At 37.7% G+C, this 144,179-nt stretch overlaps 2 protein-coding genes across 3 annotated transcripts; both read right to left on the reverse strand.

Annotated features, from left to right (window-relative positions):
* Positions 1-1,660: 1,660 nt before the first annotated feature.
* On the reverse strand, positions 1,661-66,508 carry LOC131044895 (isocitrate dehydrogenase [NAD] catalytic subunit 5, mitochondrial). 2 transcript variants are annotated; one of them, XM_057978374.2, is made up of 8 exons: positions 66,344-66,508; positions 65,965-66,201; positions 61,152-61,472; positions 14,694-14,855; positions 14,362-14,436; positions 2,431-2,540; positions 2,267-2,339; positions 1,661-2,148 (listed from the first exon to the last, which is right to left on the reverse strand). In XM_057978374.2, exons 2-8 carry the CDS (start codon positions 66,178-66,180, stop codon positions 1,957-1,959), a joined length of 1,149 nt encoding a protein of 382 aa, XP_057834357.1. In that variant the 5' UTR covers positions 66,181-66,201; positions 66,344-66,508; the 3' UTR covers positions 1,661-1,956. The 2 variants fall into 2 exon arrangements, with proteins under 2 accessions (XP_057834357.1, XP_057834358.1); XM_057978375.2 differs by having other exon boundaries at positions 65,965-66,218; positions 66,344-66,481.
* A 22,432-nt stretch (positions 66,509-88,940) lies between these two features.
* LOC131044899 (uncharacterized) lies at positions 88,941-89,357 on the reverse strand. Its single transcript, XM_057978382.2, has one exon. The coding sequence runs from the start codon at positions 89,355-89,357 to the stop codon at positions 88,941-88,943; it is 417 nt and encodes a 138-aa protein (XP_057834365.2).
* Positions 89,358-144,179: the final 54,822 nt, after the last annotated feature.

Here is a 144,179-nt window from a genome sequence, read left to right on the forward strand (position 1 = left end):
ACATGTGGTAGATGGCAACATTGAGAAATACAACACACAATTTATAGCCAGAGGTTTCTCTTAGAAGGAAGGGATTGACTATGAAGAGACTTTTGCCCCAATTGCCAGATATACTTCTGTTAGAGTTGTCATTGCCCTTGCTGCATCTAAAAGATGGAAGATTCGTCAGATGGATGTGAAGACAACTTTTCTGAACGGGATAATAGAAGAAGAAGTATACTTAAAGCAGCTTGAAGGGTTTGTCATACATGGAAATGACGCATATGTATGCAAGTTGAAGAAAGCCTTATATGGGCTCAAGCAGGCCCCTCGAGCCTGGTATGAAAGAATAGATAAATATCTTCTGGGCTTAAACTTCTTCAAGAATGATGCAAATCCGAATTTGTACTTCAAGGTAATAAATGGTGAAATGTTGATACTCATTTTATATGTTGATGACTTATTAATTACAAGAGAAGGTCACCTAATTGCCAAATGTAAGCAAGACCTTGCTTCAGAGTTTGACATGGACTTGGGTCTTTTACATTATTTCCTTGGTTTAGAAGTTTGGCAACAAGTAGATAGCATCATCCTAAATCAAGGAAAATACACTATTGACATTCTAAAAAGATTTGGAATGATGGAATGCAAACCTATGTCTACTCCTATGGACACAAACTTGCACAAATTAAAGGAAGCGGCAGTAGAAACAGAATTTGCAAATCCTACCTTATACAGACAAATTATTGGGTCCCCAATGTATTTGGTTAACATTAGGCCTGACATTTGTTATTCAGTTAATGCTCTTAGTCAATTTATGTGTGAACCAAAGGAGATGCATGTTGAATTAATTGATATACAAAGGAATCCTTATATTGATATAAGAAGTGAAAATTGCATTAATAAGATTTGAAAGATCCTATATTCAAATCTGATATAAACATTAACATAAGCCACCGTCCATATTAGCTCTAAAAAAACAATTCTAACTATCAAAATGTGATAATCGTCCTTCAATATATAACTCTTGACTTCAACTTCATAATACAGCAATGGGATTATATTAAACTAACAAGAATATTCTTTGATCAGCCCTTGCATAATGCTATTTTGTAGAAGTTCAACGTTTATCAGCATCAAATATCTTTAGAGTGTTTTGTTTAATGAGATAGTTCTCTATGTCCTCTAGAATAGTTGATTCTCAAAATCACAGTATTTTTAGATGAATCAACTATATTGTACTCAAATGTTTGATTTAAATATGTTTTTTCGTTGTTACAACAAGAATAATTTGAGAATAATGGTAAGCATCCAAAATCACACCGAAGACATAAAATGAGGCAAAACTGTAAATAAGAAACCAAATGAAGTAAATAGCTTATTCCTTGCATTATTTATCTTCGACAATAAATTATAATCAACTAAAAGAGTGCCAATAAGAAGTTCACTATGAAATTCCGCTTATCATTAAAAATGTAATAAAAGAATAAAGGATCCACATGGACCAGCCTAAGGCAAATAAGACTGGATATCCTCTCTCCATGTTTTCATGATCAAAAGCCAGTTTGATTCAAAAAAATATGATCAACTGCAATGCCTATGGTGCAGCAGATTTATACTATTGTGAGCCTGAGTATTCAAATCTGCTTTGAACATAATTTAGTAATTAACAACAGCGAAGTAACAACAGAATAGAAGACTTTATTGTGGAAAACAGCTACTGCATGAAAGGGCTATAAATCTGAAATCCTATAGCATATTTCAAAACTGTGCATGTTGTACATGCACATGTACATTGCCATTGCCATTGCCACATGTGAATCCAAAGTAATCAATTCATTGTGTCATATTTTTTAGGTGAAAAATCCACAAATATAAAGCATGCCATTATTTTATGGCAATATTACAAGCAAAATTGAAGATCTAAATGAAATCCATTGATGAATTTCAATATGATATCTGTTAAATGCTGAGTTCTCAAAGGTGATCACATACAGCATTTGTGTACTCTGTGGTGGAGGATTTGCCCCCAAGGTCGCCAGTACGATATTTTCCTTCTTCAATCGTCTTCAGAATTGCATTATGAATTTGATCTGCCTTTTCTTGCAGTCCCAAGTGGCGAAGCATGGTTACAGCACTAAGAAGTAAAGCTGTTGGATTGGCAAGGTTCTGCAAACAGAAAAGCCTTATAATTAGATTCTTGCAATGAATATCAAGAACATTCACATCCTTCTCATAACTTAAGTGCACTCAAATCAGTTAATTATATTTTGATGCTGAACCTCACCTTGCCAGCTATATCAGGTGCTGAACCATGTACAGCTTCAGCTAGCGCAAGCCCACTCTCTCCTATGTTGCAACTATAACACCATGCATGTCAAACAACATAATATTTCAGACCATTAATTCCAGAATAAGGGGCATGCAAGGTAAGAAATTATTGAAAATTACCTTGGTGTCAACCCCAAGCCTCCGATAAGACCAGCACAGAGATCACTAATAATGTCACCATACAAGTTAGGCATCACCAAGACATCAAAGAGTGTAGGATTTTTTACAAGCTGCAGTACAAATATGCATTTCACATTGTCAGAGCAACAACTAAAGCCAAAATATTTTTCTGACCATCTTGCAGGAGAGGAAAAGTGACAAAATTGAAGCCCATGTTTTTCAAAAGAAACTCAAAGAAATGCTATGCTGAATATGGATACAAACATATTACTTATTCTTCATATACTAACCACAAAGATAGAGCATTTAAATATGAGGAATTAGTATTACAGAAATTATTAATTAACAATTGTCAATAGTCATTATGTAGATTAATGTAGACGAATTAAGCATACGTACACATAAAACAAAGTGTTTTTCAATCATTCAAATCTGTTTAAATGACCTAATTTTTGAGACTTCCACAGAAACCATATAAACAAAGAATAATGTTGAGTTTTATAGGACGATTGATATCTTAATACACAAATTTAATCGGTAACATATTTTCTTAAATTGAGAATGATGTGAGCATAACAGTTGCAAAAATTTTATGGTGTAAAACCTCTCATAAATCATGTAACTCGAACTCAGCATGGCATCATACTCTAAGACATCAGCAAGTCTCTCAACACTGTTCCTTAAATATCAATAGAAAACATTTAAGAATTTAATCTTGCCCGTATCAAAACTGATCTAGAGGGATTTGAGACAGAGATGAGGGAAATGTACCCTTGAGGAGATGTGTCTCTGGTAAAGTTAGAAAATAAATTCTACTTTCAGGGCTCATCAGAGAATGAGATGATAACTCGTTAAGAAAAGAATAGAAAATTTAAGTATAGAAAAATGATTGAATGTTAGAATAAATTAAATAACATCCCAATAATATATAATCACATTAATGCTAAAATGGAGGGATCTTCTGGTGTTCTTTACTGATGACCAAGACAATAACAGTAAAACGAATTCAAATAGAAAATGTAGATGCACACAAAAATAAGAACATTACAGTGACTTCTTAACTGAGTATTAACAAATACAAATACAAAATGTGTTGGATATATTATAGATTAATAGGACACGAGTTACCAATGTTGGTTTTACATTAGAAAATTGGTGGTTTAACATAACACACAAATTAGGAGTGTTATTTACTTAGTTGAGATTTTACTTTTGCTTCCTTGTGTAGGTAATTTTATGGATAGCCAACTGAGCTTCCGTTTGTGGGCCTATTTAATAGGAACAATTGCAACAAGTATTGCTTGTTTGTAGCTTTGTTTCTGCTGAAGATCTATTGCTCTAATATGGTATCAGAGCCAAGCCAAGCAAAGCCTGTGGGAGTGCTTGAATGTGATTACTTGATGGTATTCAATTAAGAGGATTTTCAGAGATTCAGAATCTATAGATAGTGTATTCAGGACACAAATCAGGGGCAAAGCCAGGCAAACCACTGGAAGTGCATCAAATGACCAATCGGAAGGCAGTAGCACATCTTGAAATCAAGAGGGAAATGATTTTACCGTGATTAACCTAACACTTCAGAAGGAATTGCCCTAAGAGGAGATTAAAGCATGCAAAATGTTGATGACGGTGAGGAGCATGAAATGAATTAGCCAGAGGTGAAAGACAGATTTGCATTTGTCATGTCACATGAACAATCCATGGAGACATTTAAATCTCTCACTTTAATAGATGAGTGGAATCATTTTGTTGAAGAGTGTGGTGACATTCGTTTCACATTGGAAAATGGTGCCTATGCATTAAAAAATGTTAGATATGTTTCAGCATGAATAAGAATATTCTTTCTATCAATTAACTAAGAATCCTCTTTTTCCTGTCAACTTTCAAGCCATCAAATGTATGGTCAAAACTGTCCCCAATGACCAGGTGATTGCAGTTGGTATTGGTGAGAGGGAATTGTACAAGTTTGTTGTTCCCAAAATGACAGTCATGCATTGGCAGTGGTGGAAAATAACAAGTATTTTGGTATTGAAGGTATCGGCACTTTAATTATCTGTATTTGTCTCTAAGCTAGACTAATATGGTGAATAGACTTTCATCCATTCAAGAATGTAAGAATGTGTTTGATGGATGCCAAATGAGAAAATAGAGTCAACACTTAATTAATATCAACAAAGAATGAAGGGTCAAACGAGTCTTGGACCCGGTTTATGCTAACTTGTGTGGCCCAATATAGACACCCATTGTGTCTGAAGCCAAGTTTTTTCTTGCTGATTGTTGATGACTTTTCTAGGAAGATGGAGGTATACTTCTAGAAAAATAAGCTTAAATGTTTCTCTCATTGTTACAATCAAAACCCTAGTTGAAAAACAAGCTATAGACCTATTGAGTCAATGAGGTTGGACAATGGAGAGGAATTTCCCACCGATCAATTCAAGGATGTCTGCAAAGCGATTGATATACACGACTTATATACTCCACACACTTCACAACAGAATAGAGTTGTGGAGCAGAGGAATAAGATAGCTATAGGAATAGCAAAGTGCATGGTGCACAACATGTGCCATGCCAGTACTAGGCGGAAGCTATAAAAAAAATTCTGTCCTTAACCAAAGTCCTTGTAAGGCACTGCAGAATATTTCTTCACAGAAAGAATAGTTGTGAAGAAGACTGTCAATAAGTGCCTTGCATGTTTTCAATTGTATTGCTTTTCACCCTAATTCTTGCACAAAATGCAAGTAATTTGGATGCAAAGACTAAAAGGTATATATTTGATGGCTATAGTGAATAGTTGAAGGCATACAAGATACTCAATTTCTCTACAAATAGGATTGTGATTAGTAGTCATGTGATTGTTGAAAAATTGATTGTTCAAAATAATCGGATAATCTATTCAATGATATACAACCGTATATAAAGAGTTTACAAGACGGTGTTCTATAAAAAGAACAAATCGTTTAAGTGAACTAAAAAGCTAAAAAGCCTAAAATGCTAAATAAAACTTAAAAAGCTAACTATGCGTCTTTAATAAAGAAGAATAGTTTCACTTAATGAACTAAAAAAGATAAAGAGCTAAATGACCATTAATAAATAACTAAATAAAGCTACCTAAAATATAATTAAATATTCTAATACCCTCCCTTAATGGTCATTCTATCTACTAACTACCCTACAAAAGACATTGCAGGTCTTTTGATAAAAAATGGAAAGAACACTTTGTTGTGAAAGAGACCCTCCCCGGATCTGCAAAGTGTGAATGATCAAGAATACCAAAATCGAATTGAAACTTGAAAGTTGAAACCATGATTTTGAGGAAAATTTGACAAACCCTGCAAAACTGAAGAAACAAATCATCATTTTTTGTGGAAAAAAATGGTAAAAACCCTAAACAAGACCAAAAAACTTTAAAGGATTTTTGAGGAAAAAATCAAACAAAACCCTTCAACGTTGTGTAGCAAAAACCTCAAACATCACACGGTAAAACACCAGACATCACGTGGTAAAACATCAGATATCACGTGGCAAAATACCAGACATCACGTGGTAAAACAGCAGACATCACGCAACAAAACACTAGACATCGAGTTGTAAAACAACACCCTGATTTTTGAGGAAAAATCAAGCAAAACCCTCCCATGATTTTTTGTGGAGAAAAATCAGAAACCCATCAAAAAAAACTTAGCCATTGCTCAGAGAAAAAAAACTTGAGTGTGTTTTTTTGTAGACCCGAAAAATAACCGCGCGCCTGAAAAACAAAAATTTGTAGTTGGAGGCACACAACGCACAAAGAAAACACGGAAAAGGTGCCATTAAAAATCCCCAAAAAAACCGTAGAGCCATCGTAGGTAAACTTTGTGCCGCTGGAAAAATACGAAAAAATTGCTGGCAAAAAAAATTGCCGAAGGCATGAAAAAAGCGCCAAAATTGCCGCCACCGCGAGCACAAGAAAATCGCCTTTAGGCGTGGAAGAAAATCCCGCCTAAAATTGTCAGGCCCCAAAAAAAACGTGGAAGAATTTTTGCAGGTTGTGGGGGGAAAAAAAAATTCCCATAGAAAATCGTGAGCACAAAAAAGCGCAATTTCAGGAAAAAAACGCCGCTGCCACAAGTCAAAACACGGGTTCTGAACGCATCGGAAAAAAAAGAGAAGTGTGCCCTTCTTGAAAAATAGACTTCGAGTGCCCTACCGCGCGATTTTCCAAAATTTGCGACTTGCAGAAAAATACCTATGTTTTTCAAAGGAAAAAGCCTTCGAAAATTTCTAGAAAAGGATGCCCTGAAGATTTCAAACCAGAAACCCTAGCTCACCGAAAACAAATCTCGAAAACTTCTTAACAATTTTTTCATTTAAAAATTGATAAAAAAAATTCTGGAAATAATATCCAAGTAAAGAAGCTAGGAATTTTTTATTTAAAAAATTCGCCAAATCCTGACAAACCCCATCAACCCGCTCTGATACCATGAAAATTTATTGCTCAAAATAATCAAATAATCTATTCAACGATATACAACCGTATATAAAGAATTTACAAGATGATGTTCTATAAAAAGAACAAATCGTTTAAGTGAACTAAAAAGCTAAAAAGCCTAAAACGCTAAATAAAGCTTAAAAAGCTAAATAATAAAGAGCTAACTATGCCTCTTTAATAAAGAAGCAATAGTTTCACTTAATGAACTAAAAAAGATAAAAAGCTAAATGACCATTAATAAATAACTAAATAAAGCTAATTAAAATATAATTAAATATTCTAATAATTGTGGATGAGAAGATGTATTTCTTCCACGATGATGCTAAATATACAAACAATCTTGTATCGAAGATTAGTATTGATAAATATGGGGTGAAATTGAAAAAGGCTTGGAACAAATCATGGACTTGAGAGCATCAAAGATTTGTAGATCTGATGGTAGCACTCAGAACCCAAAGGAAAGCCAACAAAATAAACCAAAATGACATTACAATAGTTTGTATGATGTATGAGAGGATCAAGAACTAGATGACAAACAAGATGATACCCAGCCCTCAAGAAAGCTCAAAAAAATGAGCATTGATGACCAAAGTGGTATTACACCATGCTGAAGGATGTTCAAGAAGATGAAATGCCAACATAAATGGAAGGTCAGTCTACATGATCAGGAAAACCTTTGGTACAAGGTGGTGAGAAAGCAAAATTTTGCCCTGGTGCCTAGTGTTTTCCAAATATTCAAATTGTGCATGTATGATGAGTTTATTGTTGGTACAAGGTGAAGCAATGTAGTCACAAAGGATCTTGATCAATCCTCAACTTGGTTCCAATGACTTCACTCCTAATTAGGGAATTCTCAAGATGGGGAAGAAGATAGTCTATCATGCATGCAATAAACATATCGAGGCTCACCAACATTACATTTACCGATCGGTCGATAATGACGATGTTTATCTTTATTATTGTCCTACAACAAAACAGATTGCAGAAATAACAACTAAACCACTTAGTAGAGATAAATTTGTCAAATTTAGAAATAAGCTTGGACTTGAATTCTAGTTTAGTTATTAGGGGAGGTGTTAGATATATTAAAGATTAACAGGACTTATAACCTATCAGTTTCACATTAGCATATCGATGGTCTAACATAGCACACAAAGGGAGTTGTCTACTTTGTTAAGATTTTACCTTTGTTTGTTTGTGTAGGTTGTTTCTTGGAAAGACAACTTGCCTTCCCTTTGTAAGCCTTTTAAAGGCACAATTACAAGGTATAAGTATTGCTTGTTTGTGGCCTTAATTCTACTGAAAGTCTATTGCTCTAACAAAACACACACACAATATATATATATGATAAATAATACAAGACTACAGTGAACAGAACAAAACTCTAAATACTCTTTGCAAAGGTCATCCAAAAATGCCCATCAACTAAATGCACCCTTTGTAATTGCATACTAATTAAACCCAACTTTGAGTTTTCTTGAGTCTCCTCCCCAAGGTTTAAAAAGTGGGTCTAATTCATTCAAGTCAAAGATTGGTGTATATATAGACTAGGTTGTCCATTATCTTTGATGAAAACTAGTACTTCATAACAAAGTGAATGAAGCTATCTGTAGACCAATTCATCTCGATAATTATTGCATAGCAAGGCATTCAAACTCTAGTGCTCCACCACCATGCAAGCTCCATCATCCACTAGAAGTCAAACTAACAAAAAAAGAGTCATTTTCCTCCCTTTTGCATGGATTATTTAGATTGAATTAATAAGCATGCACAGCTCCTATGTACAATTAATGTTGGAGATAGCATCATGAAATTCATTTTTGATCCCTAGAACACCAAGGGTACTGCTCTACTAGGATTGGACACTTACAATTTAGGATTAAGGGCATACACATTCATATAAAGAAGGGTGTTCATACGGAATTCGTTAAAAAGCTCCCATCTAGAATCTCTCCACCAAATGACCAATATTTTTTACTAACATTCAATACACCCCCATAAATATCACAAGGAAAGAAAATTTTATCTACTTAATGGATCATCTCAACCACTGACTGCATAAATGAAACTATTTAACGGACTCTACTAATCAATCAAACATAATTTGTTTAATCTTCTTTTCTATTTCTTCTTGAAGCTTTTCCCACCCACTCCAATAACCATTAACTAAAACTACACCATATGCCTACGTTTGTGTTGAACACAACATATTATACATTATTTTGGAATCTAGCCAAAGCTCTATTAGAAAACTGATCAAGACTCGAGGTGACTCCTGACTCAACTAGCAAAATGCATTAAGTTGATACAACTCATAGGCAGGCTGTAATTTTCATTCTGTTTTGTCTATGATTTTGATCAATAGATTTGGAAGTTTGCAGCCAAGTGGAAGACCAGCCTAAGAGAAGAGCTTAGAATGATTTTTGAAGGTTTGTTTGAAGATTCAAACTATTTTGGATTGTTTTTTAACAAAATTTATTTTAAATTTTATTTTATGAATGTTTGCCATAACATTTTTTTGAAACCCTATTAATTTGATTTTCTATGTTAAAAACAGCGAAGGCAAGTTCAACGCAAGGTATCAGCACAAAAGTCCTTGCATGAAAGCATGGAAGACTACGTAATGTTAAGGGAAAGGTCCATTATAATTTTTGTAGGCTTATTATGAGGGGAGGAATCAAAAGATTAAAATATCACCTTGCAAGAATACCTAAACATGATGTGAAGGCATGTCCTTAAGTGTGTAAAGAGGATATGAGAGAAATAGATACCCTACTTACCATTGTTGATATAAATAAAAAAGGAAAAGATAAGGACAATGGAAACAAGACAGCAGTGATGAATGCTAATCCTGATCCATCTACAAATACCTTTGTTGCCCCCCACACATGATTTTCTTTCGTCTACTAGTTACATTTTTGAGTGTTCTAGCTGTCTTCCTTCACTCAATGTTGAAAGTTCTAGCCATCTTCCTTCTTTGCTCAGTTTTTTATTCCACACAAACTTTTGGCACTACAATAATTTACCCTTCAATGTAGAGAACAGCCCAGATTGGAAAGTATTGGTAAATGCATTGACAATTGCTAGTAAAGGGTTTAAGACTCTAATAACTAAGGATTTGAGTAGGACCATTGCTAGAGGAAGCCATAAAAAATAAACAACTAGAGGTTATTGATCAGAAGGATAGATGGCCAGAATAAGACTTTGCTTAACTTTCTAGTGGCTTTGAATAGCATATTCATGTTATTGAAGTTTGTAGATGCCATGCATGAAGTCAAAAATGTTGAGGCTTTGTGCAATTTGGTGGACAACATGATCCACAAGGTTGGGGTTGAGAATGTTGTGCAAAATTTCAAATTGTCATGGTCAATGCAACAAGATATGTCGCCACGGGGAAACTTATTATGGAAAGGCATCCCGCTATTTCCTAGACTCCTTGTGCCACACATTGTTTGGATTTGATGCTAGAGGGCATTAGGCGATGGAGGGATCAAAAGCACAATTGAAGACTATAAATAAATCACAAAATTTATCTACATCCATACTTGGATCCTTTCTTTGATGAGAAATTGATGAGCATACACTTATACCAAGAGGGGGGATGGACAGTATAAGATGATCTTTTACTCATTAAAATTTAACAACCACAATAAAGCAATCACATTAGATCTACAATTAAGAACACAAGATTTATGTAGAAACCCTTTTAGGAAAACCATAGAGAAGGATTGCTTGGGTCTACTATCCAAATCTAGCCAAAACAAAAATAAAATGATCTTACAATATTTGCAAACACCAACCCACTAGAGACACCAATCCCCATTTACAGAATCTGCAAGCACCAGCCTACTGGAGACACCAATCCCCACAACTGGGCACCAACTCAACAAGAGTCACCAATCTCTTTTTTTAAGAGGCACCAACCTTTGCTACAAAATTTCACCTTTTGGATGTTGCTTCTTCAACAAATGATGAACGTATTTTTTTGCACTTTAACAATTCACAAAATCTGCTAAGCTCTTTGTATTTGAATGATAAAACATTTTCTCACACACCATAATTACAAGTTACAAACATGCTTCACCTTTTTATATTGGACACCAAAATTAAATACATAAAACACATGGTCGGCCCTAAAAAATTAAATCATTAATAAAATTTCATGAGTTGGCCTCAAATTACTTCAAAAAAACAAATTTCAATTAGTCGGCCTCTAATTACACCTCTTCAAAATAATAAAATTCCATGAGTCAACTTCCAATTACACCTATATCAAATAATAAAATTTCATGAGTCGGCCTCCAATTAGACCTCTTTTAAAATTGAGTTAGCTTCCAATTGATGCCAATATAAGTTATATATAACAACTATCTCCCAAACTTTAACATCAACAACCTTTGTCATCAATGACCATATTTCCAACAATCTCTCTTCTTGAACAAAACACACTTTGACATCAATGACAGCATTTCCAACAAAGCCTATACAAATGGAAAAGATCTTGTGCAACCAAGAGTGACATAATTCGCCATCAAGTTCCTCTCTTTGAAAAGAATTGTAGGCACAATTCCTCCTCTCAAGCAGATGTTTGTGGTCAATGCCTAAATGGAGTCTTCATAATTTAAAAAAAAACAAAGGGGAGAAGGCCAAAGAACAGTCATTAATGAGATGTTTATTAGAAGAGCAAAGGAGATACTAAGAGTAAGTAGCAATTACAAACACAATTTTATAAGCAAATTATATATTTGCTGTTTTTTTGTTTGTAATGATTTAAAATTTATTTTCAGTTTTTTTTGTTGACAAAAAATTTGGTCAAGGTTATGCATTTGGTGGATGGGAATGGCATGCCAATGGTTACCTCTATGAGGTCATGAATAGGGCCAAAGAGGCGATTTCGCATTACTAAGTTGGAACAGATGAAAACATGAGATTATTCGGTGCATCATTTATTATAGATGGACAAACCAACTCCACCAGCCAATACATGTCTTGGCCTACTATCTAAACGCAAAGTTCTAGTTCTCTAAATTAAGTTAAACTTCTCTAATAATTTAGAGCTGATGAGGTCACGGCAGAATTATAGACAAAATTCTTGATAAGATGGAAGTCTACAAGGGTGTGGACGGGGGAGCTCTTTTGCTTAGCTCAAGCAATTCAAAAGCGGAAAAAACAATTAAGTAAAAAAATAATCTTTTAATCTTTAGTTTAATAATAGAAACTAGAAACTAGAAACTCGGAAGTTTGAAGTTAAACAAGCTCTAAATTTTTTACTTAATTCTTATATTTTTTAAATGTTTTTTTGTAGATTTGTGTTGCAAATATTGCAATGCTAGCACATCAATTCTTCTGAAACTAGATATCCATGTTTTGTCACAACCCTATGGTGCTTATGGATGTGAATGCAATCGGAGTCTATTTGAGAGCATCTGTACAAAGAAAAGAAACAAGTTGACCTAGAAGTTCTTTAATGACCTTGTCTTTGTTCGGTACAACCTTCGCCTTCAAACCAAAAAGGTGTAGAGTTTTTCACATCACGCCATCGACTTAGATGACATCAATCCTTATGCTGATTGGAATGTAAAATAAAAACATAATGATAAATCATGTTTACTAATGAAGATATTGCTGAATTGGAGAGAGTAACAACACAAGCAGTAAAGTTAGATGCATTGGAGGAAAACGAAAGCATTTTGAGGAAACAATTAGCCCTCATTGATTCTAACTTGACTTCTAGTTTGAGGCCCAAAAAATTTACACAAGGGAAAAGAGGATGTAGATAATATTTGGTTGTTTTGACATATGTAAACAGTTATAGTGCTGTTAACAATTATTATTTATAATCTTGTTATAGTATGATGTATTGTTTGACTGTGCACTTTCAGATTTTGCACATTTGAGGGTCATATGATGTATGTTTAAATTATGACAAATTGACGATCAAAGTAGACTTGTGTGTTCTCTAATTGTGTTAATTTTTATTTTTTTGTGTGTGCAATTATGTTTTTCTTTGCTGCAATTTTTGCCTAGTCTGTGTAGAGTCCTGATTTTGAGTCCAATTTTTTGGCTGCCAAGTCCGCATTTCAAACTATATGCTTAAAAGAAAGAAATCTTGTACTGCATAGATGCAAAAGTTTGTAACTTGTGAGTACTCGCAAGTGAGGATTGAATTGGCAAGGTATTTGCCCAAAATCTCACCAGAAGCATCATGAGTCTTGGATAAAAACTTGTACCACTGCACATATAGACACTTGGCTCAAACCAGCTAAAAATATTATTTTTCCACCTCTATGCAATTTTCTCTCGTACCCTTGACTCCTTGACTTCATTGCATCAATTTCCAATTGATTTGGACTGGTTTTTGAGTACTCTTCAACTGATTCAACATATTTATCGAACCAGATTTGAAAGGCATATAACTTTTCTTTTGTTATTTTAGTTTTGGTGTTGTATCTTTCATTTATGTTACATTCTTGCACTTCTAAAATTTCAGTATTTTGTTTTTTGTTTCTTTTTTCCTTTCTCTTCTTTAAAAGTTGAAGCTTCATTTTTCATTTATTTTTGCTGATGTTCCCAGCTTTATAAATATGGATGGCATCCACAAGTAACTGTAGTGGTGACAAGCCCAAGCCTGTGCATGGACGCATGGCTCAATGGATCCGATAAAAATAATGGCGCCATGAGGATGAGAGTACCATTCACCTCAAATATCACCTTGCATAAATCCCTTACCAATAAGTGTAGCTGTATAATTCATTGGAACTAGAGATTATAAAAGAGATGAAAGTTGCCCTTGTTTGTACAAGGAGAAGAAATTAGAAAAGAAGAAGACAATTGAGGAAATTGCAGTTGTGATTAATTCTCCTCCTAAGGGACTAAGTTAGTGGGCTCTTGTCTTAACTTGAGGCAAGTATGGTATGCACTAATTTTTGGTATTATAGCAACATACCATTATCTGTGAGGAGCCCATATTGGGAATCATTAGTCAATACATCGACAATTGCTGGAAAAGGGTTCAAGGCACCTAGTCCATATGATTTGAGTTGGCACTAGATGAACTAAGTCATGCAAATTATTCTGGTCATAATCAAAGATCAAATGAAAATTCAGCACAAAAAGGGCTGCACTATTTTCTCTAATACATGGACATATGTGTAATGTCCCCACCTTGGAATAGAATTTAATGGTAAATAATAATAACAATATGACAAGACTACAAAGTAAAAAATGTAAAGACTCTGTGCAATATGTTGTATAAGGCAATCAAGAAGTGAGTGTGGAGAATGTCATCAATGTTAAACCAGGTACTTAAATTCCATCACAAATTTGCCCCTTCATATCAATGTTGTGTGAATGCAATGCTAAGATGCATAATGACATTTATCACAAACTCTGATTCTGTCACAGAAAATAACATTGAAACTTAAGATTATATCTGATTTAAGTAAAAAGAAAATTGAACATACCATCATACAACAATTATCAATAATGATCTCCTCATATTGAATTTCAGGGTACTTCTCTGCAACTTCACGACAACACTGCAAAAAGGAGAAATGGCAATACTGTTAGCACATATATAAGCACCCAAAAGAAATTTCAGGATCAAATATTGGCATGAAGAAAGTATTATCAAAGTTAGTTATAGTGGATATCAACACCAACTACTCACAATATCTCAGGACAGTGCATGCTTAGTATTTGAGTTAACAACCATTCCAATTCCATTAAAAAATTAGAAACATAAAAGTACCCAATGTCTTAAAAAGATGATTTATCAAATGTGGTTCCAAGAGACCTGCAGAAAAAGTCCATCTGTTTTCTTCATTATGTTAGCCTTGTGGATCGCTGATACCCTTTGTCTACCATGTGTCTTGGCATAATGAAAAGCATACTCAGCTACTCTTGAACTTGCTTGACGAGTGATGATCTTCAGGCTTTCAACAACACCTCTCACAACCTGTAAAGCAATAATTAGGCATGCAAACTCCACAATGTAAAACAGAAAATGAACACTTCCAAGATGAGAAATGCAATGGAAATCATATAGCCTCAGCAATAGCTTAGAACTTAAGTTTAATAATTAGCAAAGGTTGATCAAACCCTAGAGGTAAGCTTCCCGTCTCTTTCTCTTTTCATCTATATATTTAGTTTATTTAAATTATTTTTCTTAAGCAATTCATCCCACAACCAAGTTCAAATATATTTGCATACTCTCAAACATGTATTTATAAGCATCCTCCCAAAGTAAAAAAAAAAAGCCATTTGTTTACAAAAGGAAAATTATACTCAACCTTAAACTTCTACAATATCAAGCAATATGCTGCTACAAACCAGTTTAATTGAAATGAATAAATAAAGAGGACAAGAGAATAAAGATAATTGTCATAGACACTGAAACATACAAAAATGATCGATACCAGAAAACAAAGAACTAAAAGATTCACAGAATCGGCATTAAGTACACTGAATACAGATATGCTAAGAGAAGAAAAAACTGGTTGCAAAGTAAAATTTGCAACTTGCAGTTTCCAAGAAAGATTACATGTGCTCTGCACTGCACACCCCGTCCTTTTTGACAGGGACCTGCGTGGTTGCAGTCTGCCTGAGTGGTAGAGAGAAGTCCGGGCGAGCATTTTCAATTCTGTAGAGCCTGATGATCGCTCAGCATCGCCTTTCCTTGTGATTTGCGAGAAAGTAAAGAACCTCCTTAATGCATTCAGAGTCGTGCCAAAAGGCCAAACAACCCTTATTTGCCCGAAAAAAAAAAGAGAGCCTAAGTTTTCAAAGTTCCCCCTTAGGCCGAAATACAGGGAAAAGGAAGAATATCAGCCTCCTAGACCAAATTGGGATAGAAAGTTTGCACAAGGACCCTCTAGCCCAAAAATGGCATAACTCGCGAATAGGCCATTCAAGCCCAAAACCATTTTAATCTCACAAAATCTTCAAAGGAGCCGAAAATGGAGTCAAGGATGAAAATCGCGCACACTACCTCATCGACCCGAAAACAAAAGGCAAGCTTAAGTATCGCCTTGTAAGCCGAAAATGTTTTAAGTTAAAAATCTCGCATTTCCTTCAGTATGCCCAAAGTTCGCTTGCAGAAAGGGCAAGTAAAATCGCTTACACCCGAACTTACAAAGGGTCTTTATAGCCCGAAAATCGTCAGGCTTGCGAAATAATTCCTTAGGCCAAAAAGGAGAAATAGAAAAATCGTGAAAATAACAACAGCTCTCAAAACGGCTCATTTGGCCGAAAAACACAAAGGCCCCCGAACTTTGACGGAAATAAAATCGTGAACTTTGCATATTCAAATCGCGCGTTATAATCGCATCCTCAGTTTGAATCCCGAGTGTAAGCATAAAGGCAAATGAAAATCGTGAGGAAGTTTGCAAATTCGGCCAGTAAGTCGAAAAACTTAGGAGAATAGCCAATTTGCAAAATCGGCTTTCAAGCCGAAATTGGCAAGGAGTAAACTAGCGAAAATTGGCTCATAAGCCAAATGTAAAATGAAAAAATCGCAAAATGGCTCTATGAGCCAAGGAATCAAAACCCTCATTTCGCCCAAAAGCCCGAAAATCATAAAGTGTGAATCACACGATTAAGCATTTTGAACCAAAATATATAAAGTCGCGCAAAGGACTTCATTAAGCCGAAAATAAAGAGTTAAAATTGCGTGATTTTAACAAATGGCCCGAATTTCGTATTAAAACATAAAGTTCAATTTGCCTATAAGCCGAAACTCCTCGTAGGCCAAACTTCAAAAAATGCTTAGAGGTTTCAAATTGCCTAATATGCACGAAATTCCAAAAAGAGAGGCAAATGAGCATTTAAAATGAAATCTCACATTTCACCTCTATCAAGCGAAAACATTTAAGGATACATCTCACAAAGAGCTTCTCTAGCCAGACGTTAAAAATTTAATATTTGTTAAATTAATTAATTTTCAAATTGATTTATTAAAGTGAGAGTGATTGTTTGCAGGACGAAGGCATCGTCCTGAAGAACCAGGCAAAAGCCTAAAACGTCAAGGAGCCAAGCGTTGAAAGCTGAAGAAGAAAATGCAAGAGCGTGAGATCAGAAATGAGCATTGGGAAGCGTGTCGTTGAACAACAAGCTAAAGTCCACCACCAGGACCAAAGACCAAAGAACACTCTAAACGCTGCAAAGTATGCATTCCCGAGAAATACATAGCTGAAAGATATTCCAGAAGTCCAGTTTCTAAAAACTGAAACTATTTTATTGTAAAACTGCTTGTGGGTCCTGTGCAAGATATTTTAAAACAGAGGGGACACAGGTTAGTTATGTTCAACTATCGGATAGGCCCAAATTGAAGCCAAACAGTTGCAAGTAGTTGGGATAGTGGTTGGGTGGATGACTGAGAGTTTAATGGACATGGGTTAGGGCTGCCAGCATCTGGAAGGCAGATCAGGACCCTTGGATGCAATCCATCCTAGCCTCTGATTCATATTGTAAAATCTATAAAAGGCAGAGGCCTTCCTTTTGTAAAGGGTTAGATAGTTAGAATTTTGTAGTTAGATTTTAGAGTTATAATAGGTTAGATTATAGGAATAGCATAGAGATGTTGCAGAAATTGTTGTCGTAGGCAGCTGAAATCAATATATAGACATTGATTTGGTGTTTATCATCTTGTTTTTAGTCTGTTTGCATGGTTTCTTTCAGCTGGTTAATTTTAGAGTGCAAGGATTTTAATGGTGAAATGTAGAAGGGTATTTGATGCATTTCTGGTTCATACCATTGGGGGTTTTGCTGATTGTAGGTCACTGTGCATGGTTAGTTTGAACCCAAACTGTGCTCAGTTCAACTACAGGTGTTCGTCTTAGGCTGTGCCAAAATTGGGTACCTAAAACGAGTGTCTCCGGTCTGAAATTCCTTCATCCCTTGGAGCTTGCACCGTTCTTGTCTAGTTGTGAGGGTATCTCTGGCGAAACAAGAACTGGTTTATTGAAATTTGTCTACCCGCTACATCAACTGTTATCATCCTTGTCCTTAGGCTTCCTGAACCCTTCCCTTTTGATTTTATTTCCCAGTTCGAGAATCGCAACAGACTAGCTTGTTGCAAAATTGTAAGACCCCTTGTGCTCCCAACAAATCACATCAATCACTGAGTTATCCTGCAGTCAAGACCTGACAATCGAAACCTTGAGGTCGTCCCCACTGATCAATTGAAACAGCATTAGGGATTTCCTTATCTCAAGAGAGGATAGGATACTCAGCGAGTACATTCTATTCTATGTTGGCCGGAGAGAGTCGTAGTTCCGCAATTTTAGTCACGTCAACATTACATGTTGTCTGATATATTCAATGTAAGTTACAAGTGAACCTGGCCTGTTAATGGGCTAAAATGGGTTTATCCATTTGCTTCAAATGATAAAATGGCGGAACAGAATGCTCCTAACAAGGGATGGATTAAAATATTTTTTTATGGAACTTTAAAAGAGAAACCAGGTCAGTTTGGTGTAGGTTGTGTGGCCAGGGATTGGCAGGGTAACGTCTTGGCCTAAAATATGCAAAGGCTCAAAGCAAGCACAAATAATGAAGTGGAAGCCAAAGCGGCATTCCTGGTGGTTAAGTTGGCAAAAAAATTGTCAAGCTCCTGGCTTCTAATTTGTTGAATCGGGAACAAGAACAGGAACATATAAGTGGGTACGAAACATCGGTGCAACAGAAATTTTTTGGGGGTTGGGTATGTTTTTGGTATGTTTATTATATGTATGTATATATATGTAGCTATAAAATAGAAATAAGCTTTTAGAGTGTCATACACCAGTATATATGATACACAAAACCATTACAAATTTCAAATTTTGAAACATAACATACTAATTTAAATTCAGTTTTCAATATCTTAAAGATCAAACTAGAATCACTAAACATTTCAACATCTAAAAACGCGAACCCTGGATGTACCAACAGGAGATTTGTTTCAGAATCCAATTCCGGTATGTTTCATACCTGGAATCGTTTGGAAAACCCCATGATTCAGCAACTTAGCCCGGCTTCATTTGGAAGGTGACTCATAGATTATAACAAATGCGCTCATAAAGGGGAGAGCAGACAATTGGAAGTTGGACAAATTAGTGAGGATCACAAAAAATTTAATGAAAACATTACAAAATTTCAAAATTACCAACGTAAAACGTGAGGGCAACATGGAGGCTAATAAATACTCCAAGCTGGCAAAATAGCTATTGCAAGTTGATGAGCAGGAGATTTGGGAAGATGTATGTGGCAGAAGCTCGTTGGAGGTGGCGAGTACGACCAGAATGTTTGCAGGGAATTAATTGCATTTCATTGATGATCATCCCAGCTGATATGTGTCAAGCGTGCGTAATTTGTTTAAGTAGAGTCGATGGATGTATAATCATTTCATTCTTTCAAACACAATGGAGGCTTTGAGCTGCATTGAGCAGAACAAGTCCTTAGCTTCAATTTAGCGAGTGAGTAGGGATTTATGGAAGATGAAGATGCAGGCTAACTTTTTGTTGCAAACGTTGAAACCCATAATGGCATTCTAGAGAAAGATCACAGAGAAACGACTTAAGAATGTGTTCAAATTCGATGACCCCTCTTTCCCACATAAAGTGACAATTGTTTTGGGAGATGACTTCTTAAATATTCCTTGCCTGGTGTTTAATGTTAATTACGAAAGAAGACGCACATTGGCTGATGAACCAGTGAGTGAAGGAGGAATGGTGTTGGGGATTGGGAGCCATCATAGCAATTGCAAGACCGGGGTGGGATTCGTGGTCCGGGGAGGTGATTGGCTCCAGGGGAGGAACTCGATCACCCTCTACAGTAGAATTTATTATGGAATGATTAATGCAATAAGGAGGCATGAAAGGTGGCTGCTCAATTGGGCTTAAGTGCCATTAAAGACATTCTAAGAGAAAGCTAGCCTATCGTTCAGAGGGAAGAAGCAGAAAACAAGGTGCAAAAGAGAAGCAAGGAGAAGATTGAGACCAAGTGGAAGCAGGGACAGCCAGTGGGTCCAAGAATATCAAGAAGAAAAAAGGAGGAGCTTTTGTGTCAGACGCGACTTATAGCCGAGGTGACACAGAGAGTTGAGGTCGACTCACAGGTCTCAGGTGTGCTGGTGGCAATAGTGGTGGTTGGATTTTGGTTTTGATGCTCATCCTGTTTCTTTATGGTTTTTGTTGCATAGTAGGTGGTAGTTTGAGATGGCTGAAAATTTTGTAATCTAACTTAGTCATGAGTGTTGAGGGCTAGGGTGGTAAGTAGATGGAGGTTCGACCTCATTTTTAGCAGTAATTTGTTAGTTACAACAGTTTTGTACATTTTTGTATCTCAGTTTGTAGATATGGGTGGCTAGGACTGTTTGTTGGTGTAATTAATTATTCATGTTGGATGTTATTACACCTTACTTAAGTTTACTTAGGTACATGCATTTCATAGTAGTTTGGGTATGAGACACTTGGGTGTTTGTGCCACATTGGGATAGTGTGTAGGAGAATTTCCACCTTTTGTGGTCTTGTTACATTCCACATTCGGTGGGTGATCTACCTCATGTGGAATATTTTATTGTTTCTCCTACCTACCACACCTATTTCCTACCTACCCTTGTTTCTTATTGAGCCACATGTCATGTTTGTGTGCTCACATATCCATGTAGCCTTGCCTTTATAAGCAAACTCATCTACATTGTATGTAATGTTAATGCATGATAGCCTCGGTAAGATAAATGATTGAATGAGAGATAAATGAAGTCTCTCATTCAAACATTTATTATCATGAGGGGGCACGATCAAGTGATGTCTTGATCGGCCATGTCCAAAAGACATGGTCGGTCAAGGCATCGCTTGACCGTACCCAGCCCACTACATATACCAAATGAAATGTGTGAGAATGGACATTGAAATAAAAATGCTCCTCCTCTCCTGCAACATAAAAGAAGACAAACAGATTTATACAACAATTCAGTGATAGATAATACATAGAAGAAGATAAATTTTAAATCTGATCCACAAAATTAACATGGTATTAGAGCCAGGTTTCCTTCTATAAAGCCTAACCGCCTAAAGAAAGATCCGATTAAGATCAGATTGATATCTCCTTGAAAGTCTCGAATATGGCCACATTGCAAGAACTTGTCCTCTCAAACTTAAACTACAAGCGTCCCTTGCTGAAGTCAGAAATTCAGACGTATGTTCAGAAAAATATGATCTCTAGAAGAAACTCAAGATACCTTGTGATTGAGAGGGAGCTTACTAATCAAGATTGAGCACTTCTGAGGTAAAAATTGTAAATATTGATTATTATTATTAATACTAATAATTATTTTATGGGCCCTGTGTAAATCATAAGGAAGTGACGACTTCCAAATGATTTCCACTTGTATTTTTTATGTTATTGGAAGGTGACGATCTTACAATAACTCCAGATTGTGGATAGAATCGCCAACTAAGGCAATTCACGAAAAAGCTTGTGGATAAAATCGCCGACAGAGGCAATCCACGTAAGAGCTCATGGATAGAATCGCCGACTGAGGCAATCCACGTAAGAGCTTGTGGCTAGAATCGTTGACTGAGGCAATCCACGTAAGAGCTTGTGGATAGAATCGCCGACTGAGGCAATCCACACAAGAGCTCATGGATAGAATCGCCAACTGAGGCAATCCACATAAGAGCTCATGGATAGAATCGCCGATTGAGGGCAATGCATGTGAGAGCTCACGGATAGAATCGCCGACTGAGGCAATCCGCACAAGAGCTTGTGGATAGAATTGCCGACTGAGGCAATCCACACAGGAGCTTATAGATAGAATCGCCGACAGAGGCAATCCACTCAAGAGTTTGTGAATAGAATTGCCAACAAAGGCAATTCACATCTTGAAACTATGGTCCCAAGATAAGCATCATACGATTTATGAATATTGCTCCCAATACCTTTTACATTTATCTTACTGTTGACGTGTATTTTATACACAATCATACACAAAATAAAATACCCAAGGGTACCTTATCCTCTCTTGAATAAAATCTCTAACTGCTGAAGATATCGCAAGAAGGATCAGTTAGGGTGACTTCAATGTTCTTTTAGGTAGGGTCTCTACGTGTGGATAAGCACTAGTGGTCGTTGTGATTGTTGTTTCATCAAGGGGTCTTACGCCAAATCCGAACTGCAGGAACAGGGTTTCCTAATACTAACAAGCTCTCAAAAAAGATCAAAAGAGTGGGGCTTGCAAGAGATAAAGTATAATCTAATCCTAAGAATGACTCAATGTGGACGAGACTTGGCAAGATTCTGTCTGCCCATAGAGCAAATCTCAACTGAGTATGCCATTCTCTCGGACTTCTTTCTAGCAGCTTCTTGATAACACTGAGCAGGTTCTTATTAGTTGACTCAGCTAACCCATTACCCTGAGGATAATAATTTGATGAAAATTTGAGGGTTATTCCATATTCAAAAGCCCAATTCGAGAATCTCAATGATGTGAATGCCGAGCCATTGTCGCAAACCAAAGCATAAGGACATCCAAACCTTGTGATGATGTTTTCTTCCAGGAATTTGATTACAACTTCAGTAGTGCATACTTTGAGAGCCTGTGCCTCCGACCATCTGGTACAATAATCAGTAGCCGTGATGATATACTTGTGTTGTGCTGAGGATGCGGGGTTGATAACACCAATGAAATCCATTCCCCATTTGGCAAATGGTCTAGCTTCAATCACTGGGTTTAGTGGCATAGCAGGATTTCTTTCTCTGAAGGCTGCGACTTGGCATGTGTGGCAAGTCCTGATATGATTAAATGTGTCTTTGAAAAGTGTAGGCCAGTAATATCCTGCCCTTAGATTTGATGAGCTGTTGCGAGGTTTGCTCCATGTCCAGTCCCAAACTTGGAATGAAAATGTTCAATTATTTGTTTGGCCTCATCTTTGCCAACACACCTCAGATATATCCCTTCATGATTCTTGCGATACAGAACAGATCCTTGAAGCATATAATGTTGACACTTTATTCTTAGTGCTCTTTTCTGCGTGGGTGTCATGTGAGCAGGACATCTGTTGTTAAGCAAGTATGTCACAATATCTTTGTACCATTCATCGGGAGTGACATCCTCTAATTCATAAATCTGCTGGACTAATCCTGGTCCATCAATTGCCAGTGTTTGCGCCAAGGCTTGTCCTCGAACAAGTTTCATGGGCTGGATTTCAATATCAAATTCTTGGATAATGGCGACCCACTTTCCTCTTCTTTCTCCTAGTTCATTCTACATGAGAAGAGTCTTGACTGCTGCATCTGGCACTATTGCATAAATCTTGGCCCTTAGGAGGTAATGTCTGAATTTCTTAATAGCCTTTACCAATGCGTATGCTTGTTTCTCAACGTTGGGATATCTGAGTTCTGCATCTTTCAGCGGGGTGCTCATGAATGCTATTGGATTCTCGTCCCTTTCTTCACTTCTCTGGGTGAGAATAGCAGCACAAGTGTAGTCAGAAGCAAAGGAATATAGATAGAAGGGCTTGAGGTAATCAGGACTGATCAATACTGGCGCTTCTGCGATTGCCGTCTTTATCTCCTCGAATGCCCTTTTGGCTAGTGGTGACCATTCAATTTTTGCGTCCTTTTTTAGCATCTCATTCAAAGGTTTGATTATTTCAGCAAATCCGGTAATGAATTTTCTGACAAAGTTGATCTTGCCAAAGAACGATTTAAGTTCCTTCTTGCTAGCGGGTAAATTGATAGTGGATATAGCTTTTACTCTTTCAGGATCGATGGAGATTCCCCTTTCTGAAATGACATGTCCTAAAAGTTTTCCTTCCGTTACCCCAAACATGCATTTCTTCGGATTGAGAGATACACCATATCTTCTGCATCTTTGGAAGACTCTTCTTAAGTCATCCACGTGATCTTCTCTTTGCCTGGAGAAAACTGTGATATCATCCATATATATAATAATGCATTTTCCAATTAAGTCCATGAAAGCGATATCCATGGCTCTCTGAAATGTGGCCCCGGCATTGATGAGTCCAAAAGGCATTCTTCTGTATGCAAATGTCCCCCACTTGGTGGTAAATGCAGTCTTTAGTCGATCTTCGGGCTCGACCAGAACTTGGTTATATCCTGAGTATCCATCCAGAAAAGACATCATTTGTGACCCATTGACAATTTGCAATACTTCATCTAGTGATGGTAGCGGATAATTGTCCTTTTCTGAAGCTCGGTTGAGGTTTCTGAAATCAACACACAATCTAATCTCTCCGTTTTTCTTTCTGACAGGAACCAGGTTGGCAACCCACGTCGAATGTCTTACTGGAAAGATGATCTTGGCTGAGAGCAGTTTCTTAATTTCTTGATATATCAGGGGTTCCAACAAAGGATTAACTGGTCTCTGCCTCTGCCTAAATGGCTTACTTCCTGGCTTCAAAGGGATTGTGTGGGTAATAATTGCAGTGTCATAAGTCTTGAGATCTTCATAACTCCATGCTATGACATCTAGAAAATCTGAAAGATCCCTGATAGATCTTTGCTGTTAACCTGCTGTAATTTTTTTATTTTTAATTTTGTTTTCCTGTTTATTTAAGTTTTTCTTATAGAACTAGACAGAAGTGCAGAAAGGGTTGTTTGTTTTTGTGTTTTTGATTGTTTAATAGCATAGGAAGGAATAGATAACAGCAAATATGAAGCAATACTGAAATAAATGAGGTATACAGCAAAAGTCAGAATTATTGCAAATCGTACCAGGCAGATTTGTCTGAATTACAAAGCCAAACAATGAATCCAATGTATTTCCCAAGCTCTCATACAAATTCAAAGTCAAACTGGAAGATGAAGAATGTTCTCCAACCCCACATACACTGGAAGTGAATACAAGCAATACCCTATACACCACGTGGTGTATTTGCTGCAAATGGCATTCCTCCAGCTGCAATGAACCACGTCTCCACTGGAAAGATGGTAGGCCACGCTGAAACCCTACTGAGAATTGATGCCTCTGTCCTTAATCACCACACACAATGCCTTATAAGTCCGGTGCCAAAGATTGCTGAGGGCTACGTCCCAGCCAATCCTAATCCTGGGGTTTGCGTCCCAGTCTAGAAATCGCTCTCCAGAGCAAATTCATACAAGTTGTCAAATATGCAAAAGATGATCATAGAATGAAGCTCCTATCCCCTTATAACCCCTCTCAATTGCAAATCGAACCCTAATTGTCTCCAAGTGGCATGGTCTAGTGGAAATGTTATAATTTCTTATTTTAAAGTGGTCATGTTACTAGAAAATGACCTTTTTCCTCATAGACAGAAATCCGCTCACTGAATTGCCCTGAGACCAAAGAGAAAGATTTAAAGAATTTCAAGATCTTTCCAACGAGCTATCACACAATAGGGTGCGCATCCAGATGAGGCCAAAAATCCCCTTATTACTCCAAAATGGCTAACAACTTAGCCTTATTTAATTATTAAACGCTAACTTAGGAAATATTAAAAATATAACCCAAATAGCCATAAAATGCCCAACTGACATTACAAACCCTAAAATCATCCTGTCACCTGTCTGTGACTGAAGTCGGAAATCAAGGATTCACTGGTAGTCTCATCCCTAAAATCTAGGGATGCTCCTAAAATTTAGGAAACAAGCCCAATCTCTCTGAAACTGAACCCAAAGAGGCATCTCATGGAGACCCAACCTTGGGCATGATCAAACCTCCTAAAAAGTAGGAACTGCCTCCTAAAAACAAGGAATGTCTCCCAACTGATCAATAACTGCTAGAATACCAAGTCTCCAACACTGAATAACCATACCGGGTCTCTGTCCAACCCTGTCAGCCTACAAGACCCCATAATAAGCTGACTCACATGTCTCTGCTAGACTGAGCTAGAGTAGGGACATGACAAAATCTCTCATGTTTTTCAGGATCCCGTTTCTTTCGGCTGCGGTGCAGGACTTACCAATAAACACATTCTTAGTTTGTATGTCGTCACCTACGTTGATCGTGTCACACATGTTTCCTTCCATGCTGTGGTTCTTCATTTCTTTCAATTTGTCCGGATCGAAAATTCTTTCTAATTCTACCATCCCCTTTGGAATAGTGTTCGTCTTTAAATTCAAAACTCCTTCGACATCAAATTCTGCTTCTCCCACTTCTTCTTCATCAATGATCTGGGCTAGGAAGACATCTGTGTTGGTTAAGAAATCCAGTATGTGCTTGTCGTCTTCGAAAACTTGAAAATTGGTGATGTTATCTGGGACCGAAGGGACTGATGTTAATTCAACTGTGAACTTCTTCAATCCGTCCATCGCTAATGGTATCAACGAGCTGGCGGCTTGCGCAAGGGAATTAGCCACTTGATTTTGATACCTGTATATAGAATTGATGTTGAAGGCCTCAAAACTTTCAATGAGGTCCCAGACTCGGTTTCTGTATCTGGTCAACCTTTTGTCATGGCAAACATACTGCTTCCTGATTTGCCTTATAGCTATTTCTGAGTCCCCATACACTTGTAGTATTTTTGCCTTCTTTCTGATGGCTAGCAGTAACCCATGAATCAAGGATTCATATTCAACTACATTGTTGGTACAAGGAAATTGTAATCTGTGAGCGGTAAGGTAGGTCTCTCCTGTCGGGCTAATTAATTCATAACCTGCTCCAGATCCTTGTTTAGATTTAGACCCATCGAACCTTAATGTCCATATTGTATTTCCTTGATCTTTCATCTCTAGGTCTCCTTGACTTTCGGTCGATGTGTCGGACAAAGTCTCATCTCCTGAAGAGCTTTTCACTTCTGAATCTTGAACTTCTTCTATAATCAACATCTGCGGGGCTCTTTTGTATACTTGTTCTAATGCGGTCTGACATAAAGCACAAGACAGTTCTGAATGGACGGCATTATGTATCCTACACCAGTTGGGAAGGAGCAGATCTCGAACGGACGCCAAGTTACCAAGTTGCACACTTTGCTGTATGTTTCTATGTACGAATCTTCTGAAATTTTCGAACATTCCATCGTCTTCTTGGTCGGATCCTTGATCACTCTCGACGACTATTTCTGTAGACTCCATCACTTCTTGCTGGTCGTCTTTATCTTGGATGCTCTGTATCATCAGGACCTCACCTATTTTAGGCTTGTATGTCCCTAAATCTGATTCTAAGAACAAGACTTAATTGTCTTCCCCATACTCGGTTATCATAAGTCTCAATCTAGGAGTGCTGTCGATCTTGATTTGATTTGGGACTCCTCTCCATGGTAGCCACATGTGTGCGAAATCAGTCGACACATACCCATTCAATTTTCGTGACCAATCTCTACTCAGGAGCATCCCATAAGAATCTGGAATATCCACGACTGATATGTCTATAAAATTTTGAACCCTCAGGTCCGCAGCTAATTGCATGTGGATGTTGTTCAATTCGCCCATGACGGGAACTTCTGTCTTGTCTAGCTGGGTGACCTTTCTTTTGGTAGGAGCGGGAGTTATACCTAGTCTTTGACAGACAGCCAGAGGCATCACGTTACTGGAAGCTCCTGAATCATAGAGGCAATTGTGTAATAGTTTCCCAAAAATTCTGACTGACAGCAGGAACGGGGCTGGTTCATCTTTTCCATGGGAAAGGGCTGACGAATCCCCACTGTGTTCTTGATGTTTCACTTCATTGACCTTCGGATTGTTGTCCTTTACTAGACCCTCTTCTCTTGAGTGATCAGTTTTGTTTGGAGATTTTCCTTTCTTGACCACATCTTTTTTAATGGCAACTTCCTTTTCTGGAAGAATCTGGCTAGTGGTGAGGCCTTCTTTGATGGTAGGTTGAGTTTTCTTAGTCTCGCCCCTTTTGAGTAACACCTTTCCTTCTAACATGTCTTCCTTTTTGGCTGGGAAGGTTATGGTTTGGACCATGCATTCGTCTTGTTCAGATTGCCCTTTGTTATCGGCTTCCTCTTGGGTCACATTGATGGTAGCTTGAGCTTTGTTGGCCAAGTCCTGAACATTTGACCTTACTGTACTAGATTCACTCAAATTGTTGATCACTGCATCTTTGATTTCTGAAACTTTGAGCAACTCGTAGAGTGGTAGGCTAACTTTAACTTTCTTGAGTTCTTCTAGCACTAACGTGGCCAATCTTTTCATATCATTGCCTACGGGGGGTGCAATATTCCTTTGTCTGTATCCTTGTGTATTTTGTGGATATTCTGGATTGTTGCTGGCTTGTGGATCTGGAGGAGTAGAGAAATTGTTTGGAGGGATCGATGTGGTTAGGGGTTCTTGATTTCTCAGATTTCTATGATAAACCCTTTGGTTAACACCTCCCGAAGATTGGTGAAATACCTCCTTTATCCCTTCGACCAGGACACTGTTGTTCAAAGGTGGAAAATAATACTCTGAGTCTTCAACGGGTCCATTTGCAGATGCAGGTGGGAACTGGGACCCTGGGGGTACCATCGGTCCATTAGCAGATTCTGGTGGAAATCTCCCATTTTGTGCTTGATTATCTTCTTCTTGTGAATATCCGTAGCTTTCCACAATCATGGCTTGATCATACCGCGTGGTTGGGACCATTTCGTATCCAGTTGTTGGTGGATTTTCAGGTGGATCATTACTGCGCATTTCTTGCTAGAATATGTCGGCTGCAATCTTGAACTCAGGACACTGCAACTCGGAATGTTGGTTCGTGTTGTGAAGTCTACACCAACTGGACAAGGCCGCCTCTGCTAGAAACACTTTACTGGTAGGAGGATTTTCTTGGTTCTGAGAGTTTGGTGGGTTATCTAGTGGCGTCACCACATTTCCATTATTGGGAGCCGTGTTCCATGGTCTCCTCTAAAAGCCTTGGTTATTATTTCCCTGATAATTATTTCTGAAACCTTGATTGTTGTTTCCTTGGAAATTTTGATTGTTTGTAGGTTGGCCGTGGTTGGTCCTCTGCATGCTTTGAAGTTGATTATTCTGGTTTCTTAGATGGGTTACTTCGGTTGACAGTTTCTTGACTTGTTCAATCAACTCTTTCATTTCATCCTTTTCTTCCTGTGTTCTTGACGAGTTTGTTGCATTTTGCAAGTACACAGGCTGTGCTGGTGGAACTTGTGAAATTGGAACTCCAGGGTGAAGGACCAACTGGCTTGTCGGCTGCACGCTCGGATATGTTGCTTGTGGAATCGGATTCATGACTGGAGTCTGGTTTGCTAACGCCTTTCCAATTGTTTGCATTTGATTTGGTGCTGCGACAGGTCCCATGTGTAGTAGTGGTCCAGTGATGTTCTGTCCCATGTGCTTACTAACTTCAATAGCCTTTGCATATGTTGCATTTAGATCATTTGGGATAGGATGTGTCCTTACAAACATAGCAGTGAGATGATCTAAAGCCCCATAGTAGATTTCCCTTGGGTCTGCAATGAGATAAGGATGTCGTAACATTGTGTATGCGCGGTGAAACCTGTTGTTGAAAGAAGTGATTGGTTCATGTTCTCTCCTTTGGACCTCGACAAATTGTCTATACAATTCAGCTGGCGTGGTTGGTATACCAAACTTGGCAATAAATGCATCTTTCATTGCGTCCCAAGTCCTAATTGACCCTATAGGCAAATGAATGAACCAAAAGTACGCCTCTTCTCCTAATGAGTAGGAAAAAAGCCTACATGCTACATCTCCATATTTGATTTGTCTGTTACGAAGATGATCTTCGAACATCTTGATATGATCCTCCGCTGTACGATTGAAATCACTGACATTGAATTTGGAACAAAAGTGTTCTGGATTCTTTGGCATATCATGATAGACCGCAAATTCCAATGGTGAGGGATTGTTGATTAGCCACGTTGCGCCATTAAGTGCATGAGCAGGAGGAGGAGGAGGAGGAGCATGGTGTGCCATTGTACTCTTCGAGGCTTGGAAGTTCGTCGAGGGACTTGATGAACTAGCCTGGCCTTTTGTCTGAGAAATTGCTTGGATACTTGCTTGAATCGCCTCTTGTACTTGTTCTTGAAGAGACGGAGCTTGTGATGACTCAGGGGATTCCTCCAATCTTAGTTCAAATTCCTTGGGAGGATCTTCCCTCTTGACTCGCTTTGCCTTTGAAGTAAACTGAAGCTCACTTAGATTCTTGATACCTGGTGTTGACCTTAATAGTCTTTGATGTTTCTCGGGTGAGAAAGAACCAATGCGATCCAGCGTGAAGTCTTGCGAAGATTATTGTAGGTTCCTTTGATTGCAAAGCTCTCTAGCTGCGACTCTTCGGTGTTCTTCAGCCCTATCTTCTTCTTGTTCCAAGATGATTCTCACTCTGTTATACTCAGCTTCACTTCTCCTTACGTTCCACGCTAAGTGATTCAATCCCGAAACAATATCTTCTTGGATGTCGCCTATCTGCAAATTAGGTTGCACTACTTGATTCAACCCTTCATGTGGCAACACCATTGTGATTCATGATCATGCTTGAAATGTATTCTTCTTTTTTTGGGGGGGAAGTTTTCCGGATAGTACTGTTCCTTCGAATTATTTGGTTCAAAGAGAGCAAGCCCTCCTTCTAGCGCCAATTCTGTTGACGTGTATTTTATACACAATCATACACAGAATAAAATACCCAAGGGTACCTTATCCTCTCTTGAATAAAATCTCTAACTGCTGAAGATATCGCAAGAAGGATCAGTTAGGGTGACTTCAATGTTCTTTTAGGTAGGGTCTCTACGTGTGGATAAGCACCAGTGGTCGTTGTGATTGCTGTTTCATCAAGGGGTCTTACGCCAAATCCGAACTGCAGGAACAGGGTTTCCTAGTACTAACAAGCTCTCAAAAAAGATCAAAAGAGTGGGGCTTGCAAGAGATAAAGTATAATCTAATCCTAAGAATGACTCAATGTGGACGAGACTTGGCAAGATTCTACCAACTTCAATATTGCCATAAAGTAACAACTCAATTGAAATTGATGCGATCTTCTAAGGTAACAAATGATTTTTTCAATTCGTCAGGGATCATAGACACTACCACGAAGGCACATATCCAAGATACAACAATGATTGAAAGTTTAAGTGATTCAAGTTGATCCAGTTGACCACGCAAGGCGTTCCTACAATCAGCAAGAAGCTAGTGGTTTGGAAAGTGAATCTCACCGACGATCAAGTCCAACACTTTGTCCTTCAAATTAAAACACTACTTTGATTGAGAATGATTCAAGAAAACGAACAACCATGAAGATAACCACAAGAATTGCAATAAAACACCATAACTTCAATATTCTATTGATCTCAAAGCCATCATGAACAACAATTGTTTGAAATTCCTTCCTCAAAGCTCAATCTTGTTACAAAATACTTGCTTCTATCAAATTGCTAATCTCTAATCACTAATGCTGATATCTAATCTCTAGTTTCTAGTTCCAAAATGAAAAGAAATGAGGGTATATATAGCATCCTCAATTACAATGAACGGTCCAGATCAAAAAGAAGATCAATGGCCAAGATTATGACACCTAAACCCTAATTAGGGTTTATTACAAATAGCCCCCTTTTACTGAACAATATTAAATGCATAGCCAAATATTAAATTTGGCACGAAAATTTAGGAGACATAGACCAATGACAATTAAGGTGCCACATCATCTATAACAACCTCTCATCTAGAATCTTATTCCCTTTCCAATGCTCCTTTTTAGCATATGCAATGAATCTAGACACGATTCCTTCGATTTCAGCAATTGGAATCTCGGGAAGATTCTTCATTCGTTCTTCTAAGTGGATGACCTGATCAAATGCCTTGAGAAGAGCAGCGTCCCATTCAGGTTCAAGTTCCTTGGTCTTCTCAATCAGGAGCATGGTGGCAAACATCTGATCTCGTTGCTCATTTGTAATAACATTCTCATCTTTGCAAAAGATGACCTTGACTCTATATCCTCTAATTCTTGCAAATCCACATCTGTCTCAACTTCGATCCTCCTGCCAAGAATAGTACGTAGTACCTCAAACACTCTGTCTTGGATCGGGTGGATAACCTCCTCAACATGATTGCATCTAGTACTGATGTCCTCGAAGAGAACTTCCTTCATCTGGAGTAAAGTCGACCACTGAAGTAAACTATGAGGTCCTCCATCCATTATCTTTTCTTGCACTAGAACCTTCCTTGATGTTTGTCTGATTACTTGCAGGACAGGAATGATAACATCGTTAGTATGAGCAAAAGCAGCTACAGTTATCATCAAGTTGTGGATGACCTCAAGAACTTGAATAGCTCGGTGAATGGTCTGCATCATCCTTGTTGCAAATTCAATAGCAACTGTATGGGATTTGTCAATCCATGAGCTCATAAGCTGAACCAAACTCCTGACTCTCTCTGCCTCGCCAACTGATTCAAGGGGAAGTGCCTGTGTAGGAGATACTGCTGGATCCTGACGTCTCAAAGGCTGATTGAGATGGCTAAAGTAGCCTCTCCAAGCACTGACCTCTCGCTCAAGCTTCCTATTCTTTTCCATTTCCTCCCTAAGCTTGTCTTTAAGTGCCTCAAATGAATCAGTGGCATCATCTAACGTCTGCTCGGCTGTGGTTGGACCAAGCTCAAATGTCTCTACATCATATTCCTCTGGGAGGATCTCACCTTCATACTTGTCCACTGCCGGTGTAGCTATCTGCAATTTCCTGGATCCTGTCTCATCTCTGATCATCTTGGACATCTTAGTAGCCTTTCTCTTCTCTGTCATCTTTTGAGAATTTCCAACAAGGCTCTCTAAATCAATCACACTGTCCTCGTCTTCGATCACAATCACCCTTGTTAGTCTCTCTTTTAACCAATCTGGAATGGCAGATCTTGTTTCTCTAACCTGTATCTCATTGGGCAATGTTTCTTCTTCTCTGAGAGGAGACGTTACTTCATTATCTTCCTTATCTTCATGTAGCTCATTAGCTTGGAGAGACCCACTTGGTGACCTTCGAGGTGCCTGTCCTTCTTTATCGTTCTGTACCATTGATTCCATAGACTCCTCTATCTCAAGTGTCCTCTTCTCAGGCCGAGAAGATGTGCCGGATGAACGATCTCGGTTGGCCTCTTGCTTCTTCTTGGAAGATTCTCTTTTCTCAGGTCTCTCTTTCCTCTTCGAGCCTCTTGGATGGGGATTGCCCTCACTTACACTTCGAAGGTTGCCTTCGCTTGCATTTCTGGGATTAGGATTACCCTCACTTACACTTGCTCCTCCTTCAACTGGTTTCTCTTCCAAAGTGAAAGTCATAGATATGCCTTGCTCTCTCAACTTCTGATGCTGCACATCAACCCATCTGCGAGTACAAGACAAGACTGGAGCCATCAAAGCATCTAGATCCACAACCTCGGGTTCGTTCCAATCTAGCCTCACTGATTTGCTTTCTCGATCATAAGATGATTGGAGATGTCTGCCACTGTCTTGAGCTTGGTCGGCCACTCTGTAAATCTTGCATTTCCTGATGAAGTCTAAAGGCAATCTAGAATGCATCTTTCTTTTCACTTCAAGGTCATCCAAGAGATTCATCACCAAGTCTTCAATCTGAAACTCATGCTTATATTTTCTTCCGACTGTCTCCTCTATATACCCATATGGATCAAAGCTCTCTCTCAAGGCAAAGAATGAAAATGAATATAAAGCTAACTCCCTCTCTGCATCATCCATGGCTAGAGCATTAGGACATACCTCAACTGAATTCCCTAATATGATAGGCACAGGAACTCCATTTCCATGTCTGTGTCTGAATGCTTTCACATAAGCTGCCAACTGTCTTGTTACCTCAAGTAACACTATTCTGTCTGTCGGATATCTTGGCAACATGTAGGGGGGTGAAGGACATCCATGAACTCTAATATATGTAAACTTCTGGAATTGGATAAACCATGCACCGAACCTCTTCACAAGCTCTTGTGCGTCCTGAGATAACCGGTTGTGAATCCCGCCTTGCAATATCCTGGTGATGTTCATCGTGAATGTATCATTGACTAACTTGTAGTTACTTCCTAGCGGATGATGCAAGTGAACATAGGAATCACAAACTCTGACCTCGCCAGGTCCTCTTCCAATCACTCCTCTGTGAGGTAGTCCTGCATACTCAAAGCTCCTGATCAAGGCATATATGATGTATGAACTCATGTGGAAAGACTTGGTAGCCTTCAATCTCCTTAACTGTACGTCCAAGCAATGGCTAATCATTCTAGCCCAATGGATTGTTCCTTTTCCTTGAACTATCACTTGGATGAAGTAGAACGTCCACTTCTCAAAATAGAAGGCTTGAGGAGCCCCTGTAACTCGGTTGAGTAGTGTTATCAAATCTCTGTACTCCTCCTGGAAGTCGATCCTATGTTGTGTGTTCGGAATCTTGCTCAGGCGAGGACGACTCTTGAGTAACCAATTCTTGTTGATGACGCTTAGGCAAGTGTCTGGATCATCTTCGTACAAGGACCTGGCTCCTTCTATGCTTTTATAAATATATCTTTATGTTCTGGCAAGTGAAGAGCTTCACTGATAGCTTCCTCCGAAAGATAAGCAAAAGTGTCCCCTTCCTTGGACACTATCGATCTGGACTGTGGATCATAATGGCGAGCACACTCGATCATCAACTCATGGCACTGGATTGCTGGAGGGAAGCCGGCCGTCTTGATAATGCCACTTTCAATTATTCTCCTGGCGACAAGTGATGGCTTGCCAATGTAAGGGACCTCTCGAAACTTCTTCACACTGAAGTTTCCCAAGTTGGTATCTCCAATGTTGCTCCACTTCGACACGATCTTTGTCTCCAATTCTTCGTTCTTCTGATCTTCCTTCATGAGAGCTGGACGACTGGTGGATGCTCCCGCCTTTGGGGTCGCCATTGCAACACCTACACAACATTTCATAATAAGAAATAGATTTTGCAATGTATAAACATAGATTAGATTAGAGATTGAATTTAGGAAACTTCATGATAAGTCCTTGAGTTATCATTTCCTAAACACGATTGAGCTACTGGAAATTCGAAATTTAAGATATGACGATCAAGATTCAAAAAAAAAAATTAGACAAAAGAAGACTTCGCCATACCTCACTTGAGAGCTAACTCTAAAAAGGCAAAATAAGGAAATCGCTTAGGCAAAAAAAAATCGAAATTTGAAGTATCAATGCGATCCTCCTCTAGCAAAGGCGCCTTCCTTGTCAACTTCGCCAACTTTTGGGGTCTTCAACGTCTTGATGGCAAATTCGCTCCACTTGAACACAAACCAAGTTCGCACTCCCCTTCGAATGGAAATTTCGCACCTCTCCTTGATGAAATTCGCACCTTGTAATTGTCTTCTCCAAATCGCATGCAAAGGATGATTGAATGATGTTTTAAAATGCCATATCACACCCCCTTTATATAAGCCCTTACCTCCTTAATTACCTCAAGGCCGACTTTTGGAAATAAGGCAAAATAAAAACAAAATTTTAAATAAAAATCAAGGCCGACTTTTTTAAAATATGGAAAATAAAACCCAAGCGCCCCAATTTATTTATTTAAAATAATAATTAATTAATTTAATGCCTTCGTATTTAATAGTTTCGATTTTTAAAGGCGAAATTAATTAATTAAATGTCTTGTGCGCACTTATTAAATGCCAATTTTAATTAAAAATATCAAGGTTTATCGAAATTTAGCATTTAATGCAATTTGAAAATGATTGGCGCCAAACACGTGAGAGATGAAAAGGAAACAAACCATATCGCTCTGGTCCCTGGGAGAGGGACAGGAGCGATCTAGCATTTTGCTCTTGAATTTCTCGCCTTTTACGTTCAAAACCACTTCCTCTACGTTGAAACTGGCATCTTCATTGGGAATCTTGAATTTGATCGATTCAATGTTGTAGATGAATGCCTCTTAAGATCATTATCGCCCTGGTCCTTGACTGGAGGACAGGAGCGATCTTGTGTTTACTCCTTGGTCTTCGCCTCCTTAATCACTAATTTATATCACAAGGCAAGTAACAACTTTATTCTTTCATTCCACGCAAACTTACTTGTCCTTTACAAGGCAATTTTGATGTTCAAGTGAATATCGCCCTGGTCCCTTGGTGAGGGACAGGAGCGAACTTTGAATTCTAGCTCAAATTTGTCATCTTTTAACCTTAACTCCTTGTTCATCACCTTTCAAATGACATTTCGGATCTTGTGTAACCTCGCTTTGATGTGATCTAGGAGGAAAAATGATTGATTTTATGAATATCGCCCTGGTCCTTGACTGAAGGACAGGAGCGATTTTGCTTCTTTGCTCAAGTTAGTCACTTTTTGAGGTTTGGTCATTTTTCACGTCAAAAAGTGACTAACTTGAGCAAAGAAGCAAAATCGCTCCTGTCCTTCAGTCAAGGACCAGGGCGATATTCATAAAATCAATCATTTTTCCTCCTAGATCACATCAAAGCGAGGTTACACAAGATCCGAAATGTCATTTGAAAGGTGATGAACAAGGAGTTAAGGTTAAAAGATGACAAATTTGAGCTAGAATTCAAAGTTCGCTCCTGTCCCTCACCAAGGGACCAGGGCGATATTCACTTGAACATCAAAATTGCCTTGTAAAGGACAAGTAAGTTTGCGTGGAATGAAAGAATAAAGTTGTTACTTGCCTTGTGATATAAATTAGTGATTAAGGAGGCGAAGACCAAGGAGTAAACGCAAGATCGCTCCTATCCTCCAGTCAAGGACCAGGGCGATACTGATCTTAAGAGGCATTCATCTACAACATTGAATCAATCAAATTCAAGATTCGCAATGAAGATGCCAGTTTCAACGTAGAGGAAGTGGTTTTGAACGTAAAAGGCGAGAAATTCAAGAGCAAAATGCTGGATCGCTCCTGTCCCTCTCCCAGGGACCAGAGTGATATGGTTTGTTTCCTTTTCATCTCTCACGTGTTTGGCGCCAATCATTTTCAAATTGCATTAAATGCTAAATTTCGATAAACCTTGATATTTTTAATTAAAATTGGCATTTAATAAGTGCGCACAAGACATTTAATTAATTAATTTCGCCTTTAAAAATCGAAACTATTAAATACGAAGGCATTAAATTAATTAATTATTATTTTAAATAAATAAATTGGGGCGCTTGGGTTTTATTTTCCATATTTTAAAAAAGTCGGCCTTGATTTTTATTTAAAATTTTGTTTTTATTTTGCCTTATTTCCAAAAGTCGGCCTTGAGGTAATTAAGGAGGTAAGGGCTTATATAAAGGGGGTGTGATATGGCATTTTAAAACATCATTCAATCATCCTTTGCATGCGATTTGGAGAAGACAATTACAAGGTGCGAATTTCATCAAGGAGAGGTGCGAAATTTCCATTCGAAGGGGAGTGCGAACTTGGTTTGTGTTCAAGTGGAGCGAATTTGCCATCAAGACGTTGAAGACCCCAAAAGTTGGCGAAGTTGACAAGGAAGGCGCCTTTGCTAGAGGAGGATCGCATTGATACTTCAAATTTCGATTTTTTTTTGCCTAAGCGATTTCCTTATTTTGCCTTTTTAGAGTTAGCTCTCAAGTGAGGTATGGCGAAGTCTTCTTTTGTCTAATTTTTTTTTTTGAATCTTGATCGTCATATCTTAAATTTCGAATTTCCAGTAGCTCAATCGTGTTTAGGAAATGATAACTCAAGGACTTATCATGAAGTTTCCTAAATTCAATCTCTAATCTAATCTATGTTTATACATTGCAAAATCTATTTCTTATTATGAAATGTTGTGTAGGTGTTGCAATGGCGACCCCAAAGGCGGGAGCATCCACCAGTCGTCCAGCTCTCATGAAGGAAGATCAGAAGAACGAAGAATTGGAGACAAAGATCGTGTCGAAGTGGAGCAACATTGGAGATACCAACTTGGGAAACTTCAGTGTGAAGAAGTTTCGAGAGGTCCCTTACATTGGCAAGCCATCACTTGTCGCCAGGAGAATAATTGAAAGTGGCATTATCAAGACGGCCGGCTTCCCTCCAGCAATCCAGTGCCATGAGTTGATGATCGAGTGTGCTCGCCATTATGATCCACAGTCCAGATCGATAGTGTCCAAGGAAGGGGACACTTTTGCTTATCTTTCGGAGGAAGCTATCAGTGAAGCTCTTCACTTGCCAGAACATAAAGATATATTTATAAAAGCATAGAAGGAGCCAGGTCCTTGTACGAAGATGATCCAGACACTTGCCTAAGCGTCATCAACAAGAATTGGTTACTCAAGAGTCGTCCTCGCCTGAGCAAGATTCCGAACACACAACATAGGATCGACTTCCAGGAGGAGTACAGAGATTTGATAACACTACTCAACCGAGTTACAGGGGCTCCTCAAGCCTTCTATTTTGAGAAGTGGACGTTCTACTTCATCCAAGTGATAGTTCAAGGAAAAGGAACAATCCATTGGGCTAGAATGATTAGCCATTGCTTGGACGTACAGTTAAGGAGATTGAAGGCTACCAAGTCTTTCCACATGAGTTCATACATCATATATGCCTTGATCAGGAGCTTTGAGTATGCAGGACTACCTCACAGAGGAGTGATTGGAAGAGGACCTGGCGAGGTCAGAGTTTGTGATTCCTATGTTCACTTGCATCATCCGCTAGGAAGTAACTACAAGTTAGTCAATGATACATTCACGATGAACATCACCAGGATATTGCAAGGCGGGATTCACAACCGGTTATCTCAGGACGCACAAGAGCTTGTGAAGAGGTTCGGTGCATGGTTTATCCAATTCCAGAAGTTTACATATATTAGAGTTCATGGATGTCCTTCACCCCCCTACATGTTGCCAAGATATCCGACAGACAGAATAGTGTTACTTGAGGTAACAAGACAGTTGGCAGCTTATGTGAAAGCATTCAGACACAGACATGGAAATGGAGTTCCTGTGCCTATCATATTAGGGAATTCAGTTGAGGTATGTCCTAATGCTCTAGCCATGGATGATGCAGAGAGGGAGTTAGCTTTATATTCATTTTCATTCTTTGCCTTGAGAGAGAGCTTTGATCCATATGGGTATATAGAGGAGACAGTCGGAAGAAAATATAAGCATGAGTTTCAGATTGAAGACTTGGTGATGAATCTCTTGGATGACCTTGAAGTGAAAAGAAAGATGCATTCTAGATTGCCTTTAGACTTCATCAGGAAATGCAAGATTTACAGAGTGGCCGACCAAGCTCAAGACAGTGGCAGACATCTCCAATCATCTTATGATCGAGAAAGCAAATCAGTGAGGCTAGATTGGAACGAACCCGAGGTTGTGGATCTAGATGCTTTGATGGCTCCAGTCTTGTCTTGTACTCGCAGATGGGTTGATGTGCAGCATCAGAAGTTGAGAGAGCAAGGCATATCTATGACTTTCACTTTGGAAGAGAAACCAGTTGAAGGAGGAGCAAGTGTAAGTGAGGGTAATCCTAATCCCAGAAATGCAAGCGAAGGCAACCTTCGAAGTGTAAGTGAGGGCAATCCCCATCCAAGAGGCTCGAAGAGGAAAGAGAGACCTGAGAAAAGAGAATCTTCCAAGAAGAAGCAAGAGGCCAACCGAGATCGTTCATCCGGCACATCTTCTCGGCCTGAGAAGAGGACACTTGAGATAGAGGAGTCTATGGAATCAATGGTACAGAACGATAAAGAAGGACAGGCACCTCGAAGGTCACCAAGTGGGTCTCTCCAAGCTAATGAGCTACATGAAGATAAGGAAGATAATGAAGTAACGTCTCCTCTCAGAGAAGAAGAAACATTGCCCAATGAGATACAGGTTAGAGAAACAAGATCTGCCATTCCAGATTGGTTAAAAGAGAGACTAACAAGGGTGATTGTGATCGAAGACGAGGACAGTGTGATTGATTTAGAGAGCCTTGTTGGAAATTCTCAAAAGATGACAGAGAAGAGAAAGGCTACTAAGATGTCCAAGATGATCAGAGATGAGACAGGATCCAGGAAATTGCAGATAGCTACACCGGCAGTGGACAAGTATGAAGGTGAGATCCTCCCAGAGGAATATGATGTAGAGACATTTGAGCTTGGTCCAACCACAGCCGAGCAGACGTTAGATGATGCCACTGATTCATTTGAGGCACTTAAAGACAAGCTTAGGGAGGAAATGGAAAAGAATAGGAAGCTTGAGCGAGAGGTCAGTGCTTGGAGAGGCTACTTTAGCCATCTCAATCAGCCTTTGAGACGTCAGGATCCAGCAGTATCTCCTACACAGGCACTTCCCCTTGAATCAGTTGGCGAGGCAGAGAGAGTCAGGAGTTTGGTTCAGCTTATGAGCTCATGGATTGACAAATCCCATACAGTTGCTATTGAATTTGCAACAAGGATGATGCAGACCATTCACCGAGCTATTCAAGTTCTTGAGGTCATCCACAACTTGATGATAACTGTAGCTGCTTTTGCTCATACTAACGATGTTATCATTCCTGTCCTGCAAGTAATCAGACAAACATCAAGGAAGGTTCTAGTGCAAGAAAAGATAATGGATGGAGGACCTCATAGTTTACTTCAGTGGTCGACTTTACTCCAGATGAAGGAAGTTCTCTTCGAGGACATCAGTACTAGATGCAATCATGTTGAGGAGGTTATCCACCCGATCCAAGACAGAGTGTTTGAGGTACTACGTACTATTCTTGGCAGGAGGATCGAAGTTGAGACAGATGTGGATTTGCAAGAATTAGAGGATATAGAGTCAAGGTCATCTTTTGCAAAGATGAGAATGTTATTACAAATGAGCAACGAGATCAGATGTTTGCCACCATGCTCCTGATTGAGAAGACCAAGGAACTTGAACCTGAATGGGACGCTGCTCTTCTCAAGGCATTTGATCAGGTCATCCACTTAGAAGAACGAATGAAGAATCTTCCCGAGATTCCAATTGCTGAAATCGAAGGAATCGTGTCTAGATTCATTGCATATGCTAAAAAGGAGCATTGGAAAGGGAATAAGATTCTAGATGAGAGGTTGTTATAGATGATGTGGCACCTTAATTGTCATTGGTCTATGTCTCCTAAATTTTCGTGCCAAATTTAATATTTGGCTATGCATTTAATATTGTTCAGTAAAAGGGGGCTATTTGTAATAAACCCTAATTAGGGTTTAGGTGTCATAATCTTGGCCATTGATCTTCTTTTTGATCTGGACCGTTCATTGTAATTGAGGATGCTATATATACCCTCATTTCTTTTCATTTTGGAACTAGAAACTAGAGATTAGATATCAGCATTAGTGATTAGAGATTAGCAATTTGATAGAAGCAAGTATTTTGTAACAAGATTGAGCTTTGAGGAAGGAATTTCAAACAATTGTTGTTCATGATGGCTTTGAGATCAATAGAATATTGAAGTTATGGTGTTTTATTGCAATTCTTGTGGTTATCTTCATGGTTGTTCGTTTTCTTGAATCATTCTCAATCAAAGTAGTGTTTTAATTTGAAGGACAAAGTGTTGGACTTGATCGTCGGTGAGATTCACTTTCCAAACCACTAGCTTCTTGCTGATTGTAGGAACGCCTTGCGTGGTCAACTGGATCAACTTGAATCACTTAAACTTTCAATCATTGTTGTATCTTGGATATGTGCCTTCGTGGTAGTGTCTATGATCCCTGACGAATTGAAAAAATCATTTGTTACCTTAGAAGATCGCATCAATTTCAATTGAGTTGTTACTTTATGGCAATATTGAAGTTGGTAGAATCTTGCCAAGTCTCGTCCACATTGAGTCATTCTTAGGATTAGATTATACTTTATCTCTTGCAAGCCCCACTCTTTTGATCTTTTTTGAGAGCTTGTTAGTACTAGGAAACCCTGTTCCTGCAGTTCGGATTTGGCGTAAGACCCCTTGATGAAACAGCAATCACAACGACCACTGGTGCTTATCCACACGTAGAGACCCTACCTAAAAGAACATTGAAGTCACCCTAACTGATCCTTCTTGCGATATCTTCAGCAGTTAGAGATTTTATTCAAGAGAGGATAAGGTACCCTTGGGTATTTTATTCTGTGTATGATTGTGTATAAAATACACGTCAACATTTACCTAGCTAAGAGGGAGTGTTAATGCATGATAGCCTCGGTAAGATAAATGATTGAATGAGAGATAAATGAAGTCCCTCATTCAAACATTTATTATCGTGAGGGGGCACAATCAAGTGATGTCTTGATCGGCCATGTCCAAAAGACATGGCCGGTCAAGGCATCGCTTGACTGTACGCAGCCCACTACATATACCAAATGAAATGTGTGAGAATGGACATTGAAATAAAAATGCTCCTCCTCTCCTGCAACATAAAAGAAGACAATCAGATTTATACAACAATTCAGTGATAGATAATACATAGAAGAAGATAAATTTTAATTCTTATCCACAAAATTAACATGTAACAACTATTGAACATTTGATCATTTATCTATTGATGAGAATACAGTTTATTCTTGTCCTATATTTTGTCTCTCTATTTTATACTTTTCATTGAGCTCTTGATCTTGGCAAGATCTCACACTGTCATAGTGGTGGTTTTTTTGGTCTCTGATCTGGGTTATTGCTGAGACTTTGATAATTTGATACTAAACAGATGGTTCCAATGTGTTTCTTTTTTATATTATTAATGATATATACTTAATTTTACCGATAAAAAAAAAAGTTAAAAATGAACCTTTGTTTTATTTAAAATGTTTTACAAGTTTCAAAATAACAAAGATAACAAATAGAACTTAAATCATCTCTATTCAGGAATGGTACAGTAATTTTAATTAAGGCCCATAACAAATTGAGCAGTTGCTGATTTGAATGCATGCAATTCGAAGTTCCTTATTTGTAATTAATATACCATACAAAAATTATTGTGAAAGCAATTGGACTGAGCCTGCGTATTTGCATTGAAAGCCTGCATATATTGATTGATTATTTCTTTTAAAGATTTCTGCCCGTGACACTATTTCTCCTTGCTCTACAAGGAAATCCCTAAGAGGCTAAGATCATGAGAATACCTCAACAAGTATTTTGATAAAATCAACTTTACAATATATGAGTCTTACTGTTTAAAATCTGCAGACGAATGACAGTTGAAAATTAATATCCTTCTAAATGAATGGACTCGAACTCCCAATTTTTTTTCTTTGGATGCCGATTCTTGCTGTTGCAGATTGATTGTTCAAAATGTTATGTTAATCCATTAAATAGAAAAAGGCTTTATTAGTACTTAAGTACGCTAGGGACACATCCTCTATGTTTTTTGACCTCGTCCCCTACTCGAAACATTTTAGGAATGCAAGGACAGTTATGAAAAGTAGAGTTACAAGAATTGATAGGACTCGCCTAGAGTTGGTGACTCCCAAGGTGAAAGGCACCAAACAAGTCTAGGAAATTTGGCAACCAAGTACTTGAACATCACTAAATTTTCTTATTTCTTCTTCAGGTAATTGTACTTCCTAAAATGTATTAATTTAATGGTTAAGATTTCTAATTTATGCTTTATTGAATCAATGAGTTTGTTTCTTTCTTAGGTGACAAAGTGTTCATCAAATCTATTGAGGGTTCAAGAAACACCAAAAATGTTGAGTTTGTTTCTTTCTTAGGTGACAAAGTGTTCATATAATCTATTTAGGGTTCAAGAAACACCAAAAATGTTGAATTCCTTTGTGAAGCTTTGGAAGGAAACTAGGTTGAGGTGAGTGAGGAGAATGTGGTGCAAGTAGTTATTAATAATGCAGCAAATCATGTTGTTGCAGGTAGGCTAATCATGGATAGGACTCCTCGTGCTCCTCATTGCCTTGACCTCATATTGGAGATCTTAGCAAGATTCCGTGGATCAAAGCTTGTGTGGAGATATTTGCAAATTTATGCATCATCATACATGGGTCCTCAACCTAATGAGGCAATTCATAGGGAATAAGTTGGCTCGTCCTGGAATAACCCTGTTTACAACCAATTTTATCACATTATAATCCTTGCTTCGAGCAAAGGGAGCTTTAAGGTGCATGTTAGAGGAGTGGACTTCCTCATTATATGCTAAGAGCAATGTGGGGGTTGATATGGCAAATTGGGTTTTTGATGAGCAAAGATTCTAGGTACTGATTGTAGAGATCATAGAGGTAATCTAATTTTACATTATATTTTTATTTTATTTGCTTATTCTGTTCACAATTATGTTAATGTCTAATTGTGAATGTTTCACAATAATTGCAGTTCACAAAAACCTTAAGTGGTTCTCCGATGAGTTGCTGGTGGGGAGAAGACCACAATGGGCTACATATATGAGGGCATGGTTAGGGCCAAGGAGGCCATTAGATCCATTTATGTGGGAGTTGAAGACAAGTATTGCCCCATTTGGGAAATCACTGATAGATGATGGCACCTCTAGCTTCACTTGCCCCTACACACATCTACTTATTTCTTCGATCTGGCATTCCACCCTAATTTCTAAATGGGCTCTAGCAGTCATATAGAGTGGATGATGCCTAATTATGGTGTTGTAACACAAATAGTAATCAAGATCGAGATCTTTAGACTTGCACAACGAGATCTCTTTGTATGAGATATATGCAAGGCAATTCGATTAACATTATAGCCAAGTAAATATCTATTAAGGGCATAATTTAAGTTTTAAAATTAAAACTTTTCCTTTTATATATTATTATTAAATATTCAAAATTAAAGTTGGACACTAAGATTGATTTTTTCCTTTTTCTCATCTGAAATGCATGGTGGGAAAGATTAAGTGCTAAGGTATCATATCTTCAAAGGGTTGCAGTTCAAGTGTTAAGCCAATCACGCAATGCTTTAGGTTGTCAATGTAGAGGTTGAATGATATTGTTTATGTTGATTACAACCTTCGCCTTTGCCACCGACAAATTTTGAATATCCATCACACCATTAGAGGTTGATCCATAATTAGATTGGATCATTGAGGCTAAGGATCTTGTCTTACGTGATGAGGCCCTTGATTGGGTTGACCAAGTGGATAATGAGGTAGAGGCAATAGCCATGGCAGAGGAGAAGGATAGAGCATGAGAAAACAACTTGGATGTTGGTGTGGGCATCACTCAGACACAAGCATATATCATGGCTACATCATCATTCAATATTATAGTAATATTGTAATCTTTAGCATGAAATGGTCATCTAGTTAGTTTTAGGAAGTTTCCTTTATGTCTTTCGTCATCTAGTTAGTTTTAGGAAGTTTCCTTTCTGTCTTTTGTCATCAGTTAGTTTTAGGAAGTTTCCTTTTTGTCTTTCATTCTTAATTGCTTCTTTTATAGAAACATCGTGTGTTGTCTCGTTAAAGGAGTTTTCATCTCCTTCATCATTCCATGGTATCAAAGCAGACGTGTTTGACGAATTTTTAATTTGTGGTTTCATTTCATGGAAATTATCTTCAAGTTTTTTTAAATGATTTTTATGAAAAATCATGATTTTTCCTTAATTTTTCATGAGAAATTTTCAAAAGATATTTTTATTAAAAATCATGGGTTTCTTCTCAAAATTGTTGAAGGGTTTTGCTAAGAATTGAGGGCTGGTATTTCCTGTAAATCGTGGTTCTTCCTAGAGAAAAATTGCAGGTTTTTTTACTTTGAAATTGCAGATTTCTTCTTGCAAATAAAATCACATAGGTGTATTGTGAAATCGCACAAGTTGAAATTGTGTGGGTTTTGTTTAAAAATTGCACGACCTTTCTATAAATCACAAGGCATGAGGGTTTTTTCTCTGTGCGATGGGATTCAAAGGTGTTTGCTTTGCATCACGGGTTCGTGGGTTTTTGTTTTGTTCTTGGTCACGGCACCTTCATTTCTCGACTTTGTTTCTGCAAATCGCAGCTTCACATTTACAACTGTTTTTCCTGCGATGGGTTTTTGTATGATTTTTTTCCAAAAAAATGGTGGGGGTTTTTGGCATGATTTTTCCTAATAATCGTGGTCTTCTATTTTTGATGACTTTCTGTGAATTGTGGAATTTTACCATTTTTTCACAAAACAAAGAATTTTTACTTTTTTTTCACAAAATGAAGGTTTTTACCGATTTTTTCACAAAATCGAGTGTAAACATTGCATCGAGAGTTTGACGATTTTACCACAATCATGGTGGTGCCTTACAACAACTTTTTTTGACAATTTTTGGGCAATCATAGGTTTCAATGTTTTGCTGATTTTTTATCAACAAAAATCATTTTTCTTTTTTTTTTTTTTGAGAAATTGATCTCGAATTCCATATCTCTGGATAACAAGAGGGATGGCTTAGTTACCCAACATCATGTTGGAAGGCACTCAAAGGTTCAACGACAAGTGATAAATTTGGTCATATGAAGAAGTTTTGAAGAAAGCAATTGGTTGATCAAAAGTCCACCCAAGGAGGGTCTTTGCAACAAGTTCATGGTGCAAAGCGTTCTGCAGAGGAGTCAAATTTCTATGCATTCATAACCAAATGACTTGCAGACTATGTTAAGTCTTCAATAGGGTATTTATTAAAATGACCATTAAGGGAGGGTACTAAAGTAATATTGTAGTATTTAGCGTGTAATGGTCTAGTTAGTTTTAAGAAGTTTCCTTTCTATCTTTCACTCTCAATCATTTCTTTTATAGAAACATCGCTTGTACTCTTTTTTTAAGGAGTTTTCATCTCCTTTGTAAATAATGAATAATCATTTCATCCAAGACTTATCTTAGACACCCATGCAAAAGGGTCAAGTGATGTAGGCTCCTATGAGCCATAGACTTCTAGCTTTTGTTTTGATATTTCTTTGCAACTTTTGATGCCATGGATTTTATATTCCATGAGTTTTTTGTATATTTGACAATATTTATATATTTGATGTATTATTCCTTCAACTAAGTTTTTCTTTTATAATTTTGTGATCAATGTAGCTTCTATTTAATGAGGTTATTGTGTCTTTAAGTTTTATTTAACTCCCACCACTAATTCCTCCCACCTGAGAAGTTCATCTTGCATGGCTAATGAGGAGGTAGGATTAAGTGTCACCGGGAAGGCGAGATAATTCAACTATGTTTTTCTTTTATAATTTTGTGATCAATGTAGCTTCTATTTAATGAGGTTATTGTGTCTTTAAGTTTTATTTAACTCCCACCACTAATTCCTCCCACGTGAGAAGTTCATCTCGCCTGGCTAATGAGGAGGTGGGATTAAGTGCCACCGAGGAAGGCAAGATATATAATATTACCTCGGCCTACTCAATCTTGTTGGGGTGTATCGGCAAGAATTGCAGGTGCTAAGTACATGATTACAAATTGTTATGACACTATTAGAATAGTTCACCTACTACCTTGCAAAGAGTGCAATATTAAAGAGTGGATGAAACAAGTTTTAAATCCTTAAAAGTCTCTAAATTTCTTGTGTTTTTCAATTTGTAAAGTTTGGTGTGAGTCTAGGCACCGAATCTGAGTCTGAGTCAAAAATCAGCTTGTCGAGTCTGAAGTGAGTTTGAGTCTTGTAACACTAATGAAACATCATCCATCATACCCTATACTCAAAAAATGTCAAAAATGTCCTTGGTAGAGTAAAGAAAAAAATTGGAAATGCCAAGGGCTCACCAAGGGAGATCTAGATGTCCCCTAGTTGACCGTAATGGCCCAAACATTTTTAAAAAGCATTTATGAAAAGAAACTGTAAAAAAATGAGAAAAAAAAGGAAGGTTTCACATAGGCAAGGCCTTAGCGAAGTCGAATATCTTCAATTTTAGGATTATTCTATTAGAGGTGACCATGGATAAGCAGACGATCAACACTAGTGTCCATTGGCTAAGGGAATTTTGTGGACTAAGTTTGGGGGCATTATTGTCAGACATTTTGTCATTGATGTCAAGTGGTTTTTGTCAAGCCTAGGTTTTTCAAGCTGGAGGATTGCTCAGAGTATTATTGGACTGAGTTTGAAGTCCTTTTCGAGCTACTGTTTATTCATTAGATTTTCTCAATTTTGGTTGAGCTGCTTGACCTGCTTGACATGCTTGAACTAATTGCCCTGCTTCGGCTCCTTGCCTGCCTGCTCCAGCTGTTTGCTTGGGTGGTTGAGGTGCCTAGTTGGCTGCTTGAGGTGTCTGGCTGTCAGATTCAGCTAGGTGTTTGCTTACTTGTCTTTTTATCAGTTGCTTAGTCATACCTTGTGCCACATCATTTTTTTATTTGTCAAACAAGTTGATCAAAATGTAAAGATTTTGAAAAATGTGGGACCCGGTTTTTTTCAGTGAGCTTATTTTCTTTTAGCGGTGAAAGGAGACTCCAAATTTAACCTTGACAACATGTGCTCCATTCTCTTTTGGTGACTCGCCAAAGTTTTTAAAATTTTGTTCAAAGTCTTTAATTTGGGAGTCGGCAATATTTTTTCCACCAAAGTTCGTGGGTAATTACTTCTGCAGAGGTCGTTTTGTTTAAGTTTAGGAATTTGTGGCTGTAACTAAATCGTGAAAGGAAGACGGCTACACCTGTTACTATTTTTGTGCCTTGTGTCATTTTTAAACAAAATTCCTTCTAGAATGGATATATTCATTCTCTGCTGTGTGTGGAGTGCATAGTGGAATTCTGAAAGTGTGCTTTTTTTGGCAGATGTTTTATTATGCCGAGAGGCATCTACAATGACATACAAATATCCGTAAACAAAAAATTGATTTTGAATAAATTTGACGTGTAGATGACAGGTAAATACAGGCATGTTTCAGTTTCTCTATAACTGTTATTTTATTATTCTGAATAAAATAGAATCATTGCCACTTGTCTCTAAGTATATGAAACTGTTACATCTTTACTGAGAGTGAAAGAGTGCAGCATTATTTAGCTCCATGTCCTTGACAACTAATAAACATTTATGTGATATCTCTCGGCATTATTTTATATATATTTTTTTAAAATATAAGTAGACTAGTTTTAAAAGTTTGTGGTCTCCAAAATTGGTGGTCTGGCAACGATTGTGGTATGCTATTATTGGAGGCGTTTTTATTAATTCTGGGCAGCAGTCAGCAAATGAATAGAGAGGAGCCTTTCAGCAGAAAAGACATAATGAGTGATTGAAAGTGTGGAAGTTTCTCTTGCTCTCGGAAATTATTTTCTGAAAAATCACGCATTCTTTATGTGGTTTTCGGTGTTGAATAAAGACTTGAGCTTCGTATGAGTGTTTTTTAAGAAAAGTTTGCGGGGATTTGATGCGGATATTTCTTTAGAGCTGAAGTTAATAATGTTTTTCGATCGTCTTTGGTGATGATTATTAACTGAGGTGTGGTCAAAAATGTATGGACTGGACAATAATTTTGGTGTGTGGCTGTGCAAATTGGCTGTGGCTGAAGGTTTGACGTGGTGTGTTGAAGTCAGTGTGTTGTGTGCCTTGGTGGCATGCATGATTCAGAATTTTGTCTATCTTTACGAGTTTGCGGAGATAAAAATTTAAAAATCAAGACTGTATGTTGCTTTTGTATAAGTGGTGTCTGTGAACAGTGGAAAAATCTAGTCCATGTACACCTTTTGAAGAGAATATACTTCTGTGTATTGAGCCCTTCATTATAGATGATACAACAGAGAGTCGAATGGACAGAAGTATGCTGAAGTAATTTCTTATCATGACATCCATGTCTAAGAGAGTTGGTGCTCTCTAAAGTGTCTGTATGGTCATCATTCTCAGTTGGTGCTGAGTGGAGGGTTGGTGCCCTCCTAATGTCTTGTAATCTGGGTTGGTGCCCACATTAATAATTTGATGAGATTAGTGTGCCGTGGTTTTTTACCCGAGAGGGTTTTCCACGAGAAAAATTTATGTGTCTGTCCTTGTGTTTAGCTCACATTTTTGCTTTTACTTTTCAAGTGGATTCAAGTTTTGTTAAGAGTATTTCAAATTCTCCAATACTGATTCACCCCCCCTCTCGGTATTGGCTGTGCGCTCTTCAATTATAGCCAGGGGAAAGTTTTGCAGTGTGCAGATCCCAAATTGGAGGGTTTGATTATGTTGTAAAGAGGATAATAAGAGTTGACTTTGGGTCTAGCATGCTCATATCTTGATCCAAATATACCCTTCTATTAAACAAGTCATTCAAGTGCTCATAACCCTTAATAAAGAGCTGCCTACCACCAAGCTACCAACACGACACGTCTATTTTGGCTCCAAAACGACAGTATGGATTGACTAACACGCATGTTAGTCGCGCGTTTTACACCATCAATTTTGCAATAAACAGCTGTGATTGACTAACACATCACTATCACGCTGTACAAAAGATCCGTTTTGGAGCCAGAATAGCTGCGGCCCTATCAACAAACCATGTTGTTTTTCCACAAATTGGAGAGGCCTATTCTCAGTCCATCTTGTCTCCAAATATGGGTGAAGCTGCACAATCTAGTCTCATTGGCAAAAGTAGCATGAGATCCATTACTTCTTCCACACTACAGTACAACAAAGAGATATGCATAGGTCACCATATTTTTTTGTCTTGTTTGCTCTCTTTTCATTTATCATGTCAGTTTATGTTGAACATTAGCTTTCCTCTTTTCGTTTCATTGATAACACAGGGCTTTTATTTTTCTAGTCCAGCATGTGTTATCTTATTGTTTACTAATTTCCATATGTGCATTTTATGAACATTAGGCAATTCCAAAAATATATTTGCCCTTTCATTTTGTTGTATGTGCACATTGATGACGAAAATGCAAATATGATTAGACATTGAAACCTTGATAATTGTATACATGAATTCTCAATTCAGCACTAATGTTTCATAATATGGTTATAAAATGAATAAGTTGAATGCCTTATGTAATGTCCTGTTCTAGAATTTCCATATATTTGCTTTAAATAAATAGCTCACATGCACAATAGGGGTTGCAATAATTAATTACAAATATTTTTTATAATTTTGATATATATTTCAGACTTTAAATTTATAATATTATTTTGAAAGTATAGAATTTATTTTGAATATCTGTTGTAATCCTTCTTAGTGCTTGCAGCTATTTCCTTTGTATAAATGTCTTGAAATATTCTTGCTAAAGTTATGGGTTTTCGTCCACTAACTTGATGAAGAAATTAAGGGTTTTTGTCCTTGAATTTCTGACCTATGAGGGATTTCGTCCTCAAGATTGCTAAATCGTTGATTCATACTCAATGAAGGAAAAATAAATAATTATATCTACTGAATTGCCCTTCCTTCCCCTTGATTTATCTTCTTATATACCCTTTTTGCTCCAATAGTCATTACCTTTCATATGCTACCCCTTGTATATTAGTTAATTATAATTTTTTCTGTTGTTTTTGTTTTTAAAGCAAATCATTGGGCTGGAATTAAATCCCACGATGTTGTTGCCATCCTTCATAGTTAAATATTAAAATGTCTGAATTTTCTATCGGTACCTACAATGTTCATTTTATGGCCAATGTTAGGGGTAAATAACTTATGTTAGTAAGAATAATAATCATAATTGTGTTTATGTTGTGTTTATGTTTATGTTGTGTTTATGGTTATGTTGCATCGCCGAGAGGTTCCCGTCGGGTAGTTAGGAGTTGGTGAAGGTTGGCAACTTGGCCAACCGTCGGGTCTATATATTGTTTGGATGGAACCTCGGCAGGGGAGATTATGTATGGACATTCTGGACATTGGAATAAAGATATAACTCTTTTGGTCTAGCTAGTATCATTGTCATTTATGCTGTGATGTATGATTGTTCTGTTACATGAATATTTGGCACGTGTGGAAAACACTGTGTTATCTATTCATTCACCAACCATACATTTAGGACTAAACATTTTGGCGCCGTTGCCTGAACGAACCTGGAGATAACTATGGCGGCAGGCTGAAGCAACTAATGGGTCAGCCATTTAACCAACAATTAATTGTCGTGGACAGCGACATGCACGAAGAGAGTAACGTGGAAGAGGAATGAGAGGATCAGTTGACGACAGACTTGGTGGAGTTGTGGGACGTGTCGGTCACGCAGTACGTGCAGCGAAAGGCTCAAGAGAGAGTCGTCTCGGAAGGCACGGTACGTGGTGAACTCACCGTCAGCACCCCCGTCTTTGACCTGCTCGAAAGTATTCTAAGGTTACTCGCCAGAAATCTGATTGCACTCCAAGACCGAAGGGAGGAGACTACAAAGGAACTTTGGCGGCAACAAGTCCTCTGACGGTACGAGGAGCAGAGTCGTAGGGAGGAAGAGGAGAGGGAGGCTAGTCGGCGCCGTACCTCTGGCACTTGATGCCCCTACGGCCAAACAAAAACAAACGTACCACTACCACCGAAGGAGTAAACGAGGGAACTGTACGGATATCTCTCCGCATAAAAGAACAGGCCGAAAGGAGACGGTGGCTAAGGGAGGTTGCCGACTCGAAGAGTCCGGAGAAACACCACTCCAGTCAGGACCGGAGAAAACTATCATTAAGGAGATGTTACAGACCACAATACCCGTACGAGTATCCGACCTTCTACAGACCATGCCACAGTTGAGGATGGCCCTGACGAATGCAGTCGGTGACACCATCATCGGCCAGGACCACCGGACGATGACAGAACCACATAGTACGGCTCCGGTGAAGGAACATGGTATGGACGCCATGGACCCTATGCTACTCACAGTAAGCATTGGACGGAAACCTGCCATAGTCGAGATGGATATAATGGGACAAAAGCTCACAAACACCATTATGGATAGTGGGTCTGGAGTCAACGTATTACCAGAGGAAACATGGAGAAGCCTTGGCAAGCCTACTCTCTGGCCACCAACATTCCATCTCGTCGGTGCAGACCAACACGGTATCAAACCTCTCGGTACACTCATAGCACAAAAGGTAGTGATCAGGACACAACAATTCATTCTAGATTTCGTAGTCATTCCACTACAAAGAAAAGCGTACGACGCCCTCCTGGGAAGGGGGTGGCTGATCATGGCTAGAGCCAATCATAATTGGAAGAAGAATACCCTCTCAATCGAAAAAGAAGACCATAAGTATGTGATTGACCTGAGGAATCAGTCAGTCAATGAAGAGCTCGCGTCGTCTGACTCCGACTCAAATGACTCAAATAGATGGGAGTGGGGTTCTGAAGGAGACAAAGGAGGGAAGGAACCCAACGAATGAGTGCTGGAACTGGATGGATGCTCTGAAGATGGAACTAGTTCGCTGGCTGAACTCTTCCATTGGCAGATGGAGGACTACGAGGTCTTCCACCCAAAGTGCCACATGCTGCAAATAAGCGAGATTGGGAATCAAGTGGCAGTATGGAAGAGCAGTCATTTCCCTCGAAATACAGTAGGTACCAAGAGGGAATGGCACGAGTGGATGACACACCAGCCCACCAGTTTGAATGAGACAAACCCATCAAGTACGAGGAAAGGGATGTGAAAAAAATCAATCTAGGCAAGGACGAGGACCCGCAGGTGATACTAGTAGGGGATGACTAGAACCCCGTACTGGATCACTCGTACAGCGTACGCCAGTCGAGGGAGTGTTTGAGTTATCTATACAATGTACGGTCGACAAAGAAGGGAGACTGGCAGTGTTTGAGTTATCTGTTCGGCATACGGTCGGCAAAGAAGGGAGACTGGCAGTGTTTGAGTTATCTGTTCGGCATACGGTCGGCAAAGAAGGGAGACTGGCATAGCCCGTACGGTGTACGACCTGCAAGGGGAGGAATACCGTACGGCGGAACATTGTACCCACAGGAAACTAAGTCGTATGATCTTGTACGACTACCAACGGATAAAGGAGAAAGACTGTACGGTCAGAAAATAGACATACCGTACGTGCAGGATATGTACAATCCCCTCCTTCGCGGCGTTCGTACACGCAAGGAGCAGTTGTATAAAAAGTTTGAGGGTATCTGTGCAGAGATTTGTGCCATCCATGTGGAGCTCAATGAAGAGTTGGCACAGGTTGAAGAGGTTGTATGACCAGGGAGCGGAAGTGCACGAGTTAATCTGTACGATGTAGAGTCAGCAGTTGGTCCAATGGTCCATACCAGTATGGCAGACCAGACAATGGCAGAGGAGCCCACACTAGGGAAAAACAAGGTCGTCGTACAGGGAGTTGGTACTAGTACGACATGTTCAAGTACTGGTATGACGAGCACTAGTATAGTACCAGCACGTATTGGTACTGTTCCAACAAGAACTAGTACGATTCCGGCAAGAACTGGTACGGTAATAGCAGGTACTGCTGTACTGGTACGCCAGGTGCTAGAACTGGTACGACGATCACTAGTACCAGGCCGGAAGGACAACTTCTGGCAGAACGAATTCATGTTTTTTTCAAGCTGGAACACAAGACATTCTACATGTGCCATCATGCTATCAACCTATTCCTAGACGCCATACGCCTGCAAGTACCACCAGAAATGTGGGGAACCTTCGAACCCCGCGGAAGGGTGGAACTGAATAAACCTACCATGTAATACTATACTCGCCTGGACACACTAGGTGACACCACGCAGCAAGCCAAAAGGAGAAGAAAGTTGGACACGTCCATAGAAGTCGAAGATGCCAGCAGCGCAGAGGATTCTGAGGAGGCAGAAGAGACTGAGCAGGAAAGTGGTGATAAGGGATTTCATATGGCGCCTCACACAGTTGTGAAGGATGAAGGGGAAGCAGAGTCGCAACAGCAGGAAGAGGAGGAAGAGGAGGATCAATACGGAAGGTTACGGGCACAATGGAAGAGTACGAAGGTAAAGTTCACACCTTCCAAATTATCTTCGGCACACTGGGTACCACAAGAAGCACTTACGGTCGCCAGCCCTGTGGGGGACGTACAACCAGTAGGGGTGTTGTTCTGAAAAATCAATGAAGGGGAACCACCAGCGCGACGGCGAGTATCATTACCACAAAAACCAGTACTTGTGTCAAAAACCACAGAGGGTACCAGTACGGTAGACCAGATAGTGGCATGGGAGGCCGTACCAGGAAAAGACACAATGGTCGAGCAAGGAATTGGTACGGCATATCCAGGTTCTGGTACAGAAGACATTGGTACGGTACCAGTAGGTACTAGTACAACATCAATTGGTACTGGTACAGTGTCAGTATGTATTGGTAAGGTTCCAACAGGTACTGGTACAACTTCAGCATGTACTGGTATGACTCCAACATGTACTGGTACAACATCTGCATGTACCGGTATGGTTCCAACATGTGCTAGTACGGCTCCAACGGGTACTAGTATGGTACCAGTAGGCACAAGTACAACAAGAACTGGTACGATACTAGCAGGTACTGGTGCGGCTCCAACAGGTATTGGTACGGCTCCAGCAAGTACTAGTACAGTACCAATAGGAACCGGTACGACAAGAACTTGTACGTGTACAAACAGGTACTAGTACGATGCCAGCAGGAACTGGTACTGTGCCAACAGGAACTGATACGATACCAGCAGGAACTAGTATGGTGCCAACATGTATTGGTACGACAGGAATTGGTATGGTGCCAACAGGAACTGGTACGATACCAACATGTACTGGTACGCCAGGTGCCAGTACAGTACCAGCGGAGAAAGATGAGGCAGGGGATGTGAGGTGCCAGTACGGTACCTCACAGATGGAGCAAAAAGATAAGAAACTGTTGGAAGCTGCCCACATGGTAAAGAAGGCACGAGAACGGTAGCTGCTAGCAGAAAAGAACCTAAGACTTCACACCGGACAGCAACTTTCTTCTCCGACCACTACAGGGACGCCTCCTCCCTCTTCTCGGTCCTAGTTTATGTTTTATATTTCAGCTCTTATTGTCTTAGTCGTCTGGAAGACAACTACGTTTTGGGGGGGCCTAATGTTAGGGGTAAATAACTTATGTTAGTGAGAATAATAATCATAATTGTGTTTATGTTGTGTTTATGGTTATGTTGCATCGCCGAGAGGTTCCCGTCGGGTAGTTGGGAGTTGGTGACGGTTGGCAACTTGGCCAACTGTCGGGTCTACATATTGTTTGGATGGAACCTCAGCAAGGGAGATTATGTATGGACATTCTGGACACTGGAATAAAGATATAACTCTTCTGGTCTAACTAGTATCATTGTCATTTATGCTGTGATATATGATTGTTTTGTTACATGAATATCTGGTACGTGTGGAAAACACTGTGTTATCTGTTCATTCACAACCATACATTTAGGACTAAACAGCCAGCAATGGAAATATATGGCACAAAATAAATTTAACCGGGAATCTTAAGTTTAGGTGGGGGCATCACAATCTACCCTACTCAAAATTGCTTGTCCTCAAGCAACCACAACTAGGATGCTAAAGAATTTCTTCTCCACTTGACATAATCTTTTTGGAGTTACCAAGATCCCAAATCAATCTTGGAAATACTGTGAATGTTTCTAATGATGTAGTGTATTTCATTATCTGTCTATTGGTTGCTAAGTCTGGTTGATATAGTTCCTTGACAAATATGTCTTTCTTGTCCTCAAAAACCCCTTGAGTCATATCCAACTCTACTAATTGTTCTATCCATACAACTACTAACATTCCCAGGGGTTTTTCTTTATGAAGAATCGTTTAATTATTCAACTTCTGGTACACTACCCTAATATTATTACAAGTTACAGAACTTGAACTAGAATATGTTTCTGTCTCTAATTTAAATTAAGGGTTATCCTAGTGGACAAATCTTGTTGCATCCATTTCAAACAGTGGATTATCTACAACACAGTGGAAATTTTGAAAATTATTCCTATAATTGGATGGCAAATCAATTTTTTGCTTAGAACACCCATATTGGCCTAATGCTGAACAATCATCTTCTAAATTCATGATTTCTAATTCCCTGTCAAAATCAATTTTCCCATCTTGCTTACCAATGTTAGTAACTATTGAAACTTTTTCTTCAATTTGTGCCCTTGATTAGTTTACTTCCTCATTTTTTACCCAATAAGTAAAAATGCTACCTTTTGTGACTTTCCCCACAAGAATTATGCATTCCTCACTAGAAAGATCTGTGTATAATCCTTAAAATTATGCCTGATTCTTGATTATAAATAACATGTGGATATAATGCTCTCCAAAGAGTTGCTTCTCAACTTTCCCCTCTGCAAGTCTTTCTTCACCCCCTCCCTCAAGCATAAGAAATTGTTCATCTTGCTCTAGTTGTTTATTCAGTGGTTTCCAATCCTGCAATTCATGGAACCATTCAAACTTTGTATCACAAATGGGTTTCACATTTTCTATTGGCTAATTATTGTGCAAACTTTTAGCATATTCATCAATACCAAGGGCCTTCAATCCTTAAGGATGGCATTTCACGTGTCCAATTACCACCTCTTGTTGATCTTCATTCTTGTCATCTATATCTTGCCCCTCATCTTCACAATACATATCCTTAGTAAAAGTAACTCCAAAGGGGCCATTATAGGGAAAGAGGTCGTCTGAAAATCCCTCTATGTTAATCCTTTTAAATTGTTTTGGCTACTTGTAAAATATCAACTTGATCATATGCCTTTACTATCACAGTTCCTACATTCCTGAAGTTACAAAATGCATATAGAGAGATGTAGAAGGTGCATTTGTAAAACCATTATCGGTAATAATGATATTGAACTTATTACAAATTTCATCCTTTATGTGTTTTGTATTTTCACTGGATCCCACACCATTATGTACCAACAATTTTGAGTTGTAAGATCCATGTATTCTTTACCACAAGTTGAATCATTTTTACCACATTTTGAATGTCTTCCATGATAGAAAACTTGGAACAGATCTATGCTAAGTTGCTGAATTGGGTATGGGAACGGAAACGGATATGTGGGTACAAAACATTGGTACAACAGAATTTTTTTGGGGAGTTGGGTATGTTTCTGGTACGTTCATACAAAAATAATACACACACACACATACATGTATACATATAAATGATATATATATACACATGCATACATACATACATACATACATATATAGCTAAAAAATAGAATTAAGTTTATAATGTCATAGACCAATACATATGTTAAACAAAACTATTAAAAATTTCAAATTTTGCAACATAACATACTAATTTAAATTCAGTTTATCTCATGATAGATAAGTTCTGAGTTTGCTAATCAGAACTGTAGGTCTTAAGGATATCAAAAAGATCAAACTAGAATCACTAAACATTTTGGCATCAAAAAACATGAACCCCAGACACACCCACAGGAGTTTTGTTTCAGAATCTGATTCTGGTATGTTTCATACCCAAAATCGCCCAAAAAATCCCATGATTAAGCAACTTAGGATCCATGCTATCATTCCTATAACCAGAGCTGAAACTATAAGGCTGAATTTGGAGCTTTTGAGGAACTTACTTTGTCACAATCATCATAGTGACTTAGGATTTCAGCACTAGAATTAACTATGACATCATCCACAACTGCATGCTCCTCAACTTGGGTTCTACGAAAATCAACTATATGCAGTAATAGTTCACCTTTTGGTCGATTGAAGGATAGTTCTTGATTTGCCACATCTTCTTCTATCCTGGTCAATTCACACCTAACAAGTGATGCCCTTTCTCCAACTTGCATGTTGGTCCTTTCTTGTAGATCTAGTTCTGGCCCTTCTTAATTGGTTCTACTGACTTCGTACAATTCTAATTCCGAATTGAACTTCGTTTCTCCTATCAAAATTGTCTTTTTTAGATCTTGTTCCTTGATCTCCTCCTTAGTTATTTTCCTTATGTATTCATATAGGTTTCTTTTGTCAGGATATTGGTACCTAAGTGCCTCCATATACTCATCAAAGGGAATACAAGCTTTAAAATCTTCTAAGAACCTTTGGTAATTGCAATAAATTTGGGGGCCTTAAGTTTCTAAAATATCTCTTAAATAGGATCCATGTCCTCTTCTTTTTGTAAGAGCCTTGGTTGAAAAATATTGTATTGGGCCTCAATAGAACCTTTCATCTCTAACTTCCTTAAGACTTTAAAGTCTCTGTGACTGGAATGCATCCAACACATTAGCTTTGCCCTGATAAGCTGGCAGGATCACTGCTCTGATAGCAATTGTAATGTCTCGTTCTAGAATTTCCTTGTTTGCTTTGAATAAAAATCCCACACCCACAATAGGGCTTGCAATAATTAATTACAAATATTATTTTATCATTTAAAAATTTATAATATTATTTTGAAAGTATTAAATTTGTGTTGAATATCTGCTGTAATCCTTCTTATACTTTGCAGCTATTTCCTTTGTACAAATGTCTTGAAGTTGAAATATTCTTGCTAGACTTAGGGGTTTTCGTCTACTAACTTGATGAAGAAATTAAGGGTTTTCATCCTTGAATTTCTGATCTACGAGGGGTTTCGTCCTCAACATTGCTGAATGATTAATTCAAAAAACCATGAAGGAAAAAAGAATTATTATATCTGCTGAATTGCCCTTCCTTCCCCTTGATTTATCTTCTTATATACCCCTTTAACTCTAATGGTCATAATCCTTAATATGCTACCCCTTGCTTATTAGTTAATTATAATATAATCTTTTGTTTTTGTTTTTAAAGCAATCGCTGGGTTGGGAATAAATCCCACAACCTTGTTGTCATCCTTCACAGTTAAATATTAAAATGTCTGAATTTTCTATTGCTGCCAGCTTATGACCCGCAAAGGTGGGGGCATCACAACTTATCATATGAATATTTGAAATTTTACAGCACACCTTATCATATTAATAATTGAAATTTCCTACATTTTTTAATTTTCTTCTTTTAAAAAAATTTGTTAACCCCTGAAAAATGGCCTCCCAGAAATACTGTCCTGGAAACATATCACAAATCCCCTACTGTCCACATCCCAAAAACTTGGTGGACTATAACTTATTACTATTAAGAATTAAGCTAAAGGTTTTTAATTAATAGAAATAGCAAGCAAAAGTAGAGTTTCAAAGTTCCCCTATCTAAGACGCATTATTACAAAGAAACTAGATGGTAATTGTAAAGTGACCTGTACCTGGAGGCACATGGGAGGAAAATATGGCTTAGAAAAGGCAAGAGTTTACAGTGATTGTGGTCATCTATGCATATGATAGTAGGAGTCTATTTCCAACCATGATAGAGTGCCCTAGACAAACAAAGAGATAGAGGGTTTTAAAATAGAATGGAACCAACACACAAGCATATGCCACAAGTAAATAAATTATAATTTTCAAAGCATCACAAGAGCAACGCCAACTTCAAGATAAGGAGATATTTAAAGCACATAGCAACTAATCATGTCACTATCTTAGAAGGGAAATTTTTTTTGGCAGATTCTAAGACAACAACCTAGAGGTTTGAACTCCAATGCTTTATTCCAAATCAGCAAAGTTTTTGGTCGATGGGATGCTTCATAGACCTTTCTTGGCTCATATATGTTTTCCATTTGATAGATTAAAGAAGCGTTCAACACACCCACACACAAGAAGAAAAGGTTTTGGCATGGAACATAACTAAGATTTCATGCAAAAGGTTATGGCACATGTAATATTATTGCTACTAAGAAATCAGCACAATGATAACACAATAAAGCACCAGCATCCTCAAATCCTGCACATGCAACATTAAACAAAGCTAGTACCCATGAAGAGGATATTATTTCACAAAGCCTCATACAGCAAACTGCAGAGTTGTACCTCAATTTTTCCTTCTTAGCAGCCAAATTTCTTGGCGCATAGAGTATTTCATAAGCTTTGTTGGATTACAACTGCTATGAATATGGAATTTTTAGTGGATATAATGCAATGAGATAAGGCATTCACTTGGAACTGAATAGAAGCTTGTACTTAAGAAATAACCTAAAATTATAACCACAGGGCAAAGGGATACATACACAAAGCATGCACAGGAATCACAAGAGACATCAGTACTGTAGAAGCAGAGGTCACTCCAAAGCTCCTAACATGAAAATTGAAAACCAAAGTACTTGCAACTAAGTGCATGCTTCTATACTGGCAAAGCTCTCAGTGTGCAGAATGATCTATACAAAAATAGATCATGTACTGTAATCATACAAGTATGAATCATAGAACACCACAGAAAAATAATTCTCAATGAATGAGAATTCATTATTTTAAATTGTTTTACTTCCTCTCTGTACATGTAGAAAATTGACACTCAAGATTCCCAATGTCTCACAACCTATGTGACATTACACTCAATCTTGTTAAAAAAGTGGCATCCTTATAGTGACAAAATAAAATTACAAATAAATGAATACCAATTAGCAAAAGAAAGAGTACTTTGAAGCTCAACTCTCTTGCAAACCAATATGTGCAAATAATACAACTAATCATTGACTAGCTAAAAATTGTTTTCTTAAGGAAAATGACATTAAAACCCATTTAAGTTGCACAGAATCTCATAGTGCCAAGTCGTCCTTTAAAAACAGGCAGCATACAAGGCATACACCATTAGATAAGGAAAATGGTTAATTCACCTGATGCTCAAGACCACTATACTCTCCCTCTGTATTTTCACGGATAGTGACAAGATTTACACCATCATATTTAGTTTTATAACCAGGAAGACTGTAGCAAGGTCTCACATTAGCATATAAACCAAGCTCCTTTCGCAAAGTAAGATTCAGTGATCTATGGCCCTTGCCAATTGGAGTAGCCATGGGCCCTTTTAAACCAATACCATTTTTCCGCACTGACTCTAAACTTTCCCAAGTCAGGAAACTACCAGTGCGAGGATCTATTTCAGTCCCTACATATTGTTCATCCCAATCAATTGGTACATCAGCTGCTTTGAAAACCTGCAATTAAACAGTTGTGCAATTTATAATGCTGTGGCATTCAATTTACATACTTCAGAAAACATTAAAATACAAAACTATGTTTGTTCCTATTAACACATTGGAAAAAAAATAGTCATCCTCACAAATAATCAATAAAATAAAAATTAAATATCAAGCCCACAGGTCATAGAATGGACAGTTAAGCCATTGAAAGACACAGACAGTGGTCACAGGTTCAAATCCAAGGCCTCAACTGCTACATGAGTAAGGGCGTTCATGTGGCCAAAGGTTATAGTGGCTTAGTAATTAGGGCCTTGCAAATGGGGTCCCAGCTAGTCCTGCTTCTTCTGTACCGCAAAAAAAATTAAATTCAAATATTTAATTATAATGGATGTTTTCTTCTTCTTCCTGGCCTAAATATTTGCTTCTGACTTTTTGTGCTTTAATTTTGGCAAATAGCCAAGCTACCAACGTAACAACTTTTCTTACCTTTTCAGAAGCATAACAACCATTATAATAGATGGCCATTAGTGCTATAAGAGAAGCATATAAGCAGTCAAAAGGATTCATATTGATGAGTACTTACATTGTCTATCATACTCCAACAAACATTAGCATGCATTATTCATTAAACTTAAAACACTACATTAACAAGCACTACGCCATCTCCCATCATTTAGCAACTTGAAAGTGGCGAATTGTATGTTTCACTAGAAACTTCAATCATTCATCAAAATGCATAAATCTGTACTTTCAAAAGTTATCATGCTACTACTATCCCAATCTTTATAATTAGTTTACCTCCCAAAATTAATTATATAAAATACTAGAGGAACCTTTTTTTTGTGTATCTTGTCTTCTGTCCCAATCTAAGATATAAAATAGATAGTATGTCAAATGCTCAACTTGGGTAAATTCTTAATAAGCTCAATCATAGTGAGGTTTTGTAGAATGTTATGAACCTTGATGATTATCAATACTTATTATGTACTTATAGAAGCACCTCAATCACTTTGCTGTTATTAATATTATGCTCAGTACTCATAGTTCTAAGCTCCATATTAAGGAATGGAACAAATACAGCATGATCTAATATTAATACACTTACCACAAGCTACATCTCAAGACATCAACAGTAGCACACAAGTGAAAATCTCTCCCCAAATGCCCAGAGGATACTACCTCTACTGGAAATAGAAGATGGGAGAATTCTTCATAATGCAGCCCAAAAAAGTCAATGTTATAGTACAATTCTATGCACTTTACTCCAAAAGTAAGTATTTGCAAAATGTATAGTGTTAGGAAGAGACTGAAATGCATTCAATAAACTAAGAATTACATTGCCTAATTTTGCACTAATTTGAAGCCACGCATCTAATATGACGATTCAAACAATGAGCAAAGGGATGTATTTGAATGGAAATAGAGACATCTACAATGAAATCCTTAAAGGGTAGTAATTAGCCCATTATCATATTGCCATGCAGGCAACCAACTGCTAGAGACAGAACAAATGTCAATGCAAGGGAGTAACTTTTAATCAATTTGAAGATTACTGCATTAGAGAGAGGAAAAGTGTAATGTCCCCAACTAGTGATTACCTGAATTTTGTCCTAAATTAGTAATTCCACAATATAGTTTATCATTTTTTTCAATATATAAGAGTAACTTCATCTAGTCATTCAATAAACTTAGGAATAGGCAAATAAATACATGGATTAATATAATAGCAAATATATTACATAGAATAATGATAAACATGTCTTTCTACCCATAACCAATCATAGTCTAGTTTGGTAGGAAAGCCTCGTGAGGGTGCCTGTAAACTGCTCGTCCCAACTAAGCCAAAGAGCGCACAACGTCCCAATATGACAACTCACCTCTTGGCCCTCAAGAGGCAGGAACGTCCCACTATGACAATTCCATCCCTTGAGGTGGCCTACTTAGCTTGGGAGAACCGGTAAACTGCAATTCCCTAACCTGCTTCCTCCATTCATTCCTTTGATTGATTACGAGATAAGACATATACACATATATAAATAATCAAAGTAATTTATTTATAATCTTATCCATAATATGTAGAATTCATTCTTATATATATATATATTATTTCAAGTATATATGTTTGTATATCAAGCTATTATAAATCTTGCTAACATCATTATCATATATAAATCTATTATCCTTATTCTGTACTATATAAATCTATATAAATCTTTTATGTACTATGAATGCATATTTAATTATGTCTGTCATACATATTGCAGTCTATATTAATATTACTATTAAATTCTGCATAATAACATTATGCAGGCTTCATATATTAAGCACATCCCCATGCATACCACCAAGAACAAGGATGTTACTACCTATAAATTAATAACAGTTCTGATATGATCTGATCCATGGTGATGTTACTAGATGCTTTAATTCCTTCCCTTTATATCTCTCAATGTGAGGGAGAGGTCACACCTCTTCATCATGTATGCCCTTTGGCAAGAGACACACCCTTTCACCATTAGCACTGTTTGAAAGAGTGCAACTCTTCATTATTTCTGCCCTTTGAAAGGGACACAACCTTTCACTATCAAATCTGTACTTCTTATTTAAATCAGATCTGCACTTCTGATTCCCAAATTATCCCCCCTCAAATGAAAGTTCTCTTCTCCCTTTTATATCTCATATTTGAGGGAGTCACAACTTTTCATTTTATGTCTTTTGACTATTCATCAACTTAATTAAATCTTAATTATATTTAATTATATTCTTTATATTTTAATTTAACTTTTTTTATATTTTAATTTTATTATTTATTATTTATTATTAAATTCTATTTCAAAGTGGGGACATCACAAAAAGTGCACCCACTTGGTGGAGAAAATGAGTAATAATCATGGGCCATATTTTAATATGTGAAAAGTGTTATTAAATGACAGCAGTTTTCCTCATTCACCATTCCCGTCACCATCATTTAAGCCTGCATGTACAGCTGGAACAAGAAGCAAAGGAGAGGGTAACTTTTACTGGACGGGTCAATAGGATAGTGATTTTCTTAGAAACCTAAGTTATGAGGGTGCCAGTATTGTTATAGGTGCATACAGGATCTGCCAACTTTTTAAGGCTCCAAGGTTTGGTATGGCTTATGGCTGTACAAAATATATAAATAAATACAATAAAAATAGAATTAACCATAATTTCAATGTAATATGATTAAAATTAACAAAAAAACACCATCAAATTATTAATTAAAGATCAGTGTATATGATGTCATATACGTGTATAGTGTATATTATCTTGAAAATATGATAGTCAATGGTCATGGTCAAACTCAAGTCCTAAACGAAGAAATGATCATATTGCTCACCATCGAGAGAATCCAAATCCACAATTAAGTTATTTATAACCAGATGCAGTAAAATTAGCAGAAGTGACAATCTCACTAGCTCCACTGAGACTCCAGTGTAGAAGTTCAATGTTAGTTAATTATCTGGGTTTTTTTATTTCTATTTAGTTTTTTATATTTATTTTAAAAGTTTTTATTATGACTGTGAAATGGACTACGATTAATTATAATAAAAGATCAATGCCCTTCAATAGTACTGAGTAGTCCAACTTATGATTTTAGGGTTTTCTCCATTTTAGCCATTTTTTTATTGCTATTGTGCTTGTCGGGGATACTTTTATCAACATTGGGCAAAGCCTCCTCTTCATCTGAATTTCATCAGGGAAACCTAATAGACTGCAGTTTCATCTTACAGATCCCTCAAGTCAACTTTGTAAATTCCACCAGGAATTTTTTTAAATGCATTTCAACAACGAAAGGTATGGCACCCCAGCCGGCTTTTTAGGACTCCATTCAAAATTCAGGCATAAATATTTTTGTAAAATAAATTTAACCTGGGAAAGCAATGTCACTCACCTCCATCTGCTTTTTCTGATTCCTCGAATCAAACTCCCGAATTCAGCACGCTCACAAATTATACTACTCTATGTGTATGGGGAGTTTTTGATGGGTCACTGGCATAGCAACGCCTCATCTCATATACTAGACTACAGACCCTTGGAGTAAGCCCCTCTAGATTTTATCAAAGTTTTAAAAGTAATTTGAAAATAACATAGAAAATCAATTTTTCACAGACACTAAGCGGTGTTCCTTAGGTCCCTAGGGTTTTACCAGTTCTAACAATATCAAAAATCAATTAAAAACATCTCGCAAATTTACACTTAAATCAAATCGCTCGCTTATTAAATAAACCAAAAGGCTAATATTGACAATGTAAATCTTACATATTATGTTGCCAAAAGATGTCATCTACGCTTAAAATTGAACTAAAAATAACTAATAAGAAAATTCGATATGCTTCACAGATACCAAATGGAGTAGCTTAGGCTTCTAGGGTTTCATCACTCAAAACGGCTTTGCAGAATTCATGAAATTAAGAGGCATATTTGCATCCAATCAAATCCTCGGATAAATTTATAACAACCAGAAGACAGATATCAAAACTACCTGTTTGACAGATTCAGCGATCTCGGGCCCAATACCGTCTCCTGGAAACAAAGTGGCACGGATCTTTTCTCCATTTGCAACAGACCCCAGTTGTCTGGTAAATGGCAACAGTCCAGAATAATCCGGCGCCGTCAAACCATCAATGCAATTTAGCGGCTTTCCGTCACGCCTTAAGACAGTTCTGAGAAAGGATCGAGCCCCACGCGCTGCAGCCATTGAAATTGTTCACAGGGAGCCCTAAAGATTTAAATCATCTGAAATTCAGCATCAGAAAAAGCTACACGAATCTGCATTAAACTTGTGGACTTAAATTTGCCAGATTTGCGAGCATGCTAATGCATTGTAAATTTGAGAAAGCTAAAAAATTATGAAAGATTACCAGGAATTCTTCCAAACAGTATTTGCGTTGGCCTTTACGCTGTTGCAGAGAACGCTTTACAGTTCTAAAAAAGTTGACAGTCTGATTCCTCCATTAAAGGTTGGACGACTATTTTTGAAAAGTCGTCATTTTATTTTAATAATATTATAAATAACACGTTTGCTTTGACTATAAAATTAGAATGATTATCTAGTTTAATTAATTAAATAAATAAATGCAATCGGTAAGCATATAATATTTAGACACATATATCTTAATTTTCAAAAAGTTTTAGAAAACGTTGTGTTTAAGAGAGTTTCAAAATAATTTTTTAGATTATTTTGTAGATGGTGAAAGAGTTAAAAGATTGTTGTTTGGAAGGCTATTTTGATTTATTAGGGACAGATATAAAGGATACTCATATTGGCAAACTCCTTTGAATTTGATTGTGTGTAAATTTGATACATGAATTGTGGAAATATATATGTGCTAATCTTAAGATTGTGTTATTTGCAGGAAGTTTATTCATATATATCAATAAAAAGAGTTTTGGGTCTAAGTTAATGAGTGTAATGGGTGAAAAATCAGGGTTTCCGTCATGAGAGGGATTAAAACTGTTAATTTACCATTACATTCAAAAGAGGGCGGAATCCAATAGATTCAGTCACAAATCAAAAATAAAAAGGATTGAATATTGATTGGATTTAAGGGTGTGTGAATTTGTTTGCCCTCTTTTATGAGTTGAAATGTTGAATTAAGATAAAGTGCTGAAAAATGGAGGTTAATATGCGGAAACAATGAGCTACAGATGCGAGATTGAGACACACACCTAGATCTGAGTAGTATATGCAAATTTGGATCCAATCATCGAAAAGGCTCCAAAAATGTTGAGACCAGAGCCCCCGTCACTCTGGTCTTCCTAACTTTTTGCATGTCAAAGAGGGTTGATTCATCTCTGCAAATTAATAATGCCTATTCTGAAGATAGAAGCTCCGTACTTATTTCCTGCACATAGAAAGAAAGGGATTCAGGTTGGGAATAGGGGCTTGCCTTAGGTTAAACCCCTATTTTGGAATTAACCTTGAAATTGAAATAAACATAAATGAAATTGTTGTAATGAAAGGTTCTCCTTTTGATGGAATGCTAAATAATGACTGAAAATTAAGTAATATACCTCCTTGTAAAGTTTTGTTTGTCTCCACATAGAATTAGGGTATCTTCTAAGCTATACATCACGAAACCTTGTTATTACTTTACAACCTTATATCTTTGAACTAGTTTATGTATCTTGTTCTTCTGTCAACAATGTCATTCTATGTACATGGAATTTTGTGGGATCAAAATACTTAGTTACAATTTACTAGAGATTGATGAAATTCAATGTGTTGTGCATTTATGGACCATAAGAGGAACCCACAATATTCCTTCATTTCTACCTTTTTTTTTTGGTAACTACAAGGGTATCCCTGCGACCCAGCCCAACGCCAAACCTACCTTACCTTGGTCTTATTTTATTGCCAAGTTGGGGTAAGGAAGAGGCGAGCTGGGGCGAGACTAATCACTCAAATGTATTTGTATTCATATATCAACTTATATCATTCCTTATATCTCCTTTATATCTTATATATATTCTATCGTATCTTTATATCATCTATTCTAGTGAATAGATCCATATCCTATACTTATATCTCCTAATAGGGGTGTGCCCTTAGATAGTATCCCTAATTAACATTCTATCTTCTAAGCTATACATCACAAAACCTTGTTATCAGTTTACAACCTTATATCTTTGAACCAGTGTCTCTATCATGTTCTTCTATCAACAATGCCATTTTGTGTACATGGAATTTTGTGGGATGAAAATACTTAGTTACAATTTACTAGAGATTGATGAAATTCAATGTGTTGTGCATTCAGCCCGCATGGGTAGTGGAGTTGGCTTGGGTCGTGAGTTTGCTCCCCATTGGTTTTGGGTTTGACTTTGAGGCCTGGGCTTACCCGATACATGTGGTTTGTGGGCTATTGCGTGCAACCCCTGGGGATTAGTCTTTCCCCAACTCGCCTCTTCCTTACCCCAGCTTGGCAATAAAATAAGACCAAGGTAAGGTAGGTTGGGCATTGGGCTGGGTCGTGGGGATACCCTTGTGGTTACCAAAAAAAAAATGAAGAAGAAATTCAACAAAATAAGATGAAAGATGTCTGCTTCAATACTTGATTCTTGACTTTATTGTTACTCCAAGGCTTGAAGGAAGATTGATTGATGCTCAATTTATCTTGAATACTTGAATTCTTGATGTCATATGATTGTCGGATGCTTGATAGATGATTGATAGATGTCAAATGAGAGTGGAAAACCTCCTTTTATACTTGTTCCTCGAATAAATTGCTAGTTTCCCAACATGAGCTGACACGGAGAGAGAAATCTCACCCAAATTTGAAATAGGGCAAAGGGTTTAAAGGGGGCCCAAATTAGGGGGGACCAGAGCGTGGTGCCCTAGTCCTAATTAGGACCAAGGCAGGATAAGATGCCAAATGCATAGAAAAAGTAAAAATGATGCAATTCATGAGGGGCATGAGCATAATTAGATCCCAATTAGGCCAAGGGGTGCAAACGCTAAGGTAGGGACCCAATATGGTCAAAATCATAAAACCTAAGTGCAATTTTAGGATGATACATTTAGCCCCCACTTTAGTGGGAGTATGAAGTCAGTCATGCTCTTGGTAAAGTACAAAGGGTTCACAAAGAAAACTTTCACCAAGTCATCAAGGAGGCAAGATACATCAAGCCCCCAGTGGACTTTAGGATCTTGCAACTTCGATAACAAGATAAAAGGGACATCATGAGAGAAAGAGAAAGAGAGAACCATGGCTACAAACTAGCAAGATTCTCTTACTGTGAGTCATGAAAAGTAAAAATACCAAAATTACAAAGAAAAAGGCTAAGTAACTTAAGTATCAAGATATGCAAGAGAGAGAATCATTGAGCAAGGTGTATGCCCCCACGTCAAAGCAATTGTGTACACCTTGTCGGGGGCAATTGCTTTAAGGTTTGATACTCCCCAAAAAGACAAGCACATTATCACATTAATATGCCCCCAAGAGAGGAAAAATCAAAGGATAATGAACACAAAACACAAAGCGCGAGGTGGTTTCGCTTAACTCTAGGGTTAGTATATGCCCCCAAAGAAAGAAAAGCCACCATGGAAGATGGACACTTGTGTCTTTTGAGTCAACATAGGAGAGACCAAAACATATATCAACACTTTGCATCGTCTTCAAGTAGACAACACTAGGGACAACAAATAGAAGAATTGAGAGACAAATAGAAGAAGATCACAAACAAGCAAGAGAAGAGACATGGGGAGAATCTACGGCACGAGTTAAGCTAATCAAGCAAGTCATCCGCCTCCTAATCTTGCTCATCATTGTTTCGGGAAGGTGGATAATATGCAAGAGGAACTACATCAAGCACAGTAGATGGAGCTATCATAAGTTCCAAATAAGGACCATGTTCTAATTATGAGTCACTTTGTTTGTCACTTGGAGTTGGGATTAATGCTTTTGAAAATTGTTTAGATAAATCATTGTCAACATCAACATATTCATATTCATCATCTAAAATACTAGGATCAACATTCTCATCATTACCAACATTCTCACCTATTTCTTCATCAAGATTAACAACAATAGGAGCTCTAATAGGAATAGAACTTGAACCATCATTTGTCTTAATCATATTACGTCTTGGAGATTTAGGTTGAACCTCTTCATTAGGAGAAGGTTGAAAAAATGGAATTATGTCAAGAGTTGGTGTCTTTGGGGAAGGAATGGTTTGAGAAGCAATTTCATGAGCCCTCGCACGAGGTCTTTGTCGGCATTCTCTTGCACAACAGTTTCTTTTAATTTTAGCTAAAGGTTGTGAAGGTTTAGGTTCATCAAGCGTAGGCTTATTTTCTTCTTTGAAGGAAGGATGCATGGGAGAAGGTTTCTTGGGTTGATAAATAGGAGATGTCAGGCACTTCCCTTTGTAAGATGTAGGAGGCAGAACCACACCATATAAAGGAGTAATATAAGGTGTGGGAAGGAGACCAAGTCCATCATGAGGAGAAGGAATAGATCTATCCTTAGGAGGAATAATGTGTTTATCCTTGGAAGGAGGAATAGATTAATGCTTATGAGGAAGATCTTTTCTATCCTTGGGAGGAAGAATAGACTCATCCTTAAGAAAAAAGAATAGATTCTTCCTTATGAGAAAAAAATATCTCTATCCTTAGGAGGAAGAATAGACTTATCTATAAGAAGAGGCATATGATCATTAGTTGGAGGAAGACTTGTTTTTGGATTTCTAGGTTTTCTCAGAGATAAGATCATCTCATTCTTCCATTTTTGATAAGGTTGAAAAAGAGAATCACTTCTAAAAAGGGGTTGGAATTGTTTAGACCAAAAATAATCAAGACAAAAATTTCTTTGCCTAATCATGGATTGGTGCATGCTATGATTAATGGTAATGATATTGTCATCAAGAGGGAATTTCAAGCATTTATGAATAGTAGAAGGGATCACTTTCATGGAAGAGAGCCAAGGATGTCCCAACTTCACATGAAATTATTCTAATGTAGGAATTATAACAAATTTTATATCTAAAGTTTTACTACCAACCTCAAGGGGAAGAGAAATATAACCAATAGTGGGACAAGAGAAACCATCAAAGATGTTAATCACCACATCAGATTTCTCATATGTCACTTGATGAAATTGTAAAGTATAAAGAAATTCTCCAGTTATCACATTAACCATACAAGCCAGATCAATGAGCATCCCTTGAGAGGATATGCCTTTGATTCTCGCAATGATATATAATGGGCCATCGGGTGCTTCAATACTCTCACTAGGATCAAATATAATGCATAAGTTCTTAGGAGGTTCATTTTTATCAGTACATTTCACCAAATTATTAGACTCAAGGCCAAGATCATTGAGAGAGAAGGCAAATCGATCAGTCTCAATCACATTAGTGGAATGGGAAGTAAAGGATCAGTGAAAATTTGAAGATTTTGATTAGGAGGAGCTATTGGTTTGTTTCATTTATCATTCACACCAGCCACATATATAACATTGCTATCAATCAAGTCTTGAATCTTACTTCTCAAGGAATAACACTTTTCAGTATCATGACTAGGTTGACAATGATATTGGCAAAAGGCTTTGGAACCAAAGGCAGGTGGCAAAGGCTTAGTTGTATCAATTGGTATAATATGGGGAGGTTTCAATGTATTCCTTTGTAATAATTGTGACATCATACTATGCAAAGATTCATTAAGAGGAGTAAATTATTTTCTAAAGTATTTGGACAAAGGAGGCACGCCTGTTGTTGCAACTACTACTTGAGTGTTGTTGTTGTCATTAAATTTGATGATTCCCTTATTCGGTTTGAACTTCACAAAAGGTTGTTGAGCACTTTCTCTTTTATTATTTGGAGCCATTGAAGATGATTGTTCCAATTGACTTACGACAAGGTGATAATTGTGAAGTACTACGCACAACTGCGTAAAGGAATTAAACTAAAAAAAAAAAGTTCATCCCTAATTTATTTTTGCAAATTAGAAATAAAAATTCTTTGAATATCTTGATCAGGTACATGAAAAGAAATTTGAGAATATAGATGTTTATATCTACCAATTAAATCAATCACTTTTTCTTTAACACCTTGCTTGCAATGCATCAAATAAGTCAAAGTAATCTTAGGACCAATATTATTGTGAAATTATTGAATAAAAGCATTAGCCAATTGTTGAAAAGAAGTAATAGAATAAGGAGGCAAATATCAATACCATTACAAAGCTTTATCCCTTTGTGTTCTAGTAAACAATTTAGCCAACAATCTTTGGTCATGAGCAAAGTCACTACACAAATTTTGAAATGTTTTAACATGAGTCAAGGGATCACCTTTTCCATTATAAAGCTCCAATTGAGGGACTTCGACATGTTTAGGAGGGACAACATGAACAATGTCAGTGGATAATGGGCTCTCTACATCAAGTGTGGACACATTATAATTAGATTAATTCATATAAGATATTTGTTGTTGCAAGGAAGACAATGTTTGGGCTATATTATTGATGGTAGCTTTGGTGGATGGATTGAAATTGGACATGTTGGATTGAGAAGGAGTGGTAACATTCTTTAATGAAGGAAGGGGTTGAGAATAAGAAGGGATATTGTTATATGAAGGTGGGGGTTGAGAATAAGAAGGTGGAGCACTATGATAAGTGGGTATGGGAGAGGATTCAGTAGCAAATGGAAGACTCATAGTAGGAGTAATGAAGGAATTATGATCAGAGGAGTTTCCCCCTTGACTAACATTTGTAGGTATGAAATTTTGTGTACAAGTATCCATGATGTTGGATGTAAAAGTGGGAACACTAGCCATAGGGGTAGTCATAGGAATAGATTGGTTAACTTGATTAGGAGGTTGTGTATAACCAAGGATTCCAACACAACTCTTCATAGGCATAATATTAGTATCAATAATATGATTGATACCATGCAACACATCAACACCAAGTTTATCACTTTGAACCAATCTTTTTAATCCTTAAATCAATGGTAGAGCTTCATGATGGTATGATGAAAGAATAAGTATCTGGTAGAATACTGAGAGGGGGGGGGGGTGAATCAGTATATTGAAAAATTGATACAAAGTTCCCAAACTAAAACTCAGTCAAACAAAGGAAACATATCTCAGTCAAGATCAATATTCATAAAAATACTTGACATCAACCGGTTTAACTGTTATGACAATTTTAATAGTAAACAACTTCAATCTTGTAAACATCAACAATGCTTAATCATAACTTAACATATTCAACTCTCAATGCTTCTACATAACATTCCTTATCAGAAGTTAACCAAATCAACAAATAAGATCACAACCACAAAAGCATTCACCACTTGACACAAATGTTTATACATGGAAAACCCAAATAGGTAAAAACCACGGTGAGATGAGACTCACAAGGATAGCTATCTGAACTCTTCTAAAGTTCACCCTATTAGGAGCCAAGCCTATTAAAGCTTTACAATAAGTCCTATTAAGAACTAATTCTGGTTAGGAATCGCCTGGTTAAGGGATTTACAAATATGCCTTGATGAAAAGCACAATACCCTGTTAGGAGTAACCTCACTGGAGGATTTAAGAATCCAAGCTAATGGACCACCTTGATAGAGGATTTAATGAGTAACCAAGCTTGTTAGAGCTTACCCGATTAAGGGATTTAACTTTTGTTGTAATTGTTAGAAAACAACAGGTTTTCTTGATCTGTCTGAGTAGCACTACATTTGCTTGATCGGATCCTTCTAAGCTTCAATTTGCCTTCACTCAAAGTGCAGATCCATTAATTGGTTAGGCAACTACACACTTAATAGGTTTCTATAAATCTTGCCAACAACCTTTACAAATAACTTCATCGACCTCAAATACAAATCAATTAGGTCAGTAACACAACAAAAACATAATTCTCATCATCAAAATTACAAACAAGTTGGTACAATCTTGACCGTTAGAAATCGTGACAATCTCTTCACATTCTTCAAGAAAATTCCAGCCGCTCCATGATCACCGCTTCATTGGACTTTGTAACTCATCACGCATTGTACATTAGATGCAATCCACTTTGCTCCTTCCCTAGACAAGAAACAAACGCGCCAAAACAATTTGAACATATCCTCATACAATGATCACATGTGTCTCCATCATTACTGCTTATCAGATAATAAACCATCAAACTTGATCGGTTAGGTTTAACAACTGATAGGGTTTACCGGTTACATTACATAGAAAGGTTTAACTCTTTACATCGGTTCACCGGTTCAACTCATGAACTTTACATACCGGTTTACAACATCTTCCACAAAGCTCTTCTTATCGATTACTAGCCAATATAAAAAACAATATCAGCAATAACATGAATACCATTACCAGTTGAATTGACATCAATGACAACATATCATTAATGCAATCTCTATGCAAAATTCCAACAAAATCAAAATGCTAACAATCTCCCCATTTGGCATTGATGGCAATACAAATATCAATGCCTCTGCTTGCTACTAAGATTGGTGAATAGGAATCCTGGTTTACATTACCAATTATTCACCTTTCTCTGTCTATCTTTAGCCTGTCGCTGGTTCACCTAATCAGACACATAATTCTTCTCCTCAATCACATAATTCTTCTCCCCCTTTGACAGCAATGCCAAAGTGAAAGTAAAACATGTAATTCTGATCTCACTATGCATCAACATCATTCTGCAACTTGATGCTCCCCCTGTGGAATACATCCACTTCTTCACCAATCCATGTAAAATTCAGCAAGTGGTTCAGGGATTGATGCAATCAACATCGTGCTCAACTAACTTCATGAAGAGGGACAACCCCCAATTGACTCCTAAGATACTTGAAAGTGGTCTTAGGCAGAGGTTTGGTAAAGATATCTGCAAGCTACTCCTTGGTAGAAACATGCTCCAAGATAACATCTTTACTTTGAACTTTTTCCCTCAAGAAGTGATATTTGAATTCAATGTGCTTAGTCCTTGCGTGCAAAACAAGATTTTTAGAAATGTTTATTGCACTTGTATTATCACACAAAATCTTTATTGGTTCTAAGATTTCCATCTTCAAACCTTCCAAAATGTGCCTCATCCACATAGCTTGTGTGCAATTCATATAAGCTGCTACATACTCAGCTTCAGCAGTAGATTGTGAAGTGCAACTCTTCTTTTTACTACTCCATGAAACTAGCCTTCCTCCTAGAAAGAATGCTCCACCAGTAGTACTCTTCTGGTCATCAATATTTCCTACCCAATTAGCATCTATGTATGCTTTCAAATCAAAATTTCCACCATATGAATACCATAACCCATAGTCAACGGTACTTTTTAGATATCTAAAAAATCTCTTGGTTGCCATCAAATGTGCCTCCTTTGGATTCTTCTGAAATCTAGCAACAATACCAACTGTATGGGCAATATTTGGTCGACTTTGAACAACATAGTGTAATTTGCCAATCATTGACTTGTATTCCTTTTCATCTACAAACTTAGATGCATCTTCCTTGGACAATTTACAACCTATAACCATTGGGATTCCAACTAGTTTACAGTCACTCATACCGAAAGTCTTCAAAACCTCTTTCACATACTTGGATTGAGTAATGAAAATACCATTCTTCATTTGTTGTATCTGTAAGCCTATGAATTTTTTTATTTCCCCTACTAATGACATCTCAAGTTCATTCTTCATTTCATCTACAAAACAATTACTCATGTCATTATTACCTCCAAATATAATGTCATCTACAAATACTTCACTGGCCAATATTTCATCTCCTTCAAACTTGAGATAAATGTTGTTGTCATCACTGGTTCTAGCAAAGCCTATCTTCATCAGATGAGTATGAATTTGTTCATACCATGCTTTGGTTGCCTGCTTTAATCCATACAAGGCTTTATGCACTTTGCATGCCATGTCTTCCTTATCTGTCAATGCATAACCATCAGGCTGCTCTATATAAACCTCTTCTTCCAGAATCCCATTCAAGAATGCAAACTTAACATCCATCTGGTATATCTTGAACTTCTTATGAGCTGCAAATGCAAGAAATGTTCTGACACCTTCCAGTCTTGCTACTGGTGCAAAATTTTCTCCATAATCCTCTCCTTCTTCTTGCACATAACCTTTGCATACTAATCTTGCCTTATTGCGAACTACAACACCATCTTCATTTAATTTTTTTCTGAGCACCCATTTAGTACCTATAACATTCTTGTTTACCGGTCGAGGTACCAAGGTCCAAGTGTTGTTCTTCTCAATTTGATTCAACTCCTCCTCCATAGCTTTCACCTAATGATCATCACCAAATGCCTCCTTACCACTTCTAGGTTCAAAGGTGGAGATCATGCAAGAGTTCTCTCTTATTCTCCTTCTAGTTAGTACACCAACATCCTTATCCACAACTATCTGTTCAGGATTGTGATTTAGTCTCACATACCTAGGAATAACATGATCATTCTCTTCAGGTTCAGCTTCTTCATTATCATCTTCCTCTGAATTTATTTGTTTCAGTTGAACAAGTACATCAGGATTTTCTTTACCGTTTTCTAATTTAACATTTTCAGGTTCCAAAAGCAAAATGCAAGGATCTTCATCCTTCTTCTTAGAACTGGTTCCTTCTGAAACTTCAGGATATTCATCTACATGAACATCAACACTCTCAACAATTTTCTGTGTCTGGTTGTTGAAGCATTTATAGGCCTTACTCTTGGTGGAATAGCCAAGAAATATGCCTTCATCACTCTTAGCTTCAAACTTGCTTATGTAATCACCTCTTTTAATAAAAAAATTTCTTCCAAATATCTTAAAATAGATAATATCAGGTGATCTCCCATACTAGTACTCATATGGGGTCTTGTCCTTACCTCTTTTCACTAGAACTCAATTCATTGTGTAGAGAGTTGTACTTACAGCTTCTTTCCAAAATGTTTTTGTTACACCTCCTTGTATCAACATAGTCCTAGCAGCTTCAACCACTGACCGATTGTTTCTTTGCTATACCATTCTATTGTGGTGTCCTTGGTGCAGAAAGATGTCGCTTGATACCATTATCATCACAATACTTAGTGAACTCCACATAAGTGAATTCACCACCTTGATCTGTTCTTAGACATTTTATCTTTTTGCCACTATCTTTCTCAGCTAAGGCTCTGAATGCCTTGAATTTACCAAAATCTTCATTCTTATCCTTCAAGAAATGTGATCCACATCATCCTTGAACAATCATCAGTGAAGATCATGAAGTATATGTCACCTTGAATGCTTCTTGTTCTTATTGGTCTACATAGATCTGTATGAACCAAATCTAACAAGTGCTCTGTTGAGAAGGACTTGCTCTTAAAAGTTGAAGAAGTCATCTTTCCTAGTTGACATTCTTTACAAAGAGCATTAACCAGTTTGTCTAGCTAAGGCAACTCTTACTGTCTTAGACTTGCTTACTTTAATGATATTGCCAAAATTTATATGACAAAATATCCTATGCCAAATCCAGCTATCATCTCTTTTTGCAATCAAACAGTTGTTAATTCTAGGATTGAGATGAAATAGATTACCTCTAGTCCGTTTCTCAGTTGCAATCAATTCACCTTTGTTTTCAAAGATTTTGTACCTTCCATTTCTAAAATCTAGTGGGTATCCTTTGTCATTAAGTTGTGCCACACTTAGAAGATTGTGCTTTAGGCCTTCAACCCAATAGACATCGTCAACACTACTCTTCCCATTAAGAGAAATAACTCCCTCACCTTTAACCATACAGGGCGACTCATTGTCAAATTTGACAACACCGCCATCAAATTCCTTCAAGGAAAGAAATTTGCTCCGATCACCGGTCATGTGATGTGAACAACCACTATCAATGATCCAATCATCAGAGCTATCCATTCTGGATACTAGTGCCTTCTGATATGATATTTCTTCCTTAACAACTACAAACACAATATCTTCACTAGCATCATCATTAGATTCTTTATCAGTAATACCACTATCAATAGCTACAAGACAATCTCTCTTTCCTTTACCCTTGTACTTCTTAAATTTGTCTCTCTTATATTCATTTTCACCATTAGGACAATTTGTTGCTATATGATCATTCTTGTTGCATGCAAAACATTTTAAAGGTAGCTTACCTCTATATTTACCAGTGCCTCTAGGCAGTCATTTTGCCAACAATGCTTCAAGTTCCACTAAGTTGTCTTCATCTTCAACATCTTTGTTGGATCTAGATTCATAGTTATAATCGGTATCTCTACTTCTTCTTAGACATGGGTTAGAGACAGAAGCTCTAAATGTAGATTCTGATTTCTGTACACTACCATCATAGCCATTTAGTTCAAAAGTAGTAAGTTTGCCAATAATAGAGTCAAGAGTTACCTTTGTCTTGTCAATGGATTTCAGCTCCTGAATAGCTACAACTCAGATAGCATAGACCGGTAGCAGGGTTCTTAGTACCTTACTAATTACTGTGGCATCTTCCACTTCCCCTCTTGCACTATTTATCTCACCAACTATCTCTTTAATCCTTTGACCGTACTACTAGATATTCTCACCTTCAGACATTCTCATGTCATCAAACTTTCCTCTTAAACTCTCCTCTTTGGCAATCTTAACATGTTCATCACCGCTATAAATCTCTTCTAATTTCTTCCATACTTCATATGCAGTTTCAAGACCATGAACATCTACATATTCAACATCATACATGGAATTGATAATAGCTTCTAATGCTTGATGATTTTCTTGTTGTTCTTTCTTCTGATCATCAGTCAGGGGTCCATTAGGTGTAGTATACTTATTTTCTATATGATCCCAATACTGACTACCAAGACTCTTAATGTAAATCTTCATTCTTTCACTCTATATTATATAGTTATCTTTGTTGAACTTAGGACCTTCTTTCTTCATCATGATCTACAAGATCTTTTCCTCAAGTTGTTAGGCTTTTAGATTAAGAGGACCTGATATGCTCTGATACCAATTGATGGTATGATGAAAGAATAAGTATTTGGTATAATACTGAGAGGGGGGGGTGAATCGGTATATTGAAAAACTAATACAAAGTTCCCAAACTCAAACTCAGTGAAACAAAGGAAACATATCTTTGTCAAGATCAATATTCATAAGAATACTTGACATCAACCGGTTTAACTGTTATGACAATTTTAACAGTAAACAACTTCAATCTTGTAAACATCAACAATGCTTAATCATAACTTAACATATTCAACTCTCAATGCTTCTACATAACATTCCTTATTAGAAGTTAGCCAAATCAACAAATAAGATCACAACCACAAAAGCATTCACCACTTGACACAAATGTTTATACATGGAAAATCCAAATAGGTAAAAACCACGATGAGATGAGACTCACAAGGATAGCTATCTGAACTCTTTTGAAATTCGCCCTGTTAGGAGCCAAGCCTGTTAAAACTTTACAATAAGTCTTGTTAAGAACTGATTTTGGTTAGGAATCACCCAGTTAAGGGATTTACAAATATGTCTTGATGAAAAGCACAATACCCTATTAGGAGTAACCTCACTGGAGGATTTAAGAATCCAAGCTAATGGACCACCTTGTTAGAGGATTTAATGAATAGCCAAGCTTGTTAGAGGTTACCTGGTTAAGGGATTTAACTTCTGTTGTAATTGTTAGAAAACAATAGGTTTTCTTGATATGTCTGAGTAGCACTACATTTGCTTGATTAGATCCTTCTAAGCTTCAATCTGCCTTCACTCAAAGTGCAGATCCATTCACTGGTTAGACAACTACACACTTAACAGGTTTCTATCAATCTTGCCAACAACCTTTACAAACAACTTCATTGACCTTAAATACAAATCAATTAGGTCGATAACATAGCAAAAACCTAATTCTCATCATTGAGATTACAAACAAGTCGGTAAAATCTTGACCGTTAGAAATCATGACAATCTCTTCACATTCTTCAAGAAAATTCTAGCCGCTCCATGATCACCGCTTCATCAGACTTTGTAACTCATCACGCATTGTGCATTAGATGCAATCCACTTTGCTCCTTCCCTAGACAAGAAACAAACACGCCAAAACAATTTGAACATATCCTCATACAATGATCACACATGTCTCCATCATTACCGTTTATCAGATAATAAACCATCAAACTTGATCGGTTAGGGTTTAACAACTGATAGGGTTTATCGGTTACATTGCATAGAAAGGTTTAACCCTTTACACCGGTTCACCGGTTCAACTCACAAACTTTACATACCGGTTTACAACATCTTCCACAAAGCTCTTCTTACCGATTACTAGCCAATATCAACAATAACATGAATACCATTACCGGTTCAATTGACATCAATGACAACATATCATTAATGCAATCTCTATACAAAATGCCAACAAACTCAAAATGCCAACACTTCACTTTTCAGGTATTGTTAACTAATCCATTGTTGAAGATTTTCAAATTGATTGTCAATCTTCATCAATTGGTCAATGGAAACCCTAGCTAGTGATTCATCCACATCATGAGAATTATGCAAAGAATGAGGATAAATGACATCATTTATAGGATTGGAAGAACCACCAACATCCTCATGGAATAAGTTATCCAAATTAGGCTCCATCTCCTCAGTAATTAAACCTTGGGAAGCCTTAATTCTACAACTTCTTTTCATAGGGATATTATAGGTTGGACTAATAGTAGTAAAACTCACGCACTAAGGGAGGGAAATTGGAAATTAGAAATTAGAAATTTGAAATTTGAATTTGAGATTTGAAATTTGAAATTTGCAAAACAATTGAATTATGCAAAATTTTAGACAAATGACTATTCAATTAAATAAGCAAATTGATTGCAACCCCTTAGGAAATTTAAATTTAAAATTAGGGCTTTGCAAAAATAACCTCTTAATTTTAAAATTATATCTGAGGTTGAAATTTGAAAATTAATATAATTGATCCAAAATTGGGCAACCCACAAGGCTAATTTAAATTTAAAAATTAGGGCTCTTTTAATTAACAACTTAATTTTAAAATTAAAACTTGAAGTTTGATCTAAGATTTCAATTTTGAATTTGAGGTAGCTCTAAAATCATAAATTCAAAATCTAAACAACTTACAAGCTCAATTTTTAAAATTAGGGTTTTTGAAATTTGCTACTTAATTTTAAAATTTAAATTTGAAATTTGACTTGTAGGTGAAATTTTGAATTTAGAAATTTAAAAACACTCAGATCTAAACCAAATTAAACAATTGACAAGCTTGATTTTGAATTTAAAATTAGGGTTTTTGTGAAATTAACCTCTAAATTTTGAAAATTTGCAAGGAAATCAAACTTGTAATTGAAAACGTGAATTTTAAATTGCATAAACACTCAGATTTGAGAACATAAATCATCATAAGTACAAATGTAAGAATTCAGGTTCACCAAAATGTAATGGGTGAAAAATTAGGGTTTCCACCATGAGAGGGATGAAAACCGCTAATTTACCATTACATTCAAAAGAGGGGGGGGGGGAATCCAATAGATCCAGTCACAATCAGAAATGATAATGACTGAATACCGATTGGATTTAAGGGCATGTGAATTTTTTTTCCCTCTTTTGTGAGTTGAAATGTTGAATTAAGATAAAGTGTTGAATAATGAAGGTAAATATGTGAAAACAGTGAGATACAGATGCGGGACTGAGACACACACCTGTATCAGAGCAGTATATGCAAATTCACATCTAATCCTCAAAAAAGCTCCAAAAATGTCAGGACTGGAGCGCCTATCGCTCTAGTCCTCCTAACTTTTCGCATGCCAAAGAGGGTTGGTTCATCTCTGCAAATAATGCCTATTATGAAGATCGGAGCTTCGTACCTATGTCCATCACACAAAAAGAAAGGGGAATAGGTTGGGAATAGGGGCTTGCCTTGGGTTAAACCCTTGTTTTGGAATTAACCATGAAATTGAGATAAAGATAATTAAAATTGTTGTGATGGAAGGTTCTCCTTTTGAGGGAGATGATGAATAATGACTGAAAATTAAGTGATATACCTCCTTGTGAAGTTTTATTTGTCTCCACATGGAATTAGGGCTTAATGAAGTCTTTAACAAAATAGGATGAAATATGTCTACTTCAATGCTTGATTCTTGACTTTATTGTTGCTCCAAGGCTTGAAGGAAGATTGATTGATGCTCAATTTCTCTTGAATGCTTGATGTCATATGATTTTCAAATGCTTGATAGATGATTGATATATGTCAAATGAGAGGTAAAAACCTCCTTTTATACTTTCCCATCAGATAAATTACTAATTTCCCAACATGAGCAGACACAGAGAGAGGAATCTTGCCCAAATTTGAAATAGGGCAAAGGGTTTAAAGGGGGCCCAAATTAGGGGGGACTAGAGTGTGGCACCCTGTTCCTACCCCTATTTAGGGCTAGGATAAGATGCCAAGTGCATAGAAAAAATAAAAAATGATGCAATTCACGAGGGGCATGAACATAATCAAGTCCCAATTAGGCCAAGGGATGCAAATGCTAAGGTAGGGACCCAATGCTATCAAAATTGTACACGGGTGCAATTTTAGGACATTGCAATAAGTAATGCACAAAATTTAGATATGATCAATTTATCTCTTTCAAAAAATGTATTAGAGATTCTTGAATAGACATGCAAATGTTATAATATAAAATTAAGAGTCATGAAGGATTCTTAAGGAAAGCTTGTCTCCACATTAAATAAGTAATTGATTCACAAGTTTAGATTACACCTAACAAAAATGTACAACTAAACCTAATTTTTTGGTCTTTGAATACAAATAAGATAGCATTTATTATAGAGTAATCAAATTACATCATTATAGAAAAATGACTAGTCTTCTAGTCTATAATTAATTATTCATGATGAAGTCAATCCCTTGGATGCAAATACATCTAAGACATATTTCAAGATACATGTTAGGGCTTAGGGCTTATGTTGAATTACTAAACAAATGTAGAGTTAAAGATGACTCAAGAAGCTTTAATATTGTTATTTGATAACTAGAGCCCTCTTAGAAACAATTTTGATTATGAAGGTTATTTAGGATAAGCTATTCATGATGAAATAGTAGAGTTTAGGAAGACATTTTTTAGGAGAAGATTCAAAAGGTATTCCATGATATGTTGTATTTTCATGTTTGTTTTGGTAGATAAATGCAAGTCATGCTAGGCGTAAAGTAAAATCATTACAATTGCCTAAAGAGCAAGTTGAATTAATAAAATAATGGTCTATCCACATGGATATAAATCATATTTTTTCTCAATATAACATCTTTGAGAATTATTATGAGAAATCTCCATTGAGAAAATTAGGGTGTTGCAAACCGAGATTGTAAAAATATGTTAAGGAGTTTATTTGACCTTTGGAGTTTCATCCAAAGGAAGAGGTAAAAATAATTTAAGAGATTGATCTTAGTCCTACAATTGGTTCATTGTAATTCTAAAAGATGCACCTATGTGATCCTATAGCCCCGAGCTATAGAGTCGAGATTTGAGATTAAGTAATGTTTTATAATCAAAGTACTAGCAAATCAAACCAATTAGCAAGAGAACATACAAATATTCTACAATTTAACTTTTGTAAAGATAAGGAGAGAGATATTTTAGATATCTCACTCATCTAATGTTTAGGAAGAAGAACTATTAAACCTTTTATTGATAAAGATAAACTCTATGGGATAAATTCAAACACAAAGTTATCATGATGCTAATTCATTATGTGTTAACATTATGCTCTAAAAAGAGATGTCTAATCTATAAGCAAGTGAAACCAAATGATATACTAATGTATGAATAAAGAATCATGAAATATGACTTCACCTTAAAATTCTTTATACTCTTAAGCTTTAAGTAGATCCACAAATTGCGTGATTACATGTAAGAATTTGCCATTTTTTTTGTAAGTGTATAATCAATAGTTACTTCAAGACTAGTGCCTAATCCTTGAAAAGTGGAATTGATAGGGTTTGCACCCAACCCCAAGAACCAATATGCATACACACCATCACAACAAAGAGAGAATCAACACTCTATATAATATTTCACCAATAAAAAAAATGTATTGAGATGGGGTGAGTTACATATTTCAAAACTAGACTCAAAACACTATATTTCTTATCAATAAAATTTTAAAATATTTAGAGTGTAAGTGCTTCAAAATTTTAGTCCAATTGTGACAAAATTTGAAAATTAGGGAAACACTTCCACATTTTGGACTTTTTGTGGATCTAACTTCTTGCATGTATCCATAGTTAGCTTGTGGTTACCTTAACTCCCAATTACGTTATATGATCATTAATAACCATATAAAATTAGTTAAGTCAATCTGGGAAACACACAAGGTATGATTATGATATATAGAAGAGGTAATGTTTATTTTATAGCCATCATATTGAGAATTGTGTTCTTCTTAGAAAATTTCAAAGGTTTTCTCCCTCAAATCTTAGCATATTATTCTCAAGTATTATCAAATGTTTGTAACAAATAACCTATTTTATTCTTCTTTCAAAACAAGAGAAAGATAGATAAGAAATAGAATCCAGAGCAAGAGCAAGAAAAAGAGCAAGAACAAGAGAAAGATAAATAAAAAGAACAAGAGCAAGAGCATGAGAAAGAAAAAGAGAAAGAACAAAAAGAAGTATAATCAAAACAAAAGAGACGAAGAAGAAGAAAACGAAAAAGTTAGCATTGAGGACAATGTTTTTGTAAAGAGTGACAATGTTATGCCCCTAACCCTATAGTGTGTATTGTGTTATAAGTAATTGGCTTGTCGCTACCTTAACTCTTAAATAAGTTACATAATTATTGTTATTATCATATATATGTATTTAGGTCATCTTAAGAGTCATATTTGAGTATCTAAGTTGGCCTAGGTGGTATCCAAAGCATACTATGGTATATATAGGAGATATATTGAAGCTGTCACCAGTGAGGATGGACCTCAAAGAGATCAATCCGTACTGGTCAGCGTTCTCCCAAGGGTTTTTAATTGGTCTTTGTGCATTTCCCTTATTACACATATTCTTGAGAAGGACCCTCCCTAAAAAGGATATAGTTGTATCTTTCATATGGACCTTTTCATCAACAAAATTGTTTATTGAGGTTGATCCGCCCCTTCCTAATGGACTTTTTATGTGTTTTAGTAGCTCATAGGAGTGCCTCTTGAAAACGTCTATCCAGGCATCAGAAGTGAAAATCTTACCAAGGAAGAACTTAATTTTTTTTTAACTCTTGTTGGTAAGATTTTCATTTCTGATGCCTAGATAGACAAAGGTGTGCCTCTTTAGCTTGCTTTAAGGCCATCTTTAATCCCCACAAAAATAATTTAAAAAAGTAAGGAACTCATATTTCTAGGATTCTTTAGTCAACTAGGGCATGTTAGCTATTACAAATTATGCTTCCCATCTTTAGCCGATAGGCTATTTGATCAAAAGCAAATTTGAAATATTGAAAATAATATTTTCATATTTTTTCTAGTTTTTCTATATGTTAGTAATTGGCGTTTTCGAAGGCCTTTGGGGCATTTTCAACCCTTGAAACTTTGGCTTGTCCCTTAGAATGTTGTCGTAAGCACATTATTTTAAGACTTCTCCTTAAGCTCTTGGAGACCTTTCCAACGAGTTAAACGACTCGCAATTTCGAGTCCTGAGTAGAAAGTTATGTCTAGTTAAAGTTAGGATAAAATTTCATATAGTTTTTTTGAAAATTTCATAGTTTTGGATTTTATTATGTAAATAAACAAATATGATTGTTGGGTTTCGATTCTCAAGGGGTTTTGGTGACCCTTGGAATCTCATGAACTGATATATGTTGAATTTTTGAATTGAATAGATTACTTTCTGGCTTGCTTCAATTCTATGTTTACCTTGTTCATGTAAACAAATCCACAATACTGCAGGTTCTCACTCAGGTGTTGTCATCTGAATCCATAATTTGGATCACTATTCCAAGGGAGGAACTCTCAGCCGGAAATGTCTCACGCTGAGACCATGAAAGTTAAGCGTCGTATATGGTTTGTAAGTTTTACGTATGTCAGAAATGTTACGCGCTGTAAAAAAATTTACGTGGATTTTGGCGTCCATGATGTTTGCTTTGGGCATTATCATTAATACAAATAAAGACTAACTCCTTGGTATGGAATCAACAAAAAAAAAAATTGTTAGAAATAAAAATTGGTGAGACCATGTAATGTGTAAGAGAGGGGACGAATAGTCTATAAATTGTATGTGGAGAATAGGGAAACAATTATGATTGAGGATAAGAATTGTTAACAAAATTATGTTTGTTTTGATGTTACTATATTATATTTTTGCTTGTTTTTGAATGCGTAGAATGTTTATTAAAATTTGGATAACATATTTGGGTATGTATGATACATAAAATATTAATGGGAAATGTTCATTTATGCTTTTTTTTAGAGTTCCTTTTCAAGTTATATTTGTGAATTTTTCAAGAACCTGAAGATGTAAGTATTCCAGTTCATTCCAATGACTACAATGATCTCAAAATTTTCAAGTCAAATAATGTAAACTAAAATGGAGAGCATTATTATTTTTAATAATTAAAATACAATTAATGAAATAATTTTTGAACAAACAAAATAATTTGTAGACCAATAAATAATTGATAAATAAACAAAAAATAACAATTTAAAGATAAATTAAAGAAAACAAATAGAATAAATTTTATATAATTTAAATCTATTTTGTGGGGTGCTCATAAAAATATCATTTATGCCTTCTATGTAGCCTTGCTTTATTGTAGCATATTCTAGATTTTGCAAGGGACTTTATAATCATTTTCGTGGAGCATTATCTTATACTAGCAAGTGGATTATAAAGGCACTTGCAAAATCTAATAATATTATCATTTTAATCAATATTACTTATAATCAAAATTATTTAGTAATTATATGTGATATTTATATTTTAAAATATATTTTAAAAAAATATGTAAATATTTTAATTATAATTCTTTTTACAATTATAAGGGTTTTGAGCACAAGATTAAGAGAGAAACGACACATATTTAAAGTAGATAATTGACATGGAAGAAGATGGGAAGTGGTAGATGATTGAATATAATTGAATTCTATTAGTTGGAAAAAAATAGTTGCAAAGAAGAGACATCCACCATCAATCTTGTAACCCACCTATAATGTCGAAGTCTACTTTTCATTTCAATGAGCTACTCTACATTTTATTTCTTCCTATTCTCATCTAATGAATGACACTTGGTCATTTCAATGAGCTTGCTTTTAGAGAGGTTGGATTTAATTTTTAGTCTTCTTGTAGGATGAGTTATTGTAGTGTATAAATGAAGTTTTTATATTATGTGAATTGTATTATGTGATATATTATTCAAATAATATTTTATTATCGGCCTAACCATTGCACCTTCTTTCGGTCCAAGTGCTAGTAATAAATAGATTGCAAAAGAGTTACAATTCTTATGCAATTTTTCTCAAAGATTTTCCAAATTTATAGGGATTTTACTAATATCCTAGGCAATGTAATTCAAATAGAATATTTTGAACATATGAAGAATTTTTATTTTTTTTAAGATAAGTACTACCATTAATGGGGGTAGCTCCCTATATTGCATGAGAGTATGAAAATTACATATAGTTTTATACAAGAGAAACCCACTCGACTATGTATTACTAGCATTTTCTATAAACAGACCCAAAACTACATATAGATCCAAAATTATCATCCCACACTATCCAAATAAATCCAAAATTCTTAATCCAACCCTATCCTGAAATTACAGTTGCCCCCCAATGGCTTGATAGATCACAATAGTGAATTCACCAATGTTGATTGCATTGCAGGTGGAATTCTCCGGAAGCCACCAATCATCACACTCAGTTACCCTTCGAAAAGGTTCCATATTTTCGTTGAATACAACACACCTAAATATCTCCCATGCATCCTCTCTGAATGTCTTCAATCTTTCACACTCTTCCTTCCATGCTTCCCTACGGGCCATCTCACGAATGGTCTCACTATCTACGGATCCATCAACCTCGGTAGGGTCCTCATGATCTTCCCCATCCACATTGCCTTCTTCATCGCCATCATCCCCCGACTCAGAGGGTAGGTAGTTTTCAAACTGGAAATAAATTTTTAGTATGCTCACCTTGACTCCTTCCTCCATGCTCAGAATGGCGTTTGCAACACTATCCGCAATCAATGGTTTTATGAACCCTACAAGTAGCTCAACCACGCGCTCCCCCGAGTTGATGATATCCACCAGAGGCAGGAGAATGACTTCCAACACCATAGCATCGTACCAATATCTATCAAAATTTAGAGTGATGCCCACAAGCCCCGAACAAAGTCATACACATAATCTTCAGTGCAAAATAGGTTTCTCAACTGTACATTCAGTATGTTATCACAATTCACACAACTGACCCTTCCAAAGTGTACCATTTCCCAAATATGTCTCTGCAAAGCTCTCGAAATGGCACTCGAACTTTCCTATTTTGCTTTTGTCAGGCGACTTCGCCATATATGGTTGTGTTTTGTGATACCAATCAAATGAACCCTACCCAAATCCTGTTAGGATCGTCCATTCTGCAAAGTGCCATTATCGATTTAGTAGCAACTTCTAGGCGTCATGATGGATTGTTCGGGGGCCTTGTGATCCTGCCATCAAAGGGACATTTTCCAGTTCACGGTCTCAAACTCGTACTTTGCCCGTGTTTATCCTGGTGCCACCATAATGCCCTGGTAGCCGATAGGGTCAAAAAGGTCGTAGACATGCTACCCAATCCCCTGTCAAGGATGTCTTTGGCAATCCTTCCGACAGTGTCCTTTGATGTCATATGTTGCAGATGTTTGGCAAAAGTAAACAGGGTCATCATATTCTCCCACACTAAGGTTCACAAGGTAATCAACCACCTGATTCCCCTCTCTGTAGACATGCCCAATCTCATAGCTCTTAATTTTCTTAAGATGCTCATTTATCAATGGAACCCATTTGTTGAGCTGCTAGCTATGAAAACTTGACCGAGTGATCCCATCTATTATAATCTGAGAGTCACCCTCAATTATGATTCTAGAAATTCCTTGCCTAACACAGAGTCGTAGTCTTGCCTCTAGTGCACGAATCTCTGCTTCGTTGTTTGTGGCAACTCCAATGCCACCAAACAACCCATGGAGGATATTGCCCTGATCATCCCAGATTATGGCTCCAATACCTGATGCCCCCAGATTCCCCTTACTGGCACCGTTGAAGTTCAATTTTGTCCAACTCCATGGAGGGGTTTTCCATTTGATGGTATTTCTATCAAGGCATTTTGATGGGGGCACATATATTTGTGGCTCTTTAAGGACCCATCTATTCTCCATTTGTGCATCCCAACTAGTGTATATCTTAGTCCTGCCTATTATTTTCTTTCCATTCATTACTTCTTCTATTGCAGTTTTGATCTTTTCCACCAACATGCCCTGTGATAATGATGTCTCCTTGAAAATCCTCCTATTCCTTTCCTTCCATATATGCCATACTAGTAAGGAAGGTCCAATTAACCATATATCACACAATTTTGTCTTCTGATTGTTTGGACATACAATAATGAAGTCAAAGAGTCTTTCGTTTTTAACAGTTACCCAATTAATACTTTCAAGGAACCAATTCCAATAATATTTTGCAACCGAACACCAAAAAAGTAGATGATTTGCCGATTCTTCCTCTGCACAGCACATAACACAGCGGTTAGGGCCTGAGATACCTATATTTTTTAGTCTATCCCCAGTTAGGATTTTGTTATGTAGAGTGATCCACAGGAAAGCCCCCGCTTTTGGGAGCACTTTGCGGTTCCAACACAGTTTATGTGGCCAACTGTTGATGGATCCTCTTTGCCTCTGAACTTCATATCTGAGTTTGACGTTGTACCTTCCAGATTTTTCAGCACACTAGATTATGGTATCTCCTTCCATAGACACCGGTATTTTCCTATCTTTAATTGCTTTCCATAGTTTTCGCACAATGAAGGATCCCCAGTATCAATTTTCCTCCATTTCCTCAGGACATTTTGATCTACCCGTCCTTCCATGTAATTGCACATATGTTGTCCTATACAATTTTCCACCATGTCCACCCATCCCTTATCTTCAAACGAATCCTCTAATGCAGGGAATCCATCCCAGGAGTCTCTCCAAAACAACACAGTGTTGCCATTACCAATCTGCCATGAAATATGGTCTGTGATAATGTGTCTACTATCCCATAAGAAGTTCCAAGTTGCCAACCCCCTCAACGAGTTAGCCATTGTGAGAATTTTGTTCGTGTCGTCTGAATCCAGATACTTCTTTTGGAACAATCTGCACCACAATTTCTGAGGTTCCTTACACATTTTCCAAGCTAGCTTTGCACCAAGAGCAGAATTTTGTACTTCCATTTTTCTAAGACCAGCACCACCCTCTTCCTTAGCAAGGCATAAAGTGTCCCAATTGATTAGTGGTATTTTCCTGATGTCTTTGGCTCTAGCCCACACAAATTTCTTTAGTAGATTGTTCAGACTTTTTCTAGCCACAAACGACATTTTGAAACATGACATGCTATATATTGGTATTGCTGATAGGACTAACTTAATCATGGTAATTCTACCAGCTTGAGTCAGCCATCTGTTTTTCCAATTCTCAGATTTAGTTTGACAAGACTTGCAAACATCTTCCCAAATATGTGATTGCCTGCACCCCTTGTTAATCTGCACCCCCAAGTACTTGATCGGAAGCTCCGTAATGCTTATGTCCAAGAATTGTGCAATTCTGCCCTATGTTTGTTTGTTGATGTTGAAGAAGAATAGTTGGGATTTCCCTTTGTTCATAACTTGACCCGAAGCCAAAGTATACTCTTCTAGGGTGTTCTTGATGCCTGAAGCTTCCCGGATGGTGGCCTCATCGAATATGATAGTGTCATCAACAAAGTGGGAGTGTGTGATTGCCTCAAAATGATCATGGACTTTGACTCCTTTCCAAATGCCTTCGTGATGCCTTATTTTGATTAATCTCCCCAACACTTCTGCCATAAGCACAAACAGTGAAGGAGACAACGGGTCTCCTTGTCGTAGGCCATTCGTGGATTCAAAGAAACCACTTACACTTCCATTGATGAGTATTGAAAATTTAACAGTACTAATGCAAAATTTTATGCATTCAATCCATTTTTCAGGAAACCCAAACTTGACAAGGACTTGGCACAAGAAACCCCAAACTACTTTATCGTAAGCTTTAGCTACATCAAGTTTAACGATCATACCTTTTAGTTTTTATTTGTGTAGTGAGTGAATGACTTCTGAAACCAATATGATGATATCCACAATTTCCCTATCCAGAGTGAGCCCATTCTGATTTTCAGAGACTAGCATAGGGAGCAATTTCTTCAGTCTTTCAGCCATAGCCTTGGAGATTATCTTGTAGATAGTATTGCACAGAGATATTGGTCTATAATCAGCCATGGAGTCGCAATCCACTTTTTTGGGAATGAGGCAGATAATAGTATGATTCATTTCCTTAACAAACTTGTGTTTTTTCCGAAATTATTCCACCACAACCCATATATCCTTTCCCATGAATTCCCATCCTTTTTGAAAGAGTTCTGCCATTTAGCCATCCAGTCTAGGTGCTTTATGTGGGTAAAGTGCAAAGGTAGCCAATCTGATTTCCTCCAAAGAGTAAGGAGCCACGAGCATGTCGCTGTCAGATCTGGATATCAAGGGTTCAATGATTGCTTGTGTGCCCATGTTTATTTCCTCAGAGCTTCCTAGGATGTCTTCAAAGTATTCAAGAGCTATTTGTTCCATGTCCTTATCCAAGGTTTTTAGTATCCCATTCTTATCCTTGATTGAGCAAATTCTATTGTTGATCCTTCTAGATCTTGACGATGCGTGGAAATTTTTTATATTAAGATCCCCCTCAAAAATCCCTAGCTCCCTAGATTTGTTCTTCCAATAAAGCTCTTCCCTCTTGAGAATTTCCAAATATTGCATTTTCAAGGCCTTTTCCATTTCATATTCCTTATTTGTCATGCCAGACTGCATTACCTTATTGCCAATTTCTTCCAATTTTTCCTCAATTCTACCTTTCTCAGCGAAGATGTTTTTAAATGTGTTCTTATTCCAGTCCTTTATCCGACTTTTTAAGAATTGCAATCTCTTGATAAATTTAAAATGAGGAGAGCCAAAGTATATATTGCCTTCCAGCCACCAAGTCTTCAGGTTGTCAAGGAATGTTTCATCCCTCCACCACATGCTTTGGAACTTAAAGTAATTCTTCTGATTTCTCACCTCATGTGCAATGGATAAAGACAGAGGTAGATGGTCTGATCCAACTTGAGGCACTATCTTAGTTTCTAGAGAGTAATCTCCATTAATCTACCATTCCCCAACCAAGAAACAATCCATCCTTTCTGATATATTTGCAAAAATTAGTCTTTTGTTAGTCCAAGTGAATCTACCATTCTTTGGATAGATATCCACCAATTTGCAATTCGCTATAAAGTCTCAAAAATCTTCCATCACTTTGGTGGGCTTCCGGAGGCCAACCATCTTCTCATAAATGTCTAAGATGGCATTGAAGTCCCCAACAACAATGACCTTACCACCATCCAATTGGCATGTTTGATTATTCACCTCATTCCAGACTCTTAACTTTTCCTCCATTTTACAGGGGTCGTAGACATTGAATAGTGGATATGAAATGTTGGACTGTTTGCAGGTAATAATACATGTCATCCAGTGATCACATGAAGAAATGGGATGTACCTCCACTTTGGCAACATTCCACATGATTCCCAAGCCTCCAACCGAACCCCTGGCATCCTGGAATATACCTTCCCACTTATAGCAGAATTTGATGAATTCACCCGCCTTTTCCTTATTCAATTTAGTCTCCTAGAGTATATACACGTTTGAGTCTAACCTGGCCATGGTTCTCTTGACCAGGTGTCTTTTGTCAGGAGCCAAGAGGCCCCTAACATTCCGTGAAGTCATCCTCATCTACCGCCAAGGGAGGCCTTGCCTCCCCTGTCCGAGTTAAAAAAATTCATCATACTAACAATGCCATTTTTGTTTGCCCTCTACTCCCTAATTGTTTTGTGACTCTTCCTTCCTCTTGTGGCTTTTGCTCTTCCGAGTATGATGTTTGCAGATTTGCTGATGTTTCTTGGGTCCACGATGTTCAAGTCATCATCATCACTCCCCTGCTCAGTAGTGTCCGATTCAGATATCTGCAAATCTTCTTCCACCATGGGTTCATCAGTTGGAAACACCATAGCGTCGTTGTTCGGGATTTGTTTATCGTTCAATAAAGTATTTTTTATGGGAGAACTCGAACAGGGATCTTGCTTCTCCTTACAAATACTAATTTTAGGGCCTTCCAAAAGGAAAGTGCCCTGTACATGTGTTTTTTCTTTAGTCCTCCATACTTGCTTTATTTTTTTTTTCCCAGGGTGCTTAAAAGCCTTTCTTACAAACATTTTGCAATTGGCAGTGTTGTGGAATTTGCTTCCACACCGAGAACAAACCTCAATTTCCTTCTCAAATTCAATATGCTGCTTCCATTTCCTGTTTGCGGTGTGGAGCATAACTGAAGAAGGAACTGTTTTTATGGCTACAATTTTAATCTAGCATATGTGTAAAGGTCTCCTTCCATAATTTCTTCATCAATTTCTAGCAGCATGCCAAGGGATCTTCCAATCATTTCCAGGCAGGCCTCGCTCCAATATTCAATTGGCAAGTTATATAGTCGAATCCACATTGGTTTGTCATAAGCCGCCATCAAAGTAGGGTCAAAATTCGGGGACTATGGCTGAATGTATAGGGGATAATCTTTTCGAAACCAATTTTGGAGTGTAATGATGTGGTCTCTGTCCTCTTTGTAGGGAAAAACCGCCACAAAGAAACCCTTTGGAAGAAATTTAACCATTATGTGACTCCCCCAATGTTCCAATACCCATGCCTGAATGTCTTTTCTTGACAGTTTTGGCCCTAAATTTTTTGCAATGATGGCATGATGATCGAAAATCGCTTTCTCATTCTCGATGCATTCAGATAGATCAATTTCAAAAATACCATTTGTAGAGTCCAACCATGTTTCCGTGCAACGGTTTGTATCCCAGTCGATGTTACCATTGCTTTCCTCCGACCTTGTCCGTTTTACACCAATTTCCTTGGGCTAGCGACCTTCGCAACATTGCTCTGCTTGTCGAAGGCATCCTCCTGTAAATTGCTCTGCTTGTTGCGAGCTTCCTCCTCCATTTTTTTACATTAAAATGTGAGGAAATTGATCTTAATCCTTCTCCTATCTCTTAACATATGAAGAAAATTTATGTTCAATTATCTTTAGAAATCTCTCTTGATTTGTTAAGGGTGCTTTAAAAATTGAGACACGCTAGAACTTGAAAGTGCTTTGAAGGAGAAATTTCTTTTTGTTTTATTTGTATTGCTTTTGAGTGAGAGATTTATTTTTTATTTGTTATATTTATTCATTAATGGTATTTTCTAGCTTTGAGCTTTAAACAAGCATCATGTAGTGGCTAGTACTTACCTTAATAATAGTGTAGTAATAGTAATAATAGTGTTAATAGAGTAATATAGCTTAAAATTAAAGGTATGGAGAAATAGTAAATGATTGTTCTTAGAGTTAACACAATTATTTACATCTCCACATGGCATTAATGAGGATGATGCTACAATAAATGAATGAGTCAATAAATAAATAATGGAACAATGAAACTATCTCATGCATTAATTTTATTTTAATTAATAAATATTAATACTTATCTTTTTTCATATATATTATAATATTTATTTAATATATTAATACTTATATACTAATATTTATTTATAATAATAATAACAAAATTATCTAGCTTGCATAGGTAGTGGAGTTGGCTTGGGCCATGGGTTTTCTCCCCATTGGTCTTAGGTTCGACTCCGAGGCCTAAATTCCACTTGATGCACTTGGCAGGTTGGCTTCTTGGTACATCCTCATGGATTAATATCACCTCAACTTTCTCCAAAATGGGCATTGGGTTGGGTTGTGGGGATACCTTGTGGCACAAAAAATAAGTAAAAATACCAAAATATCTTACTATGCAATTAATATCAAGAGGCATTCTACAATTGTAGTTGATAGCCTTCATTTAGAGTTACTTTTAATTAACCAAAATAGATGATGGGAAAAGTCTTGCGTAGTTGATGCATTCATGAGGACTTCGATGTAGGTGTGATTGATACCATATAACATAGAGTTGATTTTCTCAAAGTGTTTTTAGTGTTAAACTATGTTTCATCATATGGTGGAAGTTGATAATGATTTGATTTCATGATGGTAGAAATGAGCCTTTTTGGTAATAAAATGAAATCATTATCTATCAAGATATATATGATCTGCATATATTAGAGATTACTTATGTCAAATAAACTCTTAGGTAAATATACATGAAGGTAGATCCAACTTGTTCATTTGAAGAGAAGTTGCTTCTTTATTACAAATTTCACAATTTATTTTTCTTTAGGTTGTTGTTATTAAAATCCATGCAACATAAAGAGAGGAATATAGAAAGAGAGATAGAGAATGCAAGAGATAGAGAAAATAGATATATATGGAAAGAGATCTAGAGAATAGTGGAAAGAGATGGGGTGAGAGAAAAAGAGAGATAAAGGAAAAAAAATATATATATAAATAAAAGTAATTAGAGAGAGGAATTGAGAGGGATGGAGTAGGAGATAGAAATAAGAGATATAAGGGGCAAGTGATATAGAGAAAGGAATGACAAAATTTTGATCCTTTTTTTGTACCAACAATCCAAAGTTGGTACTTTTCCCTACAAATCTATCTCATGACCCATCTTCTTCTTCGTGTCACTTTATCTACCTCTTCCTCTCTCTTTCTTTATGTCTTTATCTATCTCCCTCTATCTATTGCTTTGTCTCCCTCTAACTCTTTACCTCCTTAGATCTCTTTATCTTCCCCTCTATCTCTCTATTCTTTGTCTCCCTTTGTCTATCCATTCCTTTTGGAGCAAGTACGATTGGCAAGACCATAAAGCCAAACCACAATCATTGCTAGAAACTTCCCTAGTTTACCAAAATGAGTTTTTGAAAATGGTATAAACCTCCATAAAAACATAAAGGATAATAATATTTTATGAAATTTTTCTTGTAGAAATGTAAGCAAGCTGTGGAAATATAGTACCAAAATTGAGTAGCATTGGTTTCTCATTGTGACTTATTAGTAGTTGTGTGTTTCTTCTATAATATTGTATGCTTGTTCTTCTATACCAAGCCTTGTTTTACTTGTAGTTGTAATGGTTGGAAAATTGATGAATGATAGATCAAGAGGAAAACAACCCTTTCCCTCAAAGAGAGATGAGAGTTTTACTATTTGATTATCCTTCAAGCACTTTTCACCATTACATTAGGAAGATAAGGGATAATTCACTAGATTCAATCTCCACACAAAGATGATAGATTGAATTTTGAATGAATTGAGAATGTTAGGATGATCCTTTCTTCCTGGTTTGAAATGGAAAGGAATTGATTGAATTATGTAGTACACAAGTGACAAAGAATTGATTATAACTCGAGATAGAAATATGGGATGAAGTTGTGCACCTATATTTGATAGTAAAATGTTGAGACAAAGTCACCCTGCAAATTTGACGAAAAGTTGTTCGGATTGTGGCGGGAATATACACGGTCCTCCAAAAAATCCATGAAATGAAAAGGATTTTTTCACCTCTGTAAATGAAGTCTAAATCTAAATGTATTGCTGTGCACTTGCAACCTACACACATAAAAGAGAGGAAAATGTGTTGGGATTGGGGGTTTGCCTTTAGGTCAAACCCCAGTTTTGGAATTAACCAAGTAATGAAAGAAAGTACTTGCAAGTAGATGTAAATGAAAGACTGAATTGTAAATGACCTCAAGGGAGGCTGTAGTAGCAATGTTGATAGAAATTCTTGTGTGGAATTGAGTGTTGAAAGGGATCTTCTCTTCAATGGTTCAATCCTTGACTTGAATGCAACACCTGGTCTTGAAGGGAGACTTGAGAATGCTCAATGCTGGAAAAGAATGCTTGATCACTTGTGCAACTTGAATCTCTCCAACTTTGACCTATCCAACTTGTATCAAATGAGAGAGAAAATTCCCCCTTAAATACATGTTTGGAGGATTTGAATTTCATCACGAGTCAACATCGGGGAGGTTTCCCGCCCAAGGTACAACCCACAAGACATGCTCTAGGAAGGGTCTTGCCATAAAATAGGGCAAGGATAGGGGCCCCATGCCCTTGTTCTTGGAGGACAAGGGTGCCATACCCCTGTCCAAGGGGGGATAGTGGTGCCACTCCCCTATCCTACCCCTTTCTCTAGGGTAGAATGCAGTCAAGGTGATGTAGAGGCCAAGGAAGAAGCTATTTTCACAAGCCGAGCACTCTCTGGTCTCCGATTAGGCTAGAGGATTCGAGTTTGCATGCGTGAGGACCCTAATGCAGTCGTAAATTGCTAGGGTCATAATTTTATGACACTATATTTAGCCCCCACATTAGGAGTATAAGCGTATGTCAATACTGCTAGTAAAGTACAAGGAAAGAAGATTGAAAGACTGTCACCACGTCAAGAAGGCAAGATGCACCAATCCCCTAGTGGACTTAGGATCTTACGAATTTGATTGAAAAAGTAAAAGGGAAGATTGAGAAGGGGAGAACCATGACTGCAAGTAGCAAAGTTCCCTTCACTATGAGTCATGAAAGCAAGGATAAAAATATTACAAAGCAAAACAAAGTTCACTAAGTAATTCTAAGTATCACAAGAAGGAAAGTATGAGCAGAGTGTATGCCCCCACATTAAAGCAATCACATGCACCTTATTGGGAGCGATTTCTTTAAGGTATGATACACCCTAGAGAGAGAAGGAAGGGAGCACACTATCACAAGGATTTAGCCCCCAATCAAGGTATAAACCCAAGGATAATGAACACAAAACACGAGGTAGTGTTGCTTTCCTTGGGTTTAGTATGTTGTATGATAACTCATGTATATCATGTATGTATATGCATATAATAATCTTCATTCCCCAAAGAAGGAAACTACCTTAGAAGAAAGGGAAGAGAGGATGTCTTTTGAGTCAACATGAAAGAGATCAAGAAAATATCTCAATATTTTGCATTGCCCCCAAGTAGACATTAAGGGAACAATACAAGAACATGGATACATATAGAAGAATGGTCACAAAGGAGAAAGAAAGGATAGGGAGAAAGATCTGCAGTGCTAATATTGATAATCTAGCATGACATCTGCCTCTCGATCTTGCTGATCACTATTTCGGGAAGGTGAGAAACACATCAGAGGAGCGATATTGAGCACAACAGATGGAGCTACCACAAGATCCAAACAAGGACTATGCTAATGTTGTAAGTCACTTTGTTTGATTCTAAGAGCTAGGATTAAAGTTTGCGAAAACTCATCCGATAAATATTTGTCCACATCAACATACTCATACTCACTATCAGAAGGATTAGGAATTGTGTTTCCCTTATGAATAACATTTTCACCTATTTCTTCATCAAAGTTTAAAGAAAGAGGAGCAAGAACACAAATAGGAGTAAAACCATCACATGTTTTGTGCAACTTATGATTTGGAGATGTTGGTTGAACATCTTGCTTAGGAGAAAAGGGAATCATATCAACTATTGGAGTCTGAGGAGATTGAGTATTTTGAGGGATAGCTTTACAAGCTCGAACATGATGTCTTTGTCAGTGTTCTCTTGCATAATGATTCCATCAAGTCTTAATGGAAGGCTGAGAAGGAGGAGGAACATTTTAAGAAGTAGGAATGGTTTTTGCCTTTAGAGTGGAAGATTTAGGTTGAGGTATTTTTGGTTGAACAATAGGAGAGGAATACCTCTTCTCTTGATAAGAGGAAGGAGGTGGAACTGCACCATAGAAAGGAGGAATATTAGGTGTAGGAAGGAGACCGAGTCCATCATGAGGATGAGGTATAGGTCTAACCTTAGGAGGATTATTGTTGTTCTCCTTAAGAGAAGCTAAAGTCACATCCATAGGAGTAGGTGGACAATTTTCCTTAGGATTGAGATTAGTTCAATTCGAGAGGAGAAGAACCTCATCTTGAAGAATAATAGGAATGTCAAGTGTTGGCGATCTAGGTTGACTTAGGATAAGATCATATCGTTCTTCCATTTTTGATAAGATTGAAAAAGAGCATCACTCCTTGATAGTGAGATTGAAATTGTGTAGGTCAAAAGAGATCAATAGGAACACTAGGACTTCTTTCGAATGGACGAAATAAAATATGGTTCACAGTTATGATTTCTCCATTGTTAGGAAATTTAAGACACTTGTGGATTGGAGAAGCAATAACCTTCATGGAAGATAGCCAAGGATAGCCCAACTTCACACAAAATTGCTCAGAGGAAGGTATGATAAGAAGGTCAACATCCATGGATTTAGTATGGACTTCAACATGAAGGGTGATAGAACCAATGGTAAAACAAGAGAAATCATCAAATAACTTCACAACTACATTAGAAGCATCATATAGTTGTTTATGCAATCGTAAAGTGAAAAGATACTCTTCAGTTATGACATTAACCATGCAAGAAGGATCAATCAGAGCACCATGGCAAGGGATATCCTTAACCTTTACAACTATGTATAAAGGGCCATCAGGTTCTCTAATGGTCTCTATAGAGTCAAATGTAATACATGGATCCTTAGGCCATTTCTTGTGTTTCTACCATATTAACCAAGTTTGGAGCCATATAGATGAATGCTTTAGAAGTGAGAGAATTAGGCCCAATCTCAATAACGTTAGAAGTATGAGATGGCAAGGGATCAGTGAAAATTTTAAGATTTTGATTAGGAGGAGCAACTGATTTATTCCCTTTGTCATTCACACCTGCCATAGATATAGTATTATTATCAATCAAGTCTTAAACCTTATTTTTCAATGCAAAACATTTCTCAGTATCATGACCAAGTTGACGATGAAATTGGCAAAAGGAATTGTTATGAAAATAAGGAGATGCAAGTTTGGAAGGATCAAATTGTTTTATAGGAGGAAGTTTGATAACATTTCTATGCAATAACTGAGACATAATACTATGCAAAGATTCATTCAAAGGAGTAAACTGTCTTTCTCTTTGGAAAAAATTAGAAATCGGAGGCACAACTATTGTAGCATTCACATGGTTGTTGTTGATTGTATCATTGAACTTGATGAAGCTTTTTGTTGGTTTGAACTTCGCAAACGGTTGTTGAACACTCCCCCTTATCACTTGGAGCCATAGGAGTGGATTGCTCCATTTGACTCACAACCAGTTGATAATTGTGGAGTGTTGCGCACAACTGCAAAAAGCAAGTAAAATAAAAAAAAAGAAGATTTTCCTTGATATATTTTTGTAAATTAGAAATGAAAATTCTTTGAATATCATTATCAGGTACATGAAAAGAAATTTGAGCACACAAATGATTATATCTACCAATGAAATCAATCACTTTTTCTTTAACACCTTGTTTACAATGCATTAAATCAGTCAAAGTGATTTTAGAACCAATGTTGTTTTGAAATTGTTGGATGAAAGCATTTGCTAGTTGTTCAAAGGAAGTGATAGAATAGGAAGGCAAAGAGAAATACCATTGTAAATCCTTATCTCTTAGTGTTCTTGTAAATAGTTTTGCAAGCAATCTTTGATCATAAGCAAAATCCGTACACAAGGTTGGAATGTTTTGACATGCGTAAGAGGATCACCTTTTCTATTATAGAGTTATAATTAAGGGATCTCCATATGTTTAGGTGGCACAACTTTAACAACATCAAGAGAAAGTGGGCTCGCAACATCAAAGGTGGGCACATTAAACTTGGATTGACTCATAGAAGCAATTTGTTATTATAAGGAGGACATAGTTTGGGAAAGATTGTTAGTTATCATTTTGGTAGAAGAGTTCATGTTAGACATAGGTGGTTGAGAAGGTGGTTTAATGTTATTGAAAGAAGGCATGGACTGAGAATAAGGTGGTGCTACACTATGATAAGTCTAGGCATTGGTGATGATTGGGTAGGAAAAGGGACACTTACAGGAGGAATAAAGTTGTTGAAGGAATGGCCCCCTTGTGTCACACCGATTGGTTGAGGAATAGTAGGAATACTCATGGAAGACATAGGTATCGATGGAGGATTAAATGAAGAAGAGGGATTGGCCCCATGACCTATGATTGTAGGATTGACATTTTGAGTTGAAGTAGCCATGATGTTAGATGCAAAAGTAGGAATACTAGTAATAGGATTAGTCAAAGGAATAGAGGAATTGACTTGTGTTGAAGGTTGTGAGTAACCTAGGGTTTCAGCGCAACTCTTGATAGGAATGACATTAGAATCAACAATATGTGTAATGCCACATAATATATCAATTCCATTCGTATCACTTTGTAGCATGTGCTTAAGACCTTCAATTAATGGAAGAGCCTCACTATTAGGGCACTCTTGGGACATCCATTGTTGAAAGCTATCAAATTTATTGTCCAATGTGGAAAGTTGATTTAAAGAAACCCTAGTTAAAGCTTTTTCTTCATCACGAGATCCAACAATGGGGTGAATAGGCACATGAATAGGATGAGAAGAATTAGCATGATCCTCATTAAAGAAGTCACCCAAATTAGGCTCCATCTCCTCGGTAATTAAACCTTGGGATGCCTTACTTCTAATGCTTCGTCTAATGCAGATAGGATAGGTAGGACTAATAGTGGTAAAACTCATGCACTAGAGGGAAATTTTGATTTTTGAATTGTGAAACAAAGCTTACAAAATTGAGTAATGTAAAATTTAAGAAAATAATGATTACACAATTTGAACTTTGTTGGAAGGAGAGGATGACACAATGAAAGGAAATTGTGAATTTTAAAATTAGGGCCAAGGGAATACTACTTAATTTTAAAATTAGAATTTGTAAAATCAGGGCAGACTATAATTAACCTCTTAATTTTAAAAATTTTCTTGAAATTTGAAATGTTGAATTTTGAAGGTATTTCCAATTCTAGAGGGATCAAAAATCGATAAAATTAGCCAATCTTCCGGATTTAGGCTATTAAATACAATCATAACAGTCTCCCAACATTTTGGGAAAAAATCTAAGGATTGTGGCGGGAACGTACATGGTCTGACCAACTTTTCTCAATTTTTTTAGGGATGAATATTATGATGATTGTAAAGATAACCCCCCAAAAATGGCAAATATTACGATCTCTAGATGGGCGAAATGAAGGCGCAAATGTGAGAATAGGACCCTATTAGGGTTTTGAAGAAAAAGAGGAATCGAATTGCAATTTTGAAAAAGGTCAAACCTAATGGATAGGGATACCTTGGAAAATGTTTAGAAATATGAATGTAAATGAAATTGATTTGAAATTCACAAAATCCGATTAATTTTAAAAAGTAGGGTTTGATGACCTAACCACTTAATTTTAAAATTTGAATTTTGGGAAAAAGGAGGGAATTGAAAACAAATTTGAGAACAATCAGAAATCTGAAAATTAAATTGAAATCCAATTTTTGTACAAGTTCAAGATGATTTTTGAAAATTAGGGTTTTGACAAGTAACCTCTTAATTTTGTAAATTTTAATTGCAAATTGAACAAGACAATGAGGAAATTGAATTTGACAAACAAAACAATTTTCAAATCTAAGATAACCACAAGCAATTTTTACAAATCACAAGTTCAATTTTAATTTTAATAACTAGGGTTTTTAATGATTGAACCACTAAGTTGCAGAAATTTGAAACTTGTAAATGAAAAATTTGCAATGTTGTTTAAAGGAAAGCATGCAAGACATCGGGTTCACCAAAATGTAATGGTTGGAAAAATGATGAATGATAGATCAAGAGGAAAATAACCCTTTCCCTCAAAGAGAGATGGGAGTTTTACTATTTGATTATCCTTCAAGCACTTTTCACCATTACATTAGGAAGATAAGGGATAATTCACTAGATTCAATCTCCACACAAAGATGATAGATTGAATTTTGAAAGAATTGAGAATGTTAGGATGATCCCTTCTTCCTTGTTTGAAATGGAAAGGAATTGTTTGAATTATGTAGAGAAAAAGTGACAAAGAATCGACTATAACTTGAGATCAGAATCTGGGATGAAGTTGTGCACCTAGATTTGGCAATAAAATGTCGAGACAAATTCGCCCTACAAATTTGATGAAAAGTTATTTGGATCATGGCGAGAATGTACACGGTCCTCCAAAAAATCCACGAAACGAAAAGGGTTTTTCTGCCTCTGCAAATGAAGTCCGAATCTAAAAGTACAGCTACGCACCTGCAACCTACACACGAAAAAGAGAGGGAAATGTGTTGGGATTGGGGGTTTGCCTTTAGGCCAAACCCCAGTTTTGGAATTAACCAAGTAATGAAAGAAAGTACTTGCAAGTAGATGTAAATGAAAGACTGAATTGTAAATCACCTCAAGGGAGGTTGTAGTAGCAATGTTGATAGAAATGCTTGTGTGGAATTGAATCTTGAAAGGGATCTCCTCTTCAATGGTTGAATCCTTGACTTGAATGCAACACCTAGCCTTGAAGGGAAACTTGAGAATGCTCAATGCTGGAAAAGAATGCTTGATCACTCGTGCAACTTGAATCTCTCCAACTTTGACCTATCCAACTTTTATCAAATGAGAGAGAGAATTCCCCCTTAAATACATGTTTGGAGGATTTGAATTTTGTCACAGGCCGTCATCGGGGAAGTTTCCTGCCTGAGGCACAACCCACAAGACATGCTCTAGGAAGGGTCCTACCCTAAAATAGGGCAGGGATAGGGGCACCGCGCCCCTGACTTGGGAGGACAAGGGTGCCACGCCTCTATCCAAGGGGGTACAATGGTGCCATGCCCCTATCCAAGGGGGGACAGTGGCACCACGTCCCTATCCTACCCCTTTCTTTAGGGAAGAATACAGTCAGGGTGATGTAGAGGCCAAGGAAGAAGTTATTTTTGCAAGCCAAGAACTCTCCGGTCTCCGATCAAGCTAGAGGATTCGAGTTTGCATACGTGAGGACCCTAATGCAGCTGTAAATTGCTAGGGTCACAATTTTATGACACTACAGTAGTAATTTTAAATTATTATTGAGGTTGTAAGTTCAAGAGGATGGAATACATACATACATATATGCATACATACATCATACATACATACATACATACATACATCAGACACACGCATGTATACACACACACACACATATGTATACATATGATGCATATATATATATGTATACATTACATACATATATACATACAAACACACACACACACACACATATATGTATATATATGTATACATACATACATATATGTACACATATATGTATATTTATATGTATGTATATATGTATATATATGTAAATATATATATATATATATATATATATATATATATATATATATATATATATATATATATACACTGTGGTAGTGGGAAAAGCGAGATCGGGTGACTAGGAGCTAATCCCACTTTTGCCAACACAATGAGAATATGAAAGAGCTTAGGGAGATAGCTCACTTTGGCTACTTATTGTGAGAAAGAGAGAGTCAAGGATTACCTCTCAGGGTTTCTATTCCTCTTGTTGCAAATGATGAGAAAAACTAGGGTTTGAATGATCAACTAGATTAGGAGATAAAGAATGAAGCATAAATGAACTCAGAATTTCACAAACTTGTAGATCTGGAACTGAGATACTGAAAGCATGAAAGGGAGAGGATTCTGGATGTGTACTTGATGCTTCAAATTGACCAAAATTGACTTGGACCAGGGTGCCATGCCACTGCCTTGTTTCTGCAGACAGGTAGCTGCAATTGAGACACTGCAAACTGGAGGTCTTAAGTCTGTAGCCTGTCAAATTTGACTACAAAATGGAGGGACCATGGCACCACGCTCCTATCCTTGAACTCTTGAGAGTTCTGGGTGGTTCCAGTGCCTTTTCCTGATCTAGAACTATCTTTGGGTACATATTTTTGAACCTGCAACTAAAAAGTAAAGGTTTGGGTGGCTATATAGGGTTTTGCCTTAGTCAAACCCATGTGTTGGTGATTTCCACCTCCACAAATAGTCGATAATGTACTGAAAATGTGTGTGCTAGAACGTTGTGTGTATGCAAGATCCTAGGATGAATGCAAACAATCTAGAGCAACCCTAAAGAGTAAACCCTAAATGCTTGTAATTGACAAAGTAAATGCTCTAAATCAATGATGCAAAGTGATCTAAAACATGAATGTAAATATGAAATTTGTTGTAAAGAAGCTCATACAAAGACATGAAAATAACATGAAATCATACCAATCCCCAAGGGAGAGATATTGCCACAAGATCTCCTATTACTGTTCAATGTCTTCAAGGCTCCTAATTGATGATGAATGCTTGATGAAATGTTGTTTAATGTTGTTGAATGTTGTTGAAGACTCCACATAGGCTTCTCTTTCACTACATAGAAGGCTCCTTATGCTCCAAAAACCTGCTCTTAGATTCTTAGATCCGATAGATAGATCTTAGTTCACTTCAAATGAAGAAAGAGAGCTCTTATGCATGAAACCCTAGATCTTAATTTCGACTTAATTCCACCTTTAGGCCGACCTAGGAATTGAATTTCCTGCCAATATTTTGGGGTTAAGTATTATAATATCATAGAATTGTGCTCTCAAAATTTTGGGAAAAAAGTCTAGGACCATGTGCACTCTCACCACGGTCTGACAAAATTTTCACCAAATTTTTAGGGCTGTTAGATATGATGATATTAGAGTGAATCCCAAAGTTACAACTAATTTTGAGTTGTTTTGATATGCGAAATTGGGCCTTAAAGGTCGAAATAGGACGTAATTAGGGTTTATGATTAAATGATTTATTGGAGGAATAAAAAGGGACACACTTAGGGTAAAGGGCCCAATTTTATAATGTGAGGAGTGATGAAATGTGACTTTAGATTTAATTAAATTAATTAATTAAATGCTTAAAGGGAAATTAGAAATGCAAGATGCAAGACACACTAAGGTGGGTGCTAACCTAAGTGTGAAATTGTACCACCCTAGCAAGGGTGTACAATTTACGACACTACACATACATACATACATACATACATACATATACTTATATACATATATTTATATATGTATACACCAAAAAGGATGCAAGAAACATAAGATTTAAACATTAGTGTTATTAGTGACAATAAAAAACAAAAGAGAAATGAAACTACAATCCTAAACATGCATACCAGGAGAGATATGAAACAGATTATGGAAAACACACAAAAACAAAGGAAAGACACAAAACCCTCCAAGATGTCCTCCAATATGCTCATAGTTGCTCCTCCCTTGTTCCTCTCCTCTCCAAGTTCCACATGAGTGTAGCTCTCATCTTTTTGCACTATTATGGATGTCTTATGGAGATTCAAGATTATGAATAATGAAGATAAAATAATATGCAAATGCAAACAAGTTAAATATGAGAGAGAACCTAATTATCCTATGTTAATTTTATGCTCTCTTAAAATTAGTATAAGTTTGATGCATACAAGATTTCTGGATCCTTTTGAAGAAGGAATGGACTCTATTTATAGGAAAAACAGGGCAATGGATGGTTGAGATTGAGTAATCTCAACAAGGGTTAGGATTGATGGGTTTATGATCCCTGTGAGGGCTTTCAACCCAATCCCAAGATGAAAAATGTCAACATGAGATGGCTTGAGAGGAGAGGGAAGAATCATTAAATGCTTGAGATGACTTGAAGGTTACCTTAGGAGGTAAGGTTAGGCTTGAGTTGAATGAATAAAGCTTTTATCCAATGAATAATGTCTTTATCCAATGGAAAAATTGTTGTGCAAGAGTTAGTGGGGATAACCATGGTCAAATCAATGAATGCTTGAAGAGCCACATGAGTTAGATGGGGATTAAGTTAGAGGGAAAGTCTCTAACCATGTGGGTGAGTTGAGTTTAACCATTAATGGTTTGGAAAACTTTAGGGGTTAACTTGTTGAAGACATAAAGCCTTTAACGCTTTTCAAAGACTTTGAGGCTTTGAGAAGTGACTCCAAGTTGCTTAGGAATGTGACAATAATTAGGGAGGGTGATTATGTTAATTAAGAATGGTTTAGAAGAATCTGGAATGGGTTAGAAGAGTCTAGAAGGAGATTAGAAGAGCAAGTGGGTTTTGTGGGTGAGAGAAAATAGGATTTTAATTAAAATAAACTTACTTTATTTCAATCGAATAGGTGCAACTTGCATTTGTAAGATAATGCAAGTGGGGGGTAGTTTAGGGATTTAAAGAAATATTTATTTATTTATTTAAAGGAAGAAATGGGTTAAATTAAATAAATGTGCTTTATTCATTTAATTGATTTTAGAGTGTGGCTTAATGAATTAATTTAAATAAATTGAATAATTTATTTAATTAATACGAGAAAAGGTTGATGATGAAATTAATTAAATATTAATTTATTTAACTGATTATTGATGATTAAATAATCAAATAAATAGTAAATATTCATTTAATTAAGTGGACAGATTTATGTGAAGTTACATTTGCCCCTCTTTGAGATGGTGCGGTTTAGTGCATCGTTTTAAAGAAATAAAAATAGGTATGAATAAATATGGCCCATAAATGTTCATTTAGTGGGTGGTATGCCCCCTCGAGAGATGGGCCAAAAAATTTCAAAAAATTTGGTGATCTCTCGAAAAAGAGAAAGAAGTTGGGGGTGGGTAGAATAGAAGAAATTCGAAATAATGGTGAAAGAACGAGAGAAAATGGAGTTAATACAGAGAGATTATAGGCTTCTGAAGTTCACAGGGACCACGACGATGAGTGGGGTGAATTAGGGTTAGGGCTGGTGGGGTATATATGGAGAGGAAGGGGTAAAAACAGGCTCATTTGCACTCATCTCCTTGGCAGTTTGGAGCTCTGATAGTGACCTTTTGCGAAGGGGTGAGCAACAATCATCATGGTTGTGCTGATAGCATATCACTGGTTAGAGCGGATTCATCTATACCAACAGCCAGAGGACTACGGACCAGTGGTAGGCAAATCTTGAATTTTACTTTTTATGCATTTTTGTCATGTTTTTTCAAGCGTCAAAGTCCAAGTAAGACAATAGTGCTAAAATTGTGTTTTAGTGCTTTTGTCACCTAAAGTAGCACTATTGTGTCACAGTGGTGCTATTGCATGGTTGTTGTAGCGCTATTGTCGGTTTAGTGCAATTGTGTTAGAGTAATAGTGCTTTTGTAATTTTAGCGCTGTCGGGTAGAGGTTGTAGCGCTTTTGTGCACAAGTTGTAGCGCAATTGTCAGCAGAGTAGCACGATTGTAGTAAAAATGCCCCAGTGTTAGAGAAAATATCTCCTGATACCCATGTTGATGGATTGATTAATTGTTGTGATGAATCATAGTAGCTCCATTAAGACTAGGTCATTGTGAGAAATGCCTATTGTAGTCTAGGTTTTCCATGATCGATTACCTGTTGAGACCCAAAGATACTTGATCAAAGTATCTGTTGATAATCTAGGTTGAAACTTAAAAAAAATTGTGGCAAAACAACTGATACAAGTTGATATGTGTAGGAGGATCTTCCCATCTTACAAATGCGGGAGAGGCATCCTGCCACACAACAACTATGGGAGTAGTTGACGGAGGCGGAGATAGATTGTGTCTATGTGACTGGTTTGTATGACATGATGTACCTACCCGTGATTTAGACGAATCGCAGTCTGCTGACAACTTTGGTGGAGCAATGACACAACGAGACGTGCATGTTTCACTTGGTGATGGGAGAGATGACAGTGACGTTGGAGGATGTATGAAGGATACTGCAAATCCTGATCAGGGGGGAGCTTGTTACATATGATCGATACTTGGGGACGACAACTATGTAGAGGATATTCATCGATGATGTATATGTTGAGGATGGCTCTATGGCATGGGAGGATATAGAAGCACTATATGAGCCTCTACCATCAGTGTTATCAGGGATCATCAGGGGTTTTCTTTGCCCTGATCAATGTTCACACAGATTGGCCGTTGGTTGGGGCCAGGTGATATAGCAGATGATGACTGAGGGGACCCGCTATGCATGGGGGCCATGTGTGTTAGCACACTTGTACAGGGATTTACATGAGGCAGTGTACCAAGAGGCTAGATCACTAGGGGTACAGATCACTTTGCTACATATCTGGGCTTGGGAGCACCTGCCAATCACACGGTTTGTATGCTTGAGGTTTAGGGTGATAGATCAACCCTATGTGTATATGTATGGAGGTTTGATGAGCTAGCTCCATTTGGGGAAGTTGGAGTTTTGGCGGCGGGCTTTGGATAATTTAGATACAGTCATATGGAGGCCATACCTTGATTGTGAGCCCTAGGAGGATGATGGAGAGGCCCTACCGTACATATTTGTGATACATTTTTTGATTGGTCATACATCCTACTATGTGGAGAGATAGTTGTCAGGGAGAGTGATGAGGCAATTTGGATGGATGGAGGGTTTGTGGAGGGGTTCAGGGGAGTATACACGGGTAGTGCGGGAGAGATTTTAGTGGGGGTCAGCGTTACCTTATGATCAAAACTTGACAGAGTTCTGGACGTTACAGGCAAGACCATGGTAGATGAGGCCAAATATTGTAGATGCAGGGGTGATAGAGGAGTACACTCAATGTTGTGTTGCGCATCCGATTCCATGGATTTCAGATCCTACCGAGCCTATATCACCTGTCAAGGATGACAGGAGACAGTGACAGAGGGGGAGAGGAGGCAGGGGTGGAGGAGGAGGAGATGGAGTTGGGGAAAGGGAGGTGGTGGAGGAGGATGATTACAGAGGAGAGGCAGAGGTGGGCAGCCTTTACGACTATCACAGGGTCCACTAATACAGGGAGCAGCTAGAGTAGGAGGTAGGGATGTCAGTGGGGGAAGGAGGCTATGGAGATGGGAGGGGGAGCCATAGGTGGAGGAGAGGATCCCATGGAGATGGGAGGGGAGCCGTAGGTGGAGGAGAGGGTGATCTATGGGAGTTTATGATTATACGATTGCAAACTCGGTTAGAGGATAGGGAGGCAGAGATTGTAGCTAGGGATGTCCAGCTTTTTGCACGGGAGGTTGAGTTGATTGTAGTGATACGAGAGAGAGATGATATGGTAGACAGATTGAGAGAGTTGTAGGATAGAGGACGAGTTGTAGCTAGAGCACAGGGTCCAACTGGGGAGGTGTTGAGGGAGATGCGGCAGGCTCAGGAGGAGATAGATTACTGGACGGGATTATATGAGCAGACGGTACCGAGTAGTCAACAAGCACTGAGCTATTCCTAGATGCGGTGAGTGAGAGCAGAGTGGTCTCAGAGGGTTCAGAGAAGTGGTGGTGTCATGGGTCCTCCTCGCGCGAGAGGGTGAGAGTGGTGGGGGAGAAATATTTGGCCAGAGTGATATTTGAGAGATTCTATGCATTTGTTACTTTGTTATTTAGACTGTGACTTGGATGGCTCTTGGTAGCCGGTATATTTTGACATCATTGTACTATGATACATGTATTCTTTTGTGATGTGACATATGATGTGATATATGAGGAGATCTCATTTTTTATGATGGTATGATATGTATGTATGTGATGACATGTATGTTGTTATACAGGATGATGTTTATGAGTTATGCTTAGATACATGCTATGGATGATTTGCTTTTTATATGTACATGGTGATGATATGATTTCTATATGCATGCTATTGATGATTTGCTAACATGTGGATGCACGTTAATAGATAGATTATGTTTTTGTAATGCTATTAATGTGATGCAATGACGATGTATGCTAAATGATGAGATGAGATAATGAATAATGATATTGTGATAGGTAATACTTGTTCGTGTTGATTATATGATATGATGATAAATGATGCATATTTTAAAGATGAATCTAAATGTTTATGGATGAATGCCTTTAAAGAGATGAACAAATGTTTATACAAATGTTATGTATGCTACTAGATGAATGCACTTAAATGGATGAAAAAACATTTATACAAATGTTATGTATGTTTCTTAGATGAATGCACTTAATGAATAAATGTATTTTAATGATGAAATGAATGCCACTAAATGATAATGAATAACTGTACCTTATTGCAATTAAAGGATAACGAATGCATCTTTATGAATCTAGATGAAACTAAATGGGTTAAAATGCACCTACTAAATGAGTCTAAATGAAACTGAAATGATAATGAAATGAATGCATATTTTAATGATTTAAAGGAATGCACTAAATGGATAGATGAAATGTTCTTGATAAAATGTAAGTAAATGATGATAAATGAATTAAACAACTAAATGATGATGAATGATTGTGTATGATTTAGATGAATGCAACTTAATGATTGAGATGTAACTAAGGGCATGTACATTAATGACTAATATGTAACTAAAATGAAGATAGATGAATGAAATGATTTGAAAGGTATTTAAATGAAGCTAATGTATTTAATGCACCTAAATTAAATGATGAAATGCAAGTAAATGAGAACAAATGCACTTGATGTTTTAAATGCACTAATGTGATGAAGAGATCAATGCACTTAAATGAATATCTAAATAAATCTAAATGCAAGTAAATGATAATGAACTGAATGCATGTAATGCAACTAAATGATAATGTCATGCCTTCATGATATCTAAATGCAAGTTGGTGAGAATTTGCACATGTGGAATGAAAATGTGAGATGATGTATTAGAGAACTCTATCATGATTTGTACCCAAGACAAGCTTATATTAGGTGCTTTCTCATAGAAACCTAAATTACTTGCATGCAAACAACATATATGAATAATGAATGAGCAAATGGATGGGTGATATGCAACAAAATGCAATATAAATAGATGAGATGAAATGACGATCCATAGAGCATTCACAGTTCTTTATTTTCCTCATCGAGCATGGTGGTATTGTTCTTGTCTGAGGTAGTAGGAACCAAGTTTGAGCATTTCACCTGTAAGCAAGCATCACAAACAAAGAAAAGTTCCCCTCCATTCTGGTTCATGCACAAATGGTCAAGGTATACGTTGTAGTCACTAATCCATAGTGATCTATGACTATATTGTTGCATATGATCAAGTATCTTAGTGAACTTCCCATGTAGACACCATTAGTACATGCCCCAGAACTTCATTGGATCAATCTGCAGACAACAAACAAAGAAAAGATATTAGGAACCATCTCAGCTACTCTAATCACTTGTGGATATCCTAGAGTAGCGTAGGAACCTGATATAAATAAATAACAAATCGACCAAGTACTTTGTAGCCAAACAAAATTTTCTTGTCAAAAACATGTAATGCAACTAAATGATAATGCCATGCCTTCATGATATCTAAATGCAAGTTGGTGAGAATTTGCACATGTGGAATGAAAATGTGAGATGATGTATTAGAGAACTCTATCATGATTTGTACCCAAGACAAGCTTATATTAGGTGCTTTCTCATAGAAACCTAAATTACTTGCATGCAAACAACATATATGAATAATGAATGAGCAAATGGATGGGTGATATGCAACAAAATGCAATATAAATAGATGAGATGAAATGACGATCCATAGAGCATTCACAGTTCTTTATTTTCCTCATCGAGCATGGTGGTATTGTTCTTGTCTGAGGTAGTAGGAACCAAGTTTGAGCATTTCACCTGTAAGCAAGCATCACAAACAAAGAAAAGTTCCCCTCCATTCTGGTTCATGCACAAATGGTCAAGGTATACGTTGTAGTCACTAATCCATAGTGATCTATGACTATATTGTTGCATATGATCAAGTATCTTAGTGAACTTCCCATGTAGACACCATTAGTACATGCCCCAGAACTTCATTGGATCAATCTGCAGACAACAAACAAAGAAAAGATATTAGGAACCATCTCGGCTACTCTAATCACTTGTGGATATCCTAGAGTAGCGTAGGAACCTGATATAAATAAATAACAAATCGACCAAGTACTTTGTAGCCAAACAAAATTTTCTTGTCAAAAACATGTAATGCAACTAAATGATAATGCCATGCCTTCATGATATCTAAATGCAAGTTGGTGAGAATTTGCACATGTGGAATGAAAATGTGAGATGATGTATTAGAGAACTCTATCATGATTTGTACCCAAGACAAGCTTATATTAGGTGCTTTCTCATAGAAACCTAAATTACTTGCATGCAAACAACATATATGAATAATGAATGAGCAAATGGATGGGTGATATGCAACAAAATGCAATATAAATAGATGAGATGAAATGACGATCCATAGAGCATTCACAGTTCTTTATTTTCCTCATCGAGCATGGTGGTATTGTTCTTGTCTGAGGTAGTAGGAACCAAGTTTGAGCATTTCACCTGTAAGCAAGCATCACAAACAAAGAAAAGTTCCCCTCCATTCTGGTTCATGCACAAATGGTCAAGGTATACGTTGTAGTCACTAATCCATAGTGATCTATGACTATATTGTTGCATATGATCAAGTATCTTAGTGAACTTCCCATGTAGACACCATTAGTACATGCCCCAGAACTTCATTGGATCAATCTGCAGACAACAAACAAAGAAAAGATATTAGGAACCATCTCGGCTACTCTAATCACTTGTGGATATCCTAGAGTAGCGTAGGAACCTGATATAAATAAATAACAAATCGACCAAGTACTTTGTAGCCAAACAAAATTTTCTTGTCAAAAACATGTAATGCAACTAAATGATAATGCCATGCCTTCATGATATCTAAATGCAAGTTGGTGAGAATTTGCACATGTGGAATGAAAATGTGAGATGATGTATTAGAGAACTCTATCATGATTTGTACCCAAGACAAGCTTATATTAGGTGCTTTCTCATAGAAACCTAAATTACTTGCATGCAAACAACATATATGAATAATGAATGAGCAAATGGATGGGTGATATGCAACAAAATGCAATATAAATAGATGAGATGAAATGACGATCCATAGAGCATTCACAGTTCTTTATTTTCCTCATCGAGCATGGTGGTATTGTTCTTGTCTGAGGTAGTAGGAACCAAGTTTGAGCATTTCACCTGTAAGCAAGCATCACAAACAAAGAAAAGTTCCCCTCCATTCTGGTTCATGCACAAATGGTCAAGGTATACGTTGTAGTCACTAATCCATAGTGATCTATGACTATATTGTTGCATATGATCAAGTATCTTAGTGAACTTCCCATGTAGACACCATTAGTACATGCCCCAGAACTTCATTGGATCAATCTGCAGACAACAAACAAAGAAAAGATATTAGGAACCATCTCGGCTACTCTAATCACTTGTGGATATCCTAGAGTAGCGTAGGAACCTGATATAAATAAATAACAAATCGACCAAGTACTTTGTAGCCAAACAAAATTTTCTTGTCAAAGAAAATGTTATCATGTCTTTGTTTCGAGAGGAAGGATGCATCCTTGTGAAGACAATTATGTGGAGATGTTTTGATTGGTTGGTTGATTTGATAAGTGATCATCATTTGAGTAGCTCAAAAATGTTTGTTTGGTGTCTATTGTGATGTGTATGTACAAAGAATATTACATATTGCAATGTTTTTTATTGAATTTATTTTTTTTGTCATGTTTTTTAGATTTTGTGAGTGTTTTTGAATGTTTTTGGTATATTTCCAGCCAATTTTGAATGAGGAACTCAATGAATCACAAGTAATGTAGAATCCACTTCTATTAGTAGGTTAAGATCATTTCCCCCAGTTAGATGTTGCTATGAAAGCGAGATGCAGGACACATGAAGTACTAACCTTGATTGCACATCAATAACAAGCCATGGTTTTAATGATAGATGAATGGATGCAATGGATGTGATCGCAACAAATCTAAAAGACAATGTAGTCATATCCTTTATGAATGGTGCTTGTTTTCCAGGTTTTCACCATTGTACTTAGCCAGGGTGCCACCGTATTGGTTTTCTACCATTTGTATGAATGATTTTTCTTTACTACTTTCTTGATTTTTTTTGTATTTTCTGAATGTTTTTTGGTACTTTATGATATATTGGAGGAGCCTGATGCTCTGCACAACTTATGTATGAAACTGTTTGAGGTGCATGTTGTTGATCAGATCTACTAGTGGTTCTCCTTTTGAAGTTGCCAATTGATATGCCCCAGACCCGATTACAACAGTGATAACATAGGGACCCAGCCAGTTGGATTCAAAATTGCCCTAGTGTTCTCTGTTTGGTTTATTATGAGGATTCTCCCTAAGAACAAGATCTTCTACCTCAAATGTGCGAGGTTTGACCCGATGATTGTAGCTTCTGCTCATGCGCTGTTGATAGGCTTTTAGGTGGTTGTATCCAACTTGTTGCCTTTCATCAAGCAGTTCCAAGTCCCAAAGACGCGAGACTTGGAATGCTTCATCATCTATTAGATTGTGCAAAGAGACCCGTAGAGATGGTATTTCAACCTCAATAGGCAAGATGTCTTTTTCTCCATAAACCAGTGTGTAGGGAGTTGCGCCTGTAGGGGTTCGAATGCTAGTTCGATACGCCCATAGTGCTGGATTTAATCGAAGTGCCAATCATGGCCAACATCATTGATTGTCTTTTTGAGGATTCTAAATATGTTATTGTTTGATGCTTCGGCTTGACCATTGCCTTGTGGGTAATATGGAGTGGAAAAATGGTGTTAGATGTGAAACTTCTCACAAAGTTTACGGACATCCTAATTTTTGAAAGGAAGGCCGTTATTTGTGATGATGGACATGGGTACACCATACCAGCAGATGATGTAATTAAGGATAAATGAGGCTATCTGCTTGCCGATGACTTGGGTAAGTGGAATGGATTCGATTCACTTTGTGAAGTATTCGGTGATGGTAATGATAAATTTATGGCCATTGGATGAAGATGGATGGATTTTACCCACAAGGTCAAGTCCCCATTGACAAAAGGGCCATGTTGTTGTGATTGGTTATAATTCTTGTGCTAGTGCATGTATCAGGTCTCTGTGAACTTGGCACTTCTTGCACTTTTTGACAAAGTATTAGGAGTCTTTTCCATGGAGGGCCAATAGTGTCTAGTGCACATGATTTTCTTTACTAGCGAAGGATCACTTGAGTGAGCCCCACAAATTCCTTCATGTACCTCTTCCAAGGCTTTTGTTATCTCATTTTTTTCCAAACATCGAAGGAGAGTACCATCAAGACTTCGCCTATATAGGGTTTCGACAATGATGGTGTATGGAGTGGTTTGGCAGATAAAGGTTTTGCATTGGTTATTTGATTGGTTGGGAGGAAGTGTGTGATCACATAGGTAAGTGAAGAACTCATCATACCATTGGGAATCAGAATCGACAAGGTGACATATCATTTCTATTTCAGGGATATCATAAGCAGGGATCCAAAACTGTTCTACCAATAACTCATAGCGTGTTGAATTTTGTGAAAGATCCAAGAGAGAGGCAATTGTAGCCATTGTGTCAGCAACTCGATTTTGATCTCTTGGTACTTGCTCAGATGTGATAGTTGTAAATGATTCTTTGTAACTATCCACCATCCTTTTATACGACATGAGCTTATCATCCTTAGTTTGGTATTCATCGGTGACTTATCAGATGACTAGCTGGGAATCTCCATATACTTGTAGCTCTTTTAGATGCCATTGTATAGCCAATCTAAGTCTCGTGATCAAGGCCTCATATTCTGCTATATTATTGGTGCATGGGAAAGTGAGCCTGTATGACTTCGGGATGCTGTCACCTTAAGGTGTGATGAAAAGAATACCTACCCCCGAGCCATGTCTAGTATATCAGCCATCAAAATATATCTTCCAAGGTTGTGTAGCTGTGATCATGAAGAGCTCCTCATCGGGAAAGTTGGAGATAAGAGGATGGTCACCTGCGAGGGGTGCATCAGCCAACTGATTTGCAATAACCTGCCCCTTGATAGCCTTGCAATCTACATACTCTATATCAAATTCACTCAAGATCATAACCCATTTGGCCAAGTAGCTTATCAATGCTGCTTTGCTGAGTAGGTACTTGAGTTGATCTATTTTGGCAATGAGTTGTACCTTGTGCGTTAACATGTAGTGTCTTAATTTGGTGGCTGCTAAGATAACTGCTAGGAAAGCTTGCTCAATAGGTGTATAATTGAGTTCATAGCCTACCAATGTGCGATAGATATAGTATACAACACATTCTTTTCCTTCTGCATTGTGTTGTGCCAGCAGTACTCCTAATGCCGTATTTGTAGCTGAAATATATAACAATAGAGGTCTACTTGGATTTGGTGGGATCAACAACGGTGTATGCATTAGGTAGTCCTTAAGCAATTGGAATGCTTACTGGCACTTTCAATCCCATTGAAAGCAAATATTCTTGTGTAACAAATGCGTGAAGGGATGACACTTATCAACCAATTGTGTAATAAATCTCTGAATTGATTGTAGTCGCTCTTGTAATGTCCTTAACTGACTGATGTTCTTTAGAGGTGGCATGTACATGATTTCTTTGACTTTCACCGGATCTACTTCAATGTCTTTACTTGAGATAATGTATCCTAAGAGCTTCTAGAAGGTTACTCCAAAGACACATTTCTTTGGATTGAGACGGACATGATATTGTTCTAATCTGTCGAAGATTTTACCAAGTATTGCTAGATGACCCTCTCTTGTTAATGATTTAGCTAGTAAATCATCAACATAATCTTTCATTATGGTGTGCATCATATCATGAAAGATGGTAGTCGTAACTCTTTGATATGTTTCCCTTGCATTCTTCAGACCAAATGGCATCACATTCCAACAGTATGTTCCCCATGGACATGTGAAAGCAATTTTATGTTGATCCTCTGGAGCAATCTTGATCTGGTTGTACCCTGAAAAGCCATCCATAAGAGAAAGAATAGCATGACCCACTGTGAAATCGATAATTATGTCGATGTTTGGTAAGGGGAAGTCATCTTTAGGGCATGCCTTGTTCAAATATTTGAAGTTGGTACAGATACAGATTCCCCCATTAGGTTTACCAATAGGTACAATATTGGAGATCCAATCTGCATAATCGATTGGTCTGATGAAACCAACATCCAAGAGTTTTTTGAGTTCAGCCTTGACAAGAACAACAATCTATGGGTGCATCTTTCTAAGATTTTGTTTGACCGGTTTAGCTCCTTCTGCTACGGTTAGGTGATGCATGACCAAATCTTGATCTAAGCCGGACATGTCTGCATAAGACCATGCAAAGTTGATTTGACGCTTCTGGAAGAATTTGGTTGTTTCTCTAGAGTTAATAGAGATGCCAAATGTATTTGGTGAAGAGTCTCAGGGGTCCCCACAATGAATTCTTTTGTTTCTTCAATTAGGATCGTCAATCTCTCCTGATTTGTACTAAAGGGGAGGATGTCAAACGTTTCATCCTCAGGTGTCTCGGAGAGGTTTTCAAATTTGGATACACTGTATATTTGTACTTTTTTGGGATCAACAAGTGCCACTGTGTGGTTTTCATTAGAAGATCCATGATTTATTGTGATATTTTTGCAGCTGAAAGGTTTGGCATCTGACCCAAAGTGTGTTGCACTGTTAAGTTCGATGGCAAACCCAACTTTATGATCCCCGCTTGGTATGTTATCCTGTATTTCTAAAAAGTCTATGAGCGCGTCATTGTTTTGGAAATGATCAAGACATGGGGGATTTGGCTGGTTCCAGTCGATGAGTTCGGGGTGGATGATACACATTACCTCATCGATTAAGTTGAGTTCAAAGGAGGCGTCAATGAGGGTTAATATATATGAGTGAATTTCATCGATGGTACTCTCCTTGTCAGATTTTGGTGTAGGATGTGACATAGGGCCTGTGGAAGTTGCTTCTCGCTCAGAAACCCAAAATGTTTTAATCCACACCTCTCCATAAACTGGGATATCCTTACGAGGTGGCAAAGGTGACGTGTCTTCCTCATCTGAAGTATTTAGATTCACTAAATCCCATTCCCACTCATGCAAGTCTGTCTCTAAATCACTCTCTAACATCCGATTACTGTACCAGGTTGGGATGTCTTTTGAATTGAATAGTGTATTAGTTATTAGCTCATGCACTTTTGGAGGTGGGATTGTTGGGGTCATAGGTATAAAGGGGGTTAATGATGTTACTGATGGGGTTATTGGTTCTGTTGATGTTGCTGGTGGTATTGATACTATTGAAAAAGTTATTGGTGTTGTTGACTCTGTAGATGGTACTGATGTTGTTGATAGGGTTATCGGTCTTGTTGATGTTGCTGGTGCTACTGATGTTGCTGATGGGATTATCATTTTTGTTGGTGCAGTTGGTGTTGCTGATGGGATTATCAGTTTTGTTGGTATAGTTGGTGTTGCTGATGCTGCAGATATAATCAAGGATGGTCTCCTTAGAGTAACTAGCTGATACATAGGTTTGCCTTTGAATCTAAGTTTAGGAAGAGATTCCTTTTGAAAACCTACTCCAGTTTTGTCTTTGGGTTTTAACTCAGGTTGTAGGGGCTCGTTTCATCGTTATTTGCAATGTCCCAAAGCACTCTAGCCATCATAGCCCATTCTTTGCATGATAGTGAGGCCTTTGCTATATTTGTCAGTGGGAAGCTTAGCCTTTGGGATTTCTTTGTTGATAGGGTCTTTGTAGATCCATTCTACCAGGTCCTCATCCATGGTTTCCTCCTCTTGACTTTTGCTAGGGATGAATTGCGCCAAAGTGCAAGTTCTTTTGGCCAATGGTGTTTGAAGCAACTTTTGGGGTTTGCTATGAGTTCTAGGGGAGGTGAGTAATTTCCCAACATAAAAGAGTTGGCTAAGATTATATTCCCCAGGACCTTCCTCAGCCATTTTAATTTTCAACTTCTCTTGCTTTGGTATAGGGGTGATTGAGCTAGAAAGAGAGGATGGATTAACATATGATGTGGAAGGGATAGCTTCTCTGTTGTTAGGTACGGTGATCTTTGGCTGATGGTTAATATTATTACAATACACAAATGGATTTGTATTGCCAAGGATTGTGATTTTTACACCGTTATGGGGAAACTTGATACATTGGTGATAGGTGGATGGAATGGCTTACATGGCATGTATCCAAGATCTTCCTAACAAGAGATTATATGGCAAAGGAAGGTCTAGAACTTGGCAGACTATATGCTTTACCACTAGCCCAACCTTGATAGATAATACAACAACTCCTTTGGAAGAACACTCTACATCATCATAGGCTTTAATGGTTATCCTTTTACTGGCACCCACTGATTCTACTGCATAACCTAATGTTGTGACCAACTGCAAGGTGCATATATTCAAGCCAGCTCCATTGTCAATAAAGACTCGCTTGATTCTATGTTGGTTTACAAATCCTTCAATGTGAAGGGATGCATTATGTGGTTGTTGGAAGGAAGCGTTGTCACTTTCAGAAAAAGTGAGACATGGTGATGACTTGAGACTACCAACCATGGCTTGAAATTGATCTGTGTTGAGGTTGGCGAGGATGGACGCTTCTTGGAGAGCTTGATCCAAGATCATTTTATGTGAGGGGGATAAGTGAAAAAGCGCTAATATGGAAATGAGGGTGGGCGTTTTATCCAATTGCTCCACAAGATTATATTGCTTGGTGAGGGGTGTCATTCCTTGTGGTGTTGATCGAATGGTAATATTGCTACGACGCGTAACAACGTTGCATGCAAGATTTAGATCTTTGATGGCGAGAGTCGCAACTTGTTCATCAGCATCATAAAGGTGATTCACAATATAATTCTATGCAACTTGTGTATAATTAGTTGTAGTATCTGTGTTTCGCCCTGAGGTGGAAGGACCCTTTTGATCATGCGATGGAAGTGGATTATTGAACATTAAATGATCATCATTGGATGTTTTAGGGTCATGTCCTTCTATTTCAATTTCTCCTCTATCAATAAACTATTGAAGTAGATCTTTCAATAGATGGCAATTGCTTGTTTTATGGCCTCTTCCTTGGTGAAATTCATAATGTTCAGAAGGTTGCATGTTTGATTCATGTCAGGTTCACCAATTGATGCACACCAAAAAGGATGCAAGAAACATAAGATACAAATGTTAGCGTTGTTAGTGACAATAAAAAATGAAAGAGAAATGAAACTACAATCCTAAACATGCATACCAAGAGAGATATGAAACAAATTATGGAAAACACACAAAAATAAAGGAAAGATACAAAACCCTCAAAGATGCCCTCCAATATGCTTAGTTGCTCCTCCCTTGTTCCTCTCCTCTCCAAGTTCCACATGAGTGTAGCCCTCAACTTTTTGCACTATTATGGATGTCTTATGGGGATTCAAGATTATGAATAATGAAGATAAAAGATTATGCAAATGCAAAAAAGCTAAATATGAGAGAGAACCTAATTATCCCATGTTAATTTTATCCAAAATAACAAAGTAAAAATGCTCCTAAATGCTCTCTTAAAATTAGTATAAGTTTTATGCATACAAGATTTATGGATCCTTTTGAAGAAGGAATGGGCTCTATTTATAGGAAAAACAGGGCAATGGATGGTTGAGATTGAGTAATCTCAACAAGGGTCAATATTGATGGGTTTATGATCCATGTGAGGGCTTTCAATCCAATCCCAAGATGACAAATGTCAACATGAAATGGCTTGAGAGGAGAGGGAAGAATAATTAAATGCTTGATATGACTTGAAGGTTACCTTAGGAGGTAAGGTTAGGCTTGAGTTGAATGAATAAAGTTGTTATCCAATGAATAATGCCTTTATCCAATGGACAAACTCTTATGCAAGAGTTAGTGGGGATAACCATGGTCAAAGCAATGAATGCTTGAAGAGACACATCAGTTAGATGGGGGTTAAGTTAGAGGGAAAGTCTCTAATCATTTGGGTGAGTTGAGTTTAACCATTAATGGTCATGTAAGAGCCATAAATGGTTATTTAAGAACCATTAATGGTTTGGAAGACTTTAGGGGTTAACTTGTTGAAGACATAAAGCCTTTAATGCTTTTCAAAGACTTTGAGGCTTTGAGAAGTGACTCCAAGTTTCTTAGGAACGTGACACTAATTAGGGAGGGTGATTAGGTTAATTAGGAATGGTTTAGAAGAATCTGGAATGGGTTAGAAGAGTCTAGAAGGAGATTAGAAGAGCAAGTGGATTTGGTGGGTGAGATAAAATAGGATTTTAATTAAAATAAAATTACTTTATTTCAACCAAATAGGTGCAACTTGCATTTGTAGGATAATGCAAGTGGGGGGTAGTTTAGGGATTTAAATAAATATTTATTTATTTATTTAAAGGAAGAAAGGGGTTAAATTATATAAATGTGCTTTATTCATTTAATTGATCTTAGAGTGCCGCTTAATGAATTAATTTAAATAAATTGAATAATTTATTTAATTAATAGGAGAAGAGGTTGAGAATGAAATTAATTAAATATTAATTTAATTAACAGATTATTGATGATTAAATAATCAAATAAATAATAAATATTCATTTAATTAAGTGGACAAATTTATGTGACTACAATATGTATATATGTGTGTATATATATATGTATATATGTATGTATATATGTATATATACACACACACATATATATATATGTATTTAGGTTCACCATGTGAACCATTTAATTATAATTTAAGTAGCATGGGTTTCATCTTATAAAGCTTCATTACTTCTGGTAAAGAAAAGAAGAGAAAATTCCTTTGTAGTTGATGCATTAACAATGACCTCAATCTAGGTTTGATTGATACCATATTTGGCATAGAGTTGATTTTCCCAAATTACTTTTAGTAGCTATGATGAACCATTATTTTGAAATTGATATTGATTGATATTGTCAAAATAAAAACAAGTGTCTTTTTTTGCAATAAGATGAAATGTTCATAGTGTTTATTCTGATAAAATATGGTTCGTTGGTGCCTAAAAAAAAATTTATTAGAAGAATTATTAGCCATTAAGATATACATGACTTGCATTTATTAGAAATTACTTATACGAAAGCAACTCTTAGGCAAGAAATGGCCATGAAAGTATATCCGACTTGTTCCTTTGAAGAGAAGGTGCCTCTTTATTGTAGATTTCGTATTTTATTCTTCTTTGGTTTGTTTTTATTAAAATACACACATCATAAACAGGGGAATATAGAAAGGGAGACAAAGCATGGGAGATATAGAGAAAATAGATAAATAAATAAAGAGAGAAAGAGAACAAGCTAACAAAGAGATGAGGTGACAAAAATCTAAAGAGAGGGAGAGAGGAATTGATAGAGATGAAGCAAGAGACATAAATAAGATATGATATCATAGGTACTATGACTATAGAATACACACAATGAAAATGTTAAAAATTTCTTAGAAACATTCAAGCAAATGGAACTGTTCACATTAATTTTCCCGGTCTAAGGTTTGTCACTGGCCCGGTTGGTTTTGCTTTTTGTCATCCAACAGCGCAAGGTACGTAAGACAGTTGTTGGCATGATGTTGCTCCCTCGGTCCGTTTCGGGCGTTCAGTTTTTGAAGTAGCACAGTGGTGACAAATGGCAAGGCGTGCTGACTGGTTTCTTTTTTGGGGCCCACCTTTTGGCACAGTAAGTGAGCTGTTTCCCATATTTTTTATCTTTTTCTTGCAGTCTATCCGCGATTAGCAAAATCTTCTCAGTTCATGGCAGTATGCGGACCGTTGCAGGCGAGGAGTGGAATTCTAGGGGCTATTTTGCTGGGTACGATCTCTGAAGCGACACGACATGTTTTTCTATTCAGAGAGGTTATGCCCTTTTGGCATGTTTTGGGGAGTTGTTTTCAGGAGCCAAGTGCTTTATTTATGTTTTTTTTTTCTATTGCAGAGGGGAGAACTTTGGAAGGAACAATTAAATTTGCTAAGTAGAAGTTTCTTTTCAACCTTTAAAACTATTATTATTTGTCGGAAGAAGGCTACTCAAATTGTGCATGCGACCTTTATGACACTTCTTTCAGTATGCTTTTGATGGTCTTTTCTGTGCTGTTTTATTCAAAGTTCCAATGACTTTGAGAATATATCTATCTAAGATTTTGCTGATTAAACTATGTTTCGTACTTATTATTTGGTAAATGCACGATGAGTATTTCCTTATGTCGCAAAGAAATTTGATTGTATCCTTGGTTATGTTCTTGATCCAGACTAATAGATTGTTGAATGGGCTTGTGAAAGTCATATGTTTTTGAATTTTGTATGCTCATGTCTTTTAATGATCTGGCGTATTGCCTCAGTAGTCTAGTTTTACTATTTTAAAAGGTGTTTTTTTCTCCTCTTTTGCTCAAAACACCAAGGAAGAGCCGACTTCTCAATCCCGAAGGTCATTCAGTGGAACCTGCACAATTGGTCCCCCACCACTGAATTTCCCATAAGACTGTTTGTTTCTAAAGTAAAATTCAGAGTCAACAGTTCTTTTTCTGGCACACCTGGTGGGACTAATTTTTGGAAAAATATATTTCAGCTAGTTTATGAGTCATAGGCCTGTCACCAAGAGTCAGATGACTTTAAACCCTCACCTTCTTTTTCCTCCATTGGTGACCATCCATTCAGCCACAACTTCGTCTTCTCAGGGTTTCCCCACAATCATACATGCTGTGATGGCACAAGTTCCTCCCCAAAATTTTGTGACTTGGGATAATGGTAGCCCCCTCATTCCCCCGGTTCCACCTGTGGTTTGGGGAGCCATCCCAACAACCGCACTTATGGTCGTTCCTAAGTTCACAGGAGAATGTCATAAAACCCCTAGGGAGCATCTGCAAGATGTAGCTACTGTCTGCACTGTCCATGGCATCACCGAGCAGAACGTAGCTTTAAGGTTGCTTGTAACATCTTTCAAAGGAAAAGATTCGGACTGGTTTAGATCCTTAGGCCCTAGTACTATAGGAGATTGGGATCATCTGGGAGATCGTTTCTTTCAGAGATTCTCAGATAAAGCTGATAGATCATCCTTAATGCACCAGCTCATTACAATCAAGAGAGCTCCTACAGAGGCATTAACTGATTTCAATCTGAGGTTTCAGTGAACCTGGTAGAGGATACCGTTGTCCGCTCACCTTCCAACAGATATGGCTTTTGTATTCTATCTAAAATCTTTCAATTCTGACATATTAGTGATGATTTAATCTTTAGGAGGTAACACTCTTTTGCAAGCATTTGATATAGCAGTCCAAGCTGAAAATAACCTTATTGACACTGGAAAACTAGCCCCTCACCCTATAATGCCAGTATTCCTTGAAATATCTACCCAAGTCGTGGAGGAAGCCGCTCCAAGTACTTCCGCTCCACAGTCTATGTACTCGTTCCCTACTCCCCAAACCGCTTCTTTGGCTGCTAAAGTTAGTGATATGAAAACTCTCCTAAGATCCTTCTCCAATGAAATTGTCAACCTAAAAAGAGCCCAGGTCTCGCCATCCAAGCCCCCTTTTCAGCAAAATTTCCAAGGGAACCGTCCTCCATACCAACATATGAATCATCATGCTGAGAAACCTCTTCCATCGAATGGCCAAATAGTCCTAGTCCCCAATCCATTGCAGGCCGTCTATCCAACCGTTGGTAGAGAATTGATAGTAGGGAAAAATAACCTAGTGGATGACACCAACTCTTGGTGTTTCCCATGCAACAATGCTCATACTCTGAGGAATTGCCCGAGGGGGAATTTGCAGCAGAAGGTCGCAGAATAAAGGAAATCAGGTATGATGCCGAATGAATTTGCATATACATCCCTGTGTATGGATAACGTCGCTTTTGTCACTTAGATGCAAGGGATGTCATTACAACAAGAAGCAGAGATCGCCCCCGACCATGCGCTTTTTTCATGGATGGAGGATGAGGACACAATACTAACCAATGGTGTAACCGCCCCAAAGGATGGAGCCCCTCTTGCGTACTCAGATTACAATCTTCGCTCTAAAAGGTGTTTGACCGGGTAGGATGCCGACAATATGATATTCGTGCCCGTGGATAGGCCCCTGGAACCACCGGTCATCAATCCGTCCTACCCGAGGAAAGAGTTCATCCCTTATAAATCGAAAGAGCCAAAGGTCCTCACGCCTTAGATACTAGACGTAGTTGAACAGATGACGAAAGCTCTAGCTCATGTTTCTCTGTGGGATCTCTTAAGTATCCCAGAATAGAAGAATAGACTAAGAGAGGCATTGTCTCATGATCAAAAGGATGCAAGTGCGATAGCTCAGCCATCTCTCTAGACTGACGGAGCGGGTCCGCAGCTGGTAAAATGCGCTCTCTGACCGTATTAACAAATGAAAGCTCACCCCCTGCTTCCCAAGGAAAAGGTAAGCCTAAGATGAATCCTTTTTACCTTACCCTTATAGTTGGAGATAAACTCTTGCATAACTCCATGATAGATTCCAGTGCTAGCACTACGGTCATGCCTAAGCAAATTGCCGAGGTGTTAAACATCAAGTACTATCCTTTAAATAAAGGAGTAATGCAACTCGATGGGAACAAGGTTCAGACGGTAGGCCTCATCAAAAGTCTCCCCTTAACTTTATTTGCATGTCCAAGTGTAATAGTATCCCAAGAAATAGTAGTCATCGATATCCCCCCTGTCTTTGGGCTTTGTCTTTCTTGAGATTTTACTATTAAAATAGGAGGCTATATGTCCCTAGATTGGTCCCATCTTATCCTTCGTACCCGGCATGGTGCCAAGATAAAAATCCTTTCAGAACCTCTTCACATCGGGAACATAGCTAACCAGGCCTTGATTAATTTTGAGCCTACTCACACCTCTATATCCAATGATGAACGAAAGGTGGTGAAACTTTTAGAGGATGAAGAAGTAATGAGAGAGATTCCGCCTGAGCAAGAAGCTTTTCTAAATGAGTTCATAGATTCAGACCCCTTCTCTAATTACCATGCCATCGACCTGGGTACCTATTGCATTTTTGAAGAGGATCAGACCATCCCAAAGCTCACTAAAGATTCATTCTCAGAAGATTAGTTGTCTTCAACACTATGGACCTTACACTTTGACGACACTAAATGTAAAATGGGCTCCAGAGCCGAAGTTTGTCTCACCCCCCTTCGGGCGATCAAATTCGAAAGCCTTTCCGGTTGCAGTTTGCATGCTCAAATAATGAAGCAGAGTATGAAGGACTGATTCAAGGCTTGAGCATGGCAGAAAAGATGGGCATTAAAAAATTGAAAGTCCTTGGCCATTCCGAGCTAGTAGTGCACCAAGTTTGAGGGATATCTAGTGCTAAGCATGTTCGCATGAGGTCTTACCGCGCCAGAGTGTGGGATGTAATAGAAAGTTTTGATGCTTTCAATATCATAAGCATTCCTCAGAAACTAAATACCTTAGCAGATCACATGGCCACCATAGGAGCGCATTTTGATCCTACCGTGGACTTCCTAACCGGCTCCCAAGTAGTCAGCATGGTGGTCCACCTGACTATCCCAGATAATGATACATATTGGCAAGTATTTGAGAGTGATGAACAGATCACTTTGTTTATCCAAAGCTTGGGAGAATTTGTTGACCAATTGTAACTTAGGATCAAGGAATCTTATGGGAATCAGGTCATTCAGTTAAAATCCAACAAGCTCCCTAATGGTTTAATCACCTTAGAGAACTTGTTTAACCACAAAGATACTAAAAAGGATAAGCGGAAGCTCACAACAAATAAAGAGGATTATGCCGAGATGTCAGTTGGTAGCGGAAGGATTCTGAAAGTAGGAAAAGGTGTCTCCTCTGAAGACAGAAAGAAGTTGGCCCGATACTGTGATGAATATGAAGGTGTCATGGCTTGGTCTTATGAAGACTTAAAGGGTTACGATCCTAACATACCATCGAGCTTGCAAATGAGGCTAAGCCGGTCCGGTAGAAGCAAAGACTACTCAACCCCAAAATTGAATCCCTCATGGCTCAAGAGTTGAAGAAGCTGATCGAATCAAGGATTGTTTACCCCATAAAGCACAATACATGGGTGTCTAATTTGGTCCCTGTCAGGAAGAAAAATAGAGATATCTAACTTTGTGTAGACTTCCGAGATTTGAATCGAGCATCACTCAAAGATCACTATCCCTTGCCGTCAATGGAATAATTATTGAGCACAATGGCTGGATCAAAAATATTCTCAATGCTTGACGATTTCTCAGGATATAACCAGGTAAGTGTGAAATAGGAGGACCAACACAAGATGACTTTCACTACTAAGTGGGGAACGTTTGCATACCAGAAGATGCCTTTCAGCTTGTCAAATGCTAGAGCAACTTTCCAAAGGGCCATGGATTTAGCTTTCAAAGAACTAATTAACAAGATCATCCTAATATACTTTGATGATTTGACTATGTTTTCCAAACACCGGGAGGATCATTTTGATCATCTCAAGTTAGTCTTGCAAAAATGTCTTGAATTCGGGATCTCCTTGAACCCAAAGAAATGTATCTTTGGGGTTCCTCAAGGAAAATTACTTGGGCGTATAGTTTCAAAAGAGGGTGTCTCCATTGATCCGGATCGGGTCAAAGCTATTAAAGACCTCCCCCTTTCGGTCAACAAAAAGGGAGTCCAATCCTTCCTAGGAAAGATCAATTTTGTTAGTCGTTTTATCTTCGACTTTGCTGGAATAATAAGACCCATCACTCTCATGCTGAAAAAAGATATACATTTCAAATGGATCGCTGAAGCCAAAAAAGCTTTTGATGAAATAAAAAATGCCATCTGCTCCACTCCCATATTATCTAACCCATACATGTGTAAAGATTTCATAATGTATGGCTATTCCGGTTTGCATAGTATCGCCATGGTTCTAACCCAAAAGGACACTCAAAGAGGAGGAGAGCGCCCCATAGCCTTCCATTCAAAAACTCTTAAGGATTATAAGGTCCGACACAACTTTTTTGAAAAGCGAGCCTTATCCACCGTAAAAGGACTAAAGAAATTCGGGCATTTCATTGCCTGTAATAAAATCACGGTGTATGTAACTCACCCCGCAGTAAGAGGATACATCATGGAGGGCGACATCACTAAAAAGAGGGGAAATTGGATCACTAAGATTCTAGAATATGATTTCGATATTAAGCCAACAAAGCTTGTTCATGAAAGAGGCCTGTGTGAATATATAGTGCAAGACTGTGAACCCCGTGGTGATGGAGCGACCGCAGAGGAAACGATTATGTTTGTGCCCGACGTCCCCAATGACAGTTGGATCAACGAAAGGAAGCATTTCATGAGGACTCAGATTTTTCCCAAAAATATTCCCCTAGCTATGAGGAGGTTCTATAGACTCCAAAATAGAGGTTTCCGCTTAATAGACATAACTCTTTTCAAAAGGAATTTTGAGGGAGTTCTGCTTCGCTGTGTGGACTGGAGCCAAGCTGATAAAATCCTACACGAGTTTCACTATGACTCTTCAAGAGGCCACTTCTCTGCACCCACAACCGCTATCAAAATTACCCAAGTTGGATATTTTTGGCTGTCCATGTTCAGAGATACACACAATTTAGTAAGGGGATGCAAAGAGTGCCAATATTACACAGGAAGAGGTAAGAAAGCTGCAATGCCACTCAGGCCCGTGTCTGTGGAAGAGACTTTTGCTCAATGGGGCCTCAATTTTATTGGGATGATCAACCCCCCAAGTTCAGCTGGACATAAATGGATCTTGATTGCTACTGATTATTTCACCAGATGGTCCGAAGGCATCCCTTTGCAGAATTCGTCGAAAAGCGAGGTGTTGGCTTTCCTAGAAGATCTGACTTGTCAGTACAGTCCCCCAAAAACCATTAAATCAAATAATGCACATGAATTCACAGGCTCGCGAATCACCCAATTCACCCTCAGTAGAGGCATTTATCTCAAGACCTCTTCTAACTACTACCCTCAAGGGAATGGACTTGCCGAATCTACTAACAAAAACCTGATCAGACTTATCAAAAGGATAGGTTTTGAATACAAGAAGAAGTGGCACCACCATCTAAGAAGCACACTATGGGCAGACCACATAACACCCAAATAGATTCTTAAAAACTCCCCGTACAAGCTAGTGTATGGGAAAGATGCACTTTTTCCCATGTCACTAGAGATCCCGACGTTGCAGTTGCTAAAATCAATGGAAGTTGCTAAAATCAATGGAAGTTGCTGAAAACAGCCCCATGACTGTAAGGTTGGCAGAGATTATGGAGCTAGAGGAAGTGAGGGAGGCAGATTTCATAGCTCTCCAAGACAGGCAGGCAGTCATAAAGAGATGGTTCAACAATAAAAAAAGTTCTAATTTGATTTTCACCCTCAAAGACTTGGTATTGAAATATAACGAGAGGATGACAAAACCAGGTTAGCACGACAAGTTCGACCACCTATGGGAGGGACCTTTCCACATTATAGGTTGTAAAGGTTTCAATGCTTTTGAGTTAGAAGATATGAATGGGGACCCCTCCCCATCTCGGTTAACGGTTTCCATCTCAAACCTTTCTATTAAGGGTTCCTTTCCCTTTTCAAGTAGATAATGTAAATTATGTTCATAATGTATATAGTACCTATTTATTTTATTTATTTTCCAGTCAAAGTCAAGCAAGCAGAGAAAGAAGAAGAAAAAGGAGAGAGATCAGATAAAGGAGAAAAATAAAATTGATTATATTAAGAGCTTCTTATATTTTTGTTACAAATGAGTGGGCCCTTGACCTCTCCTTTTTCTACATCTTTTGTTCTAGGTTCAGGTCGATGGTTCGTCACCTCTTCAGTGGCTCTCCTCAGTCTCTCCCTCGTCGGTGTCAGAGTTTTCTTCTTCCCCTAGCCATTCCAAGTCAGAGGAGCTCTCGGGCTCCCCAGGGATGAAAATGACAACCAGGTTTGGCTGCTAGTCTGGCATTAAAATTCTTGGGAAGATATAATCTTTGAACCCAGTGTACCAGTTTGTGCCTTCCAGAACTGAGATTATCAGATGGATGCATAGAAGGAATTCCAGAGCAAGTTCAGCTCGGTACCGATGAGAAGACAACGTCATGTTCTTCAGCCCATTGATGAGTGGATGCCATGCCACCTCCTCATTGAGTGTGATGAACCACTCCAAGTCAGATGCCACAGGGAGCCCTAGAAAGGGTACATAGTATGCAACTACATTCTCTAATCCACCCAAGTAATCTGCGAGAAAAAAGAGCCTGAGTCATCTGCATCACTAGCACCCCAGATTGACCACAATCTAGCAGAGAGGCTATGAATCATGAGCAGATGTCCGTATTCACCCGATAGCAGTCTGGGTTACCAACAAAATCCTCTCCAAGTACCCATTTAATTGCGGCTATTATTAAAGGGTTCTTCTTGTGGGTCATCCCTTGCAGCCTCCGGTCTGAGATGTTTCCCAAGAAAGTGACCTGTGCTTTCTGGCTGACGAGCCGAACATGAGTATCCATTTCTTCAGAAGCTCCACCATTAAAGCTCACAATATGGCAAAAGAATGTCTGAAAAGACATATTTATAGCAGAATTTTGACAGATAGATGACTAACATTCAGGGCTCGTGCCTCCTCAATTCCAATGTTTCTATCATGTCTCCATTAATTCATGTCATGCGAATGAGATTGTCTTCAAGATACCGTGGTTTTTTCAGTTACCTTGAGGAGAGAAATGGATGGAAGCAAAGAGCCATGTGTACATTTAGGTACATCACACCTTAAATATTAGGTTTTGCCAGCCCGCTTCAGCCTATATGATCATTATTGCTGACTGATCTCCTCGATCAAAGAAAAGATTTGCCTAAGGAACGTCCCCCGAGTAATGCCAAATTAGCCAAGAGTTTTCTAGGGAATCGGAATGACGGCGCCCTTCATCCATGGGAGTTGGTTGTAGCAACAATTTGGGTTGACGTGTGTGTAAGTAGGTCCTTGCCATTAAACACTCAACTTTCATGAAAATCAAGGCATGTTATGCTTTTAAAGCTTGAGGTTTTCCCTCCTTTCGATCTATTTTTCTTGTTTTTGAAGAATGGGGGAAAAGAAAGATGAGCAAGTTCTATCTCCCATCTTTAGTTTTCCAGAAAAAAGAAGGAAAGTTGTCTGCTTATAATGGATTCTGAGGATGCGTCTAGAAGTGTCGTTCCCAAAGGTTTCTGGGTTAATGTTTTCAAAGAACTATCTTATTCCATGCATGCTATCCCTCCAAAGAAGGAGTATCCAAAGACGAAGGCCAAGGCTAAAACGACAACTTGGAATGCATCTATTGTTTTGGATTCTTTGGAAAATATTTGCGAGCCCGAGACCCGTAAGCAACCCAAGACCCTAAGAGAGGCTTCTTACTCAAGGATGCTGCATCACAGAAATGATTCTTAATCCGTAGCAGTGCATTTCTAGAAAAGTGGTGCTCCCCAATCTCTAGTTCCCGGTGTCCCATACTGCCCCAAGCTCATAGCAGCTTGTGCAGAGGTTTTTCATCCCACCTCGTGCTCTGTCGGCGGCTCCCACCTGAAATTGGTCATATCTCCAGAAGCCATTAGGGAGATGCTATGCTTCCTGATCTTTGAAATAATAGAGGTTTTCTCAGAGAAATCCATGGAGGAGTTCTGGAGTACCAGGATAGACGCTTTGAGCTTCTATCAAATTACCCTCAATCAAAGTTTGTCAGCTGGACTTTTGAAGTTCCCTTTGTCCTACAACGACCTAAAGCAAGATGACCTCAAAGATATCTCATCTACCCTGGCATGGCTATGTGGTCATGACAATGACCGAGATATCACAGCTTCCATGATGGGTTTTCTTTTCAAATGTAGGAAGCAAATAGAGCCTTTTCACTTTGACTTCTACGTAACTATTGCTAAAGCCATCATTAAGCAATTATTTGAGTTTCAGCAACTGCGACGTTTCAGATTCTCTTTGGTATTGGTGCACCTGCTTTTGCACCAAAATGAATCTTTCTTCACACAATTCATGCGCTTGGCCACTTATGATGAGGCGGTAAATGTAATGTCGGTGTCCTGCTGGACACCTCTGCTGCTGGCCTCTTATGATTCCTATCAGTTTTCAGATCTATTCATGGCTTCTATACTCAAAGACTTTGGAGTGATTCCCAATGAGTAATTAACATGTTTCTCCCAGATTCAGATGAACTAGATGCAAAACGAGCATCCCCCTTGCGACTGGTTCGTGGGCCCTGATTTTTCTTTCATCCGCATGCATGGGTTCTTCGAGGAACCTTTCCGGCGTCCCACCTACGTAACTGACCGAACCCTAGCCCTTGAAATGGCAAGGTAGTTGGTGAGAATCAAGCAAGCCATTGGCGCTGGAAAGCATGATACCTCTATCTCCAAGGATAACAAGGCCATTGGCCCAATCACTCTAGTAAGAAGAAAAATGGCTGAGGAAACCCTGACGTAAAAAATGGTACAACTTGGTTTCGTAGTAATTGATGACTCTTGGAGTTACAACCCCGATGGTTGCTTAAGCAAAAGAAAGAATGCAGTCAGGCATGAGTCAGAACTTATGGGCGGAGTGCACAAGCCCCAAGGTTGATGACTCGAGCCTATATGTGGGCCCTGACGATTTTCCTATTTTAGAACGTCCCCCATGGCTAAAGTTCTATTCTCCCATGCAAAGGGTCAACCCCGTGAAGCCTCTTCCTTGGGAATTGTTGGAAAACATGAAGACTTTATCTTGGTTCCGGAAGAAAAGGGAATATTTTTGGGTTTATCGTTAGGAGGTAAATCAGCCCAGAGGCAGCCTCGGGAATGAACCCCTAGATGAACATTTTGAGCAAGAATGGGGTAGGATAAATAAATCTGATGATGAGACAGGTGACAGTTCCTCACGCGGGGACTCCTCTCCTGAGGTGGCAGCCCGACAGGAGGTTGGGGTTATAAATATTGAAGGGAAAGAGCCGGAGCCACAAACTCTTCTTCCTTTAGATAGCGCAGCTCACAGGCCTCGTTCACAGGCTAGTAAGAAGCGGTCTGAGAAGCAGTCCTTCGAGAGCCCTCCAAAGAAGAAGCCATATCTTAGCACGTCAGGAGGAAATCCACCCTCTCAATTTTCGGCAACATCTTCAGATCTTCAGAAGCCGCCTCCTTCCACTGTTCAGGTACGTCCTTTTTTCCCTTCTCCTCTGGCTCCGAATTTTCTTTCGACTGTTCCCATGACCACAATGCAAACCTCAATCCCTACTGCTCTCACTCTAGCTATGGCGGGTACGTCGGTCGATCCCTAAGATGTGCTCATTCAGGCTTCCACCCCTTTCTCAGACATGGCTTCCATATCCGCAACATTTCCCTCGCTCGCATCAGAAGCAACTCCTTTGTCGCGTAGGCTAGGTTTTGAAGAGTCATCTCTCCAGGATATGGGTGCTACGTCCTTAGGTCCTTTCCCATTGGGGGGTTCCCCTTTTGTCCCATTATTTTCCTCGTTGGCTCTGGCCCATCCCATACAACCTACTTTTGCTGGACCCATTTCACATTTCCCCTTTGCAGCCCCTCTTGGTGTAGCTTTTGCAGGTCAAGCCATCGATCATCTAGATGATTTTCAACAGTAGGTCATTCATGATAGAACTGCTAGCCTGAGTAAGATGAGCAAGCGGAAGGAAAAGGAAGGTGCTCGTCTAGCCTACCCTCGTTTACAAACACACTTCAGTGAGCAAAGGAATTGCCTCTACTTTGTAAATCTAGTTCCTAAGGTCGATAAGCTGGAATCTCAAATGCGATTAGATGACTATGTGCTACAAGCCATCGACGTTAGTCTTCAAAGTGCTGCGACATCTGACAAGCTCAGAATGATGGAGGAGACTTCAAAAGTAGTATCCACAGATTTTATCAAGAAAAGCCCTCGTTTGGAGAAGCTCTAAGCAGAGAATGTTAGTTTTTGAGATTTCCTTACCCAACAAAGGAAGGAAGATAAATCTCGGGGGTCAGAGATCAATCGTTTGTAAATTCCTCTAGCTCAGGCTAATTTAGAGAAAGGAAAATTGCAGTCAGCTCTTAACAATGTGAGCTCTCAACTAAAAGGTTATGAAGCGACAAGGAATGTGGCTTTGAAGGAATTGCAAGAGAAGGATGTAGAAATACAATACTTAAAAGCTGCCTCTAGGGATGTTGCCCAGGTCCAGATGCAGCTGCGCGAAGAAATCCTCCTCAAAGAAGATTATGCCCGTCAACTGAGTGAAGCCCAGGTATCACGGTCTGAAGTAAAGTCAAATTTCGAAGCAGAGTTGAAAGAGATAGAGGCCGGTCTTGGACAATCTGGTGAGCGCATTTCAGAGTTGGAGACTATTTTGCGACATGAGCAAGATCATGCATTGTAGCTGCATCATGTCATTAGGACTAGGGAGGCGAAGATCCTTACTCTAGAAAATCAAGTAGCTATTGAACAGAGCAAATGCAATCAGCTCTAGCAGGAGATGGTTGCAAAAGATAATGAAATTTCTAGATTGCTGAGCATTCCACCTCTGTAGCAGATCTCTCCAGATTTTTCTTCCATGTTGACAGAGCTATATGTTTCTCATTGGGAAAAGGTAGAACAATACTGTCCATCCCTGCAGCCGGTGTTAAGATTTCTTAGTGATGCGCAGTCCCTCTATGCTGAGGCTGACGCCCTTATTAGCAGTTCTATACTTGTCATCGGTCCTAAGTTCCTAGTAGCCCAAGGTCTTATTCAGTTGTTGTACTTTTCCGAGGATGAGGGACTAAGGGAGAAAGGGATTGCTGACCGCCGACAATTGATCAAAAAGACTAATGTTTTCATAAATCGGCACAGGATAATCATGCAGGTTTCAGAGGCCCTGACTCCTTTGCAATTCTTAGTTCTAGATATCAAGCGATGTCTTGAGAGGTTTGTTCTTTGGGCCTGCCCTCCCCTTTCCCTACAGATGATACTGTGCTAGGGATTGAACAAGTGTTGCAGCAGGTTGAGTATTTACAACAAGACAAAGCTTTCCTGCAGCGACTGGGGAATCCTATTTCAGTGACCGAGGTGTGGAGTGTCTTTTGCACCCTCTGGCTCAGCTCTCTTCTCTCCTCAAGTAGGTTCAGAGCGAGCCTATGCCTCTACCTTTTGATGAAGTAATTTGCCTGGATTAGTATTTTCAAGATTTAGAGGCGCAAGTCGTGCTCTCCGAGGGTGAATGGTTACCTTTGCAACAGGCCTTCGATCTGCTCCGTCCCTTTGTGACATGAAATTTGGTCTGTGGAGCCAGTAATTTTGGGTTTTCTTATTCCGCGGGCAGAATTTCCCTTGTTAGTCGCCAAAAAATGTTCACATTAATTTTCTCGGTCTAAGGTTTGTCACTGGCCCAGTTGGTTTTTCTTTTTGTTATCCAGCAGCGCAGGGTACGTAAGACAGTTGTTGGCACGACGTTGCTCCCTCGGTCCGTTTCAGGCGTTTAGTTTTTGAAGTAGCGCAGTGGTGACAAATGGCAAGGCGTGCTGACTGGTTTCTTTTTTGGGGCCCACCTTTTGGCGCAGTAAGTGAGCGGTTTCCTGTATTTTTTATCTTTTTCTTGCAGTATGTCCGCGGTTAGCAAAAATTTTTCAGTTCATGGAAGTATGCGGACCATTGCAGGCAAGGAGTGGAATTCCAAGGGCCGTTTTGATGGGTGTGATCTTTGAAGTGACACAACATGTTTTTTTGTTCAGGGAGGTTATGCCCTTTTGGCGTGTTTTGGGGAGTTGTTTTCAGGAGTCGAGTGCTCTATTTATGCTATTTTTTTTTCTGTTGCAGAGGGGAGAACTTTGGAAGGAACAATTAAATTTGCTTAGTAGAAGTTTCTTTTCAGCCTTTAAAACTATTATTTTTTGTCGGAAGAAGGCTACTCAAATTGTGCCTGCGACCTTTATGACACTTCTTTCAGTATGCTTTTAATGGTCTTTTCTGTGCTATTTTGTTCAAAGTTCCAATGACTTTGGGAATAAATCTATCTAAGATTTTGCCGATTAAACTATGTTTCGTACATGTTATTTGGTAAATTCATGATGAGTATTTCCTTATGTCGCAAAGAAATTTGATTGTATCCTTGGTTATGTTCTTGATCGAGACTTATATATTGTTGAATGGGCTTATGAAAGTCATATGCTTTTGAATTTTGTATGCTCATGTCTTTTAATGATCTGGCGTATCACCTCAATAGTCTAGTTTTATTGTTTTAAAAGGTGTTTTTTTCTCTCATTTTCCTCAAAACACCAAGGAAGAGCCGACTTCTCAATCCCGGAGGTCATTCACTGGAACCTACACAATCGTTCCCCCACCACTAAATTTCCCATAAGACTGTTTGTTTCTAAAGTAAAATTCAGAGTCAACAAGAACTAACATGTACAAAGTTAGCCTCAAAAACCTTTTCTTTCTTTCTTTCTTGTTGATTATGCAAAAATAGAAGCTTTAGAATAGGGTATGACATCTATCAAAGCATAATGAAACTTAGGGGAATTTTGTTAGATGTTATAGATGCAACTACCTTGGAGAACCTATATGTAAAATATGGAGCCATTAACATGACACATTAACCATTTAAAATAATGTCTTAAAGAGTTGTCGTCCCATGCAATGCAATGATTGTAAGATATGCATTATATGCAAAAAAACCAAGATAAAATTACAAATATACAATGTAAAGGGTAGAAATCTATAATATACTATATATGTTGAATGTGTTGCTTAATTTGTTTGCATTGTACAAAATTGAAGAAGAAATTATTACATTTAGAGATATCAAAACTGATGCTTTGCAAAAAGGATGGATTGTTAGAAAAACCTATTTGATTGCTACACACACAAAGAGTAACACAAGAAACAACTGCTAGTCATTAGTGTTAGCAAATCAAAGATTAAACACTATCCTAAGCAAGCATATCAAGAAAGACACTACACAACAAATAGAAAGCTTAATGAATCTAAGAAATGCAACTAAACATCTCCAAATGCTCTCTACCATGTTGGTAGCTTCTCCTTCCTTGTTCCTCACCTCTCCAAGTTCCAAATGAGTGTAGCTCTCAACAACTTTTTGCACTATGGATGCCTTATGGAGGTTCAAGATTGAAAATGATTAACTATGCAAATGCCAATATTAATTTTAAACCAAAAGAGTGAATGTAAATAGTTATACTAAAATGCTCTCTCTAAAATGGACTATAATTTAAATGCATACGAGTTTTCAGGATCTAAATATTGAAGAAATGAGCTCTATTTATAGGAAAAATGGAACAATGGATGGTTGAGATTGAGTAATCTCAACAAAGGGTAAGGATTGAATGGTTTATGATCCATGTGAGGACTTTCAACCCAATCCCAGGATGACAAGTGTCAACATGAGAGGGGTTGAGGGGAGAGGGAAGAAGCATTAAATGCTTGACATGACTTGAGGGTTAACTTGGGAGGTAAGGTTAAGGTTGAGTTGAGTAAATAAAATCATTATTCAAAGAATAATGCTTTTATCCAATGGATAAACTCTTGTGCAAGAGTTAGTAAGGATAACCATGGTCAAAGCAATAAATGTTTGAGGAGACACATGGGTCGCTTAAGGGTTGAGTTAGGGGTCAAAGTCCCTAACCATGGGTGCAAGTGGATCTAACCATAAATGGTTATGTAAGAGCCATTAATAGTCATGTAAGAGCCATTAGTGGTTTGGAAGACTTTAGGGGTTAAATTGTTGAACACAAAGCATTTAATGCTTTTCAAAGACTTTGGAGTCTTTGAGAAGTGACTCCAAGTTGCTTAGGAATTCAACAATAATTAGGGGATGGATTAGGCTAATTAGGAAGGGGTTAGAAGAATCTAGAAGGGGTTTAGGATTGCAAGTGGGTTTGGTGGGTGAGGAAAAATAGGATTTTTATTAAAATAAAATTAATTTATTTCAACAAATAGGTGCAACTTGCATTTTTAGGAGAATGCAAGTGGGGGGGATTTAATGATTTAAATAAATGTTTTATTTATTTATTTAAAAGAAGAAAGGGGATTTAAATGAAATAAATATGATTTATTCATTTAATTGATTGTGAATTTGGTTTAATGAATTAATTAAAATAAATTGAATAATTTATTTAATTAATAGGAGAATGTTTGAAGATGAACTAATTAAATGTTTAATTTAATTAACTGATGGCTAGTGGGTTTTAATCAAATAAATATCAAATATTCATTTAATTAAACTGGACATATTTATGTGACTACATTTGCCCCTCTGCGAGACGGTGCGGTTTATCGTGTCATTTCAAAGAAAGAAAAAATAGGTGTGAAAAAATATGCCCCATAAAATGTTAATTTAATGGGTGGTATGCCCCCCCGAGAGATGGGCCGAAAATGTCAAAAAATCGGCGATCTCTCAAAAAAGAATGAAAATTTGCAGGGAGGTAGAAGAGAAGAAATGAGTAATATCAGTGAAAGAATGGAAGAAATTAGAGATAAAACAGAGAAATGGGAGGCGCTGGAAGTTCGCAGGGACCACGACGGTGGGCGAGGAAAAATTAGGTTTACGGCAAAGGGTATATACGGGGGTGAAGGGGTAAAACTAGGGTCATTTGCATTAATCTCCATAGTGATTTCAAAGCTCTGATAGTGACCTTTTTGAAAGAGCGAGCAACAGTCAGGATGCCAGTACCGATAGTAGATCATCGACTAGAGCGAGTTTGTCGATTCTAGCGGCCAGATGACTACAGACCAGTGGTATGTAAATTTAAAATTTTGTTTTTCATGTATTTTTGATGTCTTTTTTGAAGTGTCCAAGTTGAGTCAAAACAATAGCGCTAAAACTATGTTTTGGTGCTATTGTCAATTAAACTAGCGCTATTGTGCCGCTATAGCGCTATTACATAGTGGTTTTAGCGCTATTGAGTCCTTCTTGTAGCGCTATTGTTTTGACTTGGTGCTATTGTGTGGTTGTTCTAGTGCTATTGTTTGTTTAGTGCTAATGTGTAGTTGTTGTAGTGCGATTGTCAACAGAGTAGCACTATTGTTAGCAGAATTGCACTATTGTCCAAAAAATAGATGCCCCAGTATTTTTAGAAAAAAAATCTCTTGATGCCATTGATGGATGGATGGAGAGGTGAATTGTTTTGAACCATAGTAGCCTCATCGAGACTTAGGTCATTAGGATAAGTGTCTGTTGTAGTCTAGGTGTGCCATGATTGCTTACCTATTGAGACCCGAAGATACTCAAGATCAAAGTATCTGTTGATAGTCCAGGTTTAAACTTAAGAAAGTTTGAAACAAAACAATTGATGATGATGGTTGATGTGCGTGTGTAGGAGGATCTTCCCGTTTTATAGATGCGGGAGAGGCATCTAGCCACATAGGTGTTGCGAGATCGATTGACAGAGGCCGAGGTTGATTGCATTGCAGTGATAGACCTGTACGATGTGATGTATATGCCTATGATTTAGACGAATCGTGGTTTGATGACAGCATTGGCAGAGCGGTGGCATTGTGAGACGTGTATGTTTCACCTAGCATAGGGGGAGATGACTGTGACACTAGAGGATGTGTGGTGGATCTTACACATCCCTATTCAAGGGGATCTGGTGACATATGACCGAGCCTGGGGGACAACAACAGTGCAACAATTTTTTGAGGAGGATGTGTTTATTCACGATGGCTTGATAGCATGGGAGGATATAGCTGCATTATATGAGCCACTATCTGATGTATTATCAGGTATTGTTTGGGGCCTGCTATGCCCGAATCGACGATCACATGGATTGCCCGTGGGTTGGAGCTAGGTGATAGAGAAAATGATGACTGAGGGACCCACTTTATATGGGGACCGTGCATTCTGTCGCACCTATATCGGGAGCTGCATGAGGTAGTATACCGAGAGACGAGCTCACTGGGAGTGGGGATCACTCTTCTACATATTTGGGCATGGGAGCATCTACCTGTGACTTGATTGGTTAGTCTGAGATTTAGGGCAGTGGATCAACCCTATGTGTATATGTATGGCGGTATGATAAGTCAGCCCCACCTGGGGAAGTTAGAGTGGTGGCGGCGGGTGCTCGACAATTTGGATACAGTGATCTGGAGACCCTATATTGAGTGTGAGCCCTGAGAGGATGATGTAGAGGCCTTGTCATATGTATTTATGACACGGTACTTGATTGGTAGGACAACCTACAATGTGGAGAGATAGGCACCTGGTAGAGTGCTGAGGCAGTTCGGACGGAGGCAGGGATTGCTGAGTGGGTCTGGAGAGTATGCACGAGTGGCACAAGAGAGGTTCCAGTGGGGGCTAGTATTACCCTATGATCAGGCTTTAGCAGAGTTTCAGACTCTATAGGTGAGACCATGGCAGATGAGGCCGGGGGTGGTAGATGTAGGGGTGACAGATGAGTATACTAAGTACATTATGACACATCCTATTCCTCGTATATCAGATCCGATAGAGCCGATTCCAACTTTTGAGGAGGATAGGAGACAGAGACGAAGGAGGAGAGGAGGTCAAGGAGTGGTAGTAGGGGGACAAGGGAGAGGTGATGGAGGAGGAGGAGGTGGGGGTGGTAATTTTGGAGGGGGTGGTGGATTTGGAGGTGGAGGTGCTGGAGGTGGACGGTTACAACGGAAAGGTAGAGGCGGGCAGCCATTATGACTGTCACAGGGACCTTTGATGCAGAGAGGAGTTAGATTAGGTGGCAGGGATATGGGGGAGGGAGAGACACCTATGGATACAGGAGAGGGAGCCACTACTGGAGGAGAGGGAGCTATAGGTGGAGGAGATCTGTGGGATCATATGATATTAGTTTTGCAGAGTCAGCTGGAGGATATGGAGGTGGAGGTTGCAACTAGTGATGTTCAACTATTTGCACGGGAGTCAAAGTTGACTATAGTTCTGTGGGAGAGATGATGCAGTGGAGAGATTGACGGAGCTACAGGAGAGAGTACGAGTTGGGATAGGAGCATAGGGTCCTACTGGGGAGGTAATGAGGGAGATTCGGCGAGTGCAGGTGGAGATAGAGTATTGGCGGGGTTTATATGAGCAAGTGGTGCCAGCCAGTCAACGAGCACTGAGCTATTCACAGATGCGTCGAGCGAGATCAGAGCGGTCTCAGAGGATACAGAGTAGTGGTGGGGTGATGGGTCCTCCATGACGAGGTAGTGCAGGTGATGTAAGGGGTAGTGGGGGAGCAGGTGGTACAAGTGGTGATGGTGGTGCAACATCTGGCCAGAGTGGCATTTGAGAGAGAATTTATACATTTTAAAACATTGTCATTTTGGACTGTGTCTTGGATGGCTCTTGGTAGCCGATATTTTTGACATCATTGTACTATGATACATGTATGGTTTTGTGAGATGATATGATGTGATATATGAGGAGATCCCATATTTTGTGATGATATGCATGTTGATGATATGTATGAATCTATGCAGAATGATGATCTATGATTTATGCTTAGATGGATATTTGTACTTTTCTATATGTATGTGTTTATGAGATGATTCCTATATGCCTATTTTTATATTAATTTATATGATCTCGATATGCATGATTTATGAATGTGATGCTAACATGTGGATGCAAGTTTATATATGCATGATGTGTTGGTGTAATTCTTTATGTATGTAATGCCATGATGATGATGTATGCATAATGAAATGATGCTAACGATGATATAGATAGTACTTGTGTTTTATGTTGATGCAATGATGATATGTAGTGATGTTTGATATTTTAAAATGGAATGAATCGAATGATTTATGTAAATGCATCTAGATGGTTAAAATGAATGCAATATGGATAAAGTACCAATGTTTAAGTGATGATTTCTAAAGGAATGTATGTGTAAAGTGTATAAACCAATGTTGAGACAAATGGTTTTGTTTGTTATGATTCTAAATGTTCTCAAAATATGACTAAGTGAAATGATAATGTGATGATAATGCAACGAAGGGGTAGTGAACAACTGCACCTTAATGCAATTAAAAGGATAATGAATGTATTTTAATGAATCCTAAATGAAATCGTTTGTAAGATGAATATAAGAGTATACTAGATGGATAGATGAATGCACTGAACTAATGAATAGATAAATAAATGCATGCAACTTAAAGGAACCTAAACAAATGTATGGTAAACAAGTTTGAATGATAGTAAATGATGATTTTAACAAGACATCTAACTGTACCTAGATGACTAAATGAATGCACAGTAATGGCTAATAATGGTAGTAAATGTAATGATGAGAAATTGCATACAACTGAATCTAAATGTCTTGATTTTGCAATGATGAAATGATGTAATGATGCTAGTGAGAATGATAATGGACTAGATGCATTGTAAATGCAACTAAATGATATGAAATGTATTTAAATGAAGATCTAAAATGAATTTAATAAATCTATATGTAAGTACATGATAATGAACTAGGTGTATTTAAAATGCAACTAAATGTGATGAAATGATGATGCTATGTGCTCATGAGATATGAATGCAAGGTTGGTTAGACTTTGCATGATGCACCGATGATGTATCAGAGAACTCTGCATGATTGTATCCAAGACCAAATAATGTCTTATATTTAAACTTGTTCACACTTGCATACAAAATCATGAATATGAATAATGAATGATCAAATGGATGGGTGATATGCAACAAAATGCAATATAAATAGATGAGATGAAATGACGATCCATAGTGCTTTATTTTCATCATTGAGCATGGTAGTATCAATCTTGGATGAGGCAGTAGGAACCAAGTTAGGAGCATTGTACCTACAAGAAATCATTGACGGGCCGCTTGGCCAAATGGGTAATGATTCTAAGTGAATTTGACATCGAGTATGTGGATTGTAAGGCTATCAAGGGTCAAGTTATTGCAGATCAATTGGTCAATGCACCACTCATAGGCGATCATCCTCTCATTTCTAATTTTCCAGATGAAGAGATATTCATGATCAGAGCAGCACAACCATGAAAACTATAATTTGATAGTTCATACACTAGGCATGGCTCGAGAGCAGGCATTATGTTTATCACACCTCAAGGTGACAGCATCCCGAAGTCTTACAGGCTCACATTTCCATGTACAAACAACATAGAAGAATATGAGGCCTTGATCACAGGACTCATACTAGCCATACAATGGAAATTGAAAGAGCTATAGATATATGGTGACTCTCAACTGGTCAACTGACAAGTAACTAATGAATATCAGACCAAGGATGACAAACGCCATACAAGAAAATGGTGGACAATTTAAAAGCATCATTTACTACTATCACCTTTGAGCAGATACCCAGAGATCAGAATCGAGCTACTGACACTATGACTACCA

This window comes from Cryptomeria japonica, chromosome 1 (genome assembly GCF_030272615.1).
Source record: "Cryptomeria japonica chromosome 1, Sugi_1.0, whole genome shotgun sequence".
NCBI classification, from domain to species: domain Eukaryota; kingdom Viridiplantae; phylum Streptophyta; class Pinopsida; order Cupressales; family Cupressaceae; genus Cryptomeria; species Cryptomeria japonica.

Bases quoted from the DNA above. Each gene is read 5' to 3' on its own strand.
- LOC131044895 (XM_057978374.2), bottom strand. From the start codon at position 66,180: ATGGCTGCAGCGCGTGGGGCTCGATCCTTTCTCAGAACTGTCTTAAGG. The intron at 2,541-14,361 runs GTATGTTCAATT...TTTGTACTGCAG, and splicing joins TTGATAATTGTTGTATGATG to CTTGTAAAAAATCCTACACT. The intron at 2,340-2,430 runs GTAATTTTCAAT...ATGGTGTTATAG, and splicing joins GGCTTGGGGTTGACACCAAG to TTGCAACATAGGAGAGAGTG.
- LOC131044899 (XM_057978382.2), bottom strand. From the start codon at position 89,357: ATGAATGGAAAGAAAATAATAGGCAGGACTAAGATATACACTAGTTGG.